This window comes from Anolis carolinensis, chromosome 1, assembly GCF_035594765.1.
Source record: "Anolis carolinensis isolate JA03-04 chromosome 1, rAnoCar3.1.pri, whole genome shotgun sequence".
Lineage (NCBI taxonomy): Eukaryota > Metazoa > Chordata > Lepidosauria > Squamata > Dactyloidae > Anolis > Anolis carolinensis.
This window is the reverse complement of record NC_085841.1, coordinates 300,031,479-300,175,657: the sequence shown is the minus strand read 5'-3', so window position 1 is coordinate 300,175,657 and position 144,179 is coordinate 300,031,479. Positions and strand designations below refer to the sequence as shown.

Below are 144,179 nucleotides of genomic sequence, written 5' to 3'. Positions count from 1 at the left end.
AGTCATTTCAGACTTTGGGCAAGCCTAAGTCTAAAATTTATTTATTTATTATTATGTATTTATTTACTGCATTTATTTACTACATTTGTATCACACCTTTCTCACCCCAAAGGGGACTCAGAGTGGCTTACAAATTATATGTACATACAATATATTATATTATTAGCATAACACAATATTAGCATTATATATTACTATATATTACTATACTGTAATATTAGTAATATTATATGTAATATAGAATATAGAATATATGATTAATATTATTATATGGTATTATTATTAGTGTTATATTGTATCACATTATAATATTAATATCAATATTATATGTATATACAATATATTATATTATAAAACTGAGGGTGGGGGCCAGGTAAATGACTCTGGAGGGCCGCATCCGGCCCCCGGGCCTTAGTTTGGAGACCCCTGGTATAGAGTATGTAGAAACATAGAAGATAGGAAAGTTAAGAAATAGAAAACAGAAAGCCCTATATAACACTTCCTGCCCTAACATGGTTGGCTTCTTCATAATCAAAATCTCTCTTTTTTTTTTCTTGCAACTTCTTATTTCTGGTAGATTAACTTTTCAGGATCTCTTGGATATCATTGGGGATCCTGCTATTCTTATCTCTAACTCCCCCTTTTTATTTTCTTGTTAATCTTATATCCCTGTAATAGTGATTATCTCCCATGTAAAACTCATTTTTTTCTTCTTTTTCTTCAGCTACATGATGCTACTAATTATTTGTAACCAAAACTAGATTATTAGAGAATTAAATTTCTTCTTCAAATTTGGGAGGGTCTGGTGATTGTATAAACCTGGTCAATTTATCAATTTGTGTCAGATCCATTATTTTTGTAATCCATAAAGCTAATTGGGAATTTCTTCTTGTTCCCAGTAATCGCAAATAATCAAAAGCTCTTCTCTTATTTGTCAAATTTAGTCCATTTATACGTTTATTCCTTAATGCATGTTGAGATTGGACCGTAAAGGTCCTGTCAATTTGGATCTTGACCACTTGCTCTCATCTACCAAGGTTATTATTGTCATATCAAGTACCTGTTCAGATTCCGGTATTCCTCTCAACCTCAAAGATTATTCTCTTTGTGAATACTCTAATCTTTAAAGCTGAGTTGAGTCTCTGGAAATCCATTTGTATCTTCTTTTGTGTCTCTTCAATTATTTTTATTTTATTTTATGTTGTTTTTTCTGCTTCAAAATACCACTCATGCTCTCTGCCATCAGTTGCATTTCTTTCTTCATCTCTTGTTGACCTTTATCAAAGTATTTATCAGCTTGTGTGATTCTCTTGTCAGTCCTCACCTCCAAATTTTTAATTCTGTCTGTAATGGTTTTTAATTGAGTCAAGATTTCCCTCATTGGATCTTCTTCTTGAGAAAGGGATCCTCTCCTGGAAACTTCTTTCTGGTCTTTCTGATCTTTGAATCTTGGTCTTGTTGGTATTGCAGTCATTTCTGAAGTCAAGCTGTCTTAAAAAAAAAAGATGTCTAATTTTTGAAGATTTGTTGGCCACTTTCACTTTTGGTGCATTGTTGTTTGCAGCCCTTTAAATTGTTTCCCTTTTTCTGTATTTCAAGTTCTATGGTTTTCTCTATGATTTTATCTCTCTGCTTCATCTCTACAGTTACTTCTTATCTTATATCCTGTTTGGAAACAGTCCAGAGCAGGCATGGGCATATTTTGGCCTTCCGGGTGTTTTGGACTTCAACTTTCACAATTTCTAAGAGCTGGTAAAATGGTTGGGATTTCTAGAAATTGAAGTCCAAAACATCTGGAGGTCCAAAGCTGGTCCATATCTACTCCAGAGGCTCCCTGAAATCCCAGAATGTTATGGGTATCGGGTTCTTGGGTATGTTAAACAATTTTAATTCCCACGGTTCTTATAGTATAATCTTTAACAAATTAATTCACTTTCAACCTTTGAGGTTGGTCTCACCAAATAGTTTCATCAGGCAGAATTAAATTCTTGAAGAATAGTTCCTGCATGACAGCATCACAAGGACTCAAGATGTCTCTCCCTCCTCACTCCCCTTCACCTGTTTCAGTGGGGAAGGTGAGATCCTTCGAGTCTTGAGGGGTTTGCATCTGTCATTTTTTTCTGAAAAAGTATTTCTGAACTCAATATGGTTGATACCCCCCCCCCCCCCCCAGGATGTCCCAGTGCTCAGCCAGATCACTAAGCCACTGCTCACAGCTCAATTTTCCTCACTGGAAGTCTAAAGGCACATTTGTATGCCTCTTTTATAATGTAGAGAAGGAAGAGTATTGTGAATGCAAAAACAAAAAATGAAAACCTGAGTATGTGTTTGACAATTAATGTTAAAATTGCTGGAAATCCAGGACAGGCAATTTTCATTAACAGAAGAACATATGCTTAGATATGTGGCTTCCCCAAAACATCTAAACTTTCTGAAGAAAAGCAATCCATAATCATTCCAATAATTCCCTACATCTTTCTATCATTGCAAAACAAATCCATAAAATTCCTTTCCTCCAAATATCTTTCCACTTCATAAGTTAATCAGTGTCTGTGATCATGGGAATTGTACAAATTGATTCATGTGACATGAACAAGCATCTTAATCAAAGCATTTATTAGAAGATTCCCTTCTGGAGTCATTTCATCTTGAAAAATAGCTGAAGTGACCAAAACTGAGAAGTGGCCTAGTGGGATGATTGGAGTATGTGTCCAAATAAATAAACTGCATGCAATCCGTATGGGCCCGGTATGCAGGCCCTGTCAGACTTTTACCTGAGGCATCCAAACAATGCCTCAGTTAAAAAGAGGATTAATTTGGGACAAAGCCGGAAATACCCCATTAGATCTGGGTTTTCCTGATAGGCCTGGGTCTAATGGGGTATGGGTCCTGCTGGGATTGACCCACAGATAGTGTTGCGACTACCCAGGGATCAGTCCTTACACCCATGTCACATCTTTTAGGCTCCTGGAGCCCAAAGATGTGAGACGGCACCCACTCCCTCTCCAAAACCCCAAATTTAAACACCAAAACTTACCTAAAAGTGGCTGGCAAGCATGGGGCCTGTTTGCAAAGTTCTCCTGCTTTGCCAAAATGATGCCTGAGGAGAAAGGGAGGAGGGAGGAGGCATAAAGGAAACCTCTGTGTGAATTTGCCACTAATAGCATGCCACTAACAATATGCAGTATATATTATTTTCCCCATTGTAAATTGCTATATAAGCCTATTCCTGTGTGATTTTTGAACTTATTTGAACTAAAGTACAACTGGTCAATCTATAATGTACATATTGTATATTCTAGAGCAAGAATAAATATGATTGCAGATATGCATACCCTAAAAGGAGGCTCACTCATTCACACACTTGCTCAATTAAAATAAAAACTTTTATAAAACTATGGCCCAATCTGTACTGCCATATAATGCAGTTTGAAATTGCATTTATATGGTCAGTATTGACTCATATAATGCCATGCAATGCAGTTAAATCACATAGGTCAGATAAGAACTAGTTGTAGAAACTGATTTTTCTGTGCAGCTGATAGATTGTGAGTTTCAAACTACACTATATGGTGGTGTGGTTGGGGCCTATAAGATTAAACCAGAGACAACAGTTTAAAAAAAAACAACTCTACAAATTGTTGGTTGTAGCTTTTGTTGTTTACACATCCTGTTTTTAAAATTTTCCAGTGAGTTATTACTTTATGTACTCCTTGAAATGTGCAGAAATGCACACTTTATGTGTTTGAAAATCACGAGGTTTAGCTCAAAAACATTTTGCGTGAGACACATTTTTTCCTTATGCAAACAATTTGCACAACAAAAATATTGTACAGAATAGAGGAATCTTGCCCAATAAAATCATGTGGATAATTCTGTTGTGAAAGGTTTGTTTATGTAAGATTTTTGTTGTTTAAGAAAGACTGGTTTTTTTGTGTAGGAAAACAGCAATGTACATACACACAAACACTCCATGTGGTTCTCTGGGAACAATGTTTTTTGCATGGAAATCCCTAGTTCTCACACAAAAACACTACAGAATTAATACACTTTGACATCGCTTTAATTGTCATGGCTGAATGTTATGCAATCATGGGAGTCATAGTTTTGTAAAGTTTAGCCTTCTCTGTCTTCCATACTAATGAGCTACTGCAGTTAAAGTAGTGTAAAATTAATTCTACAATGTAGATGCACCCTCAGTTTACAAAAACGTATGCTGCCAGTTTTGTTCTCTCAGGTAATCTCTAAGGTGCTATGCCATCCCTTTAAGGGTGAGAGAAATCTGCCCTGAATGTCAATTTCTCAAGGAAAGTTACGGCCACTTCCCATTCTTCGCAAAATCAGAAGATTGTCCTTTTGACTTTTCACTTCAAGTGCAAAAGGTTCTTTAATGGCTGGCTGACACCCAGCCTTTGAAGCAAGATGTGCTTGGGTGTGTATTTCTCCTTAAAGTAGGCAGGGTGGATTTTCAACTGAAAGGCCTCTGTTATCCTTTGATTTCATTCTCACTCAGACATTTGCTTTAAATGCAGCCGTTCAACCCTTCCCTTGTGGTTTTGCACATTGGCTTTGAGGAAGTCTCATCAACAAGACCATTTTTCCAAACCACAAATCTGTGGCTTTTGTTTGCTGATAGCATGTCTGACAAACAGCACACCCTCCTGAGGCAAAAGAGAGCCTCAAATGGATGCTTGACTAGAAATGTTATCCCCAAGTGTGACTACATTTACGTTACACTTCAGCAAAATGGAAACCTGATGTCAGCACCGGCTAGGCTGGAGGTTTATTTTGTTGAGTTAATTCAATCCTCTGCTAGTTTTGGTGAAAGACAAAACTCAGCATACAAGCAAGAATGTCATCACATCGCCTATGTTCCCATTAACATGCTTGCATACATCCCTATGTATGTACATATGAGTGTGTGTGTGTGTGTGTGTGTGTGTGTGAAAAGGAATTTTGTAGCATATTTGGAACTAACTGAGAAAAAGTAATTGTAACAGAAGCTTTAATAGACTGAGGCTCCATCTACACAGACCATTTAATGCAGGTTGAAGCTGATAAATAATAATAATAATAATAATAATAATAATAATAATAATAATAATAATATTGTTTTTATATTCCACTCTATCTCCCTGAGAAGACTAAAACTATGGTGGCTAGAGAGAGAGAGAGATCCTTGTTCTCTTTGTCTGTAAAACTGGAAAGCCTTGGTTTGCAGACTCTCAAGGTGACTCTATACTTGTGGAATTAATGAGGTTTGACACCACTTTAACTGCTGCGACTCAATGCTATGGAATCCTGAGAGATGTAGTTTTACAAGATCTCTGCCAAAGAGTCCTGTAGTATTACAAGACCTCTGCCAAAGAGTTCTGGGTTCCACAGCATGGAACCATGGCAGTTAGTGGTGTCAAACTGCAGTAATTCTGCAGTGGAGATGTACCCTTAGGCACTTTTAGATATGTAAAACACTAATACAGTGTTCCCTCACTTATTGCTGGGGTTAGGTTCCAGGACCACGCACAATAAGTGAAAGTCCGCAAAGTAGGGATGCTATACTTATTTTATTATTTATACATTATTTTAGTAGTTATACACTATTTTAAGTCTTTATCAACTAATCGTGTGTTGATAAATCTCCTCCTTCTCCTCCCGTTGCTGCTTGGGCTCCTTTTCTCTCCCTTTGGCTTCTCCTTCCTCTCTTCCTTAGGCTGTAAATTGTAATTTTTTATGATTTATAATAGTCTTTTAGAGTTTATTGAAAAACTGCAAAACAGCAAATCCACAAAAAGTGAACCATGAAGTAGTGAGGGAACACTGTATTTCTCTAATATTTCTCTCATGGAGCCCCCGGTGGCACTGCGGGTTAAACCGCTGAGCTGCTGAACTTGCTGAACAAAATGTTGGTAATTCGAATCCAGGTAGCAGGGTGAGCTCCCGCTGTTAGCCTCAGCTTCTGCCAAGCTAATAGTTCAAAAACATGCAAATATGAGTAGATCAATAGGTACTGTACAAAAGGGTTTAGATTTGAAACTTGCTGATGTGCAAGAAGAGGCTTGATTCAGATTTTAGCTCAACTTAGATTAATGTGCTTAACTGGCCTTAACCATTGCTGCAATGTGCTTTGTCTGTGTGCATTTTCTAATCACCACAGTTTACTCAAGTGGTGTGTGCTTCAAACTGCATTATATGGCAAGTGTCAATGAGCCCCAAATCAATCCAGAAAAACAGGCTGCATGCACCTATTGTTGATACAGACACTACTGGGCTCCAATGTTTACTCCATTACCTCCAGCTATCACCACTATCATTCAAGGAAAAGCTAAAAAATCTGCTTTATAGAATATGACTTCTAAAGATGCAACCAGACTGAGAAGTGAAGGTATTAAAGCTGAACTGTATGTACGTTTCAGGGGCCAGGCAATTCTGGACACTAGTGGTGGACCCCTGACTTTGGAGCTCCCTCCCCAGGGAGATAAGACAGGCATCCACTTTCATGGCATTTAGGAGGCACTTGAAGACCTGGTTATTTAAACAAGCTTTTGACGGTGATTAGTCAATCTCTAGGATATGGATTTACCTCGATGGGATAGCAAGCCCCTTTTAGCGCATAGGAACAAGTGTGTTTAATCTAATGTTCATAATTTTATGGTTAATTTTGTTACTTGATTGTGCTGTATTTTGTGTTTTATTATCAATTGGATGTGTTATTGTTTATTCTATTTTATGTATTTTATTGTATTGCACTTATTGTATTATTTATGTTGTAAGCCTCCCTGAGTCCCCTGGGAAGGCAAGGGTAGGATATAAATAAAGTTTATTATTATTATTATTATTATTATTATTATTATTATTATTATTATTATCCAAATTCTCTGCTCATTGCAAATGGAATAATATTGGGAAGTGACAGACATCTTGTCCAGTTCCAACCCTTGAGCACCTATCACTTACCTAACTGCATAGAAACCTCTTCAAATATAAATTGCACATTTCTGACTCAACACCATCATTTTTTTTTTCTTTTTCTGAGTGATTGTTAAATATTTTGGCCTGGAGAAAAAACTGTTAATGTGGCATTACTCTGACAAAAACAGTGGAACTTTCATATGTGTTGGAATTATCTGATGGTAAGAACTATTAAACAGTCAAATGTGTTACCTAGAAGTATGGTGGAATCTACTTCTCTAGAGAAGCTGAGTGGCCATCTGCCCAGAGTGTCTTGATAATGTATTCCTACATGGCAGGAATATACCAACTCTATGATTCCATAATTCCTCCATTCCCTTGCTCAGACCTGACCCCATCCGTATCTCAGTACCTATGTAGCCCTATATCTATTTCTAACTGACCCTATCTGGCTGTGCAACAACTAAGCCTCTATTTTACATCTTTCCTCCTGTAATTCTCCCCCTGCATTCTGAGGGCTGTGATTGGTTGGCTTTTCCCTGGCTTACCCAGCTTGTGTCTTCACATCTCACCTCCATATAGTATGCATCTTTATGCCACAAATGTGATTGAGAGAGCTCCTAGACAATTTGTCATGCTACATGGGGGAAAAATTTCATGACACATCTTTGATCTCTGCACCAGCTGACAGTTACCAATTTCATAGCCACTGAGCAACTTCAGATAACCTCTATTTCTTGCAAAGCAGATCTCAGTAAATTATTGGCTTTACGCTTCAAAAATTAGCAGCATTGTTCCCTCCTGTGCTGGAAAGAAGCTTGTTCTGACCTCTCATGGCCTAGCATGGACGAAGAAGTATCAGAAAGCAAGAGGTCACATTCTTCCCAGTCATGTAAGAGCATCTGTTACTAGCCATTACAGGTCATGATTTAGTGAGGTTTGATGTTGTGTGTGTATCAAAGTTGTCCTCATTGCCCCTGTGCTTTCTTCTTTGCAAGTGTCACGGCACAAGATAAAGCACAAAGTTTCCCTAGAAAAATGTTGTGAAGAAATGTATTACTTTAAAAAACATAATCATCTCCACAAACCAGCAGGGCTATTTACAGGCAACTGAAGTGATAAACACTTTACTCTCACATAATTACAGGTGTTTTAGCTGTTTTACTTGCAGCCAGGATTGCAATCTGTGGTTGTTGGCAGGGTTGATGTTTTTAGAAATCAACAGCTCAAAAATTTGAGAGGTGAAACTGTTCCCCTAAAAATGTATCCTTACTGAAAAATAAGCTCACGCTGGATTGAAGCTGCCAGTCAGAACACTGAACAGTATGATCCAATTGTCTTCTCTTACTATAGGACAATTTTTTATTATTTGGAAATTTCAGGAACTACCTTTGGAAACTGTTCAGAAACCATAGCAGATCCAAAATGCTGGTCAGTGAAGCCGGTTACAGGGATTGTCTAACTCCCCATTTGGAACAGCTTCACTAGTTTCTGGGCAGAATTCAAAGATGTGATAATGACCTAGAATAATAGAATAGTAGAGTTGGAAGAGACCTCATGGGCCATCCAGTCCAACCCCCCGCTAAGAAGCATGAAACCTATATATTTCTCTCCTATCTCTAGAGGAGTGTGTTTAAAATGCTGCCTTTTTGTGACCTGAGACTGTGCCTAGAAAGTTGAGGTGGAGCTTTCATTACAGCTTTACTCAAAATGCTTTTTCAAAACAGAGCCAACATTCCATTTCAACAAAGGAGACTGAAGTTCAAATTCCCAACTCAGGCAAAATAACGGATAGACAGGTTGGCAAGTCATGGTGTTCCAGACAATCCTACCTCATAGGTCTCTTGCAAAGAAAACTCTCTTGTATTCCATTACTGAGATGATGATGATGATGATGTTGAGGATGAGGATAATCTTTATTTTTACCCTACCATATCTCCCCGAGGAGACTCATAGCAGTTTACAACAACAACAACAAAAAGGGCAAATATTCAATGCCAACAAATATAAGAAAAACAGATCACATCATAAACAATAAAATGAACAACATCAAGGTGTACTCATATAACACTGAAAAATATCAAAGTTGAAATTTAGGCATTCAAATAAAACATTTGAGACACATTTAATACATCTAATAATAATAATAAACAATTAAAACATTAAAAGTATGAAGCAGTTTACGGCAAGCCAACAGGGCTAAGGTAGATTTCCATTATCTGAGTCAGAATGTTTAATAAAGTGCTAATCCTCCTCCTTTCCTTACAGTAGAGTACATAGATGAGTTTTTAACAGCTTCTTAAAGGAGAGGGGGGAAGGGACTGTTTTTAATTCTTTTGGGAGGGAGTTCTAGAGGTGGGGAGCAATCACTAAGAAGGCCCCCTCTCTCGTTCCCACCAGCTGTGCTTGAGTTGGGAGTGGGACCAATCATAAGACAAGTCTCATATTTAGTAAGTTTGTTATCTGCACTACTTAATCCTCCATTCCTGAAACTCTATTATTGTGACTCTATTATGGAATCATGGGATTTGTAGTTTGATGAGGCACAGCATTCTTTGGGGGGCGGGGGAGGCTAAAAACTTCATAAAAATGCAAACCATGATTCCATAGCATTGATCCATGATAGGTAAAGCGATGTCAGACTGCATTAATTCTACAGTGATACACCCTATGTCAGGTATTGTCAGAGACAAAAGTACACCCTCATTTAAAAAGTGTCAAGTTTGTTTCACTGTCCATAATAAAAGCTCAATTCAGGATGAAATCTTCTGCTAAAAGTCTTTCTGAGAAACATATTCCTTGTGTGTCCCTATAGATTAGTTCCTTCTGTTCCATTTATTGTACTTGTCTTTCATTCCAGATGTATTACTTTAAAAAAAAATCTTATTATACTCACCTGCATCCCCATCAACATCTTGGTATGCCAGTTTGTTTGCCAAAGGCTTCCTATGGGGCCACTAAGCTGTTGTCACAATTCCCACCACACACCTGGGAAAGCAGAGCTTTCGACTTGTAACAAAGCCAATTTTAACAAGACTTCACTAGAGGAGGCCACATTGGAGGCTAATGTGCCCACAGTTTAGTTTAAATGAGAACTGAAGCCTAATGTGGCACATGAAGAAAGCCGCATGGTGCAGGTGGGTGGGTGGGTGGGTAGGTGGGTGGGGACTGAATGTGGTCTGCAGGGAAGGGGAAAGGTCCAAACCTGATCAGGGAGTGAGCAGCCACAGCCACGTATGAACTGCTTCCATCTGCCAGATTGAATCTGAATAGCACACACCAGCGGCACAGTTCAAGATCAGAGGACAGTTACCTGCCACTTGCCATTAGTGTTACATCTGTGGTAGCTGAATGTCTCCTGTTGCCCTGAACTCAGAGTTGCCAACTTTTTTCCTAGAAGGGTGTCTGTGGCATACATAAATTCTGCAAGTAATATATGAATAGCCATGTTTCCTGTACAGCAAAATAAAACAAAATCCACAAAAATATGATACCTTTATTGGTCAGCCAAAATGCACAAAAAACATAGAATCATAGAGTTGGAAGAGACCACAAGGTCATCCTGTCCAACCTCCTGCCATGCAGGAAAACACAGTCAAAGCACTCCCAACAGATGGCCATCCAGCCTCTGCTTAAAAATCTCCAGAGAAGGAGACTCCATCATATCATTCAAGCTTATTCCAGCATGCCATCCTGTAAATACCTTAACATTTCAAATTTCTGGAAGCATCTGAAGAGGAGTGGAATTGTTTGAGGAACTCAATGAGGGAAGGCTTTCCACACATGAAAATAAAGTCAGAAAACACGAGGACGACAGCATGAGAGTGATGAATAAGGGTATTTAACAGGAACCTTGACTAACCACACAACTAAATTTGGATTTCAGCAGTGCCAACACATCAGTTCAAGAGGAAAGAACTGAATAGGAAGAAACAAATCTGTTGACAGATATCACCGGATTTTGCAAAAAGTAGAGAAGGGGATTCTCAGTAATGACTAAATCTCCCTAGAAAAAGGTCACAGGACATCTTTATAGAGTTACTGACCTTTGTTACTTCCTGTCTTTTGCAGCCATCCCATTTGAGCCAGCACTAGCAAACAGTTACTGAATCCAGCCTGACTTCCACACAGCAGAAATGCATGTTGGAACAAGTCAGCAGTTTCTAAGAGCCTTGATAAGAATTGAATGTCAAGAGGGACAGAAATTTGCATGCTGGAGAGCTATCTGCAGAAAAAGCATGTGCAGTATTATTTCTAATGGTGTGTTTTAGTAATGTTCCTTCCTTGCAGATTTCTCATTATTGAGCTCCCTAGCTTTTCCACTAAGAAGTGCTCCTGTGCTTTTAATACCACACATGGCTCTCTAATGGTAATATAGACAATAGAACATGACTTGTTATTTCTCTACGCTGGATAACCACTTGTTGAAGATCTTTATGATTCTAGGTAGGAGGAATGGGCCTCCTGGCAGGAAAAGCTCACCCATTTGTTCCAAGGCAAATTATAGCAGCTTGCTTCCATTGTATCTGCCATAGGATTCTAGGATTTATAATTTGGGAAGAGGCACTTCGTATTTTCTGTCATAATGCTGATTTAAAATACAGAACTGGAGCTTACAAGACATTATAACCGCGCGCCCCTCCACCCCCACAACCCGCCAGACTACATATCCAGAGAGTCTATGAGATGGAGCCATAGCAGTTAAAGTGATATCAAAATGCTTTTATTGTGTAGTGTGGAAAAAACCACGGTCTCTGCTCTGTCAGAACTCAAAACATAGTTGGAATTATGCTTTGGGAGCATTATTTGTCTCTTCACCTAGTGGTTAGATTATCGGAGTTGTACAACCTTTCCAAAATATATAGAATCACAGAGTTTGGTCATCCAATCCAACCCGGGTTATGCAGGAATACATGATCAAAGCATTCCTGACAGATAGCCATCCAACCTCTGTTTTAATATTTCATAGAAGGAAACTCCAGTGCACTTTGAGGCAACATATTCCACTGCTAAGCCTTCAGAAGATTCCTCTTAATGTTTAAGTGAGATCAGTTTCCCCGTAGTTTGAATCCATTCCTCCATTTCTTAATCTTTGAAGCACCAAAAAAACAAGCTTGCACCATCTCCAGTGTGACATTCTTTCAGATATTTAATCATGGCTATTAGGGCTGTGAAAAATTTTGTTTGTGCCTCATTTGTCCTATCCATTTTGTAAGATTTCTACATACGACTTGATAATAAGAAACACGAGGGGTGCCCAAGCAAAAAACTTAAGATTCAAACCACTGAGATATGATTTTCGGAAGAGTTGTGTAAGTCTCGTAAATGGCTCCAGGTCTCAGTTGTGGGTGTCACTTTTCACCCAAAAGGGCTGGGATTGGTTCCTCCAAGGGCTGGATGGGCATCTGTTGGGAATGCTTTGACTGTACTTTTCTTGCCTGGCAGAAGGGGGTTGGACTGGATTGCCTCTGGGGTCTTCCAGTGAAATAGTATGGTTAAGTTTATGTTGGTTAAAATTCCCTAAAAATCAGTGGATGTGCAAATGTTTCTGAAACTTGAGGGGAAATGATGCCTTGGATATGTTGTTTCATTGAAAATAGAAATTCAAAGAGATAGCTCTTGTAGTTTTTGTCCATATAAACCTTTTTAAATCCCAAAAATCAGTAGATATGCGAAACATACTGAAACTTGGGGTGAGGGGGGTAACAGTGGTAAATATGTTCTACCATTGTAGCTTCCTGTGCACACTTTGCACCTTGTCAATATTCTTCTTGAATTTATAATTCTTAGGATTTCTGGGAATGACCTTCAATTCCCAGAAATCCTAATAGCTGGTAAACTGGTTGGGATTTCTGGGAGTTGTAAGCCAAAACACCTGGGGACCCAGAGGCTGAGAACCACTGCTTTAGGAATAAGGCATCCCAAGAATGGCATAATGTTTGTTGTTGCCTTTTACTCTAGGGGCAGATTTTGTTATGAGCATGTTCAGAAATGCTCTTCTTGTTGTTTTAGTTGGTGAATTTTGGTACAAAATTTCTATGTATGTTGTGGATGGTCTGTTGACTTATGGTAACCCTAGCATGGGATTTTCTTGGCAAGATTTGTTCAGATGGCCCTTTCTTTCTACTAAGGCCAAGAAACTGTGGCCTTCCCAAAGTCGGTTTCAATGGCTAGAAATTAAATCCTGATCTCCAGAGTCATAGTCCAGTGCTCAAACCACTACACCAGGCTGGTTTTCTGTCACACACTCCTATTCCCCAAATATAAAATATTTTGATTCATAAGATTGCAGAGAATAGTGCCAGCCAAGGAGTCTAGCATGCTCAAGTTGGACCAGAGCTATTTCCCACAGACTTGTACCACTATATGTTGTGCCCACATATTTTTCTGTTCATGTTAGTTTTAAATTCAGAATAAGCTGAGAAATTGCCTTCTGCCCTCATCTGATGAGTCATTGATTTCTCATATTTTTAACAGAAGTTTTGGTGTAACATGACACAATGTACTACATACAGCTCTTGAGGACATGGCATTACAAAGAAAAAAGAACAGGTCATTGTTATCAGCGCTGGGCCACAGTTCAAAACATTTTATGCTACTGCTGCACTTATGGGAATATTGCTATAGCTGTGCATCCAATTATTCTTATTTTTATTTTAAAGAAATACCATCATCAAAGCATATAATAGATAGAGTTGCCTCTCCATATTCATAGGGATTAAGGAAAAAGGATCCCCATCTAAGTGGGGAAAATGCAAATATCTGTAGATCTCCCACCCCAAATATTGACTCCTAATACTGTTGATCATTTTAACATGAAAATTACAATACTTGCATATAGCCACCAAAATAATAGCCACCAAAAAGGCAGTTTTCCAGGACAGTTTTCCAGGATATATCCAAAGTGTCCATAGGTTCAAAAGGTAGACTTGTCAGAGCCAAAAGGACAACCTCTAGTTTCCAGGAGGGAGGCACAGGATGTACCTGCGGACAGAAGTTTCTGAAGCCTTGTAAAAACCTCCTCACAAGGGGATTGGAAAAGGGAGAAGGAAGAGAATGTTTTCTCCTAAACAAGGCTATAGCTGTAAGATAAACTTTCAGAGATGATAATTACAGTCCCAAATCAGACAGAGAAAGTAAAAACTGAAGCAACACAGGAGTGGGTGCAGACAAAGGTTCAACTCTCTTCCCTTGCTCAAAAGTGCAAAACCGACACCACTTACTTGTTTTTATTGTTGCTTTTATTGTTGCTTTTATTGTTTTCATTGTTATTTTAAATCCAAATGTATTGTTTTAATCTATTTTTGTAAACCGCTCCGAGCCAAACCGGGAGTAGCGGTATATAAGTTTAATAATAAATAATAAAAAATAAAAATATAGGAATGTTTGGTAGTAGGTCTGAGGGCAAGAGCCAAAATGTCCCTTACTGGCTGGAAGAGGGCTGAGGTTGAATTCGCCGTGCCATCAACTGTAAATGCGTGATTTGGGAATATAGGACTGTGGTGTTGCCTGAGGTCAATAATACTTGTCTGGGTGGCAACTGAATATAGTTGTCGGCTGCCAGTTGGAGAAGAATGCAAACCACGGTTGGCAAGGCCACCAAGGTGTAATTACAATGCAGTTGACCTGTTCTGCCTGAAGACAAGAGAACCCTCTGGATAACAGTTGGAGTGGCGGAAAGATATACAGGAGTGTGGATGTTCAGTCTAGAAGAAAGGCGTCTCCCAGACATGCCGCCTATTGATGGCGACAAAGACATGTCCTGAAAAATTGGCACTTCATGTTGGAGGGAGAGGTGAACAAGTCCACAAGGGGGGTTTGCCATCTTTGAAAAAGGAACCATTCATGGTCAGCAGAAACTGACTGAGAGAGTCGGCAAGAGAATTCTTGGTGCCCGAAACATGGATAGCTATGATGGTAATGTTTCTGGCTATACACCAGTCCCATATCCTGAGAATGAGGGAAAGCAGGGCCTGAGATCGAGTGCCCCCCTGCTTGTTGATATAAAAGACCACAGTGGTATTGTCAGTGCTGAGTTGGACAACTTGACCCTGCATCAGATGGCTAAAAGAGTGAAGAGCCCTCCTTACAGCTAGTAGTTCTTGATCATTGATGTGCCTGGTTCTATCTGCTGCAGATCAAGGGCCATGACTTGTAAAGCCCTCGAGATGAGCTCCCCATCCGGAAAGGGGGACAGAAGGAAACTCTGACACTCAGGTTGGATTGATGAGTCCACCATTTGAGAGAGGGGAATGCCCAAATGTTTGCTGGGACTGTCATGTAAGGGATAGAGACAAGGGCGACTCAAGGCATATGCCAACTATGCGGTCACGGAAGGCGCAAGAGCCGGCGAAGCCTGGAAGGACGCAGCGCCAGCCTCCCTCCCTCTCTCCCTGGCTTCCCCACCCTTTTTGTGCCTTGCCCCTTTAACTGTGTCCCCGGGTACCTATCTCTCTTTTCCACCCTCCAACGCTCAGAAGCACAAGCAGAAGCAGCAGGCTCAGACCTTTGTTTCCTGCTGCCGTCGCCAGGCTTCTGGATCCCCTGGTGCCCTCCCTCTTCTCCCTCCCTCCTTCCTCTTTTCCCTGCTCTCCCTTTCTGAAAGGAGGGAATGCCTTGCAGCCAGGCTTTGAAGCTGCAAGGCTATTTAATGCTAATCAAGGTGGCCAACTGGAACATTCACACCTGCCTCGGACAAGAGGTTTTTTTTCCATGGCCATACAGCCCTGAAAACTCACAGCAACTCAATCATTCTTTTTCTCTCTTCTTTTTCTTCCCCCCCCCTTGCCTGCTTTCATCTCTTTTTTTGCCTTCTCCCTCCTGCCTTTTTTCTTTCTCCTTCCCTGAACTTCCAAGGCAGTCTTCACTTCAGCCTCCTTCAGAAGCAGGGGAAGCAGGGGACGTGCTCTCCTGGAAGGGGCGTGCCCTTAAGCCCCACCCCCTCCGCAGCCTGCGCGTGGCTTGATCAAGATGGCGGTTCTCATGGGCTGTATGGCCAAGTTCCAGATATATATTTCTACTGCACTGACGTTCATTGGCCATTTTCCCAGTCTCTGTGGTGGGTTTATGGCTATGTTCCAGAAGCATTCTCTCCTGACGTTTCGCCTGCATCTATGTCAGGCATCCTCAGAGGTTGTGAGGTCTTTTGGAAACTAGGCAAGTGGGGTTTATATATATATGTGGAATGTTCAGGGTGGGAAAAAGAACTCTTGTCTGAGGCACCTTGATTAGCATTAAATAGCCTTGCAGCTTCAAAGCCTGGCTGCTTTCTGCCTGGGGTAATCCTTTGTTTGGAAGTGTTAGCTGGCCCTGATTGTTTCCTGTCTGGAATTTCTGTTTTCTGAGTGGTGTTCTTTATTTACTCTCCTGATTTTAGAGTTTTTAAAATACTGATGTTTCACCCACATCTATTAACTTTGTCCCCACTTCAAGTAAGTCACCCCAGCCTTGCCATCAGAGTTGTCAAAGGTTGAGAAGAAGGTCTGCTCATCATTCCCATGCTCAGCAGAGGGCAAGGGCCATAGTTATCATGCTGAGCATATTCTCCAAAATGCCAAAGCCTAGTTACTGTAGCCCTGTTCAAGCGTCTATCTGAGTAAGAAGGCTAAAACTACCATATTTCATCAATCTCAGCCACACCTTTTTTTTGTCTAAATGACTATGCCAAAATTGAGGAGCACATTACATTTGTGTAATACGGTAAAGACAAGTGGGTTGCTGTGAGCTTTCTGGGCTGTATGGCCATGTTCCAGAAGCATTCTCTCCTAACGTTTTGCCTGCATCTATGGCAGGCATCCTTAGAGGTTGGAAACCAATCAAGTGGGATCTATATATCTGCGGAAAGTCCAGGGTGGTGTTGTGACTCAGCTGGAGCCTCAGAGTGACTCTGATAGGGATTATGGGATTCAGGTTCAGAGTGTCCCTGTTGTAGAAGATGAGGAACAGAGAAGTTTTCCCACAGCAGGGAATGATGTTGATACTGAAACTAGCCAGGTGCAAATTGATTCAGAAAAGGAGGACAGTTCTCAGTCTGATAGCATGCAGACAGATGCTAATGAGCTGGCTGGCCTTGATGAAATGGAATCTCTAGATCGAGCTGATCGTTTGGAATTCAGGGTTCGAAGGAGTGTGAGAATAGCAAACAAGAAGGAGGCCAGAGGCCAAAGAAATGCTCTCATGCTTGGGTCCCAAACAAGGTTTGGGAGACAAACCTTTGTCAAACAACTTCTCGTTTAACCAAGAAGCAAGTTCTCGTTCTACTGGATTTCTTGCAGCCTTTGTGTGTTCATGTTCATGGGACTTTGTTAGGCTCTAATGGGACTTTGTTTATTCCTGGTGATTTCTTGGATTATTTTCTAAAACTTTGTTTTGTAACGATCTTTTGGAACTTTACTTTCACTTTTAAAGAACCTTTTTATCTTCTATTTTCTAATAAACTACAAAAGACTTCAACTTGTGTGCAGTCTGGTGTGTATAGCAAGGTGAAGCTAACCTGAGGTGCAACAGGTGCGAGAAAGAAAAAACTCTTGTCTGTTAGAGGCAGGTATAAATGTTTCAATTGCCCACCTTGATTAGCATTGAATAGCCTTTCAGTTTCAAAGCTTGGCTGCTTCCTGCCTGGGGAAATCCTTTGTTAGGATATATTATTATTATTATTATTATTATTATTATTATTATTATTATTATTATTAGGCCTTGCTCCAGGGAAGGTTCTTCTGCCGTGGCTCCCTACCTATCTATCCACCTTGCCACATATTCTCCACATTGTGTGTATGTGTATGTATATTATATATATATATATATATACACACACACACACACACACACACACACACACATATACATACACACACACACACATACAAACACATATGCAGGGACCATATGTGTCATATGTGTGTGTGTGTGTGTATTCTATTCACCTCTACTTTCTACCTTTTATTTTTCAGTGACTGGTTTTTTTTGGGGGGGGGGCAGGGCAAAAATACTTCTTGCTTACACTTGAACATTACCTAGGGCCAGCCCTGGATAGAGAGAATACCGATGTTGCTGCTTTCATGGACAAAAGAAACTAAGGGCTCAAACCCCGCTGCCTGGCTTTATTACTGGTGGGGATGGGCAGGACTGGAGTCCCTAATTGAACATACGCTTTTCAACAGAATCTGAAATAGCTGCAGGAGATACCACAGGAGCAAATTCCACAGTGACCACGCAAGAAGAATCACATTTAATTATTGAATGAATGATCAAATTTGCAGAAGTTAAATTGTAACAGTCAAAATTCACCTGTACATAGGAGCTGTTCTTCTACCATTGCTCAGTCCGGCATTATCACACTAGAACTTGGCAAAGAGTATGCATCCCATCTGAAGTTCTGTGGCAGCCTCCTGCAGAATTCTGTGGCTTGTAGTTTAGTGAGACCCAGGACCCCTCTGGCTGAGCATTTTAAAAGCCCCTCACCTAAACTACAAGCCCCAGAATTCTGCAGGAGACAGCCACAGGATTTACATGGGATGCATACTCTTTAAACTCTATTATTATTAAGGTTGCTTACCTCCATGCTGTGCCAGTTGGATCTTCATGGAAGAGACTGGGGACACCTTCTGGCAAAGACTGGGATTGCAATGGACAAACAGGAAGGGGAAATGGGGAGTGATGGGGAATGCCAAGTTAATGAAGCTGATGACTGAAAGCTACCTAGTGTAGTCTTCAGCATTGCTCCCTTTCCTGTTTTATCTGTTCTCTGGACTTTGTTCAGCTGCAATTTCCTTCCCCAGGATGTGTGTGGGTTCCTCACAGGGAATATTTGGGAGTTGCTCCAGGATATAACCTCATTGTCAGGCTATTGTTGTTGCCTGTTGCTTATTAGGTACTTTTATCTGCACAACTTGGGCTCTTCCCCATTTGGTAATGTTGCTAGTCCTGGGATCAAGCGAGATCAAGTGGTACCCCAGTTATGCTGTTGGCAGATCAAACTTTCATCCATTTGTATCACACACACCAATATTTACTCTGGGACATGTGGCAAAACAGTATCAGAGTGTAGTTAAGTTGGCAAAAGCTATTGTTAGCAGCCATGGTAGCCAAATTAACCATCACTCATTTTTGGTGCAAATAGAAACAGCAGTGACCTATGATTAGTTCTAGATGCTTTAATGTAGGTCCCTTGTTCCCAGAAATAACCTATTCACAATTTAAATTTGTGGCAGGATTTTGTCTCTGTTATTTGAAATTCTGACCAAACGTAAACCCGTATTACCACCTGTTTCTAGATTTGTTTGGGGTTATTTTAGCCTCAAAAGATCAGCTTTAAGAAGACCAAATTAAATTGTACCTCCCTTGCAACCCGCATCTATACTTTCCTTAGAACTCGTAATGACTTAGCTGTGTCAGGTTGTAGCCACACTGCACAATATAGTAGTTCAATGTTGTTTCTACTGCCATGGCAAGGCACTTAGAAGGCTGTGCTATAGGGTTCTGGTCTACTCCTTTAAATTACAGCATTAGTATTTCACTTAAATATCCTATGCTTCAAAAGATTTCGCAAATGAAATTGTGGCAGTTTTACAATTGTGCGGTTTTACAATTGTACAATCCCTAAGAGTGCAGACAGAAATCTCTCAGTGCCCGGGGGGGGGGGGGGGATGCTGTTCTTGTTAGCTGAGTTTAGAAGGACAGGAACTAGAGCTAAAGAGGAACTGCAATTGCCAGGGCGAAGGAGTAAGCCCTTTTCATTTTGAATAAACTAGAAGGGAACAAAGGAGTAAATGTGTATTTAGAAGAGAATAAAAGGATACGGCAGATTCTTGGCACTGTACCTTCTGTATTGCATTTGCTTCTATTTTGTGTTTTGTTTTTAATTTAGGGTTCTAGCATTGTCCCACATGTTGCAACACTAAGCACTATGGGCAGAAGAGCTCTGCAGTCAAATACTGCATTGGCACCTGAACGCATGGGACTCTTAGGGAAATACATATGTGCTAAATTTTATATATGGCATTGTTGTTGAAATTATATATTCAGGATTTAACTTGCAAGTGTATTTGCAGCATTCCATTAGAAAGGAGTATATAGGCACCATTACTGAAGTCGAGCTAAAATTTGGAAGGATTCGCCCAGAGAGGGAGAGCCCGTAGCTCCAAGCAGAAGACGAGAGCTCAAAACCCTGGCGAGAAAAGAGCGCCTTTTTGATAAGAATTTCCCTTTAATTCCCAAATATGTATCACCAGAGCTGAAGAAATGCCACCAAGTCGTTTATTGCAATCCAGCTCGAAAGGATGTCAAACCATGATATTTCGTCAAGCAGACATACCTCATAATACATTACACTTTTTATAAAACAAAAACAGGGCGATCAACTTTGAATTTCCCGCGCCCTCCCCCCCCTCCGCCAGCTTCATGCCAATTGGCTGTTGTCATCAGCTGGAGGGAGGCATGGGCGCCTTGACCAATCAGGAAGCCAGCGCCGCTTCGGCCTCTCAGCCAATCAGGAGTGAAGGGGTGGTTCGAGGTGGTCCGAGAGGGAACAAAGGACCGGGGATGGGTTTTGAGTGGATTAAGGTGATTCAATGAGTGTCCAACAGCTGGTGATAACTCCCCCCCCCCAGGGTTCTCAAGCCAGCCAGGTATTGTTCTCCTGAGGTGGAAATATACATATGTGTCTGACAGGTCCATCAGAATCCGGTTTTTCTAAAGTCTGAATATTGGAACAAATAGGCAAAGCTTTGACAGCAGTTTCGGCCGGGTGTGTAGACAAAGGAGAGAAACGGTTGGGGTAATCTCCGCTTTCTGAAGGCGGGTTATCCCCATTGAAATGTGATCAGATCACCAGGAGGGCATCATCTCTCAGGTGGGCATGCTCCGATGCCTGAGGGAGATGCCCTTTGTTCTTTTGTCCATGCAATGAGATTTGATTGAGCCCTTTTTGCAATGGGATTATGTACCCTCAGAAATGAGAGGGGTTTCCAGAGGCTGAGGTCGCACAGAGATGATATTTCATATTTTATAGTTCACATATGGGGCATGGGGGAAGGGGAGACATACAAGGGATACTCATGAAGGAATACAAGAAATCATATTGACCCATCCCACCCACCAAAATAGTCCAGGATAAGTTCATAAACCACATAGGAAAGTATGCGGTCTGAAAGGAAAAGGGGTTCCAATGCATTTTAAAATAGCGTGGCAAAGTTGGCCAGAGTCCCAAAAGGAAAGTAGGAGGGTTGATGAAGGCTCTGATCATGGCCTGGAGGTTAGGGAGAGCATCGGGGTCGACTCGACTGAGTTCATTATGGAGTCTGGATTCCTTTAACAGCAAGAGAGAGCAGCAAGAGTAGCACAGTGGCGGGGAGCCTCGGTTGACAATCGGCTGTTCTTTCTCTTTAAATTTGACTTCTTGCAAGAAAAGGGTTATTTCCTGGAGTGTAGAAGTCCAAAGTGTGGAAAGGGAGATAGCAGTTAGGCTCTGAATTAGTTCAGGAAGACGTGGTGCAAAAAGGGTGTCGATCCGTTGATGCGCGGTTACCGGGATCCTGAGATTCTCCATAACTGCGGTTCAAGGGAACGCACCTTCAGCCGGCTGCCAGCGACTGCCTGCAGCTTGGGAGGGGAATGATAAATATGGAGGGCTGGTTGTTTAGTGGAAAGGAAGGGGGAGGCTCACATGCTAGTATCAATGGAAAAGACACATAGTAACACTATGAGAGGAAAGAGTTAGAATATAATGATACTTTTATTGAGGGATTAGTTACAAAGTTAGGGTTGGGGAGAGTGGCAGAGAAGAAGATGATTCAGGCTTGCTGAGCTGCTGTTGGGCGCACATTTTGTGGTTGGCTGGCTAAGCAGGGCTTTTCCGGATCTGTGAAACTCCCTGCTGCATGTCAGATTAGATTGAATGCAGGGAGTCTTGTGTTAGACCTCATTACCTTGATGCCACAAAAACAGTATAAATAGAATCTAGTCCACAAAAAGTTTTGCTACAGTTAACCTATTAATCTTAAAGATTCTACAAGATCATTATTTTTGCTAGTTTGCTAGCTTGATGGAGGCACAACTGATAAAATATTGGGTTAGAAACCTAAAAACTCAGTTCAGAGTCAGAGTTCTTGGGTTAAATTACTGCCTTTTTGGTCCAACTGTAATAAAGGGAAAAAACAAACACAGTAAAAATGGATAAATTATGTTCTGTGTTTAGCCAAAAAAGTTTTACAGGTTTGTAGTAGGATTTTGTATCATGCTATATTCATCATATTCATTGAGAGATAAATAAGAGGCATGCTCAGAGAACTGGCCGCATACATGATGTTGTTGTTTATTCGTTCAGTTGCTTCCAACTCTTTGTGACCTCATGGACCAACCCACATCAGAGCTCTCTGTCAGCCGTCGCCAGCCCCAGTTCCTTCAAGGTCAAGCCAGTCACTTCAAGGATACCGTCCATCCATCTTGCCCTTGGTCGGCCCCTCTTCCTTTTTCCTTCCATTTTCCCCACCATCATTCTCTTCTCCAAGCTTTCCTGTTTTCTCATTATGTGGTCAAAGTACTTCATTTTTGCCTCTAATATCCTTCCCTCCAGTGAGCAGTCGGACATTATTTCTGGAGTATGAACTGGTTGGATCTTCTTGTGGTCCAAGGCACTCTCAGAATTTTCCTCCAAGGAAAGGAAATATTGCTCTTTAGCCTTTAAGTGGAGCTGAAAAGAAAATACTGGAGAAAGTTCAAGAAAAGAATATACTTGGACATTCACCAGCAGAGAATACTAAAAACAATAAACAAAGGAATTATAAAAACAACAGATCTGGCAACGGCTGAACTGGAAGAAGTTACTAATGCTGAGCTGTGGAAAACATAACCTTTCACACATACCGCTCTAATGCTGCATTAGACTTTGGACAATATTATGAAGAATTTGAATATTCCTTCTTAGTCAGAATTCATTATCCAGTGACTCTGGTTCTCCAAAGTTGCTGAATTCTTAAGAACTCCATTTCACACTGTTAACTGTACTGGAATCTTCCTAGGGGAATGCAAAAAATTGTTGATCCTATTATATTCATAATTCTTCCCCAATTTATAGCTCAACCTTCTTGATGAAATGTGTACAATCATGTCTCCCTGCAGATCTGTGTGGGCTACATCTACCAGGGTACTTCCCTAATGGTTGTTCTGGTAAGGGCTGCTGGGAGTTGGAGTCCAACCACAATAGGATGGCCCCAATATTCCCACCCTTAGGATAAAGGTTTTCCCCTCACGTTAAGTCTAGTTGTGTCCGACTATGGGGATTGGTGCTTATCTCCATTTCTAAGCCCAAAAGCCGGCATTGTCCATAGACACCTCCAAGGTCATGTGGCTGGCATGACTACATGGAGCGCTGTTACCTTCCTGCCGGAGCAGTACCAATTGATCTACTCACATTTGCACGCCTATTGATCTCACTAAGTTGACAGAAGCTGGAGCTAACAGCAGGAGCTCCCTACGCTCCCCCGAACTGCCAACCTTTTGGTCAGCATGATCAGCAGCTCAGTCGTTTAACCTGCTGCACCATCAGGGGTTTATCCCTTATCACAGATACCCCTATCACGGGGTATCAAGAGGTTACTTTGGAAAATCTGAGTATTGTAAGTGGCATCATACACTGAAAGATCAGTGTGATAGCATGGCTTTCGTAGGACTTGGGGCCCTGAGAAAATCTCAGGGTGACTTTGGGCAAGACACATTTTCTCAGCCCAATCCTAAGTCTTACAACAATAAGAAACCAGTATTTTAGATATCTGATCTTCTTGAAAGATAACTTTTAGTCTCCTTGTGGAGAGAAAAAGTGGGTTATAAATAAACATAACAACAATTTTTAAGTATCTAGCTTTATGTTTTCTTATTTTTGTTTTCTTATTCTTATGTCAGGTCTCTGGAAAGGGACGTGGCATAAGCTGCTTGGTAGCTTTTGATTTAGAAGCCACAGCTACAACCTCAGGTACAACTAAAAGATAAGACTATACTCTCCGGCTTCCTGGGTATTTGGACTGGAGGCACAGAACAGCTGGCTCTGTGTTGGAGGAGGGAGCAATGCTTTCAATTCAGGACAAGCCATTAAGGAAGCTCATAAACCCTCAAGTGAGAGCATGTGATGACATGACGGACTTAAGGGCAAGGGAAGCTGGCAAGAGTTTCAGAGGCAGATTAGACTTCCCCATGACAAGCAAAGGGGAAAGACGCAACCAAAATTAGACTTTGAAAGCACTGCGGAAGTGAATAAGGAACAACACAGTGCACTGTGTGGGCTGAACAACCAGTATGAGGAAAGAGAATGTCAAGAGCCAGGCCTTTCTCCTAGCAAAGCAACTTCCTAAAGGAGTTTATGAACATCTTCTTTCCAAGGCTTAACGAAGTTAAGAGACCATTAAGAAAAGCTAGGGGAAGGATTGCCTGCCTAAAATGTGAAGTGTTAGTTTCCCACCTTTTCAATAAAAATAGACCAATACCAGAACACAAATTGGAGAGCAGCAGCTCTAAAAAGAAATCCCAAAGACAAACATGATTCAATGTATGTAGTCTCTCATCTTAACACATGTGGTTTGGGCAGGAAATACTTTGATTAATCTTCATCTCATGTTAGAAAAGAGGCAGCTCTCAATTTTCAGTGATAGATTCAAACACTTTGGCAACACAAGCCCCTTTTCTTCACACATCAAAGAGGGTTTGACACTGATAGCAAAAATGATAGTTTTAGACTAGAGTAAGGGTTCAATTAACTAAGCATACGGTTTCTGCTGGGGTGAATTAAAATGCTTGATGAAGCAGGATATAAATGTGGTAGACCTCCTAAAGCTTTGCTGTTCCAGTGGTCCTCAACATTTTGTCATCTAGACACTTTTGACTTTGGTTCTCAAAAGTGATGGACAGCATGCTCAATCAGAGACCTTTGAACTGTTTCTTTGGTAGAAAGTTATTACTGTGCCTTCTTGCATGTTTCCAATCGATTATCACTAAAACATCCTGAAATTTGAAAATATTCACAAACACAAGTCTTCTATGGGCTCAATGTAGATTGTTCCCAAGTAAGTCTGCATAGGGTAGATTTCAGGAAACCTTTATAATTCTTGGGTGGCCCCAGTGACAAAAGCAGTCATAAGTATTTCTTGGTGCTTGACTTCTAGCACACTTCTCTCTGATAATTCTAGAGAAGGCTCAATTACCTAGAACCCTTGGTGATCTAATTTTGCCATTTTCTAAGAAAACCAACTCCTTCTTACAAGCCCTACCTCACCTTCACTGCTCTAGGTCCCATTTGTCCAATAGGGAGGAAATGTCTTTATCTCAGTCTCAAAGGTGGTACAAGGTCCCATTGCATACTAGTCCATACTAACATGGCTATGTTCCCTGGACAACAACAATAATAATAATAATAATAATAATAATAATAATAATAATAATAATAATAATAATAATAATAAGATGATGATGATGATGCCTCATTATTTGTAACCCTATTTCCCCAAGGGGAGGTTTACAGTGAGATCTTGATATTCACTGGGATTTGGTTTCAGTCTGGACTTCCCTGAAGGCAAGAGTTAGCACTCAGTTGCATGCAGAGATCTCAGGCTCCATGAATTTTCAAAGAAATAGCTGTGTTGGGCTCTTGCAACATAAAAAGGAATAGGGAGAAAATGAAGATGTGACATCCACCTTAAAACTAACCTGGTTTTGTTCTGCATGAGCTTTGGTAGATAATTCTTTAGATGCAGAGTGATAATAAATGTTTAGGTATAAAGCATATTTACATAGTTGTGGGAGTGAGATGGAATGTAACAGGATCCAGAAAGATGCAATTAATGACCCTTGTTCTAAATTCTCAAAGGACCGCTGTGAGGTGATACTGATCTTTCAGATCTTTACAGTGAGTGGTCAGTTTGTGTTGATGTGTGAAAGCAATAAATCTTACCAAAAGTCAGCTTCCCTGGATTCAGAATTCTTCCCGAGAAGATTCTTGATGTTATATGTGCAGCAGAAAGACACTTCTTTTAAGATATGTAGTGTGCCATGAAGCCATTGTTTTTGTTCTTAACTGTATTAATAGATTGGAATTTGTGAATATATTTCAGTTCAACAGTTTCTCTTTCGGGTTTTTCTTAGTAATTTTTTTTCAAGGACAGTGACATGTACAGCCCTTTTACTGTTTGTCTGAAAACACTGAAATGTTCTGCAACTAGTTTAGGGTTTTTGCCATTTTCTAGTGTCAGATTTGTGTCCATTTATTCTCTTGTGTAATATAGAATGGAGAAGGGCATTGCTGACATAGGATGGTAAGGACTCCTGGACTTTATAGTTAGATAAAGCACTAGAGCACTGTGGCAAAGTATTCTAACTCCCTGACCTCAACTGCAAATCCTAGTATTCCATAGCATAGAACCATGGCTTTTAAAGTGGAATCTTAGTGTGACAACTATGTATTGTGAAGGGACAAATGGTTATGGCAATAGAACAAATATAAAATAGAAATTTCAGCTTGGAATTCTTCTAAAAACAGTTAAACTATTGTTGTTTATTTTTGTTGTGGTTGTCTGCTTTCAAGTTGTTTCTGACCAGTGGCAACCCTAAAATGAATCTTTCACAGGGTTTTCCTGGCAAAATTTGTTCAAAAGTGATTTGCCATTGCCTACTTTTGAGGCTGAGAGAATGTGGCTTGCTCAAAGTCACCCAGTGGGTTTCATCACTGAGTGGGGTTTCAAACCCTGGTTTCTCTAGTCTCTCAGAGTTGTAATCCATTGCTCAAACCTCTACACTGCAGTTTCCTCCTCACCTTATAGTTAATTCTGATAATTTTGAGTTAGCTCTCCAATCTGTTAAAGTCATTTTGAATTCTGATCCTGAGGTCTGTGACTCTATAGTACGCTTTCCTGTCTTTTTGTCATTTACAAAAATCAACAGGTAGATTTTGAGATGAAAACCACATAACATTGCCAAGTCCAGAACTTGTGAGTGAAGAGGAGGGAGGACGTGGACAACTTATAGCAGAAGGGGGAATCTGGTTGGACTGCAATTCCCAGCAGCCTTAGCTGGCATAACTAACAATGAGGAATGCTCGTAGTTGCAGTCTGGCAACATCTGGAGGATGTAATGCTTTCCAACTCTCTGTACTATGGTTTTTGAAGGGGAGGTTCAACAGGGCTGCTCTTAATGTAGATTGCTTTGGCCTTTCTGGTGAAATGACTGAAGAGCAAAGCAAAGCAAAGCAACTTTAGCCCAGATCTTACTGGTAATGCATTCCAGATCAAGGGCGGGGGGGGGGGGGGGGGTCAAGAGAAAAATGGAAGAGGGAGAGTAGAACGATCCCACCCAAGTTGAAACTCATCACCCCAACAGCAATTTAGCAACACTGCAGACTTTGCATTACAAACAAGGTCATGGCCAATTTAGTCATGCGGAGACAGCCTATCCAGAACTATAAACAGCTTTTGTTTTTAGAAACATTATGCAAAAAAGAAAAAAGAAATAAAAAAATCAGATGTCAGGTTTTGTTTTGTTTTGTTTTTTTAAAAAATGAAACAAAACCCTAACTACCCTGACTTTTCTGAGTGTGCAGCAAGACCATCTCCCTCCCTCTTCTGACTCATGAGACCTAATGGGATATTATGTCATTTCTAGACACAGTGACCAAAGCTGAACCCACTCAATCATCTGGATGCATGTATTCTCCATAGCTAGCTGCACAGCTAGCTCAGACATAAATCAGGAATTTGAAATCACACCGACTTTCATAATAACCTGGGTCATTAGAGAACGATCTATCATACAGATCTTGAAATGTGAGCAAATGCATCCTAACTGGAGAATGAGACAGCTTCCATCTGCCTAAAGAAACTTGATCTGTGTCCTAAAGCATTAGTCTGCATCTGTATATGTTTAACACCAAAAACAACAGCTTGCCTTCTATTGTCAGGCTTATGGGTCTTTGTGGATAATTAAGTATATATGAAAACAAGCACCTAAGAAAGTGGTCCTACCCTGATGCTATTTCTTATATGGGATTCTCTCCATATTGCTTCCACCACTACCTCACCTCCAGCTGCTTGACAGGAAAAGTTACTGCAGACACAGGCTGTTTTGTACAGACTCAACGGGTTAAACTGGCTGTGAAATATCTGTGATTTTTTAAAACTAGGAAAGGTTGTATTGAGTGGCAGTGAACTGTATATTAATGCCCTGCAGTTATGAAGTTTCCACATCTATTAAAATTTGTATTGATACTTACTTAGGCGATCCCTCGTAGTTCGAGAATGATTGTCTTCCATCTCTATTGTCTTGGGGGTGTGTCTGTAGGTGGCTGAAGAGACCTATTCTTGATCTGCATGTTCTCCCGCAGTGAGGACATCGGTTTCCAGGTAGAAGGCGGTCCCGGTCAGGGTTGGCTTGACGGGCCTTCCTCTTGGCACGTTTCTCCCTTAAGCCCTCCATTCGTGCCTCTTCGAACTCCGCAGCACTGCTGGTCACAGCTGACCTCCAATTAGAGTGCTCAAGGGCCAGGGCTTCCCTGTTTTCAGTGTCTATGCCACAGTTTTTAAGGTTGGTTTTAAGCCCATCTTTAAATCTCTTTTCCTGCCCACCAACATTATGTTTCCCGTTCTTGAGTTCGGAGTAGAACAACTGCTTTGGGGGACGGTGATCGGGCATTCAGACAACGTGGCCAGTCCAGTGGAGTTGATGGCGTAGGAGCATCGCTTCAATGCCATCGGTCATCTTTGTTTCCTCAAGCGCGCTGACATTTGTCCGCCTGTCTTCCCAAGACATTTCCAGGATTTTTCTGAGGCAACGCTGATGGAAACGCTGATGGAAATCTCTACGGATGTCCCGATAATCAAACAATCTCTGCTTCATTCTGAAAAATGCTGCACTCGCAGAACTCAGGCGGTATTGTATTTCAGTGTCGATGTTGACTTTTGTGGAGAGGTGACTGCCAAGGTAGCGGAAATGGTCAACATTTTCTAATGTTACACCATTAAGTTGTATTCCTGGCTTTGCAGAGGGATTAGCTGGTGCCTGTTGGAAGAGCACTTTGGTTTTCTCAATGTTCAATGAGAGGCTGAGCTTCTCGTATGCTTCTGCAAAGGTGTTTAGAGTAGCTTGTAGGTCTTCTTCTGAGTGCGCACAGACTACATTGTCATCGGCATATTGGAGTTCTGTAACAGATGTTGTAGTGACCTTGGTTTTGGCTCTCAGTCTGCTGAGGCTAAATAGCTTGCCATCTGTCCGATAGATGATTTCCACACTGGTGGGAAGCTTCCCATCAACAAGGTGAAGTATCATAGCGATGAAGATGGAAAGTAAGGTAGGGGCAATAACACATCCCTGCTTGACACCTGATTCCACCTTAAATGGGTCACTTTGGGAGCCGTTGCTGTCCAAGACTGTTGCCATCATGTCATCATGGAGGAGCCGCAGGATGTTCCCAAATTTGTCAGGGCACCCAATTTTTTGGAGGATGGTCCAGAGAGCGCTGCGATTCACTGTGTTGAATGCCTTTGCAAGGTCAATGAATGCCATGTACAGAGGTTGGTTTTGTTCCCTGCATTTTTCTTGGAGCTGTCGTGCAGTGAAGATCATATCCACTGTTCCTCTGGAGGGACGGAAGCCGTTCTGGGATTCTGGGAGAGTGGCTTCTGAAACAGGGAGAAGGCGGTTTGCAAGGATTTTTGCGAGGATTTTCCTAGCGGAGGTTAGAAGGGAGATACCACGATAGGTCCCGCAGTCTGTTCTACCCCTTTCCTGAAAAGGATGATGATGCTGAAGGCATTGCTGACTTCTTCCAAACTAGGCAGTGCTGCAAGCTCATCCCTAGTTTGTTGTTGCGGGATTTGTGAGAGGGCCTCTTTGGCCACATTGGAGCTCCTGTATTGATACAGTGTGATGCTGAATATTGTTGCAGTTTTGTGTAAATTCTTGGACTTTCCCTTTTAGTTGCACTCTTTACAAACTATATTCAAAGTTACATAGATGAAATGCAATTTTGAATACTCTTCCACAAAGTCCGTATGTACATTCTTGGAATTGCTCTTTTGTTCTTGGTGTTTACAAGCCACATTAAAAGTTGTATCAATAAAGTCTGTGTATCTGTGTGAAAATTTCTGGAATCACTCTTTTTTTTTCAGTGTCTTTAGAAACCATAATTTTTACACTCTTACACAAAATATGTACATTTTTGAGACTGGGATCTTGGATGGCTCTTAAAAACCATATCGAAGCTCTGCTGATCTTTTAAAACAGAATTGTAGGATTGTTGAAAATGAGTGAGTGACATGGCACCAGAGTTATGAGACAGATGTGCAACACCCATTAATAAATACACACTTGTACTTATGTATCATATATCCTGAGCCCTGTGAAGTTTTTCCAGCTGGACGATATATCTTAAGACTTTATTCATGAAAGTTATTTTGTCTTTCTGCCAAAAAACAACAAAATCTATAGTGAAATATAAATAAAATGAATATAATTATAATTAAACACAACAGAGAAGAATCAGTCTCTTTCAATTATAATCTCCATTAGAAATCAAAGGCCTGTTGCCTTCTGGAAGAACAACAGGAAAGGATAGCCGAAACTCCCTTGGCAGAAGTTTCAAATTCCTGCAGTGATACATGAAGGAAACATAGAAGACACTGGAATGTAATGGACTGGGAATTATGTCCTCTGGATTCATCATAAAAGGTGAGAGAATGGTGAATAGCTATTCCCAACTAAGTAAGTAGCAATATCTAAAACCTCGCTCCCGCAACTCACTGTTGTTGTCATCCCTACATCTCACACCCTGCTTGAATTGCTATTCCATGACTGGTGGTACGCAGGAAAAATTGGAGATACACCTGTCTCAGGACACAGGCCAATGGCTTTATTGACCAAAGCCACATTGGATTTCAACAGCTTGTCATTGGTTTGTGTCTCTGACCCTTCCCCAGCCACTAGTCACAGAAAAGCTCTGTAGAGGGAATATCAGAGCAAAACCATGAGACCTGCGGTGAGCTGCAGTGGAGTTCCACTTGCTGGACAACTTAGGATATTGGCCATTGCATATAACTTCTTTGTAAACCCTGAATATGTGTGTTCAGACTTGTAACAGTTGTACATAAGTGAAACTAAGTGGTCCTGAATTGTTTAAATAAAAACAAAATGGTATCACCCTCTCAAAACTCATGGTGTTGGAAGGAGCTTTGGAGGACAGGTAATGCACACAACAGATTCTGCAATGCAGAATGCAACTCCATCATCATTGAAACACGACTGTCTAGACAGTTCAGTTACAAACACTTTTTGCAACATCTTAAAAGTCTCACAATGCTCTGAGATCGCCTTCTCTCTTTTTACAATTTTTTTCCAAGGTGAATAACTGCTTTCAATGTGCCTCATGGCATCTACTGGAATGGCTGTAATACTAAAAGCACAGCTTTCCTGACCTCTGGAAAACAGCCATATATCTCTGTATGGAATCCAGAAGAGGTGTTGTCACTTCACTATGCAAAAGGAAGAGATAGACAGACGATTTCTAGACATTTAATGTCTGTGAGGGATTATTTAAAATGAGAGCTTGGAAAAACATTTATGGTAGCTAAGATTGAGCAGAGAAACATGTGAGCCCCACCAGCTATTTATATAAAAACATGGGAAGTGTACACAAATTAACAATATAATCTGGGTAGAAATTGTGCACATTGCCCTGTAAACTCTCCAGGTTAACAGACTTCATTCTCAGAGAACTGAGCTTCTCTATAATAGTCTGATTTAGCCAGGATTTAATATGGCGCTACTACCCTCTAGTGGTCTACTATTAGAAAAGCATTCCAACATTAATGTCTCTCTTATAGTTCAATATCTTGGTCAGATTCCTTCTTTTTGCTTTTTTATACAAAACTTTTGAGAAGAGGTGTTTTTCTTTTATCAATTATTATCTTCTGTAAGTTGTCCAAAACATTTTCTGTTCACACAAGTAATAACTCCAACTCTTTGGAACTCCCTGTCCAAGGAGGTTTTAACCCCTTCCCTGACATCTTTTACAAAGCAGCTAAAGACCTTCCTGCTTGTGCAAGCTTTTGATGAAGACACTTAGCAGCAATGACAGAAGGCTAATTTTTATTGAGTCGTGCTAATGTTTACCATCTGTCTTGTTGAGTTGCCTGTATTAGATTGTATTAGACTGCAATAACTGTATTAGACAACTGTTTTTAAATACGCTTATTTATTTCTTATTGTAAATTTGTTTTTTTAGGTTATTGTTTTACACACACATATATATATATATATATATATATATATATATATATATATATATATATAGTTTTATATTGTCTTTTATATAATGTTGTAAGTCGCTTTGAGTCCCGTTAAGAGAGAAAAGCGGGATATAAATAAAGATTTATTATTATTATTATTATGATTCCACACCTACTAAGCAGTTCCCAAACTGTATTTAACAAATGTGGTGTGTGTGTATATAGATACACATGCACACTTTTATGTCTAGTTCAGATATTATTTCTGAATAGAAAATAGCACATGGCTGCAACATCCTTGTATACTATATCCATCACCTCCATGTATCGAGCAAGAAAGTCCAAAGAGATTTCTACATGTGTTTGCCTGTTACATCTCACTGCAAATGTATTTTTGGCTTGCTTAGATTTCCTGGCCATGCAGAGGTTTCTATATACTTTCAGCTGGACAGATTTAGAGGCGCTCTTTAGGCAAAAAATTGGGTGCCTGATACAAAAAAGCTGGGGTGGAAATAGCAAGATTGGTGTCTATGGGGGCACTGAGGTGAGGCACACAGTCCCCTTCATGCCTTACTTCTTTTGGTTCAGGAATACTTTTATGGGTTAAGCGAATCCATAACCACTAATATACAACCTAGCTCTGATTTTGAAAAGAAAGTATAAGCAAAAATGTATTGTGTTAGATTCTATATTGCAGAGTTTCATTAGTTTTTTGACATTTTTCTTCTTTTTCTTTTTTAAAAAAACCCCTAACTCGATGGTTCTCAACCTATGGGTCCCCAGATGTTTTGGCCTTCAACTCCCAGAACTTCTAACAGCTGGTAAACTGGCTGGGATTTTGGGGAGTTGTAGGCCAAAGCACCTGAGGACCCACAGGCTGAAAACCACTACTCTAACTCCATTCAAAAACACATTCAAAAGTAGAAAGACACAGAGGATGTGTAAGCACTTTTTTAAGCAAATATTTTTATTACCGAAACACCCACCCATTATTTGTTTAAATCTGTACATGCATTTCTTCCATCTGGAAGAGGTTTCTAAAAACAAGGAAGAAATCCAGAATGGGCTCAGCTTTGCTTCTGTTCTGAGCTGAATCCAAGAGAACAAGAACCATTGCATAAACAGCTTTTCAGTGAAGCAGCTTATCAAGTGAAGCACAAGAGGTGAATACAAAACCTAACTTTACAATCAGTTCAAAAAATAAAACACCAGGCTTGAGGGAGGAAAATAAAGAGCAAACTTTAAACACTCACTTCCAAGAAAATCCCTTTTTCCAACTTTATTTGCCAGAACCTGAAGGGGAAAGAAAGCTAATGATGGATCAAACATTTTCCATGACTTACCCATCCCTCTTACGTCACTATATTCTAGCATGATAAACTCTTTAAAAAGTGATATTTTTTTTGCATTTATTACAACCACTTTGCAACTCAAGAAAGAGTAGCATTAGTGCTGTGGAGAAACATATAAATCGAAAGAGAGAGAATTTTCTTCACAGTTACCTCTAGAGTTACTACCTTAGGGCTGTTGAATTTTTCACTCAGGGCAAATTGTCTTATTTTCTTCCATGTTGTACCAGGACACCAGCTACAGTGCACAGGCTTACCAACCTGCGTGAGAAGGAGGCTCACATATGAAAGGATGTGATCATTTATCCAATTGGATCCAATAGGATTTCCGTATCTGCCTTCTTAAAGTGGAAGCTCTCTTTACAAGAATCACTGCTATACAGACAGTTGCTGATCCGAATGTGATCCCTATTTTCTCATAGGCATTTCTCTCTTCCTAAGGAATTTCATTTGCAAGACCGTACTGCCCTCTGTACAATCACTCCACAAAAAGAACTTGCTACAGCTGCTAGGTTCAAAAGCTTCTTCATTACAGAGAATCTCATAGTATTTGCCTCTGGATCTGCTGGCAACTGTAGCAATTTCCAAGACAAGGTGCAAGACAACAGGGAAGATCCATTGCTTTCGTCAGCAAAGGTATTCTAATGCTCCAGAACAAGTGCTGCCCACCATCCACAGTACAAGACATCAACTCTAGGGATCCTTTCACCATGACAAAGAGAGACTAGAACTACATAAGAATCATACTGGGACAAAAATATATAATCTCAATCACCGCTTCTATAAAAGTTGGCAACCCAAGAACATATACTGGTGAACCTGTGCAGACTCACTCATGCTATACACATGCAGTCTCTAAAGTGTATCCAAGGTAAATGAAGGGAGGACGTATGTGGCAGAGACGAAAGAAATCCAACATTCCTAATGGGCCACACACTCTTTGACCCTAGGATAGCGGCTGAAATCTTAAGCTTGTGTCTGGATCAATATTTAACCTGACTAATGTCAACGATTGAGCAGTTGGTGATTGAAGATCTTTGCTGTGTGTGTGTAATGGGGAAAATATAGCCAACAATGCAAACGCAATTTCAAAAGACAACTCAATAGATTCGAGGAAGTGACACCAAACCAGACAGAGACATCAGATTAACTAGACTAGTGGTTCTCATCTGTGGGTCTCCAGATATTGTTGGGAGTACAATTCCCACTAACCATAACTATTGGTTGTGGGAGTTGTTATCTAATAACATCGGGGAACACAAGACAGAACCAGAGACAGGATTCTCCTTTCTACCATGTATGTATTCACAAGAAACCCCCAAGCCACCAAAAGTACCCACTGCCCTGGAAAATAATTAGTTATGTACATATATCAATGGAAGCAAAGAGCTTCAAAACAAGAGGAAAAGGGGAGCATTCTGAGGCATCTCACAATGGTCAGAAGTGGATAAAAATAAGAAAGAGGCTATCTCTAAGCATAGTGCTGGCAGTACAATTGCAGGACATCACATGAGTTGAGTAAGATTTAAATGGCCTGCTTCATAGAAGAGTCAAAACTGATGAAGGGACTGGCCCAAGCCCCTGATCCCTTAGAAAATCCATGGCTACAGCACAGCCCAAATGATCTGCAGCAATGCTGGGTGTCAAAGGAGGAATGGTGAATGATGAAGACAGTCTGAGTATGAGAAGGAAGCAAATGTTGCGTTTGCTCTGGGGCCGCTCGTAAGGCCAACAGTCTCTCAGTACTTGGGCACTTTGGTGTACTCTTCAGTGTGTATATTCTTGCAGAGGCAGATCGAGAGCACCATTCCCAGGAGCTGTGGAAAGGGGAAAAAGGGGAAAAGATCAAGTCAACTCTGGACAGAACGCAGTCTTATTGTGAGTCCTGGAATGGAATCCCTTAACTCGCACTCACAACCAGGACCAATCCAAGACATTTCACTGCCTGACATATTCCAAATACCAGGAGAAGAATATACTGATATAGATATATAGTTATTTTTCTAACAAGAATAAAAACACTTGGAAGATGATTTGAATCTGGTGGGTTGGGGGTTAAATCAGTACAGAAAGAAAAAAACCACCCCTTCCCAACATTTGGCAGTCTGGATAAGTCATTCAGTGAGAAAAATGTACTGCTTAAGGAAATTACATGATTGACATGATGGTGGCTACATCACTAAGGATGGGATCTGCTGGCTATATAAGAGAAAGACTACAAAGTGTGAGAGGAATGATGACCCTCAGAATATCAGTTTATATTAATTTACTTTACATAATAATAAATAATAATCAACATTTATTTCTAGCCCGCCATCATCTCCCAAAAGGGACTCGGGGTGGCTTACAAAGCACTTGTAATGGAACAATGCATACGGTGCAAGAAATACAGGATGCATAAATATCAAAGGAAAACATAATTTACATAATTGATACATAAAACAATACCACAATAAAATCAATCCACCCTAAAATAGACAACAATAAAACATTACAATAATTATGGACATAAAATGAATAACAACCAACCAGTCATATAAAGTGCATCCCACTTTTTCCCCAGCTCAGGACTCAAGATGGGAAGGCCTGGGAAAAAGAGCTGAAAAAATTGGGAGAAAAACAGGTTTCTTCCGTTTTTTTCCAAAGTCATTCTTTTTTTTAGAAAAATTGAAAAGATGTGTAGGAACGAAAAGTCTCAGAAATCTTTCATTAAGGTCTTCATGATATATAGTTTGAATACCATGTCACAGATATATTATTTACAATTGGAAAATAACATATTCTACACACGTTTCCATTTTTTCAGGAAAAAAATGGCTTTGGAAAAAAACAATATATATATATACACACACACACACACACACACACACACACACACACAATTTTTCCATTTTGTTTTCCAGGCTTTCCCATCTTAGGTTACCATGCAACATTTGCAGGCCCCTGGAGTCAATAAGCAAATATGTATATTTATTTATCCACTTCCTACAAGAATATGTAAGGAAGAGCATATCAGCATCACCCCCCCCCCCCCCCCCCCCCCCCGTTGTGTTTCTATCACTCTTCTCACTTTGGGAAGAAAAGTGGCTACACATGTAGGAACTTTATGCGATTCAGAACCAGCCCAAGGTGTCTTATGTAAAACAACAGGAAAAACAAAGCTTACCTCAATGACAGCAACACCTGTGCAGACTCCAAGAATGATGCCGAGGTTCTCCTTTAACCAGTTCTGCACACCTTTCATACACCCCTGGGAAAAAAGAAGTATAAAATGCTGACTTGGATATGAATCCCAAAGGGGCAAAATGCTCGAGAAATAAAGCCAAAAATAAAACTTCTCTTCTTAAGACTGATAGTTTTAGATATGATCCACTGTCTTGTGCCACTAGTTAATCTAACATAATATAGTCTACTCTGGATGTCTTTGAAATCACAGAAACCATTCTTCATGTCTACTTGACAGGCAATACTTTTAAAATGGGAAATGCCAAGGCCTACTAAAAGCTAAGGACTTTCTGAAAGCTACGACTATGCAATGGAAGTTGAATGTCTGAAACCATCTCCTATGTTTCATCTTAAAAACAGACCCCACATTTTTAATATCAGCCAGTGTCCCCCTGCTCCATATCAACCTGCCTACCACTACCACATTCAGCTTTGTTTGCATTCCATTCTGCTGAAGAGCTCCTTAAAGTCTATTTGGTGCTGGCTTGGTCAATAATAATTAGCCTAATATACATTTTGATTTCTTTTTTAGGAGAGCTCTTGATTCTAGGCTTCTTGCTCTGATAAATTAGGTACATATAGAAAACAAACAGCTTCTATCACAGTAGGAGAGAAAGAAACATGGACAGTCATTTGTTGACATTTTACAACCAAATTCTTCTCTTTTGAAAGCCTGCAACAGGAGGTTTCAAAATGGGACTCTACAGAGTTAGGACACACTCACCTGCTTTTTAACTGGCCAGCTCTCAAATGTGGTGGTGTTGGGAGTATTTTCCAAAGGGCAGAAGCCCACCTCTGCCGCTGGGTCAACTGAGTCATTGCTACAAGAGCAAGGGTAGGATGTCTCATTTTTTTCCTGCAGAATTGTATTGTTTTTCCAATTTTCTGGTCCAGCCCATCCGCAACAAGACAGCTACATAAAAAATCATAAGAATCAATACATCACACTATAATTTTGCTTGTACAAGTTGAGTTTACTATATTTTTCCAATATTCTGTTTTACTTATTGGAGTGTTTTTTAAATACACACCTCTCTTTAATACAATTCTCAGGAAGTGTATTACTAATATGTTAGCAGATTAGCTGAAAATATGAGGGATATCTGGAAAGTAAGGTTACAAGACTCTTACAATACAAAGAATGAACATATTTCAACAAAACCTACAAGGATCATAGCATAGACATTACACCACTTTTCCATATAATCACGACTCTGCTGAACACACACTGTCTCTCGTGGGACGAGTTCCCTATGCCTGTGTCATAGAAATCCCCCACCGAAGGGAGCAGCAGCAACACAGCTAGAGTTGGGAGGGGGCGGCGGAGGTGAGGCCGAGGCAGCCTCCTGGCTGGAGGGGCTCCCTGAGCTGCCAGCCCCCCCCCCCCCCCCCCCCCCCGACGAGCTGTGCCACGGTGAGGATGAGCCGTGCTGGAGTGAGGAGAAGGAAGAGGATGAATCGCCGCCCTCCCCTCCTCGCCCCCACTGCCCGCTCCCAGCTCCGGTTCTGTTGCTGCTGCTTCCTCTGGGGGGAGACTTCCATGACACAGGCATAGGGAACCCATCCCAGGGATGACAAGAGTGTATTGAGCAGAGTGGTGATTATGTGGGAAAGTGGTGTAGTGCCTATACTATGATGCATGTAAGTTTTGTTGAAATATATTCATTCTTTGTATTTTAAAGGAGTCTTGTAACCTTACTTTCTGGATATCCCTCGTAAGTCAAGATATCCAAGATAATAAAAGAGGAACAGTTAAAAACAATAACAAGACAGTGTTATAATGAGAAAATTTATCCAATTTGGATGGGTTTAGTTCATAAAAGAAGTGATTATAGCATTTCTACAAGCAACATGACAAGCCTGGATCACACAAAGGTGTCTCAGTTTCACTGTTTTTTCATCTTGCCTTTGTTTAAATGTTCTTGATGGAAGGAACATTCAAACAAACTAGCTCCCACCTTCCATCTAAAGTAGTACAGTCCAGACATGGGTGCAGCTCAGGGATGGAAAAAGTATGGACCCTTGTGGGTTAGTGAACTTGAATACTCATCATCCCTCACTATGCTTTTAAGGGCTGACGCAGTTCAATAACATTTGGAGCACCATACTCTCACTATGCCAGTTTGCTGCCACAGAGAGAAAAAGAAGACAGAAATGCTTATTTAGTTGCTGCCTCCAAAATAATAATAATAATAAAATAATGATTTAAATTCTTCTCTCCCACTTCAAGACTATTTTGTTTTCACTTCTACAAGTCATGGAAAAGGCAAGTTGCTCAACACTGTTTATTGGCAAAGCCTCCTCTGTGGAGCTATAAACAAGGATTCTGTTTAACATACACATACATACATTCAATTTATACATTTTATCTTGCTTGTAGAAAGATTACTTTCTCAAAGATTCAGCAATGCCTATATACTACAGTACTGGCTGTTGAGAAAGACACGGGAAAACAAAACAAAACCACTTCCAAGTCTTCACGCTACATGGCAGCTGAGTTCCTCTTAACGTCTGTAACAAATGTATTACTACAGAAACCTGGTATAGCACCTATCAAAAGTACTGGTTCACACTGCAAAAAACAAACAAACCCAGAGTGCTTTTCCTTGTTACACTAATTTAGAACTAGGATCTGTTACTTGGGAGTGGATTACCTCTACTCTGATTAGATCATTTATTTGGCCCCCCAGTTGTTTCAGGCATCAACTCCCAGAATCTCTAGCCACGTTGGTCAACTATTAGGAATTCTGGGAGTTGAAGTTCAAAAAATATGGAAGATTATTTAGGAAATGATGCCCTAGAGGTTCTTTGAAGCAAGCTCATCTCACAGCTCTTAAGGCCAGCGGTACTGCAATGCTAGGAAAGAGGTTGTCTTAATGTCCAACTCCAAGATGTCTTCATGTAGGCAAAGTCTATCAAGAATGCTATATACAAAATCGAGCTGTTTCACTTGGACCAATTATTCATCCATACATTTTACAACAGCCACAAAACTCTGACTTGTGATGATCCTTGAATAAGGTTTTCTTGAAAGAGTTGCTACTGAACTAACATTCAAAGCACTGGAAGTTATAAAAGGTTTGCACAGCAACTGATGGAAACATACCACTGGCAACATTTATTCAGCTCGTTGGTTCTCCAGCATAAGTCCAATGGTGGGCATTGTAAAAGTTATCAGGGAAGTAACAGTAGTTGTTCAGTTCTCCTCTTAAATGCCAAGTCAAACTAGTTCCTTAGGACATGAGTGCCAAGTGTCAATAACAGTAAATCTCCAAAAGATGGAGCTCTTGTATTCGTCTCCTTTTTCAACAGTTAGGTGAACTGTGGAATAAGTAGATATCAGAAAACTTTTAGCTATAACTCTCAGAAAACTATTGGCCTTGTTGACTTGGGGATTGTGGGAGTTCTATTCAAAAAAGTAATACGCCCAAACTCTGGAAATTAAGAAAAGAGAGAACTTTCATTTATGGAGAAAGGTAAACTACCATCCAGATGGGCTGTTGTGATTTACTCCAATAAAATGGCTGTTAAATTAATTTAAAGTACTATAATTGGGAAGTACAGTAGAGTCTCACTTATCCAACACTCACTTATCCAACGTTCTGGATTATCCAAAGCATTTTTGTAGTCAATGTTTTCAATATATCGTGATATTTTGGTGCTAAATTCGTAAATACAGTAATTACTACATAGCATTACTGCATATTGAACTATTTTTTTCTGTCAAATTTGTTGTACAACATGATGTTTGCGTGCTTAATTTGTAAAATCATAACCTATTTTGATGTTTAATAGGCTTTTTCTTAATCTCTCCTTATTATCCAACATATTCACTTATCCAACATTCTGCCGGCCCGTTTATGTTGGATAAGTGAGACTCTACTGTAAATACTATATAAACCAGCTTTAAGGCCATTGAAGTCTAACAATCAAACCACGGTTGGGTTGCTATAAATACACTTCATGTATAGAAGCTTCCTCAATTTCTTTCTTTGCTGGTTTGCATAAACCATAATTTTCATTTCTGGGGTGGAAGCAGCCTTCTGGCTTTTGCATATTAGGATAAAGACAACTATTCTTTTAAGCTTATTAGCTTCTTTTGAAGCTTTTCTCAAATTGGATCTGAATTTTCCCCATTATTTTTAATTGGAAAATGAGAGTCACAAGCACTAACTTTATAACCCTCCCTTGCAAATGATGACGGTCTGGTAACGGTGGAGACAAAAGTTCTAGAATACATTTAAGAAATGCAATTGGAACTTGAGAGTTTAGAGGATTGTACTGTGAGCCTGGAGAAGTCCAGCTTGTATTGGTTGGTGAGGCAACAAGAGTAGAGAAAGTGAATTTCTGGTGTGACTGGCACGTAACCTAAACCAGGAAAAAATAATCCTTGCATATGAAGGTAATGAAAGGTCTTTGGAGTAAAGGATATTGGAGCCACTTTCACTCCAATGTCAGGAAAAAGGTGGAATATACATTTCATAAAATAAATAATACTGTATTCAGAATGGATAAAGAACTGATAACTGACTTCAGAAAGAAAGAATCACTTCAGTATCTTCTCTGTATTGCTCTCCCAACATATTTCTCTCTATCTAGCACACTTTCTGAGAGAGAGGGAGAAAGTGAATGAGTTCAGGCTTGATTTCCTCTTTGGCACAATTATTGGACATTTTGGAAGTTCACTGTATACGGAGAACTTTCTCCAGTACATTTCAAATGAATTGTCTCCTGGACAACTTTCTTCACTGTCCAGGCCTGAAGGATATCAAATAATGGCAGAAGAACAAACTATCCTTACTCAAACATCAATTTGGAGATTATCCCAAAAGCAATACTATGAAAAGTCTAAGACATATGTTTTCAGCAGCAGAGCTATATGTAACAAAAAGTAGGATTTCCAAAACTTTCCTCATATTAATGTTCTGCCCTTAGTTATTCAAAAGCCCCCTTCATAAAGGCTGGCACCTCCATATAGGAGCTGTCCTTTAACTGACAAGAGACTGAGCAAGAGAAAGTGTGGAAATACATTGACTTAGACTTACAAACCGGAAACCTAGTTTTCATAGTACAGGCTGAAAACAGCAGGATTAGAGAAGCTAACCCCCAAATGAACTCAGCTCTTAATTCCAATCCACAGGTTACATAAACCATTGAGAACTTTAGCCTACTGACCTGTCTTGCACAAAGATCTAAGCCAGGCCGACACAGCTTGTGACCTACCAGGTCTGCTTTTGGTGCTCACAAATCATGGATGTCAATCCAAATGCCCTGCTTCTGCAACTTTCCTGCCAGCCAAATCCCATGATCCATAAAAAACTTCAAACACAGAGAGGGGATATCAAACATCTGACAGATCAGATGGTGAGGCATGTTCAGCTTGGTGAATCCCAAGTTCTGTAGGAAGCTTTTGCCAAGCAGCTTGAACAAACCAGATGGCAGTCGGTACTTTCAGCCTTCTGAAATTGACTCTCACAAGTTACAGGATATTTAAATAAATAAGTTCCAAAATTCCCAGAAGTGAAAAAGTAGGACTGTTAACCCTCAAAATGAATATCTACATTTAAACACCTTACTCTAAAAGAATAAACATCTTCCAGCATAATAAATAATATTCAAAAGATGAGTTACATGAAAATTTAGTCTTCAGCAGCAGAAAATACACAAATGACTGTTTCAAATACATTTCACTAGATTTATAATTGCTTCATGATCTGGGGGCAATCCATGCTACTCTTCAACCCCACACATTTCTTATGCAGAAGTCTCATTCATTAGAACTGGCAACTCTTCATCAGAGCTGCCTGCTGTCATTTACAAAACCATGGTGGCTCAATACAGACATTCATGTTCATGCAAACTGTGGTAGCCATATGTACAATCCCCATCAGTTCATAAATATGGTGCCTCCTAGCTTTCAGCTCAGTGGTAGATATGTGGTCCCAAGTAGGAACCACTGGCTTGTGTACCAACCTATATTAAAAATACGACATAGGTTGCTCCTGAAATATTATAAAAGATCTGTCTGTCTGTGGGGCTAGACCAATGACTTCCATTTTGCAACTCTCAGAACAGTTTTCTTGTGTAGGATGTGCACATGCTAGTGTCCTTTCATAATTGCCCTCACATAACAGAAAGCACATATGTCATCTCTAGAGCCAAGGTAATCACAACTGCCACCAGGTGAAAAGGAGAGATGCAAGTAAACAATAAGTTAGGTAAAGTGGTTTGCAAAGTTCACAGTGCTACAAAGAAGAAGCAAAAGATAGTCTTATCACAGCATGTCCATTCATTGGTAAGACCCCACTTTAAACTGCAAAATGTTATGTTTTGTTTCAAGTATAATTGGAAAGTGGTGTGCACCAATCATGTCAGGACACTACCTTACAATTCACTTCCACCAAAACATATCCCTTGTAGCAAATTAATACTGCTATTATTCAAATGGAAGTATTAATTTATAAATTTATGTTAGCTGACATAACAACCATGCTTTCTGAGCAAGTACTAATATTACACTGGTTCCCTTTATCACCAACATTTGCATGGCAACTTACCTGTGTCTGGACATAATCCCATGCAGTCTCAAGGTTCCTATTGCTTTCATCATAAGGGTTGTAATTCTGGATAAGGTCACCAACAATCCCTGCCATTTCTGCTTTGAGCTGATGAAGAAGATACAAACAAGGTTAAGCATTGATCTTTCAACATTTATTTTAAAAAACTACTCACTGCTGAACACTATAAAGAGCAGCATATACTACATAAGAACTTCTAAAGAAGATGATGTTTACAGTTTTTGTTTGACCATGATGATCAAGACAGATTATGGTTGCCAGTTCATCTCCAGGCACATTCTGTTTCACTTTCCAAGTCCTTTCTCAAGGTAAGGACCAATGGACAATGTATAGTTGGGTCACCTATTTTGCAGGTGTCCAAGGCACCAGAGTCCACACACCCTACAGCTTTTCCCAAGGGAAAGGCAAATTAATTAAGTCATTTCAAGGTATTTTGAACACTCTCAAGCAATGACACCTAACCCTCCCCATCCCTTAGCTCTGCATGACCAAGTCTCTCCAAGCACTATAGTCACACAGCTGACAACAAAACCCTGGAGTTCCTCCAAATTTTAACAGTGGTAGAGATTAAATACAAGACTCTCCAGCTCTGTAGCTTCAAATATTGGGTAAATACTAGTCAGTTGTGATGCTCAATTCTCTGGTGACACCTCTCTGGCAATGGTGAGAATAACTATTGAATTTTATTTTAAACAAATTATTAAGATTCATATTAATCCAAAGAACAAACCTAGATTACATTTCAACCAGCACAAAACATGGGTTCTTGTCTTTTGTGTTCTCATCTATATGTGTCAGCTTGGATTCTACCTTAGTTTCACAGGGAATTTTTAAAGGAGGAAATTTCGACCTATAGTAGTCTAAATTTATCTTGCTCCATCATAAAATCAACCCAATGAACAATGGGCCTTGCCCGTTGCTGTAAACAAGTCTGCTGCTTCCACACAAGGAAAAACCCATTGTTTGGCAACAACATTCCTCTATGCCAAGGGAGTCATAAGATACTGTGTACAGTTCTGATTGCTGCAAAGCTGCAAATGTGAAGAAAGGGGTCTGCCAAAATGATGAAAAGTTACAGAAACTTGCACGCACACAAAAGTTACAATGGTTAGGACTGCTGCTTAGCTTTGAAAAACAGCAAGCGAGGAGAGCATGGATTGTGCACAGTGTGGATAAAATGGGTTGTGAAAATTTTCTCCCTGTTTCATAATATTAAATCCAGGGTCACTTGCTGAAACCAAATGGCATTAAAAAGCACTCAATCTCTCAGCACACAGTTGAACTATGGAATTTGCTCCCACAAAATGCAATAATGGCTATCAACTTGGGTTAGACAAATTCATGGAGTACAAGGTAGTCAGTTAGCTGGTTGTGGTGACTATATTTTGCTTCTAGTATCATAGGCTGCATGCTTCTGTAGGCCAGTTGCTGGGGAATATGTGTGTTCATGTCGTGTTATGAACTTCCCATTGTCATCTAGTTGACTACTGTGTAAATAGAATGCTAGAGTAGATATGTTTGTGGTCTGATGAAGCACAGCTCCTCTTATGTTTGTGCACAAAGAGGCTGTCTCTTGTTAGCAATGCGTTCACAGGTTTCTTCAACCTTTTGCCTTCCAGTCTCACACTACATTTATTCCAGTAAACAGATTCCTCTACCCCTGAGCTTATTAAGTCTAACTGCTGTAAAACTATCCAGCCAACATGTCCCTATTTTAAGGGAAGCTCTTCTTCCAATTCTTCAAAACCAACTGAACAATTCAGCAGTCCAATGCAAACAAACAGAAAACCAGGTCGTGGTGAAAGACTTGCTACCCACAACGACTTATCGCAATTAGATAAAAATTTCAAATGCAGTCTTTAGCATTTGGGGGTTTGCTCACAGCTTTGATAAACCTTCCACTTTGCCTAGGCAGACAACTGAGCAATATGAATTTACTGTGCAGACTGTTTCACAGTAAAGCTGCTCTGAAGGAAGCTACAACATCTGCTCATGAATTCCTACTGGCAAAGCAATTGGATGGAAGGAAATTATACAGTAGCTCACACACACACACACACACACACACACACACACACACACACACACATCTTCTTATCATCACAGCTGACATCTAGCCCTCTTGGCACTCCATTTGTGTAGCTAACCTCCCCCCCCCCCCCCCACCCCAATGAGGGTGAAAGGGATGAGAAGCGAAGCAACTTGACCTGATTCCTGCTGCTAACGTGATTGGTCTTGGCTGCCTTTGTCACAAGTCATAGAAGGCAGTGAGCCAAGGGGCTTTTGTTCTCCTTCACTGTGTGGTGGGAAGAAAATATGGTTTCTTTTGCAGGCAAATCTAAAAACGCTGTTTTCAAAAATGTCAGGGGGAAAAAGTGTTCTCCACCCAGTTTAAAGTATAATGCCTAGTATTCTTGTTTAAGCATGAATGACCAGGGATTCATTTGTGGTTGGGTTCACCAGAGTCTAGTCCCACAAATCTGGTTTTCAACTGTCATTTTTGGATCATGTGAATTAGAATAGGGAACTGAACTACAAAGGAGTGCTATTTCCACATAACTAAAGCCAGTTTCCACTCTCTCACACACAGATGCTCCTCATGCTTGGACAGGTGACATGCTTTCCACATGGATGGAGTCCTGTCTCCTCTTATTAGGTACTGCCATGGATGGGACTTGCTTCCTTTAACAAGTATAAAATATTCAATCAACCACATCCCTCATGTACTAGCTCAGAGCTTTCCAAACTCTGTGTTACAACACGTTAAGTGTGTTGGCTGCGGTAAGTTGGTATATTACACAAATGCAATAAGAAATGACAAAAAAACTTGGAAATGTATATATTTAAATATAAATTAAAGGATTTCATGAGATATGTTGTGTCCTCATACTTTTTATCATTACAATTTATGTAAGTTCCATATCTCTTATAAGGGGTTGGTTTAACCTCCTATTTTCTAGTAAAACTGAATTACTGTGTCACAAAATGATACATGTCTAAAAAGTGTGCCACCAATATGAAATGTTTGAAAAGCTCTATACTAGCCACTATGGTGAATTTCTAAAAGTCTCTCTTTTACACAAACACACACACCACACATACCTCTAGTGCAGGGGTCCCCAAACTAAGGCCCGGGGGCCGGATGTGGCCCTCCGAGGTCATTTACCTGGCCCCCGCCCTCAGTTTTATAATATAATATATTGTATATACATATAATGTTGATAATAATATTATAATGTAATACAATATAACACTAATAATAATACCATATAATAATATTAATTATATATTCTATATTACATATAATGTTACTAATAATATTACAGTATAGTGGTATAGTTCAATATAGTAATATATAATGCTAATATTGTGCTATGCTAATAATATAATATATTGTATGTACATATAATTTGTAAGCCACTCTGAATCCCCTTTGGGGTGAGAAGGGTGTGATACAAATGTAGTAAATAAATGCAGTAAATAAATAATAAATAAATTTTAGACTTAGGCTCACCCAAAATCTGAAATGACTTGAAGGCACACAACAACAACAACAACAACAACAACAACAACAACAACAACCCTAATTAACTTGACTATCTCATTGGCCAGAAGCAGGACCACACTTCCCATTGAAATCCTGATAAATATATGTTGGTTAATATTGTTTTTATTTTTAAATATTGTATTGTTCTTTCATTGTTGTTGTTGTTGTTTTTGCACTACAAATAAGACAAATGCAGTATGCATCGGAATTTGTTTGTATTTTTTTCAAATGATAATCCGGCCCCTCAACAGTCTGAAGGATTGTGGACCGGCCCTCGGCTTAAAAAGTTTGAGGACCCCTGCTCTAGTGCAACATCTCTTTAAGTAATTTGGCTTATAGTTCTCTTTAAAAAATAAAAAACCTTCAGTTAAACAAAGACCATACATTGTGTTATGCGCATGAACTTTGTACCTGCACATTTCCTCTCCCACCCAACCCCATGGGCTCATATTTCCTAGCTTCCTATAGGGTTAGAACCACATTTTAGTGTTGCTCCAGTGGAAATGGAACAAGAGATCACAGCAATAGATATACATGGAACTTCAGGTTTTTGCAATTCTATCATCCAGATAATGTGGAGTTCTGAAAAAAGGAAGTACTCCTAATGGTGATCTGAAGGAATTAGATCCTGGGTTTTTAAAAAGTAAAGGAAAGAACAATCCAACTGTGACCTTGTAGCCATAACTTCTATTTCTTTCAATCACACATGAAAATAATGACAAAGCATTTTAATGGTGAACACCTAAGCACTGGGGTACTTATTGTGGTAGTATAGCTTGGGAGCATGTTTTGGACTGCAATTTCTAGAAGCCCTTCAACCAACATGGCCATGCTGGGCTAGGGGATTCTGGGAGCCATAGTCCAAAATAACTTTTATTCTCTAAATGATATTTAACAGACCAGAAATATAAGTGTGCAGAAAGTTCAGCCAACCATGAGCAAGTCCTTCCTGTAATATGGAGCTGTTAAAGTGAGGAAAGATGGCACCCTGACCTAACCCAACTCACAGATGTTCCTCATCTGGGCCAAAAAGAATTCACAGATGCCTCTTTCTAGTGTAAGGAGATTTCTTCCGCACATTCTTCTAACCAGAAACATCAATAAGGGGACCCTGCTGTTCCTGCTCTTCAGCAATATCAGTGATATTCTTACTAGTCTGACTTCACTTTTCCCCTCAACAATTATCAAAGAAGAAAGTGACCCAGGGTGGGTCTGGGAAGCAACTAAGCTGCAGGGCTCAAGCAGAGTTGATCTTTTATAAGAAACTAGGTATTCCATGACAGCCAACATGGTGTAATGGTTAGAGGTGTTGAACTCAGACACAAGGAGACTAAGGTTTGTATCCCTGCTGGCCATGGAAACTCACTGGGTGATGCTGGGCAAATCACATTTTCAAAAGAAGCGAAGGGAAGACTCCTTCTGAGCAATTTCTGCCAAGAAAACCCCATTTGGCTTAAGGTTGCTGTATGTCAGAAATGACTTGCAGATAACAGCAGCAACAACAACATGCTATTTTATGCATTAATTTGACAACCCAACAAGTTACAACAGTCTAATTCCTTCAAACTACACAAGTCATTCACTGGGTTACTTGCTAAAAACAAGTTACCATTACTTTTGCTACTGTGCTATTGAAAATGTAAGAAAGAGTTCTCTGGTTTCCCCAAACACCCAATTCAGTTATTTCAGCAAGTGCAAAGAAATTACAAAGCAATCCTGTCCAATTATTGCATGAGGCACTCATGTGACCCTTTACCTAGACTCAGACACAGAAATCACACTTGGTAATCTATAACAGACATGCCCCTTCTTCTAAAAAATAAATAAACAATAGTCATGGCTATCACATGAGAAAATGACCTTGATTCATTACTGCAGAAAGTAACTACTGTAGTTACATGAGTAACTCATTAGAAAAACACGTCCCTTGATCTATGTGGCTCAGCCAAGCTTAGCCTGTGCCATTCCAATTCAAACTGGAGAAAATACAAAGCAGGTAAAACTGGTTACATTTAGCCAGCCAGGAGCCAATGACTTGGCATCATCTGGGCTGTAGAGAAGCCTTGTTTCTGTACTCAATCATTATTTCCCACTCCTTTCCTATAGGATACTGCCAACAGGTAGAAATTTCAGAAAATGCTAGCCTACTTTCTTTTTCCTAGTTCAGTGAGTATGTGGAAATAGACCCCCTCCCCAGAACTGCTCGTCCAAAAACTGTCATCCTAGCCAAATGCCATCTTATCTCATAAACTGTGTATAATATAAATGTTTGGGTTACTATTTCATGGCCCCAATTATAAAGTCAACTAGTAACAGGGAAAAAGTTTCATAATTTCCTCTTGACAAGAACCTGTGCACTTTGGAAAGTGACACAGAGGTCAAAGTTTCTGTTTAGAACCAGCTTACTGGATTACAAGTCAAAGTTCAAGAGCTTCTGTTTCTATTTTTAGTTCTTTTGTCTTCATCTCTTCAAAGTCATCTGTTGACTCATGTAGTGATCCCCTGAATTTCATAGGGCTTTCTTAGCCAAAGAATACTCAGAAGTGGTTTTGCCATTCCTTCTTCTGAAAGAATCTGACATTTGCTGGCAGTCTCTCAATCAAGTACTAACCAGGGATGACCCTGCTTAGCTTCCAGGATCAGACAGGATTTGGTGCCTTTGGGATATTTAGGTCCTTATACTAAATATGTCAGGTTAGATATCTCTTAAAGCTTCTATATGAACACATAATTGAAATAACACAAATCGGGTAGTACAATAGGTGGGCTTTGAGTGGAGGGACCTGGGTTCAAATGCCAGTTTATACCATGAAGATTATATGACAATAATACCCATACATGGAGATTAAGCTCAAAGCAAATTTAACTCCAAGAGAGCGGAACAATAATAGAAACCCGGTGGAGAACTCTACAATTCATGAGTCTATCTACTTGTGGAACATAGTTGGAAGGCTTGACATTTCCAAGACAAGTATCATAGATGGTAGGTAAAAAAATTAATACTAAATATAGATATCTGTAATAAAGCTTATGTTTGAAAGCTAGAATTTAATTAAAGTACAAACTAAGGGAACATTGCCTTTTCCTCATATTAACACACTCAGCTGTGGAATGCTGTGACTCAGATCTGTGGAAGAAAGAAGGGGCCGAGGATGACTTTCTCTTGTAGCAGACAGATTTTTAGCTGGAAGTGAGCCCAAGTGGGGAGAACAGATTGGTGTGCCAGATTTTTTTTTTCTGTCAAGAAGAGTTCTGTGGTGTTTCCAAAGTTGCTTCCCTACTATATGCAGGAGAAAAAAACCTCTAAGCTTCCCAACTGGCCCCTGTTGCTAGAGCAACCCCGCACCAACATCTGCACATATGGGTCTCTATCTTTACCACATGGAGGAAAATATGACAAATGAAATGAAAATGAAAGGTTCTGCAAAAGAGGAAGGGAAAGGGAGACTAGCTTCACAGAACCTCTTAAGGCCTACTGCACTTCAAAGACACAGAAAGAAAACGCTCAGAAAACAGCAATAATAAAATAGTTTACTCATGATAAAGAAAATCTATTCCTGCTGCCAGAAATAATATGCTTTAAAAATAAAGAAAGTTAACAAATTAACCCAGATCCCTATGGGCAGCTACCTGAAGCAGCTATCTGGATTGGGCAAAGGATTGGTGGAGAGGAGATCTGGAAGGACGCCATTGTGAAAGCTCAATTCATGCCCATGGAAAACCCTTTAACTATATGCCAATGGCAGGCTGCATTGGCTTGAAAGCCAAGATAACATGTTGTAGAAGATACACTTGAAAGGTATAATAACCAAGTTTAAATAATTAAGTCAGAAGAATACCATATATACTCATGTACAAGTCAACCTCATGTAAAAATAGGGGCAGATTTTGGGACCCAAATTACAGATGTTGATATGATCTCTGGGCCCTGGATAAGTTGAGGATCATTCCGCAAAGATGGGAAAGCCCCAATAACACTTCAGGGGGCCAGTTGCCCATGGCCACACTGTCATTTTCCCACTACAAGATTTTAAAAAGGCCAGAAGCGGTGCCACAGCGGAAAAAGGAGAAGGTGGGGAGAATCAGTGTGTGCTTTAGGTTCTCCTAGGACAGACTAAACTCTTGCTTTCGTGTTTCTTCTCAGAGAAGGGCTCCATTTTCAACAAGAGTTAAGTATAGGGCTTGCACTGACCTGTGGATAATTCAACCTTCACTTTGGGATTTTCTAGACTTATACATGAGTATATAGGGGATTGCTTTGTAAATTGCTGGCTGTTGAGCCCAAAATCTCACAAAAGACTCTCTGCATTCTTCCAGGTTTCAGTATACAGTGGTGACTGGTGTATGCGATCTGCCTGTGTTTCCAATTCTATCATTTCTGTTGCTTTATATTTAATTGCTGTCCCTGCTTGTAAGCAGCTTTGAAAATGGGATTTAAAATGTTCCTTATTAAAACAAAAGGAAAATAATACACCTCTTCACCCCAATCATTCCCTCCTCCTATCCCATCTGCTTTGGAAATGATCAAATCTTGAAAATGAACACATCTCAATGCAATCCAGTTTTGGTTAGTTTGTGATCAACAATATATTTCACTTTTGACATTTCTGGTACTTAAAAATCAGTGGAAACTGCCAGATGGTTGGCTTACAGTTTAACTGCATAACATTGGTTCTATAAATCACAGGAGAAATAACGCAATAAAATCAGGATAGTATTTCAATTGTTCTATAAAAGCCATGTAAGACTGTGTATTGCCCACTGTAAACCCATTTTTCTTCTACAACAGGATTTCCTACAATATGTGCTTCAATAATCACCCCTGCAAATTAAGCCCATGTTGATCTTCTAATGGCCATTCACAAAATAAGACACATTATGTGACAGATTTTTTTACCACTTGAAGGAGCATCTCTTCCGAACTCAAACTGTATCTATTACCTACTTTGACACAGCATTGTATTATTTGAAAACTTTATTTTGACTTTATGAAAACTGTGCAGAAATGGTAGAACTACAGCCATATAATTATTTTGAAAGGAACACAGATTCAATAGCAATGTTTGCTTAAGAACTGTATAAGCAATGGATAGCTCCTTGCTATCCATTCACACTTCGCCCCTGGCTTTATGTTATTTTTATTGTTTGGCTCTTATCCTACCTCTTACAGCTATCTTGTTCTATTCGGAAATTAAGCCCATTGGTTGTTGAATCACCCAATTGAGTAATCTGAAACTGTTTTTATACCTAAATAACACATTGTTTCAAATTTTATTATGCTTAAACTGTTGTTTTATCATTGGACTGTTGTATGCTGTATGTTGGGATTGAATGTTTACCATGTGTAAACCGCATGAGTCTCCATGGAAGATAGAGTGGTATATAAATAAAGTTTTGCTGTTGTTGATGTGTTGTTGTTCTTGTTATAAAAACATGATTACTAAAAACTAGCTCAGAATGGAAGAGAAATTTGAGTTCTGTCTCAGAACGAGGAGCACACAGTAGGAATGTTTGATAAGAACACTCTCAAGCACATCAGAAGCAGATTGAGAAGAGAGCATCACTTACTGCACTCCGCTGGAAGTAGATGAGCAGACCGGCTGCTACCTGGGCTATTAGGATCAACAGCAGGCAGGTAAAGTACTAAAAAAAAGGAATGAAAGGTATTACTAACATTAGGTACACTTATCTCTGTAGACATCACATTACAACTCCACATATTCCAGAGTGCGTGTGTTTCGGTGGTATAGAAATTAGAAGTAGGGCTATGCAGTTACTTAGGTTAAAAGCCAGTCTGAACTGGGCTATTTAGATGAGCTCAAAAGTGGATTGTATCAGCCTTATTTAGATGTAAAATGGATCAGGCAAGTTTGAAATCATTTAGTCAGCTCTAGAGAAAAAGTAGTTTAAAATGGCAGTTTCTCCGACAGCATCTTATCGGGAGAATACCACAGAGGGATGATGAAGAGAGTGGAGTTCTGGACTTTGCTCATTCAGAGCTCTGGCTCCTTATGGAATCATAGTTAGGTATAATGGTACAAGGTCACAGAACGATGTATATTAAATGCTTTCATACTAATGTGCTGGTTGTCAGATCTCATTCATAGCAAGAAATATCAGTTCGTCTTTTTGCCTGATCAATCAAGTGCAGCTGATGCCTGGCCACTGACTGCAACCCAGACTGAGCACAAAACTAAGCATACATACTGCATTTCATTTTTTTAAAGGCAAGAAGCACAAATCACTTGGGGTCATCTATCTGAAATGGGTAGGGGCTGTCTGCTCTAAACTGGATGCCATGTGTCCCAATTTCATGCATTTGTTACAAAATACAAAACAAAACATTATACTCATGTACCTTTGAAACAGATTAATTTTGTATTTAGAGCCCCATCTCCATTATGTATATGTAAGTATTCCAAAATATGAAAAGATCCAAAATATAGAACACTGCTGGTACAAAGCATATCCAATAAAGGATACTCAGCCTGCAGAAGAGTTCTCACTACTGCACTTGTAACAAAGGGAATCTTTTCTCTCTCTCTCTCTCTCTCTCTCTCCCCCCCCCCCCCCTTTCTTTTTCCTTTTTTTGGCTGCTAGAGATAACACAGGTACTTCTTTGGAAATTGATGAAGTGTAATCTAACCTATCTATCACCTGCTAATTTACCACTTGGAGTAAAAGGCATTCCTACCAACCTTGTTCTCTAACTAGTCAGGAAGAACCATCAAGCATCAGCAGCAAGAAGAGAAAATCACTTACCAGCCCCAAGAGACATCGAATCTCATTGACTGCTCCAACACAACCAAGGAAACCCATCAACATTGTGACAGACCCAACTCCGATGAGAATATATGCCCCAACCTTTAATGAGTATGAGGAGGTCTCTGGAAATGAAGAGAGAAATGACTGAAATTAAAACAAATTTTTTCAGCTTAATTTGTACATCCCGTCATTCCCAGGAAACCAAGATGATGTTTCAGAGTTACAGGTACTTCACAGTAAGAAGCTAGTTAAGAATTCTATGCCCAGGTTTTAAAATATTGTTTATGACTTTAACTGGTTTTAATTCTTGTTAGTTTAAATCTGTCCTATGTTTTGTATTTTGTGAATGTTAACAGTGTTTCTTTACACGTTGTAAGCTGCTGAATTTTAAATGGAGAAAAAAGCAGGACATAAATAAATGTCATAATCACTGTCACCATCAGAGTTCTGTGTCAAGAGGAGCTGGATTTTGTTGTATGTGCAGAATCATAGGATAATAGACTTGGAATAAACCACATGAGCCATCTAGTCTAACCCCCTGCCATGCATGAAAAGCACAATCAAAGAGCCCCTGACAGATGGACATCCAGCCTCTGTTTAAAAGCCTCTAAGGAAATAGATTCCACCACACTCTGAGGCAGAGAGTTCCACCGCTGAACAGCTCTTACAGTCAGTAAGTTCTTCTTAATGTTCAGGTGGAATCTCCTTTCCTGTCATTTGAATCCATTGTTCCGACTCCTAGTCTCCAGGGCAGCAAAAAAAACAAGCCTTATGACATCCTTTCAGGTATTTCGACATGGCTATCATGTCTGCTTTCAATCTTCTCTTCTGCAGGCTAAATATATCCAGCTCTTTAAGCCACTCCTCATAGGCCATAGTCTCCAGACCTTTAATCATTTCAGTTGCCCTCCTCTGGACACCTTCCAGCTTGTCAATATCTCTCTTAAATGGTGGTGCCAAGAACTGGACACAGGATTCCAGGTGAGGCAGAACCAAGGCAGAACAGAGAGGCACCATTACTTCCCTTGATCTAGACCTGATGGGAGTTAGGGATTTTTGCAGGATCATTCCCCTGTCTAATAAAGCTGGGGTCAACCATACAACTGTTTTAGGCACAATGAGAATATGAAGGGAGGAAAGGACATTACAAGATATTCAAAAATATAAAAGCCCCATACGACAGGGTAGGACTGACCAAGCCTTGTTCATTATTTGGCTTCAGTTAAATGGCTCTATTGGATTAGCTGAATTGGGAGCTGTAGTCCAATATCTGGAGGGCTACACACTATGCACCCCTGCCCTACAACCAGTTCAAAGTTTTCCTAGGTGTCAGTTGTCCAGATCATTGTTTCTTAAGCTCTCTGATGTGGGGAACGAACAGCCCTGACACAAGTGGTGTGAACTGGTACTATATTTGTGCCCACTGACTACAAATGTTTCTTTCCTGGAAACTTTATGTAGATGGGCTATTGATAGCTCAGACACTGGTACTGGTCTGTAGACTACCACTATGAGCCACAATGATCCAAATGACCTGATATGACCACCTTTACATCGCTGACTTTCTAATTGTTTAGGCCAGAGGTGGACAATAAAGATTCTCTTCATATCTTCTGACCTACATTTCTCATGATTCATGCAGGCCTGGGCTGATTCAAGCTGCAGTCCCAAATAGCTGCAGGGACCAGGGGCACTTTCATAATACATAACTGTAGAACTTTGATTCCACTCTAACTGCCACGGCAAAATTATATGAATTCCTGAGAGATGCGGTTCAGGCAGGAGTATTTAGAATTTCACCATACTACAAACCCACAACCATATCCACAAGTTGCCCATCCATATCATAAGTTAAGCCCTTACAAAGATGATAGCAGAAAGATAGGGCATCTTCATGCTATGCACCTTGGCCTTCCAAGAAGTTGCATATGCCCTGTTAGCAAATTGCTGCTACTCCCCTTTGCACCATCTTTTTTCTTTCTAGTTTCTGGGAGGAAAGCCAGATAAGAACAAGAGCAGGAGGGAAGGAGGGAGGCCTCTTTGGTAGCAAACTGAAATGCCCAGCTGTGCAAAAGTTCCTTCCTAGACTTTGCTCTTAAGGTTACCAAGGAAAAAGTGGAGCGGGAGGAGGAGAAATAAAGAGAGCTGAGAAAGTTTCCATCTGGAAAATGCAAGGAAAGAAGCAGAAACCTCTGCCTGACCAGCCAGATTGCAAGTGGGGAGGACAGGAATGAAAAGGAATCCACACACTGAAGGCTCCAAAGCCTTTGGCAGCCCAAACAGGCAGAAATCTCAGTGGCTCTGTGGGCAAGAGGTTCAGCATATGCAGCTGTATGTTCTGGTTCCAGACCACAGGGGGAAATCCAGGTCACAAATCAAGCCCTTAGCTATTTCTGCATTCTAAAATTGGCTGCACACATTTAAAGCGGGGGCAGCTTGGTTTAACACACCTTTTAATTCACACACACACTTTTTTTGGCTATTTCTGCCTTCTGAGGGAACAGTGATTCAAATAAAAATATGTAAACCTGAAAAATAGGAACAACCCAGGGGACATGGAAGTTCTTTTCAAAAATGCTTTAACTTGCCAGATTCTTTCCCCCCACGTTTGTCCTAAGGCCTTTACTGAAGTGAATCAAAGTTACTATAGAGCAGAGAACTTTTTGAGGCTCATGCTCCCACTCTGTCCTGATGTAGCTTCACAAGAAAAAAGCTGATTAGCTATTGAAGGCTCATCTAAGTCTAGCAGGGGGCCACCTATGTTTCCAATCACTATCAGAAAATGATATTGTGCTCAGATCTACTTCCTTTTGCAATTTAGTAAGAATTATATGACATTCCTTTTCTTCCAGAGACTACAACAGATGAAAACAACCAAAAAATCAGAAAAGTTGTCTTACGTAGAACTGAAATGAAGCTACTCTTGTCAACCAAAATCCATATTCCAAAGCCAAGGATCACAGCACCCAAGATCTGAAAAACAAGATTTGGTTACTTTTGCTACATACAGTTTTGAATTTCATATCATATACTTGTTCAGCACTTTGGTAAAAATAAATAAATGCTTTTTCTATCTATAATACCACATTTAAAAAAACAGGTACAGTACAGGAAAGGGATTCAGGAAAAAAAGATAAGGTGATGAACTACAAGAGCTCAGAGTCTTCTCTAAATTCCTACTCTTTTGTTAGAAGTATTTTTATATATCCTTCATCCCTGATGGATCAAAGTATTTCTGTGGCTGTGAAGATATATAGCATGAGCTGTGGGAAACTGAACCTGTCTGACCACCTTATCCTAGGTCAAATATAGAGGACATCATTGTAGCTTAAAAGCACAAATGGACAGAGTTATAATTCCCAAATACATTCCAAAATATTTCAAAAGTGGCCCATTTGTAGATTAGCAAACTCCTCTCTCCCAATTTTCGTTTAGGAACCTCTTTACTAGGTAGACCCACATTCTCTTTCATAAAGAGCCATTTCTAACTGTCTCAATGAGATACCTCTGGAAGGGAGGGAAACAAAATAATATTCTTCTACACCAGTACCACTTTGTTATTTGGGAAGTAAAATGCTTCTCTATACTATGTGGTCATCCTAACCAATGAGAGAACCAGTGTAGTGTGGTGGTTTAAGTGTTGGACTATGACCCTGAAGATTAAAATTTGAATCTCCATTCAGCCATGGAAACCCACTAGGTGACCTTCGGCAAGTCACATTTTCTCAGTCTCAGTAAAAAGCAAATGCCTCTCTGAACAAATCTTGCCAAGGAAATTCAGTGATTGGGTAATCACAAACCAGAAATGACTTAAAGGCATGCAACAACACTTCTCATTCCAGTCAGTTTTATTTTGTGAATAAGTTCCCCTGACAATTTGCAACAATATTAGAGATATATCATGAATATTCAGCAAGGGCTTCATTTTCTGCTGCTGCGAATCAAACTAGTTTTCTTCTACCGTGTTTCCCTAAAAATAAAGTCGTGTCTTATATTGATTTTTGCTACCAAAGATGTGCTAGGTCTTATTTTCAGGGGATGTCTTATTTTTCCATAAAGAAGAACAAAAAAAATGAACATTTATTTTATACTGTACAGTAGTTGTCATAACAACCCAGCATAACCAAACAAACTGTGAATCTTATCAAGAATTTCTTGTTACTACCATTATTTCTATGTACAACAATCTATGGTACGTACATTCACCGATTCTGCATGCTCCGGTGTTCTGTTTGGCGGGCATGTTTCCAAACAAAAACTTTGCTAGGTCTTACTTTTGGGAGAGGCCTTATATTTAACAATTCAGCAAAACCTCTACTAAGTCTTATTTTCAGGGGATGCCTTATTTTCGGGGAAACAGGGTAAGAACCTGAATCCATGCCCATGAATTCTGATGGCTTGGGCTTCTGGGAATTGAATTCCAAAACATCTGGAGGTTGAGAACCATTAGTATAAGGTCTTGCAGGAATTCATTAGCTTAGTTCAGCTGTGGGGACTCTTTGCCTTCCAGATGTTCTGGACAATCACTCCCACAATACTTTATCACTGTTTTATATCAGCTGGGGCAACCAGAATGGAATGCAATCCAGTTCAGGTGTTCCAGTTAAGTTGCAAACATTATATATCTGTGTGTGTGTGTGTGTGTTTGGCTTTGTCACCATAGTCCATTGTGTGTGTGTGCATGAGGGGGATGGGAGGTTATGAGCATGCTGTGAAAAAGACACTGAACTCAGTGGGACTTAAAGTGAATTTGCAAAGATTGGGTTGTTACATGCCAACTTTTGAAAATGCAAAGTTGAGAATTCTAACTAAAAATGATTCAGAAGTCTAAGAATCATTTTAATTAATTGTTGACACCCATGAGTTTTATCAGTTCAAACTAAATGTAAGAGGAAACACAACTGAAATTTCTTCCAATCAAAAATATAAAATACCCTCCCTTAAACACAACAGAAGAAAACTAGACATTAAGGATTAATGTTCTCAATAGCTTTCACTTCGACGCCTATCATTCTGCAGAGGAACATTCAATTTTCCAAGCTTTCATGGACAGTATTACATCCAAGAGAGGGAAGCTTACTGTCTCAGACAGAACTATATCCATGTATCTCAGCCCACTGCTTTTACAGAAAAGGAAAAAAATACCATATTTGCAGCAGAAAGCATAAGACAGGGATATAGAGGAACACATGGCCCGCCACATGCTGTTGAACTGCAATTCCCATCAACAAAGGCTACCATCAGAGTCTTCAAATATGATCAACATTTTAAATAAAGAAACAGGATTCTGTGATCAATATAAAGGCTAAAGTGGGGAGTGGGTGTAAAACCTGCAAATAGAATCAGATGAAGCTACAAGTCATACAACATTCATATGGCAGCAAAACTTAAGGCACAGAGCCAGCACTTGGCAAGCAGACTGCAAACACTCTGCAGTCCAACAGCGTTCTGCAGAAGGATGCCAGCTGGCGGCCTTCAACCATCATCAGGAGACTGCATAGATGAGAATGGGGCAATTATGGGAGCGCCATAATCCAGCTTTGCTCTAGCTAATCACAAAACATTTCTGGGACAAGAGGAATAGGCCTGGACAAACCTCTAGACATCCAGGTCAAAGCTCAATTCAATTGTCCTAAAAGGGAGATTTTTTTACAATTAGAACTTTACTATTATAAACACAAAGTATTACATTTAGGCAGCAACAATCAAATTCTCAAATATAGGAAGGGTGATATCTTGCTTGAAAACAGTATATGTGAAATGGATCTAGAAGTCTTAAAAGATCATAAGCTGAACATGAGTCAACAGTGTGATACAGCAGTTTAAAAAGCCAATGCAATTCTAGGCTGAATCATCAGGAACATAATGTCTAGACCAGTGGTTCTCAACCTGGGCCCTCCAGATGTTTTTTGGCCTACAACTCCCAGAAATCCCAGCCAGTTTACCAGCTGTTAGGATTTCTGGGAGTTGAAGGCCAAAAACATATGGGGACCCCTGGTTGAGAACCACTGGTCTATACTGAAGGAAGTAATGGTATCAGTTTATTCTCTCTGGGCAGATATGCCTTGGAATAGTATGTCTAGTTCTGAGCACCACAATTCAAGAAGAATATTGATAAGGTGGAAGGTGTCCAGAGGAAGGTAACTAAAATGGTAAAGGGTCTGGAAATCAGGCCCTACAAGGAGTGGCTTAGGTAGCTGGGAATGTTTAGCCTGGAGAAGAGAAGGTTAAGAGGCGGAATGACAGACAGGCTTAAATATTTGAAAGGATGACATGCAGAGAAGTGAGCAAGCTTGCTTTCCACTGCTCTAGTGACTAGGACATGCGACAATTGATTCAAATTACAGAAAAAGAGATTTCTTCTAAATATAGGAAGAATTTCCCAATGATAAGAGCTGATTCCACCTAAATATAGAAATAATTTTTCAATGGTAACAGTTGTTCAACACTGGAATACACTGCCTCAAAGTGAGTGGAATCTCCATCTCGAGAGGTTTTAAACATGAATTGGATGTTGGGAGGGCTTTGATGTATTTCTGCATGGCAGGGAGTTAGGTTGGATTGGATGGTCCCTGTGATCTCTTCCAATTCTATTATTCTATTATAAGATTAAAAAGATGGTAAGAATATAACCAATCAGGAGCTCTGTGCTACAGGCTCTTTTCTCCCAATTTCACCTCTCCTCACACCCAGTTTGGAGCAGAATAACAAAAAATGTCAAATGGAATTTGTATTTATAACACATATTGTATGGCTAAACAGAACCAGACGTGTCTTAAGAGTGGTAACTCTACCAGAGAGTCCCTCAAACCAGGATAGTGAGGCCAAAAGAAAACAAGCCTCAAAGTGGATTCCAAATTAATCTATGATGTTTCAGATATCCAACCAAGTTGAAATTTGGAATGAACCTGTAGTGTTCTCCATTCCTCCTATCTGCAAAGAAGAGATGATCCTATTTACAAATCTATTGAATGCCAAGGTACAACTAAGCTAAGTCACTCATCTGGAAATCTGAACTCAAGGAAAGCACGACCTTGCCACTATTGACATTTGAGCAATGACCCCAGGCCATTAGGTAAGCTGGCTGTTGCTGACAAAATCCAGAACTCCAGTTGAGTTGCATTCCTGGCAGGCTGTTTGTTGCCAAGCAAACCTGTTTAAAGCCTTTTTGCCATATCATCCCACCAGAGAAGTCTTCATTTGGTGGTAAAAGGCAAACATTGCATTATTGTGGATCTGGGTTCCTGGCTCTAGAATCTATACTCCATTATCCAGGCTTGTAACAAGTTGTTACAAAACCATTCATCTCTAAGTCAATCAACATTCCAAATCTGGTGGAACCTCTGTGAGTGATAACACAGGTTGATTATCCATAATCCAAAAATGTTCCAAAATCTGAAACTGGCTGTGATAGTGACACCTTTGCTTTCTGAAGGCTCAGAGTACACACATTTATTTTATGTACAAAATAGTACAAATGTTATCTAAAATTATTTTTAGGCTATGTGCATAAAATGTATATGAAACATAAATTAATTTTGTGTTTGGACTTAGGTTCCATTTCCAAAATGTCACATTATGTATATGCAAATATTAGGAAAAACAAAACAAAAAATCCAAAATCCCAAACATTTCTGGTTCCAAGCATTTTCATACACAACTTGTGTTTTCTTCTTGTATCAGTTTTGTATAATCATATTTGTCTGTTCCAGCAAAACAGCATGAATTTTATGTACTAATTCCACCTTCTTAAATGCATATTGTATAATGTAGAAAGGTACACATATACTGCTTTTTTTTTCGTGTCAGGAGCAACTTGAGTTGCTTCTGGAGTGAGAGAATTGGCCGTCTGCAAGGACGTTGCCCAGGGGACGCCCGGATGTTTTTGATGTTTTTACCATCCTTGTGGGAGGCTTCTCTCATGTCCCCGCATGGAGCTGGAGCTGATAGAGGGAGCTCAACCGCACTCTCCCCAGGTGGGATTCGAACCTGGCAGCTTTCAGGTCAGCAACCCAACCTTCAAGTCACTTAGTCCACTACGCCATCTGGGGGCTACATATACTGCTGAAGCAGCCTGTTAACACTGAGGTCAGCAGCGAAGTCAGATATAGAAAATGGCAGTTATTAGCACTGACCATTAACAAAATTAGCAGACACAGTTAACACATTGAATGTGATAACCATCTGTTGTAGATACAAATTTCTGCTCAGCTGTTTGCCCACACTAACTTACCATTTCTTAGATATACAAAACAATCTATAAAGTCTGCTTCCTAAAGAGGTGAATGCATTGTTTCAATGTGCTGATATCACAAAGAGTTCTGTTGCACCTGGCCATACAGAAACCAGTTGTGATAACCCAAATCTCCTGATAATAAATGATGGCAGTAATACAAAGAACACATTAAGGAACAATTATCCAAATTAAGACCTTTGTGTGTATTGTTTTGGCTACATAAGGACTGGCACCTACAGTATGAACATTATAAGCAGATGAAATAGTGACTTGTCCAACAAGCAAAGAAATTGTTGGCAAAGCTCCAGCAAAAGGTAAGATTTTAACTGGAGCTGGGTGAGAGAACTTCCTCCTTGGCAAGAATTCTTTTGAGAGAAATTCACCAAAAAAGGTACACCAGCAGGAGTTAACCCATGCTCCTTTCCCCTACTGTAAGGCAATGGGTGTTCCATGCAGCTGCGTCCATGTACCACTTTATAATTTTAAATAAACGTTCTAAGAGAGTTGCTAGAAGGGAGAATATCAGCCATTATACCATCTGTTAAACCAATAATAAAACATAATATGCTGAATGTGTGTAATGGAACAAATATAATACAAAACAGCATCTAGGAGAGAGGAAAAATAGGAAGGATAAACAAACTGGGAGGAAGAATGGAACAATAGTTTGAATTTTGTCATTGTCCAAAAGAACTACAGGAAGTGTACCTTTAATGACACACAGGATTACAACTAGGAAAAGCTCCAGAATCTGCAACACAGCTTTTTGAGGGAATAAAAGAAAGAAACAAAGAGAAAGGCAGGCATCACACTACAGTGCAGAGTACACCATCTTGTATGATAAAACCTCTGAAACTCTGAATGCCTGTGCTTTGCAGGTAGAATAGCACATTGGCTTGACACAGGTGGAGGACATAGGGAGAAAAGGCATCTCAAAGACCATTAGTTTCTCATTTACTGGGAAAATCAACGCAGGGTACTTCCATATTGCAGTTATAGAAGGCACTTCAAGTGACACTACTTGAAGTGACAAGCTCCTCTATGGACTCTATGGAATCCTGGAATTTGTAATTTTGCAAGGTCTTTAGTCTTACCTCACTAAGAATGCTGGTGATTCACCAAACTACAAGCCCAAGGATTCTGTAAGATGGAGCCATGGCAGCTAAACTGGTGCCAATGAATCCATTGAAGCTGTTTCCAGGGAGCCTTTTTCTCTTTCCAAGTGACAGAGTACAGTTCAGCACAAACCTAAACATGGATATGTTTCAAATCTATAATGAATAAAGTATGACATCTGGGACACTTTTTATATGGTGCACCATGCCAGAACCTGTTTAAAAGAAAGGGCAAGTGCTGCCTAGTGCCCTTCCTGTCAACAGGGTGGTGAAATCTGGTCCAGGTTGCAATCTAAACTTTAAAGATGCCATTCAAAATTCTGACCTTGTTTTTAAATAATTGGAACAGATTAACTGGACTGCTGATATGGGAACCACCAGCCACTATGGGGCAGGGACCAGGAGTATCCATGTTCTGTCCCTGAAAATAGTTTCTCGGTATTAGGACTCCTGCATATTATTTTGCAGCCCTGCAAGAGGGGCAATGACTTCAGCAAAATTTACAGAAGCTGATCTTACTACTAAAGAATAACACTGCAGGGGAGTGCATACTGAGTAATTTTGACAATTCTAGGTAGTAAAAAATACCAAATGGCATTATAGGATACCTTTTTAAAAGAATTATCTGTACATTATGTAAATCATTTTGCAGGAAGAGATCAAGGATTTTTTTAAAAAAATCATCAGATTACGTGATATACAGATCTTTTGTTATGTCACAGAATGTCATTCTGTCAGAGCCTTGGTCAATAGTGTCAGGATTATTTACGATGTCAGTAGAAATACAGTTTCTTTACACTAGCTCAAAGTGGATGCTGCACACTCAGAAGTGCAAAAAACCAGAAAAACCTGAAAAGTGTTATCTTCAGTTCATCTGTGTATAGGAACCTGAAAACAAGGTGTGGTTTTTGCAAAGTCAGTACTGGAATTAACAATGATAAAAACAGCCAATTTTAGTGGCTATTATTTGTTCTTGTTATAGCACAGGTTGAATTTTCCTCATACCAACTCCTTGGGAATAGAAGTCCTTTGGGTTTGGAGTTTTGAATAACTATATGTGCATATCAGATTATAAAATGATATTTTGGAGATGGGACCCAAGTATAAACAAAAAATTAATTTATGTTTCATATAAATCTTATACATATCGTCTGAAGTTAGTGCACATTGGGCTATCAGAAAGCAAAGATGTCACTTTGTTAAGGGAAGAGGACTTGTTTTAAATGGTGGTGGTTAGGTGTATTTAATTTTATTAGTTTATTGTGCAGATAATTTTTGGTATTGTATTTAAAATGTATTGTCGAAGGCTTTCATGGCCAGAATCACTGAGTTGCTGTGAGTCTTTCGGGCTGTATGGCCATATTTAAATACAGCAACCCACTGTATTTAAAATATTAATAAAATTTGAGAATTAAAAGCAGGCCAACTTGAATCCTTTAATCTAGAAGTTAAAGTACCCATGTACCATTATTATTATTATTATTATTATTATTATTATTATTATTATTATTATTATTATTATTATTATTGAAGATTAGAAATGATGGCTCATTTCTAAAAAAGTGACCCATTCCGCAGAAGATATAACTTCAATAAACCTTTGAAGCAGCTATTTCTGATATAGAACCTTCTATAGAAAATTATGACCTGTTTGTAGAAGCTGTGAAAAGATCCTCGAGGCTCTCAATCGCACAAGCTACCTACCAGGCCTAAATGAAGAATCGCTAAATCAGCTACAGGAATATCTCAGACTATTTCAAGAGAATCCATACAGTGATATGACTATAGCAGCAGGCCAAAAACTATCTACAGCCATAGCTAATGCTAAAAAAAGAGAGCTGGATAGAGCTGCTTGAGAACCTTGACATGTCCAAGAGTAGCTGAAAAGCATGGCAATTGCTGAGACGTTGGATAGTGACCCTCTGGTCAACTATGGTCATGCAAACATAACACCAGACCAGATAGCTCACCAGCTAATTCAGAATGGGAAAACCAACTGCAGCAGAGTGAAAATTAAAATCAACAAAGTGCCAGAACTTGAAACCCACCAGTTGTCATCTCCTCTAAACCTAAAAGAACTCAGAGAAGCCATCAAGCGATGTAAAACTGGTAAAGCACCTGGCCTAGATGACTTAATGATGGAACAAATCAAACACTTGGGGCCTAAAGCTGAAAACTGGCTTTTGAAATTCTACAATTAATGCTTGGCACACAAACAGATTCCCAGAGTATGGAGGAAAAATAAGATCATTGCCATTATAAAAACTGGTAAAGATGCCTCCAATGCCAGGAACTACCGACCAATCTCTCTCTTATGTCATCTATATAAAGTATATGAGAGGATGCTATTAAATCGATTAGGACTGTCATCGAACCTAAGCTTATTGCAGAACAAGCAGGTTTCAGACCAGGGAAAAACTGTACAGGTCAAATTCTTCATCTGACTGAGCATATTGAGGAAGGCTATGAGAAAGGCTGCATTACAGGAACAGATTTTGTGGACCTTATGGCAGCCTATGACAAAGTGCAACATAGAAAAATGCTGCATAAAGTCTACCATATTACCCCGGACTTTGACTTTACAAAAACTGTCCAGACCCTCCTGGAAAACTGCAGCTTCTATGTGGAGTTTTAGGGCAGGAAAAGCAGATGAAGGAAGCAAAAGAATGGTTTACCCCAAGGAAGCGTTCTTGCACTGACCTTGTTTAACATCTTCACAAACGATCAGTCACAACCACCACTCACAAAGAGTGAGTGCTGATGACCTTGGCCTTACAACACAAGCAAAAGATTTTGAAACAGTTGAAAACCAGCTCACTAATGCCTTGAAAGATCTCTCCAGCTACTAAAAAGAGAACCACCTGAAGCCTAACCCTGCCAAGACACAAGTGTGTGCTTTCCACCTACGTAACCATGAAGCCAACAGGAAACTGAAAGTTATTTGGGAAGGCCAAGAGCTCGAATACTGTTTCCATCCTAAATATCTTGGTGTCACCTTAGACCGAACACTAACATATAGGAAACACTGCATGAACACCAAGCACAAAGTAGCTGCACGCAATAACATCCTGCGGAAACTGATTGGCAGTGCATGGGGTGCAGACCCACAAGTAATAAGAACATCAGCCCTGGCCTTGTCTTTCTCAACTGCAGAATACGCCTGTCCTGTTTGGCACAAGTCTGCCCATGCGAAGCAGGTGGACATAGCACTAAACGAAACATGTAGAATAATCACAGGATGCCTTAAACCTACACCTGTTGATAAACTCTATATGCTAGCTGGCATTGCCCCTCCTATAGAATCATAGAATCATAGAATAGTAGAGTTGGAAGAGACCTCATGGGCCATCTAGTCCAACCCCCCGCTAAGAAGCAGGAAATCGCATTCAAAGCACCCCCGACAGATGGCCATCCAGCCTCTGCTTAAAAGCTTCCAAAGAAGGAGCCTCCACCACAGTCTAGGGGAGAGAGTTCCACTGCCAAACAGCCCTCACAGTGAGGAAGTTCTTCCTGATGTTCAGGTGGAATCTCCTTTCCTGTAGTTTGAAGACATTTTTCCGTGTCCTAGTCTGCAGGGCAGCAGAAAATAAGCTTGCTCCCTCCTGCCTATGACTTCCCCTCACATATTTGTACATGGCTATCATGTCTCCTCTCCTCTTTTGCAGGCTAAACATGCCCAGCTCTTTAAGCCTCTCCTCATAGGGCTTGTTCTCCAGACCCTTAATCATTTTAGTCGCCCTCCTCTGGACGCTTTCCAGCTTGTCAACATCTCCCTTCAACTGTGGTGCCCAGAATTGGACACAGTATTCCAGGTGTGGTCTGACCAAGGCAGAATAGAGGGGGAGCATGACTTCCCTGGATCTAGACGCTATTCCCCTATTGATGCAGGCCAAAATCCCATTGGCTTTTTTAGCTGCCGCATCACATTGTAGGCTCATGTTTAACTTGTTGTCCACAAGGACTCCAAGGTCTTTTTCGCACACACTGCTGTCAAGCCAGGCGTCCCCCATTCTGTATCTTTGATTTCCATTTTTTTCTGCCAAAGTGAAGTATCTTGCATTTGTCCCTGTTGAACTTCATTTTGTTAGTTTCAGCCCATCTCTCTAGTCTGTCAAGATTATTTTGAATTCTGCTCCTGTCTTCTGGAGTGTTAGCTATCCCTCCCAGTTTGGTGTCATCTGCAAACTTGATGATCGTACCTTCTAACCCTTCGTCTAAGTCGTTAATAAAGATGTTGAACAGAACGAGGCCCAGGACGGAACCCTGCGGCACTCCACTTGTCACTTCTTTCCATGATGAAGACGACGCATTGGTGAGCACCCTTTGGGTTCGTTCGCTTAGCCAATTACAGATCCACCTAACCGTAGTTTTGTCTAGCCCACATTTAACTAGTTTGTTTGCCAGAAGGTCGTGGAGGACTTTGTCGCAGGCCTTACTGAAATCCAGGTACGCTACATCCACAGCATTCCCTGTATCGACCCAACTCGTAACTCTTATCAAAAAAAGAGATCAGATTAGTCTGGCATGACTTATTTTTGGTAAATCCGTGTTGACTATTAGCAATGACCACATTTGTTTCTAAGTGTTTGCAGACCACTTCCTTAATGATCTTTTCCAGAATCTTGCCTGGTATTGATGTGAGGCTGACCGGACGGTAATTGTTTGGGTCATTCTTTTTTCCCTTCTTGAAGATAGGGACCACATTCGCCCTCCTCCAATCTGCTGGGACTTCTCCTGTTCTCCAAGAACTCTCGAAGATGATTGCCAGTGGTTCTGAAATAACTTCCGCTAGTTCCTTCAATACTCTTGGATGTAGCTGATCTTGCCCTGGGGACTTGAATTCGTTTAGAGTGGCCAGGTGTTCCTGGACAACTTGTTTCCCTATTTGGGGTTGGATTTCCCCCAATCCTTCGTCCATTCCATGTTGCTGAGTTTGAAGATGGCTTTCTTTTTGTGAGAAGACCGAGGCAAAGAAGGCATTAAGCAGTTCTGCCTTTTCCCTATCCCCTGTCGCCATCACCCCATCTTCTCCTTGCAGTGGCCCTATCACCTCCTTTTTCTTCCTTTTTCTACCAACATAAGCAAAAAAACTTTTTTTGTTGTTTTTTATGTCCCTGGCAAGCCTGAGCTCATTTTGCGCTTTAGCCTTGCGAACCTTTCCCCTACAGGTTTTCCTGACGTGCGACGGGAAGTTGCTGCTAACTGTGAGAGAAATAAGTTCAAACATTGTAAAAGCCACCCACTGCATGACTATCACCCTCCTCCCACCAGACTCAAATCAAGGAAGGGCTTCATGAGAACCACCACTCCTCTTGATGTTCCTCCAGCAACAGCAAGGGTGTTCCTCTGGGCAGCTAAACCAGGTAATCCCAACTGGATGGCCCCCCCATGAGGGTCTTCCTCCAGGGGCAAACCAAGAATGGGCAACTTGGAAGTTGGTCCAGGGACAACTCTGCGGAGTGGGCACATCAAAAGACAACCTGGTAAGATGGCACTACCTGGAGGAATCTCCCAACTTGTGTGACTGTGGAGCTGAACAAACAACTCCTCATATGTATGCTTGCCCACAATGCCCTGCCTCATGCACGGAGGAGGAGTTGTTTAAAGCTACGGACAATGCGATTGCTGTTGCCCGCTTTTGGTCCAAAACTGTTTAGCTGTTTGTGATTCCTTTATTTTATCACTTTTAAACATATTTATAATGCAATGCTTTTGACATGAAATAAATAAATAAATGATGGCTCATTGATTAATTTTCCTTTCCTGGAATGTCATATTTTGTCTTAACAAATGTAGCATCAGTAACACTGAACAACAGTCCTGTCCCCCCACCCACCTTTTTGGTGGGAGATATCTCAGTATCACAGCAGAAAGCATTTTTGGCAAATTTTAAGAGGAGATTTATGAATTATAGTCACTCAAAAACAATAATAACATTTACTTAGTGAACAGTTTATATGAAGCAGCTTGCCACAACCACTAAGCAGCATTTAGGAAACAAAGACACTGTTTGTATCAATACTGACAAAGGCTTCTTCACATACCTAGATTCTTCCTTGAGCATCTTGTGATAATAATCATCAAGATTTCTGCTCTAAAAATATTTAGATGGGGAGCATACCTGTTGAACTCAGCGAGTTTACATGCCTAATTTTCATACTTAAGAGCTGCACATCAAAGAGAATAGGACAGTTTATATGAACTGTTATTATGGGTGCTATTCCCACAGCCTATCCCTCCCCCAAGCTGCCCCCTTTCCCCACCATTTGCTTCCTTCTTTGGCCAGCCCTCAAGAGATCTTCCAATTCTTTCTGCACAAAATGTGGGAAAATACTTTGCTGCTCAGAACTGGATTCATTCAGCCAAGCAGCTTCGGTCCGCCTCCTGTCAGCTCAAAGCCATTCCATCAGGGCTCCAAGAACATACTTGGAGAAAGTGCAGGGGTGGGGGTGATGTGGAAAACCGGCAATCCATCTAACAGTGAAAACATATATCCACTTGACTGAAGCAGGGTGGCAAGGAGAGGATACGCAGGGGTTACTACAGGGCAAAGATTTTCTGCAAGCCATTGTAGATGCTGAGCTTCTTCCCCCACCTTTCTGGTATTAAATTTCATTAAGTGCCTCTCACCTTTTGTCATCTGTGAAAAAAAGTTGCTATAGAGACTGCTGGACTGCACTCTTGACTGAGCCAGATCAACTCACCTGAAGCCTCAAACCCAGGCCAGTTCGTAATTTGTGCAGCAATGGTTTTGCTGTGTGTATTGATTATAGAATCACAGAATCCTAGAATTGGAAGAGACTCTAAGGGTCATCCAGTCCAACTCCCCACAGGAATACACAATTAAGGCACCCTCAACAAACAGCCTCTGTGTAAAAAGCTCCTGAGAAGGAGACTCCATCACACTCTGAGACAGCATATTCCACTACCAGACATCTCTTACCATAAAGAAGTTTTCTATAGTTAGGTGAAATCTCTTTTCTTGCAGTTTGAATAGATTGTTCCTTGTCTTAGTCACTAGAGCAACAGAAAGCAAGCTTGCTCACTTCTCTGTATGACAGGCCCGTAGCCAGGATTTTGATTCGGGGGGGGGGGGATTTTGATTCGAGGGGGGGCTGGGATTGTGATTCGGGGGGTGGGGGTGGGATTTTGACTCAGAGGGGGAGGGGGCTGAGTCTGAGTGAGAGAGGATCTACCCTAGCAAACTTTTTGTATCATTATCCCAATACCCCATTCATATGGGATATATTGAGCATAGTGATCAGATCATGATATGAATAAACGTAACAGTTTAAATAATAAATGTACGGCCTTCTCGCGGACCACCCTGAGAATTTGGGGGGGGGGGGGGGCTGAAGCCCCTCAAGACCCCCTTCCCCGACTACATGCCTGCTGTATGACATCCTTTCAAATATTTGAGCCTCCACCCAAATTGAGACTTGCTTTCTTCGGGCCTCACTATCCTGGAATCATAGACCGCACGGGCCATCCAGTCCAACCCCCTGCCAAGAACTCCCTGCCTGGTTTGAGGGACTCTCTGGTAGAGTTGACACTCATGAGACACTTCTGGGGTATTTTTAGCCATACAATGTATGTTATATATACAATTTCAATTTGGTATTTTTCAGTCTTCTAACTGGAACAATAGAATAATAAAATAGGAAGGTACCACAGGACTCATCCAATCCAACCCAACCCCCTGCCATGCAGGAATATACAATCAAAGACCTCCCAACATCCAGCCCATGTTTGAAACCTCTAAAGATGGAGATTCCATATACTTTGAAACAGTGTATTCCAGTGTGGAACAGCTCTTACCATCAGGAAATTCTTCCTATATTTAGGTGGAATCTCTTTTCTGTAGTTCGAAACCATTGCTCCATGCCCTAGTCATCAGAACAGCCGAAAGCAAGCTTACTTGCTTCTCCATATGACACCCAATATGTGAGCATGGCTGTCATGTCACCTCTTAATCTTCTGTTCTCCAGGCTAAATATTCCCAGCTCTCTAAGCCACTCCTCATAAGACATGATTTCTAAACCTTTTACCATTTTGGTTACCATCTTCTGGATACTTTCCAGCTTGTCAATATTCTTCTTGAATTGTGGTGTCAAGAATTGGACACAGTATTCTGGATCAGGTCTGACCAAAGCAAAATAGAGTTGGATTGTGACTTCCCGTGAGTAGACATTGTAGATGTCTAAATGCAGCCCAGAATCATATTGGTTTGTTTAGCTGCCACATCACTTTGTTTATTCATGTGCAGCTTATGGTCTATCAAGATGCCTAGATCCTTTTCACATGGACTGTTTTCAAGCCAGGTGTCACCTATCCTATATTTGTGAATTTGATTGTTTCTCCCTAAGTGTATTTGTGTACATATCTACCTGGTGAAGTTTATTTTGTTAGGGTTGTTGTATGTTTTCCAGGCTGTATGGCCATGTTCTAGAAGTATCGCCCACATCTATGGCAGGCATCCTCAGAGGTTGTGAGGTTTTGTTAGTTTTAGTCCAGCTCTCTAATTTGTTAAGGTCATTTTGGATTCTAATCCTATCCTCTGGGGTATTAACTATCTCCCCCAATTTGGTGTCACTTGCAAATTTGATAAGCATGCCTTCTATTCCATAGTCCAAGTCATTGATAATGTCAAGGAGATTGTGGAATGAGGTGTGTATATGTGAAGGAATGTTTGGCACTCCAGATACTGTTGGATTGCAACTTCCATGAACCTTGGCCAGCCTAGCCAGTAAAAGACAATGGGTGTTGCAGCCCAGTATTATCTGTTAGGCCACATGTTCTTCTACTTCCTGCTGGAGAACATGATGCAGAATCATGTAAATACAACAATGCAAGTGAGAACTGAATTGTCCACTCTTGTCCTTTGAAAAATGCTCTGGAAAGAAACAATTTCACTGTCCCATCCTATCTCTACTGTCAATCACAGAGGATTTACATCTTTGCTCATTCCTCCCCACCCCCATGGATCTCTTCCCATACCAGACCACAATGTTGGAGCTAAAATACCAGACAATTTGACAAAGTCAATGCTGACATAAATCTAGCAGCAAAAAACAAGAGTACATGTGTGTAGAATATGCAGGCGAACCCAGGTGATTTGAAGTGTCATTGTTGCTGGGTAATAATGATAAATATGACCAGAGCTCATTAGAAGATTCAAAATACAAATTGGTACAAAGTTTTAGCCTTGTATGTATATTGATACTGTACATGTAAGTTGGGTTCACAAGAAAAACATTAAAGCTATACCTAACTATACGGATACTTTATATTAAAAAAATCTGCTGAAATACTGCACAATTTTAAAAACAAGTTATTCTAGTGTTACTTTCTCTGAGAGTGTCACCCAGTGCAGTTTACACACCTCTAGCGATACAACTGTCTAGATTACTTACTTCACTTTGTGCAAAAGCCAGTGGGAAAATGATGATTAATTGTTGTAGGTTTGATTTATCTGCCCATTCAACAATAGCTCCATTGATGATGCTTTGCCATTATTATATTGCACTTTATTGACTATTTTAGCTGTGAAACTACCTCTCCCCATTTTGAAATATTATGCACTTTGGCCCAGATCTGTGTATTAGTCTCCTGTTTTTAACATTTTATTCTGTATGTTGATTTTTATGACTGTTTTATTGATGCTGATGTTTTATTGTTGGGATATTTGTTTTATTGTCTTGTTGCTGTTGTTATATTGTTGTGTTGGGCAAGGGCCCATGTAAGCCGCCCCAAGTCCCTTCGGGGAGATGGGGCGGGGTATAAAAATAAAGTTGTTATTATTATTATTATTATTATTATTATTATTATTATTATTATTATTAAAGGGGTAAAACCACCTAAGAAGGGGGCATTAATTACAGAGATGTTTATAGACAGCCACACCTCCTCCTCTGACATCAATCATAAAGGGACAAAAGAGAGCTCATGGAAAGCAGCAGTGCTATGTAACAATCGGTAGCATTTAACACTCTATACAACATATGAAAACTGATTATGCTAACCAGGTTTGCCTCCCTAAGTCTGAGCAGGAGATTTTCAATGAGCTCTGCATTTCAGATCTGGAAGTTTAAGCACTCTTGTAACAGGGGCTCTTTAATGGAGAGTCTTCCTTTGTATGCTAAAACCATACACGACCTTTGGTCTCTGGCAGCCTTAACTGGAATGCTGATTGCTCAGGAGATGGAAACAACAAAGCATACAGCAAAGGGGGGGGGGAGCAATGACGAAAGCAACTTGAAAATCAATTCCAGATGTATCCCAGATGCACCATCTGGGCAAGCTTTCCTAGATGCAGAGCTGACATGGCACTCAAAACGAAAGGGGCAGAGGGAGAAGCAAACCATGTATCCACAAGACTCTCATTTTAGTTTATGATTTGCAGGAGTCTGGAAAACAGAACACTCCGTTTTGCAAAAGAAAGTTGTTGCTGTTCATTTCATTGGTACTGGTACCAGAAGCAATAGACCAACCTGGTACTTGTAAGTAGCAACTCTGACTGCAGGGTTGGAAGGACAGTTTAGAATTTAGATGGGAGAGTTTAAATTTTGCCAAATGGGGAGAGTGATAGAAGAGGGAATAGCTTCCAGATATCTAGCTGTCCCTGCCCTCACCATGCTGCACCTTGCTCAGATTGGGACTGATGGAACAGTGCTGTTCTCACATCATCTCCAGTACTATAATTTAAACTACTCAGACATGTAATAAAGCCACTCAGAAATGGAGTGGTAACTCAATAAGCACCATAAAGAGCAAAGGCAATGGATTTTAAAAATACAAATAGAATTAAGAACAGAAAAATGAATGGAGTGCAAGAAAGAAGCCAATACACTTCAGCATCTTTGAATAAACTACCCAACACTGTGAGGTCTGCTATCAAACCAGATCTTTTTGGAGTTCTTTAAATGTCAGATTCTGGAAACACTGTTCTAAATGTTGCATCCACCACATCATGGAAGACACAAAAGTACTGGAGGCCTGAGTACTACAGACTTTCCAGAATACAGAGTATACTGCAGCTGTCAATTCATTCAGTGAACTTGTCTTAATAGGGCTTCCAGGAAGGGATGGACAACCAATCTGCTTCTGGTCTCTGTCACTTTACATGTGTCTGCTCTTAAATCTGCTATGGCTTGTTTCTACAGCAGAGTCTCGGTTAACCGAGCCCCGGTTAACTGAGCCTCCGTATTATTGGAGGCGCTGCCGGGGACGCCCCTCCCTGTCTCCTCTCGAGCGAACGGAGCTCGAGAGAAGAGAGGGAGAGGGAGGAGGAAGCTCCCCGGAAGCACCTTGCAATCGGTGACAGATCGGCCTAGAGAAGCGCCCTGCGATCGCTGCAGCAGGGCTCATGGGGTGCTTCCCTGGGCCTCGCCCTTGCCCCTTGGGAAGCTTCCCAAGGGGCGAGAGTTCGGCGAGGGACGTCTCCCCGGATCTCCCTCGGCCAGGCCCTCCAACGTTTCCTCCAGCAAGGGCCTGTCCTTCTGAGAGATGAGGAGCGTGCTGCGGGTTTTCCTTGGCTAGGCCTTTGATGGAGGAAACTCTTTCCTCCAGCAAGGGCCTGGCAGAGGGAGATCCGGGAAGACGTCTCTCGGCGAGCCCTCGCCCCATGAGAAGCGCCCGTGAGCATTGCTAGGCAGCAGCGCTCATGGGCACTTCCCTTAACCGGATTGCAGAGAGGGATAATAGGGCCTCCCAGCAATCCGAGCATTTCGGTTATCCAAGATTGGGCCCACCCCTTTATCTCAGATAATCGAGACTCTACTGTACATTCACCTGCAATGTCTTTTAGACCACGTTTTCAAAATTGCTATATGAATTGCATTATTTAAATATCTGGTTATGGAATCCGCCCCCCCCCCCCCCGGCCACCTACAGACCAGCTGTTGCTCACACTGGCCTTATATCAGCATCACTTTAAGACAGTGGTTCCCAAACTTATTTGGCCTGCCGCTCCCTTTCCAGAAAAAATATTACTCAGTGCCCCCTGGAAGGGGGGCAGGGTTTAGAGGGGTGGGTGTGGCTCCTGCTCAAGAGGGTGGGGCTGAGACTCTCCCCAGTCCAAGATGCAGGGCTGGGAAGGGGAGGTGGGCGGGGCCAAAAATGGGAGGCCAGGACTGGGATGAGTGGAGTTACGAGCTCCGAGGCAGGACTGAGCTTCTATCCATGTCCTGCGGAACCTGCCAGGACACAGGGGGCGGGGCTAGCAGAGGGGGTGGGGCCTCTTTCCAAGTGCCTGACGGGGCTGAAACTCTATACCCTGCCCCCATGTTCTAACAAATGCCTCAGGGGAAGTATACAGAAGCTGAGCACTGTCTCGCGCTCTTGGGAAGAGGCCCCCGCCCCTGCCCCTATCCCTGCCCTTTAGTCCTAAAAGGGCCCCTTCCCTAGCTCCGCCCTCTGTGTCCCAACAAGCGCCTCAGGAGAGGTATAGATTCTCAGCCCTGTCTTGGGCTCTTGGGAAGAAGCCACACCCACTCCTCTAGCTCCGCCCCGTGTGTCCTAACAGGCGCCTCAGGTGCTCAGCCCTGTCTCCGACATTGGTAAGAGGCCCCGCCCCGTGTCCTAATAGGTGCCATCACAGCCCCCCTGGATTGCTCCAGCACCCACTGGGGGGTGGTAGCACCCACTTTGGATTTTTTTTTCGTGTCAGGAGCAACCGGAGTTGCTTCTGGAGTGAGAGAATTGGCCGTCTGCAAGGACATTGCCCAGGGGACGCCCGGATGTTTTGATGTTTTACTATCCTTGTGGGAGGCTTCTCTCATGTCCCCGCATGGAGCTGGAGCTGATAGAGGGAGCTCATCCGCTCTCCCCGGGTGGGATTCAAACCTGGCAGCCTTCAGGTCAGCAACCCAACCTTCAAGTCACAAGGCTTTTATCCCCTAGGCCACCGGAGGCTCCTTTGGAAATTACTGCTTTAAGACCTAAGTATATCTTTAAGCTGTTGGCTCTTAGTGATCATAATTAGATTCCAATGTAGCATTGCTGATTTTATACTTCATTGTATATTACTGTTATCTTCAGATGGATTTTTTACTGACTGTATCTCATTCTGAGATCTATTTATATAGGTTGGGTTAAAACATTTTAAGAAATTTAAAATAGATATTTGAATATTTTCTCTCTCAAAATAGCATTTTAATGCCTTTTGCTACATGTTCAGTTGACAAGTATGTTGACATTTCAGGCATGCTGAAAGCAAATGAATTATTGGGCTCTGATTAGTCTGGGGGAGGCGGGCCAAGACATTCTGTATGAGAGTTTATTACTACTAGTACCCTACTTCCAGATAGATTTTTCTACAACTGACATTGCAGGAACCCACTGCAAAGAACACATACTCACATCATCTTCTTCCACATTGTTTTTGCTGTTATCTAAGTCTAAAATATTACAAAGACCAGAAAGTTTATATTCGGAACACACAGATTCTACTCTTCCCCTTACAATACAGAATAGATAGCTTGTATAGTAGCAATAATGTAGCTTTGCATTGCTAGAAACTATCTCAATTATTGAAATGAAGTTCTTACTCACAGGGCTCCAGATTTTATACAAAAATCCTATCATGCGAAGAATCCCAGAATTGACAGCTCATGTAATATGCAGACCAGTCAAAATGATTAGTAAAGTCTTCTTAGCCATTTTATTTCCTGGATATAGTCATGAATAATCTGCTAAAAAAACTTAAACAGTTGGTTTGTTTTTTAAAAAAATAAATGGCTGAATTACTGGACCAGAAACATATTGCAATAGTCTATAACCAACAGGTATAATGCAACAGACAAGATCAGCAATCAGTTGCATTAATAGCATTATGCTGATCCAAGCTATCCTCTTGAAAGAACAGGTCTCATAGAGGAAAGATGAAAGGATATTTGTACATTCAAAGAAAAAATAAATTAAGTATTTTCAAAATGTGGAGAAAGTACAAAGACATAGTAGCCCTAGGGATATCTCTCATTTCATCTGTGATGAAATGTATTACAGTCAGGAAATATACTATACTAACTAGAACTATTAATGATGTTTCTGGTTGGATTTAAGTAGATATTGTGGCATGTTTCATGAAAAATACTTATTTTCTAATACGGGAAGAATTGGGTTACAAGAACAAAGCTCTCCCATCCCCCAGGGCAAGCTATACAATCAAGAATATGGTTTATAAGAGTACAAGAAGATGAAAGGATTTTGAAAACACCGACCAAACCATAATTAAATGGACAACTGTCTTGTAAAATATATGCAGTCTTCTGTAGAAAAGCACAAATGAAATTGAAAGAGTAATCTTTCATTCAACATTTTTAGAGAGGAGGAAAACATGCAGTGGCTCTGTATTCACTAGATCTGTATATCACACATGAGTAGAAGTGATAGCAGTCTGCCAGCTGATGTTAAGCTATAAGTTTCAGCAGCCTAGCCATCATATCCAGCGGTGAGGATTTGCAGTCAAACTATTTTGGGAAGACTGCACAATTCCCACCCCTTCATTGGAGGAATTTTGCAATTGGGGACCTATGAAGGAAACACATTTCAATTGGGGTGAAGAGACTTTTTAATTGCTTACACTTTGTTAAATTGCTTGAGTTCTATGGAAATTACAAACTAACATTTTATTATGTTAGCACCTGAAAGAAATCTTATAAGAAAAAAGCTAAGTCTAAAAACAATCTTTGAAAGGTGTGTTGAGAAGATATAATAAATTATGACAAAAAAGCTACTGGAGTTACACATACTTGCTGGGGAGGATCTGGAACTTTTAAATATTTGTGGAGAAGTTAAGTATGTTATATAGAGAATAGGTTTGTGATTTCTGATTAATGGACAGCAAGACAATATAATGGTTTTTTCTTAAATGTCATCATATTCTGTTATACACCGCTTACAATTTTCTTAAAATAATGAGTGTTTTCTTCACCTTTTAATTGAGATTATTGGGCATTTCTATACATAAAGGAAATATATATCAATATTGTTGAACAATACTTGAAAGGACACACCATTCTCCTTCCTATGTGAAAAGTCATGACAGGAAGTCCCATCGTCAAAACCCAAACTTGTTCAACTCTGATTTCTTTTTTTAAAAAATCCATGTATACATATGGTTTTTCATTTTAAACTCATTAAAATCAACAATGTCATGATCAGAGGAATAAAAAGCATTTGCATCTTCTGCTAAGGATGGGATTAGACACAATTTTGTTGTAAAAAGGGATTGTTATCTTCCAGTATGGCAACCCTAAGGCAAACCCAACAGGGGTTGTCATGGCAAGATTTGTTCAAAGGGGATTTGCTTTTGCCTTCTGGGTTTCTATGATTCCACAGTGATTTTTTAAACAGAAGCTGATGGCCATCTGTTGGGAATGCTTTGAGGGTGCATTCCTGTATGGCAGGAGGTTGGACTGGATGGCCCTAGTGGTCTCTTCCAACTCTATGATTGCTCTGAGGATGTCACTTGTCCAAGATCACCCGCTTCTTCCTGCTTCTTCTCTCTCAAAGGAGACTCAAAGCAGCTAGCACTAAAAATCACATAACATTTTATTATGTTAGCACCAACATCTAGCCCTAGTTGAACCACCGATGATTATCTCACTAGTATTAAGATGAGTCTGAGTGTAATGAGCAAAGCCAAACAAAGAAGATGTTTGGTATTAATCAAAGACTACCTGAGGTTTTAATTTCCTAGTAAACTTACAGCTGAATATGAAGTGTTTCTGGCAATTATGCACCCCAAGTGCAAATGACACTTAGAATGGAAAAGAAACATAGAATAACAGAGTTGGAAGAGACCACATGGGCCATCTAGTCCAACCCCCTGCCATGGGAATGGGAATGAGCCCTGTTAACTTGTTAAAAACATGTATTCACCGTGCACAAGAAGTGCACAAGTGTACTAAATCCACCAATATCCCATCCCCACTTTCATCACTGTCTATGTGTGCAAGATGACCATCTGCAGTAGAAATAATCTTCTATCCATGGAGGTTCTACATACTGAAAGCAACAAAATAGGAAGGGGGTGGCATGTCCAATCCCCCTGCTCCTCCCATTTACAGAAAATGTCTGAACTTGTCTTATACTTCAACTTCTTTTCTATGGGCTTCTACCATTATAATAAACTTAGAAATTCTAACATGGCATTGAATATGCAAGAGGAAAGTGACCGAAACAACTTTTATGCAAATGGACTTTGGGATCATTTGGTATTCAAGTCTATTTCCCCCCTAAATGCAGACTTGCTGCTCATATTGGCACCATTTTATAGCAGTCTGAAAATTGCGCTGTTGACTCAGAAAAATCCATTCAGCTGTGCCCTGATTGTAACCATACATGTTGTGGCTGATTGTACCCATAAATTAGCAAATCTCTGCTGAAGCAAAGCACTGGATTAAAATTGGCTGGGCAGTGAATTCATTTATATCTTCCCAAAAAGAGAGCACACAATACTTTAAACATTTAAAAATCCCCCCACCATTCAATATGCTCTGTGCAGCCAGCCTCTTTCTTTCTTTCTTTCTTTCTTTCTTTCTTTCTTTCTTTCTTTCTTTCTTTCTTTCTTTCTTTCTTTCTTTCTTTCTTTCCTGTGATTTGCAAGCATGTAACAGGTTGAGTCAGTTTCTGTCACAGCTATCTAAAAATGCACTGAATAATTAAGTAAGCAGTTTAATTAATGATGCACAAGATTTTTTGAAGAAAGCCAAGAAACTGCACAGAAATGTAATCATCTTGTACTTGGCTAGCTCAGTGGAGAAACTGACAGCTTCTTGATCATACATTATCTTCTGACCAGAAACAAGTCGCGTACATTTTAAAGGTGTCAAAACAAGACTGAGCAGATGTCTCGAGCAAAAAACATATACCTTAAGTAGACGTTTACGTGGGGCTTCGGGAAGACAGGTTTGGGTTAAACAATACCTTTAGAGAAAGAAGGATGTGCCCACACTAATGAGTGTATTTCTAATCCCCAACATCCTTGAACTAGTATCTATTGCTAAGATTCTTTCTTCATTTTTATTCATAAAGCATCACATCTGCAACAGCCTTGTGATATTCGCCTATAGCAGTGGTTCTCAACTTATGGGTCCCCAGATGTTTTGGCCTTCAACTCCCAGAAATCCTAACTGCTGGTAAACTGGCTGGGATTTCTAGGAGTTGCAGGCCAAAACACCTGGGGACCCACAGGTTGAGAATCACTGGCCTACAGTAATGAGGCCTGTGAGAAAGTTAGAACGTTGGAGGGCAAGCTCAGTTTCAGAGTGTTTGTTACAATCTCCTGATGACCACAATCAACCCCTGCTAATAGACTTCAGTCTTTTCTACCAATACTTAACTTAGAAACACACAACCCAAAATTCCTTATCTGAATACTTACAAAAAAAAGGAGGTTGAAGAGGAAAAGGAAGTACTTTGTGACCTTCAGACAGCCGGACCCCATCTTCTCTTTTCACAAAATCTGGAAAGAAAACAAACAACAATTTAAGTAATCATCCGCTGCACAGGAATGACTTGAATGGTGAAAGCAGCTCTTTGCTAAGGGTTGCTCCTCCTTTCTCAGGGGAGGAAGTGGGACAGATTTAGTCTTGTCTCGTTAAGAAAGTTTATTGTTTTGTTCTGATATTTACTATCAATTCAACTAGCATTCCCACTCATCTAGTGCAGCACACAGGCATCAACTCCAGGAGCAAAGTTCAATGCCAGCAGAGCCCAGAGTTTGGAAATTCCCTTGTTTCAATAGCCTCATTGGCTACGACCATTTTTGGATATAATTCAAAATGTTGATCGTGACTTATAAAGCCTCATATGGCTTTGGTCCAGATGACTTCTCCGCATTTGACCCCCCCCCCTAAGGTTTGAGATCACCGAGGGAAGGCTTTCTCTAGGTCCCACCAGCATCACCCCACCTTCTTAATTATCTGCTTCCAGGCTGTAAATTCTCACGCCCCATAACAAACCATGTCAGTGTTCTCTTTGCTCCTCTTCTGTTGTCAGTCAACTTTTACTATTTATTTAGACAGATTTCTGGCCATTAAGTGGTCATTGCAGGAGCATTTGTAATGGAGTTTTTTCTCATCTGTTTTGTTTTAAATACTTTTAAATGGATATTTTCTCAGCACTCTTTTTGTATAAAATATAATTGTTTTCAATGCTATTATTATGATTTATTTGAGCTGTATTCTCTTTCAATTAAGTTTGCAAGCCAACTTGGATCCTTCACTAGGGGAAAAGCAAACAAAAATATAGACATAGATTTAGTAATCTCCTAGCTCTATAATCTGTTCTTCCTCTTCACGAACAAACTCTCCCTTTGAGCCTTCACTTGTAAATGACATTGTCTTTCAAGCACTCTTTCTTGCCTAAACTTCACCCACAGGCAAAGGTCTCAGTGAACAAAGCTGTAACTGCAGCAAAGGCCCCCCACCCTAAGAAAACAATGCGATGGAGAAAGTGGAACACCTTATCCAGGCACGTAGCCAGGATTTTGATTCGGGGGGGGGGGGGGGGGGGCTGAGTCTAAGTGAGAGAGGATCTACCCTAGCAAACCTTTTGTATCGTTATCCCAATACCCCCTTGCATATGGGATATAGTGAGCATGGTGATCAAATCTTGATATGAATAAACATAACAGTTTGAATAATAAATGTAAAGCCTTATTGTGGACCACCCTGAGAATTTCGGGGGGGGGGGGTGAAGCCCCTCAAGCCCACCCCCCACCCCCACTACATGCCTGACCCTATCTGTATCCTCATGTGAAATCGGGGCTTTGGGAAACCAGGGTAAGCATTTCTGTTCAGCCATGGCAACCCACTAGATTGGAAACACTGGGCAAGTTTCACTTTCTCAGCCTAAGAAGAAGGAAATGGCAAACCTCATCTGAGGAAATTCTGCTACCGTGTTTCCCCGAAAATAAGACAGTGCCTTATATTAATTTTTGTTCCCAAAGATGCACTAGGTCTTATTTTCAGGGGATGTCTTATTTTTCTATGAAGATTTCATATTTATTGTTGAACAAAAAAAGGAACATTTATTATATACTGTACAGTAGTTGTCATCACAAACCAGCATAACCAGACAAACTGTGAATTCTATCAAGAATTTCTTGTTATTACCATTATTTCCATGTACAACACTTTATGGTACGTACATTTACCGATCCTGCATGCTTGGTGTTCTGTTCAGCGAGAATGCTTCCAAACAAAAACTTTGCTAGGTCTTACTTTTGGGGGAGGCCTTATATTTAGCAATTCAGCAAAACCTCTACTAGGTCTTATTTTCTGAGGATGTCTTATTTTAGGGGAAACAGAGTAGGAAAACACTACCATAGATAGGGTCACCATAAGGCTGCGTCAACTTGGAAGATACATAACAACAGCAAAGTTCACCAACAGGGTTTCCTCTCTGGTCAAAAACTTTCACTTTCTTCAATAAGTTTCTTTCATTTCCTTCTCGCAACACAGGGCGCAAGGTGGCAATTCTTATAACGGTGTTAAGTGGCTAGCATTCGACCACATCCTTAATTGTTCTGTGTGACAATGCAACAGGAAATAAAGCAGGACACAGATGAAGAGCAGCCAACCTAGCTGCTCAGAGCTTCCTTGCTCTAAACTGCATTAGGCAAAGGGCAGGCAACAAAGCAAGTTATTCTGTTCCAGTTTAAATCCCGCTTCTAATCCTATTAGGTTATTTAGGTCAGTACCGAGATCAGGATGGAATTGGAGCATCATTCTAATTGGATGGCGCTCTAACTGGCCAACAGCAGTTTTCAAAAATATATAAGCTTTGTTGGGTGGGTGGAGCATGGAAGGTACGATACTTCAGATCTTCCAGAAGGAGGAAGAAAATTACTATTCAGTTCTAGAACAGCAAGACACATGTCCACACTTTCACCCAAATATAGGCTTGCTGAGGAAGGAATCTTCCCATCATTCACCTTTGCTTTTAAACTAAAATACTAAGGATTGAACCTGGAACTTACTGTACACAAAGAGTATATGCAACTATCAAGCTATGATCACTCCCTCTTGAAAGCTTTGCTGAGGAGTAGATCTTGGTTCTGAGTTTTTCAAGGAGAGATGCTCTGTTTACTTAAGCAGGCATCCATTTGAAGACACATGATTTTTAAATGTTGTTGCTGAAAATGTTTAACTGTATCTGCTTGCATCCTTTCTTGAATATATATGCCTGTATTAATTTAGATTCATGTTCATTCACAAATACCATGTCTCTACATGAGCACAGGTATTCCATCCCTGTATCAGCTGAATTGGACTGGAAGGCATGTTTTTCAATTTACTGAATGAATTTACAGACCACAAGTTAATTCCATATATACCTTTATTAGAGAACTAATGATTTTCACAAAACTGAAAGCACCTCAAGGGCTTTCCCCAGGCTTTCTGTTCCCAGTTTCTATGTATGTTCACCTGAACAAAATTGTCAATTATACATCCTTGAGAGTGCCAAAAGAAATACAGTCAATACAAAATTGGTTTCATAGTAGAAAATGACAACTATTTACAAATCATGCCTAGCTCTGGAAGAAAAAAAATGTCAAAATGGGAAAGATATAAGGCTTCTTTTTATTAGCATGGCATCCGGTTTCAACCAAAATTGGCTAATCAGATCTTGAATCTTCCTTTGCAAAAATGTTTTAATACAAACAAGGTTCAAAGTTAGATTTCCGAGAATAAGACCTCAGAAATTTCAAAGCAACAGCACCTGATATCTAATATGCTATGTGAAAACATGCATGAGGTGTGAAGAATGCTTTCTTTTTAACAGGAAACTAGCTTTCCTACAGCTCTCCAATGTATACATGATGTTACTATTATGTTACTATTTAGTTATTAAAGTGAGGAGGCTGAAGGAGATCTATCCATATTAAACCCACACAGCTAAGTCATTCTACAGCAATTTCTCTAGTGTGGCTAATATCAGTTTTTAAAAAAGTTTTGAAAATGTATTTTTTGTACTAAAAGTGTTGAAAAAGCATTGATTTTCAGATCCAAAAATCTGTAATTTAATTAGCCAAAGATGTTGTGCAGATAAAAGACATCCCAGCCATTTCCTCATTTCTACTAATTTAAAATACTGAAATCATTTTGATACAAAATGGCGCTCTGAATCCCCTCGGGTGAGAAGGGCGGGATATAAATGTTGTAAATACATAAATACAATGGTTCCATGTAAAAGCATGCCTTTTACTTCAATAGAATTAATTCATCTACAATTTGTACTGCTAGAAGAAACATACAAAACAATTTACCTGAAAAGGCAAAGCAATAGTTAGCCTTGGCTACTGATCGAGAGGGAATTCAAAATTGACAGAGAGACTGAGGCCCCTTCTACACTGCCATTTAAACCAGATTATCAAAGCAAGATAATCTACATTGTCTGGTTTGAACTGGATTATATGAGTCTACACTGCCATATCATCCAGTTCAAAGCAGATAATCTGGATTTTATATGGCAGTGTAGAAGTGCCCTAACAATTACAAAGCAATGGAAAAGAATTCACTATCAGACAAACAAGGCTTTGATCACAGATCAGTTTGCATTTAAGAAATGGTGAGTGCAAGCAGAGCCGGTCTAACAATGAGGCGAATTAAGCGGTCGCTTCGAGTGCAAAACATACGGGGGCGCAGTCGAGGCTGCTTTTTCTGTTGATTTGTTGTAAAACATGATGTTTTGGTGCTTAATTTGTAAAATCTTAATATAATTTGATGTTTAATAGGCTTTTCCTTAATCCCTCCTTATTATCCAACATTTTCGCTTATCCAATGCTTTTATTTTTCAGTGATTGGTTTGGGGGGGGGGAGCAAAATTCTGTTCGCCTACACTTGAAAAATACCTAGGGCCGACTCTGAGTGCAAGAAACATTCTAAAATGTATAGTCAACCCACATTACTACAATAGCTATTTTCTAATACCAATGGTTCAGAAAACTAGTTTTCCCCACCCAAAGTGAATACATAAAGCTGGAGAGAAAAGCCCAGCTTGGGAAATCTGCCCTGTTTTAGAAAGCCTTTTTAAAAATCTGTTTTGCCTATGTATCTAAATAGCTAAGTCTAAACATGGGAGAAATGGAAGGGAGGTATTAAAATGTTACTGACCATGGAAGCCTTAGACCTGAGAATCTCCCATATAAATATAGATAGGAGACAGAAGCAGCAAGTTACATTGCCCAGAACAGTACCGACCACAAGGATGTTATTAAGTGCAGTGAACCCAGTCCTTGGAAATTCACACAGTCAACCAGGTTCTGTTCTACTTCTCTCTTTTTTCTCTTTCAGAACAGAGACCTTCTTGTTATTGGCTGGAGAAGGCAGAGTTGTGACTCAATTCAGCTCAGTCCGTAATGTGAACCCAACGAGCTTCCCTTTTAGCGGGAAGATACCTGAATAGGGCCAGCACACCATGTTTCACCATCCTATCTCTTCACTTGCTTCCAAACAACTTAGCAAAGAACTGTAAAAAGATACTGTGGGAAAAAATGAGACGGATGTGAATTTGCAGCTTCTCTTTCCACTGGAAAAAATTATTGTCTCCACCAAGCCTTTTTTTTTCAGAACCTTTGCTAGAAGCATGAATACACATTCCATTAATATTTTCACCTTCGGCTTTTAAGGTTATTACATTTTTGGGTTCAAACACACACCCTTCTATCAGCAAGTAAAAGAAGTATGAGAAGATTGTAATTATGTCTCTACCATCATTATTTTCTTCGTCAAGCATCATCTTAAGAATTAATATTTCTGGAATTAATAGCAATTTCGCATTTGAAAAACAGTCACAAATACTTTCAATCAATAACATTATTATTGCACACGGGTGGTCTCTTCTTATACTTTTTCAACAAAACTCAAAATATACATTATAATGTTTCCTTTATTAGGCTACTTGGAAAGTTGTAAAATATATTTTCCCATCTTTCAAAGGTCAATAGGTGCTTCAAAACATACAGGAGAGAAAAATGACAGTATTGGGATCCTGGCTGCATCTTGTTTGAGGTATTTGCTTAAGCTGCTGTTTAAGATGATCTGCAGGGAGGGCTGATATGAGTAGAGTCCATGCGAGACAATTGGGGAGAGAGACAGTAAAAGCCAGGTCATAACATTTCACCTTCATTAGCAGCAAAATCAATTTGTTTGAGATCTAGGACATCTGGGAGTGAGCATATTACACATATTTACATATTAAAGTCACTCCACTGGTTGCCAATTAGTACCAAGTGTTGGTTTTGACCTTTAAAGTCCCACATGGTTTAGGTTCAGGTTACCCACAGGATTCTCCTGTACAATCTGCCCCAACACTTTGGTCCTTTGGGGGATATTCTTATTATTCTTATTATTAATTATTATTATGCTTATTTATATATAGCTTTCTCTCTCCATAAGGAAACTCAAAGCAGCTAACACCAAAAGCACTGCAATACAATTTAAAATATACAAATATTAAAACGGTATTAATATAAAAAACAATTCAGATTAAATCCATAAAAACATATAAAACCACAACAGCCCTTGACCTGATCTTAAAAACCTTCAATAAAAAAGGTTTTAGCCTGCCACCATTCCAACCAGCCAGAACCCGATTGGCAACTATCACTCAGAGGACATTTTCATCGGCTGCCCCAAGACTATGGAAGGGCCAGCTAGAAGAGCTTTGAGAGCTACATGAGCTATCATAATTTAAGGGACAACTGAAAACCTCTCCCTTCTGGCAGGCCTACTCAGTCAATTTTTAACTATGAATTTTAATTTTTCTGTGTATTTTATTATGTGTATTTTACAGAAATACATTTTAATATATACATGTTTTATGATGATGTGTTTTAACTATGTTGTGCCCCGAGCCACAGCCAACACAGATATCCTGATTAAGTAGACTCAGATGCCTCTACACGATAGAATTAATGCAGTTTGACATTCCTTTACCATGGTCCAATGCTGTGGAATAATAGGGATTGTAGTTTAGACTTCTTTGACAACAAATGCTGGTGCCTCACTAAACTACAAATCCCAGGATTCCACAGCATGGAACTATGGTACTTAAAGTGGTATCAAACTGCATTATTCTACAGTGCAAATGCACCCTCTGACTATAAAAGGTTATGCTACAAAAACCCTATCTACATTGCTGCAAGATCCCTTTGCATATTGATTCAGATTAACATAATTATGTCTTTGACTATTATGTTCCCTACTGCTGTAATGAGTAATAGAACTTTTGTTACTTTTGGCACAATATAACAAGAACAGAGTGGAGTGCTTTTTGGAAAAGTAATTCTCCAAACAAATATTAATTTAAAGATAACGGAACAGCTATGTTTGTAAAGAAATTCACCAAGAATGGCTTCCTGAATTTTCCTGAAATTCATCCAAATTTGCATAGTATCCCACTCTGTGTTTAAAGATGGAACAGGCAATATGAATGAGAGCGAGCAACATGAGAGAAAAGCTGCCTCCACTTATGCTACAGCACATTAAATGCCTAGACACAGCTATTTTATCTTCATGCCCTACAGCAGGAGGCCATTAAAAAGTTATGGGAAATGTACCAAAGAAACAGGTATGCTGTTCTGTTGTACAAGCAAGTAATACCTTCATATTACCTGGTGCAAGGTAATGAACAGGGGCAGAATTAATGATCCTTTTGTTTACTAACAGTAGTCAGCACATTCCCTAGAACAGGTCATCTGTGAAGATTTCAGCTGCCAATCAGGTTAACTTTGTCATATATACCCAACTAAGTGTGTACCGTCAAAATTAATTATCCGAGGGCAGCAGATTTATACATGGCCCCAACCCATCGCTGTTTTGTAATTAAAAAGACACTGCCAGAGCTATGCCATCATCTGCCAGCACTAACACAGAGCCCACTAAAAGCTGGCTTTGAAGTTCCCTGTAAAAATGCATCACTCCAAATACTTTTGAGATGGTTTCTGGGGAATTATCAAAGTGGACACTGTTCTACCTAGAACACCATGCTTTAATTTATCAGTTTTTATGTAGCTGGAGGAAAGTAGAGGTGTTTGGGGTTTTTTTTTTTAACAAAGAATTGTCCACCACCAACATGACATTTGGCAGAAAATATCAGGAGCTAACTTGGCACTTTAGACTGTGGCTTCTGCTTTGTTTCTTTATATTTGCTGTTCACCCAACAGCCCTACATACATTTTCTTTCATAGTCATTTTCCCATATGTTATAGCATTTTAATGGAACCTGTCCCCGTATTCCTCCTTTTTTCATTCTGATTTTATCTATAGACCCTTGAGCTCTGCACTAGTCACCTTTTGCCGTGTGAAAAATTGATGCTCAGGCTTTTAAAGTAACTGTCTTGTTATGTCGTTTTTGTTTATTGTTGGAATGTTTTAAATTGCTGTTAAATGTTATACATGTAATGCTATGTTATGTTGTTGTTCGGGCTTCTCCCTGTGTAAGCCGCCCCAAGTCCCTTCGGGGTATAAGAATAAAGATGATGATGATTATCTCCCTGTTAGGCGTGATTCATCCAGATAACCATTTCAACATGGCCACCTGTTTTGTGACTGCTCTGTACTTCTTCTCTTTCATTTACATTATTCAAGCACTCCTGGGAGCATGCAGATTTGAGTTGATGTGCAAATTGGCCCTTCTACAGTCAAAAGAGGGTTATTTCCATATAGGCCACAAATGTGTAGCATGGTTTTCAAGGTTTTGTGGACTAACAACACCCACTTCTCCAACTGCATTCTGCATGCACTGAAAAATGTACAACAGATGTTCCTGGGAATGTTTTTGCACACACACCCCTATAAGAATGCCTACATTTGAGGAAGTAACGGTGTGGCATTCACCAGAAAAGAAAGCAGGTGGTATGAGGTTCTATAGAAATTGACCCACATGGTGTCCTCGGGGAGATAGGGTGGGTTATAAATAAATTGTTGTTGTTGTGTCAAGAACATATGAAGTTGCCTCAATGAGTCAGAACATTTTGTCAAAACATAGAGGTTCATTTTCTCTGAGCTCTATAACTCTCCCAAAACAAGTGATGTTACATCAGATATGTCAAAACATGCCAATACGTGAGGCATCACTGGTCACTAAGCCTGTTCTATTCTCATTTGACAGAGCCCTATTTGTATAGGGACTTTCCTAAGGGGTTTCTACACTTCTGCAAAACCAGGTTTCCTACAAATGTAGTAATAATTCAATCTTTTATGTGGGTGGTACCACTTGGCAGAACAACTAGAAATAGAATGAACAAATATTACTCTTTCTCTCAGACTGGTTTCACTACCTAATAAAACTGACTGTGAAACTGTTTAGCTCATTTTCATAATGACCACTCCGCTTAACCTGACCAGCTTATTTAATATTCTATAGGTTCCGGGTTTTGTTTTTTTTTAGATTATCTGCACATAGGAAATGAGAGATAGGCGAGAAAAGGGGCTAGTCACATGTCTCACACCTGCTAAGTTTTTCTTGAAGAAGCTTTGACAGAGGACTCCACTTACACAAGGTTTCTGTAAAAAAAAAAACCCAGCTGTCCTAGAAACTTCCCTGGCTGTCAGAACAGCTTTACTACCTTTCAACAAGGTAGCCAGCAAAAGAGGGGAAAGTTCTCCCCCATCACAGCCATTTCTTGTGAGTCTTTTCATTCTGTGGCCTAGCTGTGTTTCAGGGCACCTACTCTGCCATGAGGCACCGCTGACATGCTCTGAAAGTGTGACTAACTCCCTTTCCCCAAAGTTGGCAGTGAGTAGTTGGCAGTAAAAGGTTTTGGGTTTTGGATTAGTTTTGATTGCAAATTTCCAGATAAGGGAGATTCCACCTGAACTAGTATACTGGAATGTATCTGCAGACTCAATATTCATAGTTTAACTTACCCATGCTTTAAAAAATACCCCTTTTCCCGCAGAAGTGTTTGTCAGCCTCTCAAGGTCGTCCAGAGCAATTCTGTGGTATATTTCTGGCCCACATACAGTCAAAATATGGCATTCACTATTATCCATGATTTCAGGTATCCAGTGGGGATGGGGTGGGGATGGAGGAGGTCTTGTAATGTATCTCCTGGGGATACAGGGGCCATGCAGTACTAGTGAACACATTTATCACATAGTAATTTTGCAAAAATTGTTGTTTTTTTTACTTTGACAATGAATGAAAAGAAAAATGTAAAAACACTTGCCTTTTAATGGCTAAAAGTCAGAATCCATTCCAGCATAGTGTTGGTAGGAGATCAGAAGGAAAATGCACAACAGGAGTGTGAAGAATAGTTGCAAAATTTCCTGTTCTCTACAGGAGAAGTTGTTTTGAGATACCTTGTATAGAAACCGTATGAGTGTACTGGCCCCCAGAATGAGCACAAGAAATGGACTGTGGTATTTTCCCCCTATCATGCTTTCTGTAATTTATACATATTTGGAGGTAACCATGTAGGCCATAAAGCAAAATACAGCAACATTATGTTATGTTGGATAATAAGGAGGGATTAAGGAAAAGCCTATTAAACATCAAATTAGGTTATGATTTTACAAATTAAGCACCAAAACATCATGTTATACAACAGATTTGACAGAAAAAGTAGTTCAATATGCAGTAATGCTAAGTAGTAATTACTGTATTTATGAATTTAGCACCAAAATATCACTATGTATTGAAAACGTTGACTACAAAATGTGTTGGATAATCCAGAACATTGGATAAGCGAGTGTTGGATAAGTGAGACTCTATTGTAGTTTGAAGCAAACATAATCCACTTGTCAGAGTTTTGATATTTAAAGCTATTACAATGAAAATGGGGAAAAAATTGCCCTTCTCCCACAAAATGAAATTATGCAAAACTAATAACAACCTGCCTGCCAATATTGAGCCCTATTAAAAACAGTTCCAGGGTCCCTCAGACTTTTTGGAATAAAGCATCTTATAAATATATTTTTAGAAAAATTGAAAGGATCTCATGTAAAACTTTCTGTGACTAAAGTTTCAAAAGGACTAACTCATTCCACATTTCTTCTTTCTTTTAACCAGCCCTCACTTCTACTTCTCACCTTCAGCATTCCCCATATTCTCACTACTATATCAGAAATAATCCACTTTCTGACATAGGTTCTTAGGCAACACCAACCCATCTATACATCTAACATAGGTTGCTCTCATCACAAAGAGTTATCATGATGTAATTCATGTCCAAATTCAATTGTATACAAAGCTGCAGAAATAAATATAGTGTAGGCCAGCATATTGCACCAGTTTGTGTTTTGTGGTTTCAGTTTACACAAAGATCCTCTGTTGAAGAAGGTGAAGGCATTGTGGAACCAGAATTCCCACACTGAGCTCCTAGAAGCAGCATCCTGCCCTGGGTATCAAATCTAATAGAAATCCTGGGTGCACTTATTTTCCCAGAGAAGGAGTTTGTCTCCTTCCTCTGCCAAGAGAAGCGACAGAAGCCTGGCTGTTTTTCTCTCTGCAGAGAAAGGGGACCAATGCTTTTCTTGGTAGAGGGAAGTGACAGAAGTAGGGCTACACTTCTCTTGGCAGAAGAAGAGGAGTATGGCTCCATGTCACTAAGCTTCCCACCAAATTTAACACCTGGGGAGGGGTATTCTTTTAAGGGCTCAGCATGGGCAGCCTGAAACTCAACATGTGAGTCTCTGTGGGGCAATAAGTGACTGGAGGATGGAAAGTATTTTGGTTATGTGCAGTATTTTCACCTTTCAACAACATGCCAATTGTGGGGAAAATCCATTCAGAAACATATCTCTGAAAAAGGGCTCCAGATTTTAAACAAAAATCCTATCATGAGAAGAATCCCAGAATTGACAGCTCATGTAATATGCAGACCAGTCAAAATGATTAGGAAAGTCTTCTTAGCCATTAGTTTCAAGAGAAAGACTTTATAGGTTCCATATACCTAGGGATTAGGGGCAGAACTGTACGTGTTACCTGGTATGTGGGTGATCCTAATGGAATTAAGTATAGCAACATGAGAACATTACTCAATTCCAGACCTGTCAAATCCCACACTAAGCCTTGCCACCTATAATTTGCATCATCCACCCTTCCCATTCTCCATATTGTGATCAGACAACCATGAGAAAGCCAATTCATCACATTGCCCAGAAGAGTCCGTGCAAAAGGAGTTCTGGCAAGGCTGCTATAAGCTAAACTGGGGAGAACATACATATGGGATAACTTCCACAGGAATTTGGCAGCTGAAGAAGCAAGCAGAAAGAACTGGATTTGTTTCAGGATATGTGTGTTACAAGGAGGGGGAAGGGATCCCAAGATCTCCAGACTTACATATGTGGTGTTCAATTTCAGCTGCTGATTGTCTGGAAATGGATTAACCAGAAACAAAGGCAGACACGGTGGCCTCTCCTAAGTGCTGAGTAGTCTTATGTTCCAAGTTCACATCAAGGAAACTACAGTAGTCTCAAAGGCAGAACAAAATTGGATTCAACCCTCTAGAAACTCACCTCTGAAAAGATGGGATGCTAGATATTATGCAAAGATTGCTATCTCAAAACTATGGCTATGTGTTAGCCCCTCATCTGAATCAATAAGGCAGAAACTGAGCATAGGAGTTTCAGCCCCTTTAGTTGTTGTTCTTAGAATAAGGAACTTAGAACATATAGTGAAATCTCAACACTTCAGTTGAGAAGGATCAACTACTATACCTTCTGTCTCTACCATTTACATACAGGTGGATGTAGTCCAAAGTGAAGCATTCACCATTTTTAACCAATGGAAGTGACCTCACATCACTTCTAGTTACATTTAGGGAATCTTATTGTTTGGGGTTTTGGGCTGTTTGGAGCTGTCTCCCCCTAAAACAGCCTTTTAAAATCAAGGTAAATTTCCATCTTCCCTTAAACAGGCCATAGTGAAGCCAATTCTGAAGAAGGCCTCCCTTGATTCGAACATTTTAAACAATTACAGACCTATCTCAAACCTCCCTTTCCTGGGCAAGGTCCTGGAGCGGGTGGTTGCCTCGCAGCTTCAGGGTTTCCTGGATGACACTGATTTTCTGGACCCATCGCAGTCTGGCTTCAGACCTGGTCATAGTACTGAGACGGCTTTGGTCGCCTTGGTGGATAACCTCCGCAGGGAGCTGGACAGGGGGAGTGTGACCCTGCTGGTTCTCTTGGACATCTCAGCAGCTTTCGATATCATCAACCATGGTATCCTTCTGGGACAGCTTTCCGGGATGGACCTTGGGGGTACTGCTCTGCAGTGGCTCCAGTCCTTCCTGGAGGGCCGTTCCCAGTTGGTGAAGCTGGGGGACACCTGCTCGGACCCCTGGCCATTGACCTGTGGGGTCCCGCAAGGTTCCATTCTGTCTCCCATGCTTTTCAACATCTACATGAAACCACTGGGCGAGGTCATCCGGAGTTTTGGAGTGCGGTGCCATCTCTACGCAAATGACACCCAACTCTATTACTCTTTTCCACCAAACTCCAAGGAAGCCCCCCAGATACTGGACCAGTGCTTGGCAGCTGTGATGGGCTGGATGAGGGTGAATAAGCTGAAGCTTAATCCTGACAAGACAGAGGTCCTCCAGGTCAGTCGTATGTCTAATCGGGGTATTGGGTGGCAACCTGTGCTTGACGGGGTCGCACTCCCCCTGAAGGCGCAGGTCTGTAGCTTGGGGGTCCTCCTGGACTCATCGCTGACACTTGATGCTCAGGTGTCGGCAGTGGCCGGGAGGGCCTTTGCACAACTAATACCTCGTGAAGTCTGACTTGGCCATGGTAGTCCACGCCTTAGTTACCTCTAGATTGGATTATTGCAATGCGCTCTATGTGGGGCTGCCTTTGAAGACAGCCCGGAAACTTCAATTAGTTCAACGCTCGGCAGCCTTGGTTCTGACGGGAGCCCAATACAGAGAGCGGTCAACCCTCCTGTTTAAGGAGCTCCACTGGCTGCCGTTCGTTTTCCGGACACAATTCAAAGTGCTGGTGATTACCTATAAAGCTCTGAACAGTTTGGGACCCATCTACCTTCGAGATCGTCTCTCCCCCTATGAACCTGCACGGTCTCTTCGGTCATCGGGGGAGGCCCTCCTCTCGCTTCCACCAGCGTCAAAAGCGCGGTTGGTGGGGACGAGAGAGAGGGCCTTCTCTGTAGTGGCCCCCCGGCTCTGGAACTCGTTGCCTAGGGAGATCAGGCAAGCCCCCACCTTGATGGAATTTTGGAAGAGCCTGAAAACCTGGCTTTTCACCCAGGCCTTTGGTTAAGATCGTCTATTGCCATCATAATTACAACTATACTCCTCGACCTTTTGTACTGGTCGCTCTTTTCCTGATTACTTGATATTAATTCAGGGCTCCTCCCTACCCAATGTGACCTTGATTGAATCTATTGCACTTATTTAAAAAATCTGTAATTTATAATGTGCACCTTGCTTATCCACTATTGCAACCTCATTGTTTTTAATTCGATGTTTTAATACCGTGTTGTGGTTTGTTTGTTTGTTTTCTGGGTTTTTTTCCGGTTACTGTGTATATATTATTATTGGTTTTGTTCTCTGATGTTTCATATTTTATTTTGTATTGTTTTGTATCCGATTTTGCTGTAAGCCGCCCCGAGTCCCCTTCGGGGGAGATGGAGGCGGGATATAAATAAACTTATTATTATTATTATTATTATTTTAAAAGGGAACCCTTCAAAAGGAGGTAGTTTCTACCACTGCTTTAATAGATCTTTTGGCATTGATTCCCATTTTACATCCTGATTACAGAACAGGAAGAACTCTTGAGCCTGCAACTGAGCTCAAGAAAAACAAGGAAAAGTTAAAGCAGTATCATTTAATACATTGCCATAAGACCAGCCGTTAGTAACTATTTAAAATAGTAATTAGATATATTTATGGATGATGGCTGTTACAAACCCCATTAGTCAAAATCCCATCTCACGCTTCTTGACCATATCGGACCTCAGAAGTCTATACTTCTAGCTAACTTTTTCATTCAATCAATTGGGAATGATGGTTAACATAAATCATGGTTAGTTTAAACAAAGTAGATTAACTGTGAGCAAATGTTTCTAAATGCCTCCTCCAAACATTACAAGACACAGAAATTTGAAAGAGTTACATTTTTGTAACACAACTCCCAGAATCCTCTTGCTAGCATGGATTGCCTGGAGGATTTTGGGTGTTGTAATTCACAAAAGCAACTTTTCTGACCTATAGGAGAGAGAAAAGATCAGGGATCTGGGAGGATTCTCAGTCCAAACCATAGTAGGAATATCTTATGATGGAAGAGTAGTGCAGCTTAAGCATTTGTTTAAGCCAGTGGTTCTCAACCTGGGGTCCCCAGATGTTTTTGGCCTACAACTACTAGAAAACCCAGCCAATTTACCAGCTGTTAAAATTTCTGGGAGTTGAAGGCCAAAAACATCTGGGGACCCCAGGTTGAGAACCAATGGTTTAAGCACTACTGGGAACAGGATACTGGCCAACATCAGGAGTTGGAATGATAGAGCCCTCAACATATTTTGAGCCAACAATTCCAGCTTTCCTTACTACTAAAGCTAATTGCCAATTGTACGCCGCCCTGAGTCCCTCCGGGTGAGAAGGGCAGGATAGAAATATTTGAAATAAAATAAATAAATAAATAAAGCTAGTGAAAGCTGCAGATCATCAACATCTGAAGGTCCACACACTTCTCAGCTCTGATCTAGATTTGACCTAACTTCAGGCTGCCTAGATACACAGTGCAGTAGAAGTTTTATATAGAAGGAAAATTGTATTAGTGTAGGAAACCACTCGTTGTTTTTTTCATTAGAGACTAGAGACCTGTGAACAGTATTTCAGGCAAAGCCAGATTTCTGTACACCACATTTGAAACCTGTGTTGTCTTGACATCCTTTGGGATTCTACTCAGAGCTAAAAATACAGCTCCCATTGCCCCTGGTATAGACAGAGACTGAGCTGTTGTTTCACAGTGCTTGAAGGATGGCTGGTTAGATTAATGTCTCGGAGGAGCTTTCAGCCTCTGCCAATATTTGCTCCTGAACACAAACTTCAATAGGCTACTCATAGCGTAGCTCCCGCCTGGCATTTAATTCACCATAAGGGGACTGCTTTCATGCAAAATACTAAAGACACACATTAAAGAGCCAGTTAACCTATCCTATCAGAACAGAAAGACTATAAACAGACACAGCAGAAATGCAGGGACGTAGAAAGACACATCACTGTTCACGTTTTTTAAATGTTTGGAATCTGACCTGTATACAAAGAAAAAGAAAAACAGTCTAAAAATACAAAGAAGGTAAAACAGAGCTGGTAAAATGAGCCTTCTAATGTAGAACAGATTGCATCTGTATCACTGAGCATTTTGTGTACAACAGAAGCTTGATGTCCTGAATGAATGACAGTTTATGTTCAGTTGCTGGAGTTTATACAGAACAGGCAGTTAACGCTGGACTGCTAAAATCAGCCTTGAGGCCAAAGCCTGTTCTTTTCTATTTCCCCATTTTTACCACAGAGTCAGTTCTAGCTAGACAAGGACAAACCAAATGCCTCAGATTTGAGATCTCAAGCCTCTATATATATCTGCCGAAGGACTGAGGTCTGCAGGAAAGGCCTTCATCCCATGGAAATGTCCCACCAATGGGAGCAATATGGTGTGAGGACATGGGAGAAGGCTTTCTCAGTTGTCGTGTCCTTACTTTGTGATGCCCTCTTCCTGATGGTCTGATCAGTGCCAATACTGGCTTCTACTCAGGGCCACATCAAGCAGTTTTTTTTTATTTAAGGTATTTGCTGTTCACAAGCCCTATATCTGCAGGGGATACATTCCAGAATCCCGTATGGATAATAGCAATCTGGGGATAATAGCAAACCTTATATACTGGCTATACTTGGGCCAGGACCATACCACAGAATTGCATTGAAGGACATAGAGAGGAACACAAAGCTTTATGGGGAAGAGTTTTGTTTTTGTTTTTTTGAAGCATGGGTAAATGAAGCCTCAAATATTGAGACAATTGATAAGGGGATCATACTGTCATTGAAATGTGTATGATTTTAATTCCAATTATATTTTATGTCATTTTAACTTTTCATGTTTAACATGCTTTCTAAAAATATATATTGTTTAAGCTTTTAAATGGCCATTTTTAAATTCCATGTTCTATCTGGATGTTGCCCTGAGAGCTCATGTTGTATGTAAACATTATAATGCCCATTTTTAGGGATTTAATGACTATTTAATTATCTCTCTATAGAACTTTCTCTCATTCTTCATTCACGCTAATTTTCAATACAGAGTAGCTTTCCCCTGAAGGAATCTCTGTTTCGTAGTGAGTGAATGACTTGGGCCATTTTAATTTTTCTGCTTTGTTCATAAGCACGCAGTTATCTCACCTCCAGGCTGCATCCTGCGCAGCAAGCTGTTTTCTTCCAGAGGGTGAAACAGCTGCTTTATCATCCTTAACCACAGATAACTGCTGTGAGAAAGCTGTATCAGTATTACTACTTGTATCAGCCCCATTAACAATTATTTGCTGTTATTTTTTTGTCCTTGTCTACTGTGTGAGAATAATGGTGACACAGGTCCATGGTATTTGATGTGAGTTATCCCCTTCACACACACACACACCTTGGGCATCCATAGGAATTTTTCATACACAATATGGGATTGCAGTTTCAGTTATCCTCATCCAAAAAAAGGTTATCTCTATACATTTTCTAGGCCTTCTGATGCAATTCTATGGTATGCTTTCATTGGGAGTTGGCCATAGATTCATGCTAGAGGACCTAGCAATTCCAAGACAGATATTTCCTTTAGGCATTTTCTAGACCAGTGATTTAAGATGTTAGGCAGCAGATTGATGACAAAAGAAAGAAAGAAAATGCCAGGTTGGGAATTGTGTGGATCTTCAGATGTCATTGGACAGAAAATCCTAGCATTCTTCAGCAAAGGCTAACCAGAGCTCTTGGACACTGCAGTTCAATAAGAGGACCCCACTGTAGCATTTAGTACAGACGAACATAATTCCATCTGCATCTTGATGAAAGCTGTTCTCTTTGTTGTCTAAGGAAGAGTCAGTACTTACAAGGATTAAATACTACTTCCAGACATACAGTAAAAGCCTCTTTGCTAATTTCATTTCCAGCATTGTGACTCAATATCTCTATGCAAATCAGAGAGGCATGGCGTCTGACCCCTACCCCCAACCCAGCAATCTGATTTAGCCAAAGTGAAAAGTGCAGCTAGCAAATTATTTGTAAAGAACATTTCCATTTTAAATTTTCAAACCAGATTTCACAAGCACTACTTTAAAGTGCTTTGACACCTCCCACTAGTGGCGTGCATTTGTGGCAATGACAAAACTACTGTTTTAAATGCATTACAATTAGGTTTATACAATTAGGGTATAAATGTTGTAAATAAATAAATGAATAAATATATGAAAGTCACTCCAGATTTACAATTGCATTTCAGGCGTTTTTCATTTCCATTGTCTGTGACAACACAGGTTCTCTCCAGCTGAAGTGCGTTTTCAGTCCATCAGCAAATACTTTTTTTTACTTTTAAGGAAGTATACCAAAAAGGTGAGGAAATGTCAATTTCATCAACAATTGGGAAACTAGGGGTTCCCCCCCCCCTTCCTCTCCTTTGAAAAAGTACAAATGCATCCATGATGATGTGCTCAGTAACATTTTCAAAATGATTTGATAAGGCAATAAAACTGTCAAGGCTTTGCACAGACTTTTGCACTTTCCACAGATGGATGGAAAGAACATTAAAAAGCATTCATAAATTACCCAAAATGTTTCTAAAGTGCTGGAAAACTCTGGACTGATAAGAACCTTCACAGATTTATTCTAGGCAAAATTCTCTCATATGCAGTCTTTTCTGCATGAGAATCAATATTTCTGTGCAGATATATTCTGTGCAGAAAAAAATTCTGTGCAAAAAATGTTTTCTGTGTAGAAATACGTGTAATAATAAACAAATCCTCAAACATTTCTCTGTATAGAAAATGCTGGCATTTTTCATACCAACATTCCATATGCAAATTGTGGGTCAAAATAAGTTCAATTTACAAACAATCTTTGAAATCTACACAGCTTTTGAAAACTTTCTCGCAGTGGGAAAATTGGTAAAATTATTTTTTGGCTCCTTCAGGAAAGAAATTAGTGAAAATTAGCTTCACCAAAGAGCTGAATATCATCAAATGTGATTTGTGCAAGAACCAGCACCCATATTCTGTCTCACCCATCCCACCTGTCATTAAAGGGCAGGGCTGTAAATTGACTGCATCTAGGAAAGCAGTGGATTTTTTAAAAAATGTCATACAAATATACTAATAATAATGAAAGCAACTATGGCATGATCTACAAGGTCACCTGCGAAACTGCAGCTGAAAAAGCATGTTTCAGCAGAGAATTTGGAAAACTAACATGTCAACTAGAGGATTTTGGAAGCTCTAGTCCAAACCAGAAACCTCTTCCATCTAGAATTACTGGAGAAGGGAGGAATAAAAAAAATCTTCTCCTATACTATCCAGAGGGGATCTGGAGACATTAAAAATATGAAAATATTGAGATTGCTCTTGCATGCTAATTCATGAACGAGCAATCTTAATTACAAATGTGTGTTTTTTCAGTGTTTTCCTTCCTTGCACTTAGAGCTATATCTTATCATATGTGATTTCTCACCTATGCTCAAAACCTATAACAATTCAATTGGTAGAACCTTTCACATCAAACTGTCAGGCTCACTTCAAAGGACCAGTCTGAACGCAGATCAAAGATAGCTGCTCTCAAATCCAATCTTTATTGAAGAATACATGACTTTGGAAAAAGTCGAGAATGACCTAATGTTTACATACAATCATTTTTATCACCTCTGATGCAACGTAACACCACACGCAAATATCATCATCAAACCCCACCCCCTGTATCACATTTCTACTATTCCCACACACTCTACCAATTATAATTGTTTATACTTTCAACCCCGAGTTCCCAGGCTCTTCTATCTTCTTCTGCCAGGTGCTTCCAGGATTATTTATGTTATGACTCCAAGTCCAGGGCTTGGAAATCCAGCCCTGGGACTTGGTTCCATGACATGGCGCCCTCTTTTTCTCCATCCTCCTCTTCGGTGCTTCTTTCATCACAATTCTGAAATAAATCAAACAATAACTCTATGTGTCCATTTTGTCCAAAGTACCCATATACTTTTTCAGTAAGCTGCGATGGAATACTGGGTGTATTTTCCCTAAACTTTTTGGCAATGCCAACTGGAAAGTTACTTCGTTGATAACACCCTGTATTCTGAATGGTCCAATATATTTGGGGCCCAGTTTTCTCGAAGGTAGCCCCAATTTGATGTTTTGGGTACTTAACCACACTAAATCTCCTTTCTCCAATTTATCGCCTTCCATCCTTTTTCTGTCTGCGAATGTTTTATACTTTTTGTGTGCTTCCTTTAAGGACGCAGTCACTTGATTCCAGCATTCTAGCATTTGAGTTTTCCATTTCCCTGCCCCTGTTTCTTCATTCTCTGTCCATCTTGGCAACTGGGGCAGAGGCTGTATTTCATACCCGTAAACTACTTCAAAGGGAGTTTTATTTGTTGCGGAATGTATAGTCGAATTAAAAGCTAGTTCTGCGAAAGCCAGCCACTTAGACCAGTCATTTTGTCTCATGTTAGAGTACATTCGAAGGAACTGCCCAAGCGTCTGTTGAGTACGTTCTACTGCCCCGTTTGTCATAGGGTGAAAAGCAGAACTTAGACTCCTTTCTGCTCCTAGCATTTCCAAGAATTTTTCCCAGAATTTTGCTGTGAACTGAACCCCTCTGTCACTGACCACTCTACTGGGACATCCATGAAGTTTGTAAATATGGTTTATGTACAATTCAGCTAGTTTCTCTGCCGATGGTAGTTTTGTCAGTGCTATAAAGTGGGCCTGTTTGGAAAACAGGTCTAATACTGTCCAAATATAACGATGTCCTTTGCTAACCGGCAGTTCCCCCACAAAGTCCATAGCTACACATTCCCAAGGCCTGGTAGGTTCTGCCACTGTTTGTAATAATCCCATTGGCTTCCCTCCTCTCGATTTATTTCTGGCACAATCATCACATTGAACAACATGATTCTTTATGTCCTTCCTCATCCCTGGCCACCAACAATGTTTTGCTATTGCCTTTGTTGTTTTGGTAATTCCTGTATGACCAGCGCTCTGGTTATTGTGAAAACGATGCAAAATCTTAATCCTTAATATTTCTGGGATATACAGTTTCTTGTTCACGAACCAGAATCCCCCCTTCTGCTCCCCCTTTTCTGCGTTGGATGCGATCCACTGATCTCCTTCGTATGACTGTTTCAGTTCTTTTCCCCAACTATTTTCCTCGTCGAATTTAATAATAGCAGTGTTCTCTCTTTGGGTCTGCGCTCTTGTACTGACAGCTAAGCCCCATTGTTTATCAGAGAATACTGTTCCCTCTTTTGCTGTGGTTATGCCTTCGTGTTGAGGCATGCGTGAAAGAGCATCTGCCAAGACATTCTGTTTCCCTTGGAAAAACTTTAATTGGAAATCGAACCTGCTGAAGTATTGTGCCCATCTAATTTGTTTGGGGGACAATTTTCGAGGAGATTTTAAATACTGGAGGTTCTTATGGTCAGACCAAATTTCAAATGGGATTCCGCTCCCTTCGAGGAAGTGTCGCCAGCATTCTAAGGCTTTTAATATGGCTAATGCTTCTTTTTCCCATATGGGCCAACATTTTTCAGTTTCACTGAACTTCCGGGACAAATATCCACAAGGTTTTAAGTTCCCATTTTGATCTTTTTGCAATAGTACTGCCCCGTATGCACAGTCTGAAGCATCGCAATGGATTATGAAAGGGCTCCGGATATCGGGGTGTTTTAGGACGGGTTCTTCTGTGAAGCATCCTTTTAGGGTTTCAAATGCCATTTGGCATTCTGGCGTCCAACTCAGTTTGGCGCCAGGAGCTTTCACTTTTGCTGTCTCCCCTTTCCCTTTTGTTTTTAAAAGTTCAGTAAGGGGTGCGGTTATTTGCGCAAAGCCTTTTATGAACGATCTATAAAAATTTGCAAACCCCAGAAATGATTGCAATTGCCTCCTTGTTTGAGGTACTCCCCATTCTTTTACGTCTGATACTTTAGACGGGTCCATAGCTAACCCTTCTGGAGATATCCGATACCCCAGAAAGTCAATTTGAGTTTTATTAAATTCACATTTGGACAGTTTTGCATACAGCTTTGCTTCCCTTAGTCTCTGCAAAACTTCCCGGACCAATTCCACGTGCTTTTCTTTATCTTCGCTCACGATCAAGATGTCATCAAGGAATATGAATACTCCTCGGTACAACAATGGGTGCAGTATTTCATTTATAAGCTGCATAAAGCAACTGCCGCCATTTTTTAACCCAAATGGCAAAATTTTATATTCAAAATGGCCGAATGCGCAGGAAAATGCAGTTTTCCAAGTATCCTCGGGTTTGATTCTTAATTTATGATATGCTTCAATTAAATCCAGTTTAGTAAATATGCTCCCTTTCTTCAATACGGTAATTAAATCCTTTACTAAGGGCATAGGGTATTTATTGTCCTTAGTAATTGCATTTAAATTTCGATAGTCAATGCACAATCTTAGAGAGTTGTCTTTCTTTCTCCTAAATAACACTGGGGCTCCGAGAGGAGAATTGGATGGTTTAATGAAGCCTCGTGCCAGGTTCTTATCAATATATTTCCTCAATTCCTCCTTCTCCTGAACAGACATGGGATACACTTTTGGTTTTGGTAAGTTTGCTCCTGGGGTTATTTCAATTTCTACTTCTATATTCCTCTTGGGAGGTAATTTACTTGCCTCTTTCTGATTGAAAACATCCACAAAGTCTCTGTATTCAGGTGGCAATAGCTGTGGGTCTATTTCCCCTGCTTCATTTCCCTCGTCCTCCTCTCCTGCTATTTTGCTTATCTCCCATTGCGTTTGTTGTTCTTTAAATGCTAGGCTCTTTCCTCTCCAATCTACTTCAGGATTTGCCTGTTCGAGCCATGGGATCCCTAGTATTACATTGTATGTGGCAATAGGGGCTATCACAAAGGATATTCTTCCTTCCCATTTGCCTATTTTACATGGGACCCCCCGTATTTCCTTCGTAGATACTTCCCCAGCAGCAACTGATCCATCTAGCTGCGAAAATGCAATTGGGGAGTCAAGCAACGTCTGCTGGCATTTCAGCGCTCCTGCTAATTCCGGAGTTATAATGTTCCTAGAACAACCGCAATCCACGAATGCCCTGCAGGTGGCCCGATTCTCTAGCCCCGATAGGCAGATTGTCACTACTAGCATGCGTTTGTCTCGACTCACCAGCCTTTCCGGAGATTCTGGGGCTCGCACCTCCTCCTCCGCTCGTCTCCCGGCTGCTGGCTTGGGCTTTGAGGGTTTTGGCGGCTCCCCCTTCCGGGCCCAACATTCTGCTGCTCGATGGCCCGTCTTCCCACATACAAAGCATCCCGGCTTGGGTTTGTTGTCATCTCCTTTGAAGGGGATCCCCGGCCTCCCTCCGGGCCTTTCCTGCTTCCTCGTTTCTCCTCGACCCCTCGCCACCAGTCTTTGCTGGCCGCCGCCGCCCCTGAAACGCTTTACTTGGGCCAGGGTGGATTCGACGCGCCCCGCTAGTTGTATCCAGCCCTGGAGTGTTTCTGGGTCGTCTCTGTGCGCTGCCCAACTGAAAACCTCGGGGCGTAGTCCCTCTTTGAATATCTCCACTTTGGTCACTTCAGACCACTCTGGCACCCTTTCCGCGAGATGGAGGAATTCCTCTGCGTACTCGGGCACCGTTTTGTCCCTCTGCTTTATTCCTTTAAGCTGGTCTCGAGCCCTCAATTTCTCTAGCCGGTCTCTGAACCGGTTTTCTAGTGCGGCGAGGAAGCGGGGTACTGACCTCAGGCACGGGTCGCGTCTGGCATGTAGTTGCACATACCAGCTGGCTGCTCCTCTCTTTAGTGTGTTGCCGATGGCCCGAACCATGCTTCCTTCGGAGGGGAATGTGTGTGCATTGTCTTCCATATATCCTCTGATGCTAATGAGGAAAAAGTTCAGTTCAGATGATTCCCCTCCGTATTCCAGTTTGAGCTCTTCCCTCCTTTGCATCCATTCTGCGGCCCGTTGATGCTGTCTGGGAGGCATGGGGAAGGGTTGCATCGGGTTTCCTTGGACGGCCCCTTTGAATACGCCGCGCCCCACTCCGGCGGTCGTTCCGTGCGGCTCCCGAAATTCTGCCGCTGCTGTCGGCCCTTCCACCCATCCGAATGCGGGCCTCGCTGTAGCCCCCGCACCTCGCCTTCCCTCGTCGTACGGCACATCCTCCTCCTCTTCCTGGATCTCCGGCTCCTCTCCACCCTCGTCCGCCAATCCACTGGACCCGATCCCTGGCCCCATTGGTCTTTCCACCCCGACGCCCATTCGGGGGGTTGGAAGTCCTGTTGGAGTTGGCGGCCTCAGAGTTCCCAGAGCTTGCTGGCGCTCCACTTCGCGCGCCATTCTGTCTCGGAACTCCAGTTCCTGCCAGTATTCCTCATCCCCCTCGCCCCTCGCCGCCACGGGGCTCCGCGTTGAGGCGCGCTGGCCCCTCTGGCTCCAAGCTTCTTCTTTACTTGGCTCTCTCTCGGCGCCATATCGGGTGGGCTCCTTCTGGAGATTCTCTTCCAATAGTGGCACCAACCTCCCCACGGTTTCCGACAGCCTGGATAAATTAGTTTCCAGGATTGATAACCGCAGGGCCACGGTCTCCGGCATGCTTCCTCCAGATCCCCAACTGGTTTCTGCAGCCGCAGAGACGCCTCTTCCTCCTCTGGGAATCCTCTGGGTCACGCCGTTCGGCCTGGGGTACCCCGTAGAGGAAGCTATGGCTTGCAGCGTCTCTTCCCCCAACGGCCGGGCCCCTGGCAAAGGCCTCTCTGCTCCATTTAGGCTTTGATCGCCTTCTCCACTCATTATCACTTCACTGCGAATCCGCAGGAGGGTGAGAACGGGATTCTCGACTTAAATGTCGGGCTCACTTCAAAGGACCAGTCTGAACGCAGATCAAAGATAGCTGCTCTCAAATCCAATCTTTATTGAAGAATACATGACTTTGGAAAAAGTCGAGAATGACCTAATGTTTACATACAATCATTTTTATCACCTCTGATGCAACGTAACACCACACGCAAATATCATCATCAAACCCCACCCCCTGTATCACATTTCTACTATTCCCACACACTCTACCAATTATAATTGTTTATACTTTCAACCCCGAGTTCCCAGGCTCTTCTATCTTCTTCTGCCAGGTGCTTCCAGGATTATTTATGTTATGACTCCAAGTCCAGGGCTTGGAAATCCAGCCCTGGGACTTGGTTCCATGACATCAAACTATTTATGTTCAAAACCAACCCAAAGCATTCTTCTGGCTGCTAATCAAGCATGATGCAGCATCTAGAATAGAAGGTGTGGTTACTTGTTTGAGATGAAACCATAACGCTTCTGGCAAGCATAAGAGCCCACCAGCTATGAGGCTAATGCTCACCTCTTCCATCCCAATCAAAATAGACAACCAGCAGTAACAAATGTTCCAGTTAAGCAGTTCAACAGGACTTAGAGGAAAAATATACTGCCTAAAGGGCAGAGAAGAGGCATCATCAACAGACTCTGAAGGAGGTATTCAGTGCACAAATACAATAATAAGTTCAAGGGCTGGGCTCATCATTTCCATCACACCCAGATAGTTTCATACCAGATATAGTTATCATTAACAGTTGAAGGGGTCACATGCTGAAACATGTAGGAAAGCAGTTTCTTAACTCCAAAAGTTGATGCATGTCGATGCTGAGATAAATGATATCTAGAAAATTATATCTAGAAAATGCAGTTGGCTTTTCATATCCACAGATTCAACTATCCATGGCCTGAAAATATTTTTTTAAGTTAAAAAAACCTAAAAAGTTATTTTATATAAGGGACACCAGTTTACTATGCCATTATATATCATGGGATTTGTGCATCCGCGGATTTTTGTATCCACAGGGGTCTTGGAACCAAACTTCAGCATATACCAAGGGCCCGCTGTATGCTCCTTTCATTTGGGGATGGATAATCCTTTTCTATAGATATCTATAACTCTAGATTAAACAACTAGATTCTAGAAGTTTAGTCTATAGTTAGAAAAAGTGTGTGCAGATGCTTAATTTCTGAAATACTATAACAGCTTCCTGTTACTTTCTGGACCTAAAACAGACAGGGGATGGTAAAAAAAATGGCAAAATTGACCCAACATTTCCCAAAGGTAAAAAAGTGGGGAGTCCTGGGAGGCCGTCAAAGTAATCCTGGAAAGCCACTTTCCCCACCTCTGCTCAAGAGCATCCAACAAGAAAGCAAGACTCCTTAGGAGACACTAAAAGAAAAACCATTTAATGAACTCATAATGGTTCAAGGAAAGATGTTCTGAGCAAGCAAAATCAAAGGACTGAATCTGATACAATATGACCCTCTTATCTATGTGTTAGCTACACTCCAAAACATATTCCCACATAGAAGCATTTGTCAGCCTTTTTAGGTTCTTCGGTGTGATTCTATGGTATGCTTCTGCCACAAGTATAGTTAAAATATAGAGATCACTGTTATCCATTGTTTCAGTTATCCATGGGGTGTGGGGGTGGGAGTCCTGAAACATATCTCCTGTAGAAAGGGGGTCATACTGTACATGCACAAGGATGAAACCAGTGTTATTGCAATGGACAGAAATTTGGTGCTAGAAGAATAGCACTAAAAGATGTAGTCCCTCACACCTCTGAACTTCATTAAAGAATCTGATCTTTATAATGCTGTTATTCTCAGCTTAGTTCATGCTCCCAGTGTACTGAGTGGTTAGAGTGCTAAAGTTAAGAGGTAGGGGCCCAGAGAGGTAACAAGATGGCAAAAATAGAGTCATTCCTTATGGTCAGATACTAGAGTGACCAAGATAAGAAGATTAAGGGAACATTTGAACCAAGACTGTACAGTTTAGGGAGAACATTTACTGCCAGATCAATTAAATTATGAACTGCATATTTATACCAAGGCATTCAGTTCAATGTAGTGTACAGTTAAAACCACAATAACATTTTTGTATAATGACAAATGCAATAAGAACAAAGGCATTTACAGAAAGCATACTGATCTCAGGAGCTGGTTACATGAGTGCAGTGGCCTAGGCTCCTCTTCTCTGGTCTTCTCAAGAAACAAGAGGGCAAAGTCGTCTTTAACTGTGGTAATATGTGAAAAACAGAAGGTTCTCCTAGATTAAAGGAGAAGGAAAAAGAGAGAACCACTTCCAATATGAGGCACTTTAAAGGAGACAGTGAAAGCCTTTGTAGCCAGACCTACGTCTCCTCTACTTTTGGTGAACAGCCAATTGGGAACAGAGGAAGGAGAAAAGGCAAAAGAGTAAAAAAAAAAAACCCTGGGTAAAGGAGGAAGGGGCCATGTTTCAAGATGGTAAAAAATAAAGTTCAAGAGCTAAAAGCCTCAAAATGTTTGGGGCAATACTTATTTCAAAGCCTTCTTCGGGTGTATATGCAATCGAAGAAAGAATAACGGCATCTAAACAGCAAAATCCTCTCACCACTTGCTTGTATATTCCATCTAGCCAACACCTAGCAAAAGACTGCAGAAAATTTGGATCAAAAGAGCTCCAGTATTATTTACAGTCAGCCCTCCAAATCCACGGCTTCTGCATCCATGGATTCAACCAACCATGGCACAAAAAAATTCAGGGATGAAAAATCCAAAAAGTGAACCTTGATTTAGCCATGCATTGAGCACTACACTGATGTGTAGACATATTCTGGCATAACCCACCACCATTTCAGACATCCTCTGGCTCTCTCGGGTATTTGTTTGCGTTGCTCTCCGCTTTATATAAGGGACACCATTTTATTGTGTAATTATATATAATGGGTCTTGAGCATCCATAGACTGGGGTATCCACTGGGGTCCTGGAATCAAACCTCAAAGGATACTAAGGGTCTACTGTACTGAGGACTGAAAGCTCACGAACAGAAGGCTGAAGTTATGTGTATTTTGAGTAGCATTTGAACAGCTGATAGCATCCAAGGGCACTGTTGACATGACTGAGAAACATAAAACGATTAAACTATGTGATATGGAAGTTAACATTATACACACACATGCACACATTGATGTGTCATTCTTTACATCCTTTTTACCAACTCAGTAAAGATGGTACTATGGTTATTTTAGCCTGTTATAGATATATTGGGTTTAAGCTTTTGAAAATCAACGTGTTCAGTGGTTCAGAAGGGAAACCAGATAAGAACATGTGATTTAAGTAAGCTTGTATCAGTGATATCAAGTGGAAGCGAGGCACAGTGAAACCAGTGTGCTGCTAGCTAAATAACCAGTTCCCATCTGGTACTAAACTACATACCTCCATTTAGAACTTTTGCTACATTAGCCATTCCCTCTCAGCCTGCTACTTCTCATTGTTATCCCATCTCCTGCACCCCTCTTGGGCAGGATATACAGAATTTGGATTTAATATCTTGGCAACCATATTATGCCACCCTTTAAGTGTTTAAGTTGTCTTATGGCAATGCTGCTAGACTCTCCACGTCAAACCATTCTTACCCATTGCTATAGTTACTCATGGCTGCCTCCTCAAAATTCATTTGGAAAATATTTACAAGCTAGCCAAAGTTCTGGAAGTTATGAAATCATTAGCAGAGACGAGAAGCGGTTGCACACTGTTCTCCTGCAGGGAAAGAGGGAAGTTTTGTGTCGCCAACTGTCTTTCACACATGCATCTTTTAATTATTGCCATATGCTTTTCCTGCATGTTATGAGTGCTGAAGCTTTTTTAATAGAATTTCAACATGTTGGGTTTTTTTATGCTGGGAACCCAAACTGTATTAGTGGCAGTTATGGGCAAAGTTGCCATCCGAGATAGCACATTATTTGTTCCTCATCTCTATTTGAATCCTCCAAAGGTCTAAATGTCAAAGAAATCGTGCGTCAGATGAGTGGCTATGACAAGGGCTCTAAACAATAGTATTTTAATATAGGTTCCAAAGTCAGAAATTAGTATTTTGCAAAGGGGTATAGATACTGTGGGTCCCTCCAGACGCTCTATATCCCAGGATAGGATCCCAGGTTTTCTGTTTATCTCAGATGATATGGCAGTGAAGACTCATATAATCCACTTTAAAGCAGAAAATGACCCATGGGAAGGGCAAGTTTGTGTATACTGACCTTTTATGTGCTCTTATGACAATTTAGAGAAGAATGACTAAGCCACAGAAATAGAAAGATGAGGAAGGTAACAATGAGGAAGGTACCAGAGAAGCACTATGATTTAAGTATAAAGAATATCATACTTCTGTCAAATCTTGGGGAAAATATCAGATAAGATCTGATAAGATCTGCCTAGGTGGTTGTGAATTGGTAGCATGTCACCATAACCTCATCCACCAGCGTGTTCATTAGAGATAAAGCCAAATTCTTCCTAGAAACCAAAAATAATGAAACTTAAGATTAGACATATCATGAGACAACATGACTTATTAAAAATCATGATGTTGGGTAAAGTGTGGGGGACAGTGGGAAAAGAAGAGATCTGGTGGGTAGATGAAATCAAAGGAGTCACAACCTTTCATCTCAGGGGTTTCTCATTCATTGGATTTTTGTAAGGCCACTTCTACACTACCATGAATCCAGATTATCTGCTTTGAACTGGATTATATTTGTCTACACTGCCACAGAATCCAGTTGAAGCAGGTAATCTGGATTATGTATGGCAATGTAGAAGTGGTCTATGTCAGAGTTGAAAATTACAACTAATAACAATAGCAAGAACATGTATTGTCTTCCTTATCTTTCCATACATGGGAGTGTGATCCTTTAAGCATAAGCAATATATACCCTCCAGATGTCATTATAGTTTAGTTCCAGACCTCTCCATAGCATCTTACTTCTATGAGACAGAGGTTTATAGATACAGCTCTATGAAAGACTAACCTGAGATGGAGGCTTAGGTAAAAAGTATTTTGTTATTTGTTATATACCTTCAAGTCACTATCTGATCTGGTGTTTTCTTGTTCAGAAGCGGTTTGCCTGTTCCCTTTTTTGAGGTTGAGAGAGTGTGACTTTCCCAAGGTCACCCAGTTTCCATAATGGACCAGAGATTTGAACCTTAGTCCCCCAACACTATAGTCCAAAGCCTAAACCATCACACAATGCTAGTGAAAGGGATGGAATTATTTATTTTATATCATCTAAGCTTGCTAAGTTTTAGTTCATATGATTCAATGGGCATATTATATGAACAACACCATCAATCTCTATAATCTCTACCCCAAAGAGTTCACAACTGAAATTTAAATACCCAAGGATTACGTCAAAGCATCTCCAGGATCTACACAGTCACTACAGTCAACACCTCTGAATTGTTGTTTTAGTTAAGAGAACTGCATGAACAGGAAATGTTTATGGATTTTATTAGATATGCCCTTGGCTGGTCTTCAGAGGGCGCAGCACACAATAGTCAGTAGAACAGCCAAAGTCAGCTTGAGTGCTGACCCTCAAAGGGTTGAGATGATCTCCTGTTTCATACCCTGGATTACTCTTCTGTAAAGTGGAAGTCAGATGTGCAACCCTCAAAAATGCAGGAAGACGAGAGGCATGGGCACGAGGTGGGGGCAGTTGTCTAACAGGTTGTTATAACTTAATACTATGCTGTAAGTTCATGTGTTAGATAAACCCTGCAGACTCTTGCACTACTTTAAAGACTAGCAAGTTTTACATGGCATAAGTTTCACAGACTGCATCCCACTTTGCAAAGCCACAAGACATTTTTGTAACAGGGTTACTTCAGAACTCACCCTCCACACACAAGCAAAGGAAAAATATAGTTCCCATCTCCAGTAAGTCGGAAATGAACACAAACACAATCTTCCCATAACTATTCTTCACTTCCTTTTTAAGGATGCTTCCTAATATTCTTTGCATGGGTCCAACAAGAAACAGTTGGTTTTGTTGTTGCAAGAACTGTTTGTACAGGAAAGGTCAGTTTGACATCAGAATATAAGATCAAATTCTAGATAAGATTCTTCTGCACAATATTAGTTTTACCACATGCTGTGGCACTGTTAACTAATCCAACCATCAAATCCAAGTCTTTCTAAATTATAAATCGAAAACATGCACTGATGTCAGGCGAGACAAAGAGACAGATGGGGAAAAGTGGGCAGTGTGGAATGAGAGAGATCCTCACTGAATGAATAACCATTTCCCTTCCCCACTCCAGACTTCATTTGTTGGAAGCTCTATCCAGACATCCTACATTAGCAGAAATAAAGCAACAATAGCCTATTTAGTCCTAAATTGGATGGGCAGCTATACACTTAAATCTCACAAAAATGCTAGTGGATGAGGACAATGTTGCTCACATATTTGGGCATGTCATAGTTTAGGTGTTCAGCCATTGTCCATTATCCACCCCAAAACCTTAGCCTAAGGATATCTACAGAATATAAAAATACATAATTTAGCACACCACTTACACTTTGAATTAAACAGTTTCTTCTTATGAGACCATTGTTCCACCTTGTCCACTATCTTATCAGAAATTCTGTACTCCAGAATGGTCTGCTGAGATATTGGCACCTTCGCCTCTTACGGTTCAATGTACACCAACTTTGTTTCATGTACAACACTATTAAAATATTGTTCATAAAATTACCTTCAGGCTATGCGTATAAGGTGTACATGAAACATAAATGAATTTTGTGTTTAGACTTGGGTCTCATCTCCAAAGTAGATTATGGACACACAAGTATTTCAAAATCCAAAATATTGAAGATTTCTGGTCCCTGAAAAGAATATTCAACCTGTAGGTTAGGTAAAGGTTTTCCCTTGACATTAAGTCTAGTCATGTCCGACTCTGGAGGTTGGTGCTCATCTTCAATTCTAAGCCAAAGAGCTGGCGTTGTCCATAGACACCTCCAAGGTCACTTCCCAAGCATGTTTGGTGGGGAGAAGGAAGAGGGCCTTTTGGGTGTCTGCTTTCATACTCTGAAACTCTCTCCCGAGGGACCTAATATGGCTCCCTCACGTCTTCCACTAGCAAGTGAAATCTTTCTTATTCTGTCAGGCTTTTAAACTAACGAGCTTTTAACCATGCACTGTCCTACATGCGTTATCTCATGACTGACCAAAATATCATACTGGTCATGTTCAAGCCCAGTTAGAAACAGTTTAACTTCATAGGGCCCTGACCTAAGAACAATAAATAGGGGCTCTTTGCAGACGTGAACCAGACCACTGACTGCTGTGCTCAATCTTCCAAGAGAGACAAACAAAGTCTAGCAATAGCTACAAGCCAATTGCTTTATAAGGAGGATATTGTGTGCTTAATGGGAATTAAGTCACACAAGGTCCAAATATACTCTGTGATTAGAACAGGTGCCAAGTTCACTCAGAGCGTATTTACACCCCTTTTCTCGCTGATAATTTCATCTACTTTAACTCACAACTGCATGCATCCTTTCTGAGATAAACATATCCCCACCAAAAGGTTTGGCTCCCCTTGATATTTTAAACATCAAAGCACAGGTTATATTAATAAAATTTTAAAATCTGAAATCTCTTAGATATGTCCACATTTGCAGCTGGGCATTTTATTCCTTCTCATCTTTAGGCAAATGAGCAGTATGGACAAATCTGTGCATACTCATTTGATGCAGAAACAGAACTGGAAGGGGTAACTCATGTTCCATTCAGTGCCACATAATACTGCAGAAGTATTGGGCGTTTCATTACTCAGACTCAGATAGTAGCTTGAGCAAACTGCAAATAAAGTATCTCTCGAGAGTTCTCTAGCTTTTGGATATTAGATTAGTTTGAGCCTGCATTTAATATTAGCTCAAGCGCTGCAGTGTTATTTTTCACTTTCACAGTACTGGATTAAAAAAAACACTGCAGCTATGGAGTTTTCAGAATACTGCAGTATGGGTCCAACTTCTCAATTGGGATTAATACATTCTGCTGAAACTGAATGAACCAACTCATGTAACATGTCTATTCATGTGGATTAAATGGGCCACTCCTTATGATTTTTAATAGTTTGCTATATATCAGGACTATAGGCTATGTGACCCTCCAGATGTTGGACTGGAACACCCATCATCCTGTACTAGCTAAGACTTTGCTAGCTAAGGCTCATGTAATTTTTAGTCCAGCTTCAACTAGAGGGCCACATATGTACAGAATGTAGGTGTCTTGAGTGATCTAACAAGATTTTGGATCCTATACATTTCGATTTAACATCATCTCTATTTCCAGTTATTTCTGTGCCAAATACAAAAGCTCAAAGTGGTAAAGGGAACAATCAATGCTCATACAATGAGGCATCCCATAGCATCTATGAAATGTATGAATATTGTGCATGCTTATGAAATATGTAGACAGGATCCTTGGAGAGGTGAGACTTCCCACTGAGTACTACTGATCAGCCTTCCTGGTTCATTAAGCAGGCCAGAGGGGGGCTGCCTACGTCAGAGGTGTCAAACTTAAGTTCCTCCAAATATTTGGGCCTCCAACTCCCAGAAGCCCTAGCCAGCTTGTCCAATGGCCAGAAATTCTGAAAGCTGTGGTCCAAAACACCTGGAGGGCCACAAATTTGACACCACTGGCTAAGTGGATGAAAGGAATAGTCAATGTCTGCTTACAACGTGACAGAGTTCCAGTCTGCCTATCAGTGGCAGTCTTCAGGTCTAGTTGAAAAAGCTAAATTCTTCTATAATGATCATTATCAGCCAGTATCCACTATTGAGCATGATACTGGAGTATGCAGTGGTCTACCAACTCCAGGGTTTGGATGAAACAGTTTATCTAAATCCATTTCAATCTGGTTTTAGGCTTAGTTATGAGAGATAGCTTTGCTCACCCTGGTGGATGGCCTATACTCTGAAGGAGTCCCTGCTTCTTCTCAGGGCCCTTTCACACTGCCGTATAAAAATGCAGATTATCTGCTTTGAGCTAGATTATCTAGAAGTGTAGACTCACATAATCCAGTTCAAAGTAGATAATGTAGTACTTGGAGAAAGGTGATATAGGAATGCCCAAACAAATAAATAAATATGCTTTGATAATCTGGATTACCCTGTTTCCCCTAAAATAAGACATCCCCAAAAAATAAGACCTAGTAGAGGTTTTGCTGAATTGCTAAATATAAGGCCTCCCCCGAAAGTAAGACCTAGCAAAGGTTTTGTTTGGAAGCATGCCCGCCAAACAGAACACTAGAGCATGCAGGATCGGTAAATGTACATACCAGTTGTACATGGAAATAATGGTAGTAACAAGAAATTCTTGATAGGATTCACAGTTTGTCTGGTTATGTTGGTTTGTGATGACAACTACTGTATAGTATATAATAAATGTTCACATTTTTTTGTTCAACAATAAATGTGAATTCTTATTCATGGAAAAATAAGACATCCCCTGAAAATTAGACCTAGCACATCTTTAGGAGCAAAAATTAATATAAGACACTGTCATATTTTCGGGGAAACACGGTATATGTCAGTATAGAAGGGGCCTCAATGACTTTCATTACCTTGACTATGGTATTCTTCTGGCCTCCCTTACTCAGATGGGGACTCGAGGCACTGTTTTACAATGGTGCCATTCCTTCCTGGAGAAATGAATCCAAAAGACGATGATGGAAGACTACTGTTTGACCCTTTGGCTCTTGGACTGTGGAGTTCCCCAGGATTTAGTTTTGCCCTACATGCTATCTGGGCACCTGGTGGTGGCACAGTGTGTTAAAGCACTGAGCTGCTGAACTTGCAGACCGAAAGGTCCCAGGTTAGCCCCAGCTCCTGCCAACCTAGCCGTTCGAAAACATGCAAATGTGAGTAGATCAATAGGTACCGCTCCGGCGGGGAGGTAACGGCGCTCCATGCAGTCATGCCGGCCACATGACCTTGGAAGTGTCTACGGACAACGCCGGCTCTTCGGCTTAGAAATGGAGATGAGCACCAACCCCCAGAGTCGGTCACAACTGGACTTAACATCAGGGGAAAACCTTTACCTTTACCTACATGCTATCTAAAATCTAATGAAAGCACAGGGAGAGTTTTGGGGTGCAATGTCATCAAAATGTAGAAGACACCCAAATCTACTGCTGCTTTTCACCCGAAGCTGAGAAGGCTGTCTTAGTCCCCTTTTTAGTTTAGTAAAAAGTAAAAACAACCCTTCTTAAACTTTGAATCCTGAAACTTCTCAGTTTGTTATCATGTAAGTTAAAATGGAATCATGGTGCTATAATTGTGTAGTATGAAAGGGCACCTGGTTTGAAATCCTTGTGGTTTTTATAATATGTTTATGTTCTGTGTGCTTTACATGCCAAAGGCACAATCTCAGGAAGTTCCTTGCCTTTCAGTTACTTTCCTCTGAAGCATTCAGCTCTGGCCAGTGCCCAAGTCCATCCTTAAAACAGTACAACCAGCCAGGCACTCGTTCTTAAAGTTTCCACTTCAAACTCATGCTTTTGGGACATACTGGAAATTTCAGCGAATAATTAGCCAAGACTACAATAGCAAGAAATGAGAAGCTGGGAGGGAACTTCAAGAGACAATTTAGTCTTGAGCACCAAGGAACAAGTTGTCAGATTGGAGGTGCATGATATGGAGATGTAAACATACCCGCTAGTGAAAGGTATGGTGAAAGATTAACTGGAAGAGATAAACAAAGTCTGGTACATACAAAGGTCAGACAAATGAACAAGGTAAATACATGAATTCATGTATTAGGAGAGTGTAATCCAACTAGGAAGTAAAATACAGAGAACTGTCCATTTCAAGAGAGTAGAAGAGATATTTATCCACTTTCAAGTCTTATACAGGCATGCCTTGGTTAATAAACTTCAGACATCAATACTTCCTTTTACAAATTTTATACATCCACCCAGAAACCCTTTGCCTCCTCATCCTCTGTCCAGTTGCTTTTTGTAGCAGCCTCGGCATTGGGAAGGTGGTGAAGGAGAGCTGGAAAACACACACACTTTTAATGTTGGATTATAGTAGCATGCCTGCAGCAAACAATGCAGTAAAGATGCAGATTCTACTCCAACTGATCTTGCAGTATGTGCATGTCTGCTACAGGCAAGCTGCTTCCAAAATCCCTCACTGAACATGTGTGAAAAGCAAACAAGAGGAAAAAATGGGAGCGCTGACAAGTCTGCCTCCCCAGCTATACCCAGTAAGTTTAAAAGGGAAGGGAAGACTTTTAAAGCTCCCCTACCCATATACGTGGCAAGTTTGCAATGCACTGGACCCTGTTTGCTCATTTGGGAAGAAAAATGCACACCACACATTCTATATAGCAAGTCATTTAACCTCAAATTTACAAACTTAAAACAGGGCTCCATGCTAAAGACTTGGCAGCACACTGCAGCGGTCACATTCCAGTCAATACAAGAAGGTTTCTTAACCAGTTACTGAGCGCATCTCTGTTTATGATCCTAAGTTTTCTGTTACAGTTCTAGCACACACAGATTCCTTTTGTGAACACGCATACTTTAAAACAAAAATGGCACCTAATCTCAGGCCAAATGTTACAGTCATGGAGATACTAGGGGGGAAATGGATCTTCTGCTAAAGCTGTCTAGGAGGAAGATTCAACAAATACAGGCAGTCTCCAAATTACAAACAAGATAGGTTCTGTAGGTTTGTTCTTAAGTTGTGTGTGTTTGAAAGTTGTAACATGTACATTTTTAAGTATAACTCCAGCAAAATATACAGTATATATTTTAGCCTTAGATAGTATAGAGAAGGGTTAACATCCCTGAAGTGTTTGTTTTGTGGTCTGTGCCCCTATTCAGAAGATTTCACCTCACTTTCTTTCCCTGTGATAACTGGATTTTGAAAAATGTGGCTTGTTGGGGAAACAAGGATTGGTGGTAACACTTCAGTGGAAACACCTTTTCCCCATGAAAACTCTTTCTGGAGTAAATTTCCCTTCCTGGGGTAGATTTATCTCACTTCCTGTTGTCTCACCTGTTCTTAACTATGAGTGATTTATAAGTCAGATGTTTATAACTCAGAGACTGCATGTACAGGTTTTTTTAAAAGTCTCTCCTCCTTTTTCTCCAGCTAAGCATCCCCCTGGAACCTCCATCCGCCACACTCTTTTGAATTCTCTAATTCGGTAGGCTATTACCAGAGAGAAAGTCAAGCAAGAGAGGACAGCACTTGCTTCTGTCTTTGTGCCCTTCTTTGCCATCTCTGGGCATCACTGCAAGGTGGATTACCCATTAAGATTGTTCTTACCAGGAGAGAGTTGGTCAACGAATAAGCAGTCACTTCGTCTTCTTTCAAACATTGTGAAAACCATCCACTACATGACTATCAGCCACCTCCCAGTAGACTCAAGTCAAGGAAAAGCTTCATGAGAACCATCACAGAGTATCCCTCTGGGCAGCTAAACCAGGCAATTCCAACTGGATGGCCCCCCATGAGGGTCCGCCTCCAGGGGCAAACCAAGAATGGGCAACTTGGAAGTCCCTAAACAGTCTCAGAAGCAGAGTGGGCAGACCAAAAGACAACTTGGCAAGATGGCACTACCTGGAGGAATCCTCCACCTTGTGTGACTGTGGAGCAGAACAAACAACTCCTCATATGTATGCTTGCCCACAATGTCTTGCCTCATGTACAGAGGAGGAGTTGTTTAAAGCTACAGACAATGCGGTCACTGTTGCCAGCTTTTGGTCTAAAACTATTTAGCTGCATGTGATTCCTTTATCACTTTTAAACTTATTTATTATGCAATGTTTTTGACAAGAAATAATAATAATCTTCTTCTTTCTCATGTCCCAATTCTCTAGTTCTTCCAGTGGGTTGCCCCTTTAAGTTTACAGCTTCTCCTCCACATTTGTATATTTCTTCTGGATGGTGAAGTCCTATTATTGTTGTAATAGAAAGTCTGTTCCTATGGGGAGATCAGCAATTATCCTCCTGCCCCTTGCATTACCAGGGGCTGGCACACTTATTTGTGCCTGCTTGGCAGCAATGGCTCAGCAACCATTGCTGCCAAGGGACCACCACTTTGATTTACACTGTTCTGGAGAACAGATGAGTAATCATTGGAAGAAGCAATTATCACTTGCCCAAATCTTCCAAGGCAAAGAAAGGAAAGAATGAGCAATTGCACAGAAGCAATGGCTATTTCTACTCATTTGGTCATGCTCTTTAGTGAGGAGGCGGGATTTGTGAAGCCATCAAACATGAAAAAGGAGAGAAGCAGTTGTTACTCCTCCCCCACCACTCTTTATATTCTCCAGCTCAAGAATGCATTGGGTCAGTGACACCATTCAGTGACACCATTCAGTGGTTCCTTAAAGTTCAAACTGAAACCCAGATCAGATCCACCACTCCACTGGCATGAATGCTGCCCGCTGCCCGCTTGTGCTGTTCAGAAATAGAGCTGCTCTGCTTGCTCACTCACCCTCTGGGCTTGAGATGACCAGGACTGCTCATGGCAAAAGCAGTCACCTCACCCTCTCAGTTGCTGAAAGGTCACTCAGAAAGAGCAGAGAGGTGAATGTGTAGGCAGATGACGTGGCTGTTCTTTTAAGGAACTTAAGATTCTATGCTGCACTACCCAGAAAAAGAGAAAACAGATAAGGCAAATGCACTCTCTAGCCAGGAGCGTGGGCACAGTTCTCACTGCCATGGTGCCCACAAGGGGGGTCAGAGAGAAAGCTCAACGAGGAGCAGTGACCACAGAACTAAGAGGAGCCATGGGTTTGGGGAAAATCCTCATGAATACTGAGAATTCTCTTCCATTATTTTGCAAGAGCCAGTGTGACGTAGTGGTCTGAGAGTTGGACGACTCTGGAGACCAGGGTTAGATTCCCTGCTTAGACATGGAAACCCACTACATTAGTCATACACTGTCAGCCTCAAAAAACCCTATGATCCATTTATCAAGTTGTGAAGGCAGACAACAACCACCACAATCTTCCAGGTTCTACTTGAAGGGTCAGTGGGAAAAATATGAGATATTATTATTTTACAGACTGAAAAAGCTATTCTTTTTTCTTCCTTGGACTATAACTTTCCGAATCCCCACTGGCTATAACAGAAGCAACAATCTTAAAAAGTGAAGTTTTTCAAGCTTTGTGCTCACTCCAATCAGCTGCTTCTGAAAAAAGTACAGCAACATGAAACACCTTTTGTTCAAATACGTATGCAATAGCCATATGCAGAACTAGGCTCTCATACACACACACACCTCTTCAGACCCAGCCCAATGACCTCCCATTAAAATGAACAGAAAAGAGGACAGCAAATCTACACGTTGGCATCAAAACACAAAGGTTAGCCACAGGCTTCTGGATAACACAACAATGGTTTTGATATGTGTGTGTGTGTGTGTGTTAGCACTCTCACACAAGTAAGATTAACATGAAGGCAGTAGCTTTAGAATGCCACTCAGAACCAAGGAGGAACTGAACAAATCCCTGTGAAACTGCTATAAAGAGGAAAACTCACCAATTAATTTCAAAGACTACTACCTAACACTGTGGTAAAAGGAACTTGCTCCATGTGTTGTCCAAGGCCTTCATGGCTGGAATCACTGGGTTGCTGTGAGTTTTCTGTGAGTATGGCCATGGTCCAGAAGCATCCTCTCCTGACATTTCACCCACATCTATGGCCGGCATCCTCAGAGGTTGTGAGGTATATTGGACACTAGGCAAGGGAGGTTTATAGATCTGTGGAAGGTCCAGGGTGGGAGAAAGAACTCTTGTCTATTGGAGGCAGGTGTGAATGTTGCAACTGGCCACCTTGATTAGCATTGAATGCCCTTGCAGCTACAAAGCCTGGCTGCCTCCTGATTTGAGGAATCCTTTTTTGGGAGGCAGGAGCCCCGGTGGCGAAGAGTGTTAAAGCGCTGAGCTGCTGAACTTTCAGATCAAAAGGTCGCAGGTTCAAATCCCGGCAGCAGAATGAGCACCCGCTGTTAGCTCCAGCTTCTGCCAACCTAGCAGTTCGAAAACATGCCAATGTGAGTAGATCAATAGGTACCGCTCCGGCGAGAAGGTAACGGCGCTCCATGTAATCATGCCGGCCACATGACCTTGGAGGTGTCTACGGACAATGCCGGCTCTTCGGCTTAGAAATGGAGATGAGCACCAACCCCCAGCGTCAGACATGACTGGACTTAACGTCAGGAGAAACCTTTACACCTTGTTGGGAGGTGTTAGCTGGCCCTGACTGTTTCATGTCTGGAATTCCCGTTTTCAAAATGTTGATCTATATTTACTGTCCAGATTTTAGAGTTTTTTCTTTCTTTCTCCCACCCTGGATCTTCCACATAGGGCTGTAGCCAAGGGGGGGGGGGGGTTAGAGGTCCAAACCCCCCTCCCCCAAAATTTTTCAGGTTTTTAAAAAAGCCCTGGTTTACTCATGAATTTTAACTGGTTAACCAAATCATCATGAGTGTCCACTGAAGTTTATCGATGGAGCCTCATTTCTAAATTATTTTGCATTATGGAACTATTCTTCATGATTTTTCTGGCTATGGACCTGCTTCCACAGATATATAAAACTCCCTAGTTTCCAATTTACCTCAGGTCAGGGGAGAATGCTTCTGGAACATGGCCACACAGCCCGGAAAACTCACAGCAACCCAGGAACTTGCTCCCTTTGCGAGTGGGCGGGGGAACTCGGAACTTCATTCTTAGCCAAGGGCTTAGTCAACTCCCCCCCCCCCCCCCCCGCCGCCCCTTGGCGCCCACAGTCACCACCAGGAAAGTCCCCCTTGAAAGTGAATAGGAAGTCTTTCCCAGCACTGGCTCCTTGGGCTGTGAATAGGAAGGATCTTCACCTGCTGAACTTCTGCCTGCCGTGCGGCCACGAAAGGAAAGAAAGAGGAACCGGAACGGTGCCAGAGAGAAAAGGCAAGCCTCCCCACAAAGGGTTTTTCCATTCCTTTCTTCCTTGAAAAGCCAGCCCGCTTCCCCGCTGCCAAGGCGGAACAGCCTGAATAAATAAATCACTAGGACGGCTCCTGGGTGCGGGAGGGAGGATCGGGAGGGGGAATTGGGGTGTGTGTGTGTGAATGGCCAGGACCCCGTGTTAGCTGCGAAGCTGGAAGGATGCCTGACTCGTAGGCGTGCCCACCCACCCAGCCACTCGATTGCCTTCATACCCCCCATCAACCACAACTCGCCCCCTTCTCTCTTCTCCAGGTATGCCTTTGCACTGACTCGCAAGGAAACGCCGTCGCGTGTGAATCCCCGAAAGGGTAGCCAGGAGAAGCCCTCCCCGTCCTGCCAGAGCTCTCCCTGCACGCATATCGTCGAAAGAAACATTTCAACGTGGGGTTTCAACAGGGGAGGGGTGCTTTTTTTTTTAGGCAGAGGTAATTTCCACTCTCACGCCGATCTCGAGTGGAAAAGAGAAAGACCCCAACCACTCACCCACATACACACGCCCAGGAAGCAGCCGGAAGGCGTCCCTTGAAACCTACGAAGTCCCAGTCCCGCAATCCCAGGGGTGCTTATTGGGGAGCGGGACGAAAAACACCCTCCTCCCCTACCCCTTTGGGTCCCGAGACGGGTCGGGCTTACCTTGACTGGGGGAGCCTTTGGAGCGAAGCTGAGCCTGGCGGAGTCTTGCCTGCGATGTGGATCGGCAGCGGCGGCGGCTTTCGGTCCTGCCTTCGGTAGAGGGAGGAGGAGGAGGAGGAGGCCGGCCCCCTGGGGCAGCCCCGAGACGCCGCGCAAGGTTAACCCTTGCCCGCCCGGAAGGAGGAGGCAAAGAGGAGGAGGAAGAGGTAGAGAGTGGGCGCCTTTCCTGCGCCAACCCCCCCCCCTCGTCGAAGCCCACCCAGGGAGAAAGACATGCATACATACAGTAGCATCACTAGGGGTGCATCTGCACTACACTATGGAATGAATGCAGCCCTGCACCACTTTAACCGACTTGGATCAATGCGATGGATCCCTGGGAGTTGTAGTTTTACAAGGGCTTTGGGCCTTCTCGGACAAAGCGCGCTGGGGCCTCGCCGAACTACAACTCCCATGGGTTGTTGTGAGTCTTCCGGGCTGTTCTAGAAGCATTCTCTCCTGACGTTTCGCCCACACCTATGGTAGGCATCCTCATAAGTTGAGGGGTCTGTTGGAAACTAAGAAAGGTTTCTATATCTGCGGATATATAACCCCCATCATATGTACAACTCCCATCATTCCATAGCATTCAGCCATGGGAGTTACAAGTGGTGCCATACTGCATAGCACAGGTCTCTTCCATACTGTACTATAAATGTACAAAATGTTACAGTAGAGTCTCACTTATCCAAGACTCGCTTATCCAATGTTCTGGATTATCCAATGCATTTTTGTAGTCAATGTTTTCAATATATCGTGATATTTTGGTGCTATATTCATATATACAGTAATTACTACATAGCATTACTGCGTATTGAACTACTTTTTCTGTCAAATTTGTTGTATAACATGATGTTTTGGTGCTTAATTTGTAAAATCATAACCTAATTTGATGTTTAATAGGCTTCTCCTTAATCTCTCCTTATTATCCAACATATTCGCTTATCCAACGTTCTGCTGGCCTGTTTATGTTGGATAAGTGAGACTCTACTGTATAAATAAACCACACTGCTTTTGGAAGAGTCCCTGTGGTGGGACAGTAGAGTCTCGTTTATCCAACCTTCGCCTATCCAGCATTCTGTATTATCCAACGCAATCTGCCTTTTAGTAGTCAATGTTTTTGTAGTCAATGTTTTCAATACATTGCGAGGTTTTGGTGCTAAATTTGTAAATACAGTAATTACTACACAACGTTACCGTGTATTAAACTGCTTTTTTCTGTTGATTTGTTGTAAAACATGATGTTTGGGTGCTTAATTTGTAAAATCATAACAATTTGACTTTTAAGAGGCTTTTCCTTCATCCCTCCTTATTCAACATTTTCACTTATCCAACGTTCTGATGGCTCGTTTATGTTGGATAACCAAGACTCTACTGTATATATAAATCACCTATGGAGCCCCTGGTGGCGCAGTGAGTTAAATCGCTGCGCTACTGTACTTGCTAACCAAATGGTTGGCGGTTCGAATCTGGAGAGAGGGGTGAGCTCCCGCTGTTAACGGCAGCTTCTGCCAACCTAGCAGTTCAAAAACATGCAAATATGAATAGATCAATTGGTACCACTCGGGCAGGAAGGTAATGGCATTCCACGCAGTCATGCCAGCCACATGCCCGAGGAGGCGTCTACGGACAACGCCAGCTCTTTGGCTTAGAAATGGAGATGAGCATCAACCCGCAGAGTCGGACACAACTAGACTTAATATCTGAGGAAAATCTTTATCTTCAGGGTGAAAGGGAGAAACGTACCAAGAGGAAGGTGCATCAAGCCAACCCTGACCGGGACTGACTTCCATCTGGAAACTAATGACCTCACTGAAGAACATACAGGTCAAGAATAGGGCTCTACAGCCACCTACGTATCCACCTCCACAGACACAACACAACTCCTGGAGGGCTATCATACTTGGACAACAAGGGATCGCCTGACTAAACTAACCCCTCTCTCTCTATCTCTCTCTCTATATATGTGCATGTATATAGATATTGTATTGTAACCTACTCCTGCTGCCACTTCTTGAAAAATGTGCAGTATGGACACTCCATACCCTATCTTAAATAATTTTATTTATATTTAGCCCTGTCTTCCCGAGGGGATTCGGGCGGATTCCAACAACAGAAGGCAAATATTCAATGCCCCAGTGACGAAGTGCGTTAAAGCACTGAGCTGGAGACCGAAAGATCCCAGGTTCAAACCTCGGGAGCAGTGTGAGCGGCCGCTGTTAGCTCCAGCTCCTGCCAACTTAGCAGTTCGAAAACATGCCAATGTGAGTAGATCAATAGGTACCGCTCCGGCGGGAAGGTATCGGCACTCCATGCAGTCATGTCAGCCACATGACCTTGGAGGTGTCTACTGACAATGCCGGCTCTTTGGCTTAGAAATGGAGATGAACACCAGCCCCCAGAGTCAGACATGACTGGACTTAACGTCAGCGGAAACCTTTACCTGTACCTTGTTGGGAGGTGTTAGCTGGCCCCGAGTGTTTCATGTCTGGAATTCCCGTATAGTAAGAACTACAAATACATTAACAGACCATCCAGAACCCTGACATATGCCACATTAGACTCACATATATCAAAACAAGCCCATGTGTAAAAGCAAATCAAACAATAACTTGGAATTAAATTAAATTAAATCTAATATAAAAGCACCTTGTTTCCCATGGGTTAATGATGCCAAGTGAATATTCCCATTGTCATTTTCCCCACTCCACTCCTGGCTTTCTGATGCACCAGCACCAGCAAACACCTACAGACTGAAGTATATAGTCTTAGCATGTTGCTGTTGGTCTTGTGTGCATTTTGTTATATGAATTTTAATAATGTGTTTTATCTGTCTGTTTTAACCTTATAGTAGCCCACTCAGATCCATAAAGAGTGGCAGATAACAAATACATTATTATTATTATTTATTAGCATTAACTGGAAATTAATGGAAATAGGGCCCAAGCTTAAAAATCATCTCAAGTAAAAAAAAAGTTATCTTCTTCCTGTATTCTAAGATTTGCCTACTCACTTGGAGAACAAAGAAAAAGTCATGGGATAGGCATAGCAGTTCCCTCAAACTTCAGTGTTGCCTTAAGATGTAGCAAGACCTCCTTTGCTGTGTCACCTCAGCCATGGAATATCCAACAACATTGCTTTCTTTCTATCACCATGAAAATGTGGTTGTTCACTAAAACCTTTGGGACCTAACTGGTTTTACGTAGATGCTCACATGTGCATGGTTTTAAATTGATTAAAACTATTTAACCAGCTTGATTTGGTCTCTTGCAACTTGTTAAATTGCTTAACACATATTAGCCTATTAAACGCATTTTTATTGTTCACACTGTTTTAAATAAATCAGGTTGGTTTATCATCTGCTGCCCTGAGATCTTTAGATGGCAGGCAGGATATAAATATTTTAATGAATAAAATCAATTAATAATAGGCAGTGCTCTATAGCAGGGGAGAACACAATGCAGTCCAGGAAGAGCAGCCAGATTACTGTTGCTTCCCTGCAGCATTTGCCACCTGAGGAATTGCCTCGTTTTGTCTAATTAGAGGGCTGCCTCTACAAAAGACAAAATGCCACCTCTGCTTAGATGCAAAACTGAAAAAAAAGGACTGACACAAAGCATGGAAAACATCCTTTGAAGCAATTAAAGATAACTCATTTCAAGAAGTAATGGTTAAAGAACCGGTATAGTATAATAGAAGATGGGTGACCTTGCAAAAGTCACACTTTCGCAGCCTTAGAGGAAAGCAAAACCAAATTTCCTCTGAACAAATCTTGCCAAGAAAACTCATGATAAGGTTGCTTTGGGATTGCTATAGGTCTGAAATGAGTTGAAGGCACAAAACAACACGACAAAAAGTAATGGTTATAGTGTCTGATCTGCCTGTTGCAAATGTTCCAAAACAACTTCCTGTTCCTTATCTTAATTTTTGAAATGTATCTTCGTTGGGTAAAGCCATCAAGAAAAAAACTTACCTTGATACAATTACTTAGATTACTCATAACTCCCAGTTCTGCTAATTCCAGATGGCTAGGTTCCAGCCCTACCATTCATTTTCTGAAATGAACTATACTGCTGCAAGGCATTTGGGAAAAAATAAAATAGCAGATAGAACTACTTATGCCAGTGTTTGAAATACCAAATCTGTTTTTTCAAAAAATGTTGGGGAGAGGACAGCTGTGGGCCCTGCCAGAGTGCTAGCACCCAAGCATCTGCCAGAGAATGCCAGGTGCAGAAAGCTTGCCTACAAGTATAAGCCTGTGGTGACTAGCAGAAGCTGCTACTTCTGAGGCAAAGACAGACACTATACCTATGGGGAAGAGGGATCTTTGTTATTGCCTCATATATCTCACACAGTTTCCAGGGGTGAAGCTTCAACCATTTCACAATTGAGCCTTTGCCAGCATAATAGTCTCTCTTATCAAAGGAGCAAGCAATCCTGATAAAACACCAGTGCCAACCATACCTTTGGAAAAAAGTCCACCTCAAGTTTCATGAGAAAACAACCAACTTTAGAGTCAATTTTAAAAAGCAGCAAATTGTGAGATTTCATTGGTTTTAAATGTTGTATTTTCAATGTTAGGTATGGAAAGAAGCAGTTTAAGGATCTGATCTTCTGCCTCATCTATCAAAATAACTTGGCTGGCTGTAGGCATGTTGATTTTGGGGGAAGGGGGGCATTTATATGAAAAATACCATAACATCCAACTGTCCTAATTTAGCAGGGATAGTATCAGTTAATCCTTTGCCATTCCACTTTTTCAGCTGCCCAGTGATGTCAGCACAGAGCACCCTTGACGGCTACAGGGACAGTAGGGTGATGCCCAGTGAGGCCTGCCTGGACTCCCCTGATTGTACCAGTTTGGCCCACCTCTTAATATTTTGTTCTTCAGGCTAAACATACCAGCTCCCTAAGCTGCTCCTTATAGCACATGGGTTCCAGAATGTTGATCATTTGATGGCCCTCCTCTAGACACATCCCAACTTGTCAATATCCTTCCTGCATTGTGTTGCCCAGAACTGGACACAGTATTTCAGGTGAAATCTGACCAAAGCGGAATAAAATAGTATGATTGCTCCCTTCAATCTAGATGCTATGCCCCTATTGCTGCTTACTGATAACAATCGTAGCATTCCAAGAGCTTGACCCTCACATAGAGAAAATGCAAAAGAAAAGAATCCTAGCAGTCTAAGGGCACTTTAGTTTTTTCAGAAATGCAAAAAAATATTAGTAAGCCCCCAGATGTTCCTGAACCCTTACATACCTTGTCCTCTTACAAAAAACCCCTATCAGAATAGATAACTATGTGGGAGGAGAAATGGAACAAAACAGTATACCTCATGCATGATGCACCCTCATGGATGTAAAAGACTAGCAAGTTTTCCCTTTGTGTCAGGGACAACCATATTTGTATTCATTAGCTACAATAATTTCTTTTTCTTTTCTGGATACAGATAATGTGTGGATTGTCATTAGGCCAGGGACCACTTCTTTGACTAGCACTAAAATGGGAGCTCTTTATGCTTCAACATTTTGTAACAAGACCACCGTGTTGGTATTGTAATATCCAGTACAGTACTTGCAAAACAAATGAAATTCTCATCAGAATTCATTTTGATTTTTGAAGAACTGTGTTTCCAAAACAACTACAGTAGAGTTTTGCTTATCCAACCTTCACTTATCCAACATTCTGTATTATCCAATGCTTATCCAACGTTCTGCCGGCCTGTTTATGTTGGATAAGCGAGACTCTACTGTAGCAAAAGTAAACCCAAAATGACACAGTGAAGCCTAGTGATTTTTCTGACTGTTTCATGTACACCACAAGAATCCACAACTTTTAAAATGTGTTATCAATGGGGCCTATTCTTCAGTCATCAGGAGTGCACAGCAGCTGCCGTTTTCTTCCATCAGCCAGGCCCAGTTCCAACGGCATCAGTCCTGGATGCATATGGCAAAATCAGTTGCTAAATTCATTCGACTCCACTTTTTATGTGACACACAATCCAAACACAGAACATGTGGCAAAAGGCTAAACTGAGCATTTGTCATCCTCATGAACACAACAGCTGGGTGAAATCTGTGGCTGGCCAGAGTGAAAATAAGCTTTTGTCTCTGGTCTCTCCAACAAGAAACAACAGGAGTTTCACCCAAGGAGAACACAGGTTTCCCTCCTGCCTTTGAAAGTAGTGGCTGTAGAATTTGTGAGGATTCAGAAATACAAATATTCAGATATTCTGTGTGGCTGGCTGAGAAAATGAAACCTTTGCATTCTGATGGCTCAATGTACACAAACTTTGTTTCATGCACAACATTATTAAAATATTATGTGCAAAATTGCCTTCAGGCTGTGTTTCAAAGGTGTATTTGAATTATATATAAATTCCATGTTTAGACTTGGGTAACATTTCCATTATGGAGGTGCAAGTATTCTAAAATCTAATATATATATATATATATATATATATATATACACACACATACACATACATACATACATACATACATATACATACACAGTAGAGTCTCATTTATCCAACACTTACTTATCCAATGTACTGGATTATCCAACGCATTTTTGTAGTCAATGTTTTCAATACATCGTGATAGTTTGGTGCTAAATTCGTAAATACAGTAATTACTACATTGCATTACTGCGTATTGAACTACTTTTTCTGTCAAATTTGTTGTTAAACATGATGTTTTGGTGCTTAATTTGTGAAATCATAACCTAATTTGATGTTTAATAGGCTTTTCCTTAGTCCCTCCTTATTATCCAACATATTCGCTTATCCAACATTCTGACGGCCCGTTTATGTTGGATAAGTGAGACTCTACTGTATATGTATGTGTGTATATACACACACACACACACACACACACACACACACACAGTTTTAGTCCCAAGCATTTTGGATAAGGAATACTCAACCTGTACTAATTCTCCATAATAACCTATTTGTTTATTGAGATTTTTAAATATTCATGTGTAGGCCCTAATGCCAGTACTGGCCCAAAATATATTGCCTCTTGAGAGAACGGACAAAATGGCATCTCCTCTCCCATTATATCTTCAAGTATAACAGCTGACCAGGCCCAGGTCTAATGGAATATCTAATTAATGTAGGACAAAACAGGGTTTTCCTGCTTTGTCCCAAATCAATCCTCTTTTACCTGAGGCATCATTTGGATGCCTCAGGTAAAAGTCCAACAGGGCCCGAATATTGGGCCATGTCTGGAAGGACACTCAGAGAGGGAGGGAGGGAGGGAGATGGAGAGAGAGAGAGAGAGAGAGAGAGAGAGAGAGAGAGAGAGAGAGAGAGAGAGAGAGAGATTCAAACTTGTTCACACCTAGAACTCTCATCATTCCTGTGTTTGCTTTGGTAACTTTGCCTGTCCCTCTTCTTTGGATGCCTAAGCAGTATCTCTCAATATCCAACTGAAGTTTTAAGTTACTGCAATGCTAGACATTTAAGGAATGAAGGACAATTTCATTTGGGGAACAATGTCCTCATTCCACCCCTGTCAACTACTCCTTTGAGTATACAATTATGTGAACTTGCATAGTGTGGGTCAATGTAACAGTTTCTCAAATAAGCAATTTCTTCCCTTTCAAGAAAGATTCAAAAATCAGTCCCAAGACATATACATAAGGAAGTCTGTGTCCTAAAGTTCTCGCTTAGAAGTTTTATACTCCAAAATAATTATTTTGGGATATGCTAGTTTTCTCTAGAATATTGCTCGGCTCTAGAACTTGACGTGGATCTAATTTGGCCAGGAATGACAACATCTACTGGTTCAAATGTTTATTAGGTCAGGAACTAAACATGCTCTTGAATGTTTCTGCAGTCTAGGCAGTGAGAAAAGCTACTCTTGGCCATAATGTGTATTGTTGGATATGTAATAGAAGCCTGGTGCTTTGAATAGACAGTGAAGACTGTTTAAAGTAAAAAGGAAAATAATATTTATGATAGGAACTCCAGCTGAGATAGGAATATAAAAATAGGTTACTATACTAGCAACATGCTTGGGAAAGAGAAAAGAAGTTATTGAGAGAGGGAGGAGATGAGGCCACCCGTATGATATTAGTTTACAAGAGAGAGGAGACAGATGGGACTAGATAAAGAAATCTGTTCCCACTATTAGTGCCTCTTGTAGATACAGTTAGGGTTGCCAGATCTCAGGTCCTGGTCCCTCTCTCCAGTCCTCAGGGCAAGAAATCTGAGAGGGAAAGTCCTGGCTTGATGTATATGTTTTGATAGGGAATGCATGCATGCAGTGGCTAGCTTATAGGATTAGGGATCCTTGACACCATTGGCTGTAGAAATCAAACTAAACTTTTATTATAGGAATTCCATTAGAGATAGGGAACTCCAAGGCTGCTAAATTGAGACAGATTAAACTAGAACAGGAAGACAGCTAAGATAGTTTTACTTTTGGAGCAGTTAAATTGCAAAAAAGGAGGGGAAGAGAAAAGATAGAAGTGATCCCTATGGTTCCTAGGAGTGTTATCACACAGCATCATTGCTCTCCAGCTATTGTCGTGTTGTGGGCAATGTTAAAAAGGCGTTTTCCCATTGTGGAAATAATTTGTTGATGACCTTTTCCCACCACAAATCTATACCATTTTGAGTGCAGATTTCTCATAGGCTTTCTTCCATTAACAATCCATTAGTGTGCATCGTGTGTGTGTGTGGCCAGGTTATCACTCCCACAAGGATTCCCTAGGAAATCTCTGGCAAAAATGCCACAGACCACTTTTGGTGCTCTGACAAGGAAGATTTTTTTTTTTGGGTTTAAACTTCCCTTAACCCCCTCTTTTGGTTTCTAATTTTGTTTGTTTGCTGTTGTATTGTAATAACATTATAGCATACTGTACAATTGTGCCATCAGAGTGCTATTAGATGAACCAATCAAGAAGTGGGAGTGGGTACAGGAATCAGTAATAATGCCATTAATGTTGATAAAAACTGTACATACGACACTCTTAAACTGTAAATGGAACAGGGGTGTGGAGTGTGATAGAGATCATCAACAATCTGCTCACCCTCACAAGACTGGCTGGAGTGGATTTCAATTAATACAGTATAAAGGAGTTGTGTGATAATGTCCTAAGAGAGGTTAGGATAGGTGGTTAAGACATGAAAAGGTTTTAGGTCATTGAAACACTCATTAAGTGTCTCACCTCTACTCTCTTTAAGATACAGTTAACTATTTGAAACACATTAGCCACATTTGTTGGATGTGGTGTTTTTTATTTGAATGGTATAACCTGTGCAATAGTTGATGCTTAAGATATCATTTTTAATGACTTCATTAGGACCTGCCCCTTGCAAAATCGCCATAAGCCCATTCGCACTAGAGAATTATTCTGCTGTAATTCTACTATAATGGCTCCATCCTTTGAAATCCTGGGATTTGTAATTTAGTGAGGCACTGGAATGCTCTGACTGAGAATTCTAATTGCCTTTCTCTAAACTGCCAATTCCACAGAAGGGAACCATGGCAGTTAAAGTGGGATCCTAACATTATAACTATGTGATGTGAACTGGCTTCTGGTCCTGCCTCGGGGGGCCATCACAAATCATCTTTTATAGGTCTCAGGTTTTGGCCTTGAAATCTCATGGCCTAACCTAACAGCATTACCCAAAGTCCTTACTGCTGACATTGCTGTACTCCACTTCACACATATTAAACAGTAAGTCTTACAACTCTGTAATTATAACAATGAAATACTAATAAAGTAATATTAATTATGATATTTTACACATATTAAATAATAATTCTCACAACTCTGTAATTATCACAATGAAATACTGGTAATATAACATTAATTATGATCATTTTGTCTTGTCTGCTGTATTTCCCCATTTTAATGTCTCCTCCAAGGGAGTTTATTTCTTATATTTAGGGATTCCCTGCCACCTCCCTGCCCCCAGGCAAGAACGAGGGATTATATTTGATTAACAGCTCATTTTAAAAACAGCTCATTTTAAAAACACTAATGACTTTATGACTCCATTCCCATGTATATTTACCACTAACTTGGGAGTAGTTTCCACTGATTTCAGGATTTGAGTAAAAATGCATAGGGTTGGACAACAAGAATCAATTGAGAAAGTAAGTCTTTCTTGTTATGACACTTCCTCATGCACCAGCTTCATGTGACCAGTCCTCCTCTGAACAAAATACAATGTGGATAATATAGTCAAATAGATACTGCATAATCCAGTTACCAATAAATGCCTTTCCATTATATTTTGTGGAAGAAAACACGTCTGCTGCTTAATTTTTCTGTTTTGATACAAAAGGGGCCTACTATTAGGATGTCTGTTCACCATAAAAATTATAAGGGAAATATTAAGAATATGCCTTTGGGCTCTGCCATGAAAAAGAGAGAGGAAATAGTTGAGCTAAACCAGTTGTTTAGAGAGCATACAAAGCCAGGCTTAACGTTGTTGCCAAATTCAAAGACCAGCCATCATTTTCCATCATTCTTCCCTATTTGGCTGTAATATGCATATTCCATTTCCTGATTTAAAGCTATTGTTAAGTGTTGCATCTTGATATTCTCTGATCCCTGAACTGCTTAATATTAATGATATCAAAGGCACCAGCCCTCAATTCCAACATAATATTTATTTGAACAGACATTTCTGACTAGCATCCTCCAGAGATTTATGATGATCATTTATGATGATGCAACCTGTGTACACTTCTATGGGAATAAAACCCATTAAACCAGACTTATTTTTGGCTCAGTAAACAAAGCCCGGATATTACTGCATGTGATGTAAATTTAAAACATTGCAGATCTGCTTTCCAAAAGCTTGAAAGTAACAAGCCTCAAGTAATGCAGTTCCTTGTAGAAATTACTTTTCTTGATAATGAGGATATATTAAAGGCACATTTCAAACTTAATGTAATGTTTGGAAAGACAGGAATTTTGTGGTATCATTGGTAAGGTTACTTAGCTATTTCAAATGGTATTTTGGGGGGCGGCGTAATTCACAGGACTTTTTGTGACATTCTCTTATGAATCTGATGGAGTTTTTCAAAGAAAAGTAGTGAGTCCCACAACAAACAAAGCAACAAGTCGCCTGTTAAGTGTTGCAGTAAATGGCAGCAATTAATTAATTTTCAAACACTAGAGAGTAGGACTAAGCATTTTTGGCCTCCAGATAGTGTTAGACGATAGCTCCCATCAACTCTAGCTAGCCTAGGAACTGTAGTAGAACACTATCTAGATCTGTGGTTCTCAACCTGTGGGTCCCCAGGTATTTTGGCCTACAACTCCCAGAAATCCTACCCAGTTTACCAGCTGTTAGGATTTCTGGGAGTTGAAGGCCAAAACTTCTGATGACCCACAGGTTGAGAACCACAAATCTATAGGGAAAAATGTTGCCCCCTATAAGGAATAATGGTACAAAATACTTTTTAGAAAGGTAACCGTCTTCACTTTTCACTTTCACCAGCATTGGCTATGGCATGAAAGGACTGCTATAGATTCCCCATCAGATATAAACATCTTAGAAGGGGAGGATTTGCCATGCTTGTGGCATATTTTATTATCCAAATGAGAATTGCATTACACTGCAGAATCTAAACATGTGCCATACTGTCACGACCCAGGCTGCAGAGCACCAATAACCATACACAGAGGCCAGAATCTATCTAATACCTTTATTAAGGAAATATATACAGTTAATAAAAGCAAGTGTATGAAATAGTCCAGAAGTAGACCTTTCAGGAAAGGTCAAAATTAGTCCAAAGAAACAATGTCCAATATGAAATATTAAGGTCCAAAGTTGTAATCCAATAACCGAAACACTCACTTTGCCAGGCAAAGTGAGGGGAGATGACAATGTCCTTTAGTCCATGAAACTTGAGCGAGGCTAGGGAGTAACTTGAAACAAGGCTTGATACAAGGCAACAAGGAACGAGGAGCAAGAACAAGATCCGTGGAATTACTTGGCAAAATCCGGAAAACAAGGCAAGGCTGAGTCCTGGAAAACAAGGCAAGGTCCGTGGAGGTAAACAAGGCTGGAAACGGGAACGAAGGCTTGGAAACGGGAGCGAAGGCTTGGAATCAGGAACAAGGCTTGAAACAGGAACGAGGCTTGGAAACGGAGCGCGCTGTCCACACACAACTTACTCCAGTAGCTGACGAATTGACTCCGCAAGGTCCCTTTGTGGGCAAAACACCTAAATAGGGTCTAGTTTTCCCACCAAAGAGCAGTTCTCTGGGGAACCAGAAACGAAAGCTAATCTCTGAGTCCAGATGCATGACTCCTTAAAGTTTCCCATGGAAAGCAGGCTTAATCAGCTGAATTCTTAGCAGCTATCCTAGCACTCCTGCGAGACGCTGCTTGAACTCCCCTCTGTTGTTTACAAAACTCGTGGCGAGAAAACACAGGAGATTTAGGCTCAGGGCTTGTTTGACAGACTTCTGGAAGACAAATCTCTTGCAGGTGCAAGGTTCCCAAATCTGGCTGGGAAGGTTCCAATTCTGACTGAGACGGTGAAAAACCCAAGTTCTCCTCTTCATCTGGTACTACAGTACCAGAAACGGGACTACATGGCCCATGACTCATCACACATACCCAAATGAGTTTGTGTGAGAGAAGTCAGGTATATTCCAGCTAAATTCCCAGAGCCAGAAAACACAAAGTGGAATAAAAGAACAATCAGACTGGGCGTATACTAGTTGTATTGTGGGATATTTGCAGAACCAACTGAATTTCATTGCTTCTTCCTGAAAGAAGTTTCCATTTCCCCTTGATGACGCTATTGCCCCAAGCAACCAGAACATATTATTTTAGAATCCCTGTATTACTGCTTAAGAACAAAACTGTATCTTCCATAAAGGTTGGCTATCTCTTCATTCAATTTTGGGCCTGTGTCCTTTAAATATCTTACTATTAGCCATTCTTAAAGGACATATGTCAGGAAACAAACTAAATACCTTTGGAATGATATCTTAGGGAGCTGGATTAGTGAGTTTCATGGCCACATGTACAGCAGGGGGTGGTCAACTGTGCTTCTTTGGGTGTTTTTATCCCATAACTCCCACTACCCCTAACCAACATATGTAGTGATGCGGGATTGTGGAAGTTGTGGTCCACGTATGTCTTAAAGACCCTGGACAAGAATGTTGCTTTTAGTGGTTGCATTGCATAGTACAAGCATATTACAGTTAACAAGTCCATGACAATGAAGGTCCATTTTGTAAAGTCTTTTTATATCTTTCCATACTTTTATTTATTTAAAACTTTTATATTCCGCCCTTCTCACCCCGAAGGGGACTCAGAGTGGAGCACAACATATATACAAGCATTCCATGCTGGGACATAAAATAATTATAAATATACAAAAACATTAAAACATTAACATTAAAATCAATTATATCCTTTTCCTTCTCAACTTCTATCTAGCTGGAATTTTTTTTTTGGTGAATCTGCATTATGTTGTTTGCAAAGAAGAACCAGAGAAACAAAGACTACCTCCCATGAGCTCTAGCCAACCAGACTTGTGATGATTATGAGTACTTTAATTCAAAAGCAGAGGCCTATAAATTTGGCCACCAAAATAGAAATATTAAGAAAAGTGGAAGCTGATTAAAGAAAAAGTCATTCTTGGATGCATTTTGTCTTCAAGTGGTCTCTTGAAGGTTCAGGATGTTTTTATTTACTTATGCAAGACTTACCAGACCTAGTTGTTTCATTTGACACATACATATTGTTCATTTTGAACCAAAAGTCTGCTGTCCCTTTTATTTTTTGAGATTTTGAAATGTATGCCTATGCGTCCCATGTTAGGTTTACTTCTGGTTCTAAATTTTCTGTTAAAGAAATAATGCCCTCAAACACATCTACATTGTTAACTGTAGTACATCTGCATTTTGCATCACCAAGCTTCTGATGTACATTACAGGAAGCATGAAGTATATCCAGATAAAGACCTCCTTTTGAGCAAGAGAATTTCCACAGGAAACCACTTTAGTTATAAAATGGCTAATGATATACAAATGCATTCTGCAGAATAAAGAACTAGAGATGTTTATAAACCAGCACTCTCAGAACCTTCTGTTCACACTCAGAGCAATCACACTGTAGGTGGTATTCTCAATTTATTCTGAGTTTAGTGACATTACCTAAATAGTCAAATCTGGGGCCCCATCAACACTTATAATCCAGTTTCTGAATGCAGGTTATCTGCTTTAAACTGGATTATATGAATCTACACTCAGATAATCTGCATTCAGAAACTGGATTATATGGCAGTGTAGATGGGACTTATACTTGTATAAACACATATGGGCAAGTACTGCTTTTATTATATGCTTTTCAATTAACATTTTAAATGGGCTTAGTTTTAACAGGCAATTTTATGCTATTTTATTATATGTGTATGATTCTAGTTGCATGTGGTCCTACCTGCATTCGTTTTCTCTTATGTGCTGCCTTGCGCACCAGTTTTGGGGAGAATGTGCAGCATAAGGAGAGCAATTGATTACTTGTGATATTCCAGTATGTCAATGAATATTCACATCAGATCTTGGACAATAGGTGCCTTGGAAGAGTTACCACTATTCTCCACTGGAGCTTTTCAATTAAGTTGGGAGACATCCTTCATTTAAAATAATGTGTTTATCACCTATCAGCCCCTCGAGGCACTCATGATTGAACCAAGATTTAGCCAATTTCCATCTCACTTATTTCACACAGTGCATTTAATTTCTGGCTACCATGGGTAGATTGCATACAAGATTATTAAAGAACACCTTAGAAGACCAAAATCCTGTTGGAATATTGTACCTCTTACTACGACTATAGTCAAAATGTAGAGAAAAAGTAGGATATTGTGAAGAAAGCTTACAAGCCCTGCTTCTTGACGTCTCCTATTTCGGTTAAATTGTGCCCCCATCACCTTCTACAAGCAGGAGATAAGGTGACTCTTTCCCCCTCTACTAATCTTGTAATTCAAGCAGTACCATCCTTATCTACAAGACATTGTTCGACATGTCACTGGACTACAGTCTGTGAAAACCTGTACCCATGAAACAAAAATACAGCACATCCTCCATATGTTCAGGACTGGTATCTGCATTTTCATTTATCCATGTCTGACAAAATATATCTTCTCTGTGGACGTTTTCCCAACATGACTGTATGGTATTCATGGGCTGGAAGTCCTTCATTTTAACAAGGTTCACTTTTTTCCATGGTTTTGCATATCCACATGAAGTTTAGAAACATATCCTCATCAGATACGAGAGTTGTATTGTAAGTTATATTTTAGCAATCTGGGGGTGGGGGGGGGGGGAGAGAGAGAGAGAGAAAGAGGAAAAAATCAGCTGGTATCTTCTTAAATGTTGGTGAATGGAAATGAAATGTTCCATTGTTGTGGGAATGTGGGGTCACCCACTATTTGTGGTTCTGCTTGTTAATGTGAATACATAATATGTTTGTGTAATAAACTTTTAAAAACCACAGTACATATGAAACAACTCACTTTGCTTTCGATTGCACAAGCAGTCTAACATATTTGGATCCTTGCTTGATCTTTTTAATGTCTTTAAAAATTAATTTTCTCACTATTTTTTTTTTTACAAAAAATAACATAACAATATATGTGATATCCCTATTACTCCTTTTTCCAACTGTGAAAGCTCAGAGATGACAAGAGTTGCAGTAGAGCCTCTGGAAAACCACAGTGCCCCGAGTTCCGCTTTCAAAAGTCCTCTGTAAACTCCTCCCTGCAGTCTGGAATGATTCTGTCTAGAAACAGGTGTATACCTTTACATGCCACTGGCAAAAATGTCTTTAAGCCACTTCAGGTTGTGCTAAGAGATTATTAATAATTGGATATCTAACATGAAACAGTAAAGCCCCAGGGGATGAAAATCTTCCACTTGTAAACACACATCCTTGGAATTAGTATGGTAGCAATAAATCTGGGAGATATGGATAGAGCTGTGCAACCTGTTTCTTGCTGCAGCTTGCAGCTAAATGTTTGCAGAAGGGCATTCCGATCTTAGAAATATATATCATATTTGATTTCTACCTCATAATTTGAATTACATTTACATTGCCAACTGGATGTACAATAATGGTTTGTGTATAAAGTATTGCCCACTTCTTATCACAGTGAATTGAAGAGGTTCAGAACTTGGAGTTGTTTTTGCTCTTCAGATAACATAATAAAATATATGGATGTTGTAATTTTGTTTGCTAGGAGTTCTGGTGAGTATCAATATTTTTTACCATCTAGATATAGATATGATTCTAGATATGACACATTTCCTCCTCGTGTTGGCTTAGGCTGGAAGACTATACATCACCAAATGCCTTTGTCTGCTCTTGTGCCTCTACAGATATCAGCAAATAAAGTGTTTTGCTGCATGAATATAGCTGCATTGACTGCTAATGTCTGACATTCAGGCTGCTTCAGATAAAGCTATGGAGGCTGAACAGAAATGTTGGCCACTCTTACCAGGAATCTTGCAGAAATTGGAAGGTATACTCTCTAGAACAGGCATGGGCAAACTTGGTGCCTCCAAGTGTTTTGGACTTCAACTCCCACCATTCCTAACAGCCTCAGGCCCCTTTCTTTTCCCCCTCAGCCACTTAAGCAAGGAGAAGAAGGAGAAGGAGACCCTTAAGCAGCTGAGGGGGGAAAGGAAAGGGCCTGAGGCTGTTAGGAATGGTGGGAGTTGAAGTCCAAACCACCTGGAGGCCCCAAGTTTGCCCTTGCCTGCTCTAGAAGATAGACCGGTATGGGAGCTCCATGTAGAAATCTGTGGAGTGACAAGCCCTTAGCAGAACAACCTGAAACAAGGATCTGTCAGTAGGGTTGGAATGGAGAACTAAAGCATTAATTTCTGTGTATGGCTGCTAGGACCAGCCCTATTACTGGGCAAAGTGAGGTAGCAGATACAAGCAGCTAATTGAAAGCACACCAAATATTGCTGTTGCCATTGCTTGCAGTTACTTACTCATGAGACCTCCAATGACCAATGACTATGGTCAAGTCTTTCAAACTCAGGGCCATAGTTTCTTTTATAGAGTCAACTGCTATAAAGAGAATGAGATTAGATGATCTTTTTATCAAAATAACTTGACAGATTTGGCGTAATCTGTATCTGAAAAATCATACCTTCACATGGCCTTATTGGACAGGAATAGTCACAATGAATCCTCTATCATCCTATTTTTTCAGCTGCTATGAAAATGTGGCCATTCTCTTTTCCTTTTGCCCTCCAGTTTACCAAGCATCATTACATTTTCTTGTGAGTCATTATATGGCCAAAGTATACTAGCCTAATTTTAGTCATATTGGCTTCTAGCGAGAGTTACCTTTCAAAGCAGCTAATAATAAATTATTATTAATAAAACATTTTATTTCTATCCTGCCATCATCTCCCCAAAGGGACTTGGGGCGGCCAACAAAATACAGCGAAGTGCCATATATAGATTATACATAAATCTGATTTTCTCCCTTTCTGTTTTCTTTACTGTCCAGCTTTCACAACCATATACAGAAATGGGAAGTATGATAACATGGGCACCCTAACTTTAGTATTCAATAATATACCTTGACACTTTAGGATCTTATTTAGTTCTTTCATAGCTGCCATTCCGAATCCTAGTCTTCTTCAGATTTCTTGATTGCATTTTAATTCAATGCTGAGCCAAAGTATAAAAATCTTGGAAGTATTTCAGTGTCATTATTCTCTGTTTTAAAGTTTTGTAAATAATATGTGATAAGTATTTTTGATTTTTTTTAATGTTCTACTGTAAACAATTGCACTTTGAAATCTTTTTGTTTCTTTATTATGTATTATAACTTCAAAGCATAACAATGTAATTTATAGTGCAGATAATTCTAGATAGCTACAGTGTGGACTTCTGCCACTGATTTTAGGGAACTCCATCGTCATGATCATCATGATCATCACCATCATCATCATGTAACCCAATCTCTGGTGATAAAACAAATAAGGGCAGAAAACAATATTGTTCTGCGGGTTCACAATAAATATAATTCCCTAACTGTATATATCACCAGCTACGCTATATGAGTAAGAAATAGTATCACATGCACTGAACATGATTCAATGTGACACACAGTGAACTGAGATTAAGTGGATATAATCTGAACAGAATGTGGTCTGCTGTAAGGTTTCAAAGACGTATGAATGGAAAGAGTGAGGCAGACACACAAGTTTCCTAACACCTCTGTTTCTGTTACTGTCACTCTCTGGCCAATATTCAGTGATTTCATTGTGTTAGCACAAAGCACATTGAAAAGCAGTTGCATGTGTTCAGAATTTCCAAAAGGATTGTTTCTTATACTATTTTGGTTGTAGTCAAGCATAAAAGTAACACTGAGAATTATTACAGTGGGCCCTTGCTATCTGCTGCAGTTTGATTCTAGGATCCCCATTGATACCAAAATTCATGAATGCTGTATTTTCAGTATAAACAATGGCATAGTTAAAATCACATCCCTTAAATAATACAGGAAAATTAAGGTTTGCTTTTTAGATTTAAAAAATATTTTAAAGTGGATGGTTGAATTTATGGCTAGAGAGGTCTGCCTGTCCCTGACTAGTATTACATTGGCTTGGAAGCCATTCTTTGCTTTCCAGAAAACTGCTGTGCTGGAATTCCTAAGCAGACATTTGCAGAACTGAACTGTGTTTTGCTTGCCTATGTGTTGAAATGTAGTGCTGAGCTGACATGCATGTTAGGCCCCTTCTACACTGCCATATAAAATCCAGATTCACATATGCAACACAATAAATGAAAACTAAACCCCTCTATCTGCATCCCTCAGTGGAACTTACTCATAAGTAGACATGCCTATGATTCTGTTGTATGTTATTCTTTGGCTCCGTCTACACGGCTCTATATCCCAGGATCTGACTCTAGATTTTCTGCTTTGAACTGGATTATATGAGTCTACACTGCCAGATAATCTGGGACCAGAAGATAATCCAGGATCAGATCTTGGGATACAGAGCAGTGTAGATCCAACTCTACACTCTGGACCTGATTTTTTTATAGAGATGCATATTGCAAAGAAAATACCTGTATTTGAAAACAAAAGATAAACAAAAAACTATTTGGCTTCATTTTCAGATTTCAATATAGCTACTATTAACTCAGACTGATATTCATCATTTAACTTTTACAGATTTTTCAGGCAATGCAGATTGTCTACATGGCAACAGGTTTGTCAAGAAATACTGAGCTAAGCCATCTCTGGTAAACATGGGCATTAAATTCACATAGTTCTGAAATGAAAAGTGTAAACATAACTCTGAATAGTACAGCTAGGTAATCGATAATGTAAAAGTAGAATGATTATTCTCTGATGTAGACTTGTAGAGTTCATTAATTAAACATGGCAGTATTGTGTTTGAAAGATAAACCTAAATGTAAGAACAACAGCATAGATATTTGAAGCTGAGATTTTGGGGGAAGTGACTGGAAGTATTAACACACTGGAACTGAAAAATAATCCAACCATTATCAGTTATTTTGAGTTGCATCTTTGCTAATTAGCTTATGTTTGTGCATGCTTATAGCAAACTCATGCATTTTTCACAGGGTTTCTTATGCAAGAATATTCATAGGTTATTTTGCCAATTCCTTCTTTAGAGGTATATCCTAGCACCTGGTATTTTTTGGCAATTTCCCATGCAAGTACTAATCAGGCTTTTTAGATTTTTTTGAACAGATGTGATGTGTTTAGGATCTAAGTTTACTATATGAGAAAACTCAACATTCTACTTTTATCTCCAAGAAAAAATATAGAAAGATACACAATTCATGTTATCTAATAAATACTAGAATCACCACCTGTTGAGTTGCTCTCAGAACCACCAGTATCGCTATGTGAATATCTGTCTCAACATTGCACAGATTTATGTGAGGGTGCTAGAGACTAGAATGACTGAAAGCTAAAATGCATGCTATCTTGCATATGTAGCGTGAATATTTACTTCTTTTTCTTCCAAATAAGCAGACAAATTGATCTGTACCAGAGGTTTGAACCTCACCTGAAAATATTTCTTCTTATATCTCCCTTCCTATGGGTGAAACAGAGGAGGAAGAGGAGAACAAGAACGAAAACAGCTGCTTCCCCTTCACTGATATCAATGGAGAGTTATTTTTCCTCAAGTTAGGTTATTGCCCAATCCATTCTTTGTAAACATTATAGATTTGTTAACATTCTCTGTTGAAATCATACAAACACAGTTTCCTCATGGAGCAAGCTATACTAAGATGGGGGAGGGGTAGTACTCTCTCTTTGGCTGGGTGTGATGTTTTGCTTGTCAGGACAAAGTTACTGTAGTGGTGAAAGAAACTGCACAGAACTGAAGTTTTCCTACTGCCCGTTTTTAAAGTACAAAGGCCCTTATAAATTCTCTTTACTCTACTGTCACCTACTGTTTAGTTAGTTATAATAACTTAATTCAAAATGAGAACAATCACAGCCTCCTCGGAATCGTATTTAGTTGGATTCACCCAAATTTTGGGTCAATTGAGATTACTGAGAAAAGATTTAATAGTAGGAATCAAGGAATTGTATATCTTTTTGGCAAAGCTGACTGGGAAGCCAATTCAGGCAACCCAAAACTTGATTCCCTCCGCTTTCCCCCACTTCCCCCTCACTCCATCGGATGAAGTCCTTAGTCTTGTTTTATTATAAATGTTAAATGTGCATGTCAGTGTGTTGGTGTGGGGTTTTTTTTGTGTTTATATGTTTTTTGGTTGCCAAGTATACATCTTTTTGTACTAGTTAAAAAGTAAACTAGTAGATTTTTTAAAGAAAAGGTGTAGAGCTTTATGTGTTTGCTCACTTTGTTACATTTGTATTATGTTTTCCTTTTCTATCAATAAAATTTAGTAGTAAAACTAGAAAGAGAATCTGTTTCAGTTCCCCTGCTCCATTCATCATATAGTTTTACTTAATCCTTGATTGCTATCATCTTACTGTTCAACCGGCAACATTTTCACAGCCTTCAGTTCAATAGGTTGATTTGATAGCACATAATGACAAAAAAAAACAAGTAACAAGGACTGGTCACATTATACAATCATAACAGAATATCCCATTTTAATAACTGTCATGGCAGCAACTCTGTGGTATCCTGGACATGACAATTTAGGGAGGTGCATGTAGGATTTTAAGAGAGCGTGTTCATTTACCCAAATGTCAGGTCCCAGGATTACATAGGATATTGTTGTGGCAGTTAACAGGGAATAAAATTATTTGGTTCAATCTGCATTGATCATTTAATGCGGTTTCAAAACAGTATTGAAGAAAGTAGTTTTGCTGTGCATGTGATCACATTGGAAATCCTGGAACTAGTTTGAGGCCCGGATGGTAATTACACAAACCACAGAGCATTGATGCACATTAGGGCTTTCTGTCGCACACTTTTGTGAGAACTTGTTGTCTGGCTGTTACAGTTTGAAGTTAGCATTAAACGGCATGAAATGATTAGTGCAGATGGGGTCTAAGTCTGTGTAGTATGAATGGCCATGATAACTCCCTCATTCGTAGTTCACACTAGTAAACTAACCATGTGCCGCTATCTCGCTATGCCACAAAATGTATATTGGTCTGAGTGGGATTGAACCCAGTATGTACTCTGAATTAGTGGTTTCTTACTTTTTTACACAACAGCCTACTTATTGAAGACATGAAGCAGAATGTGGCAAGCAGTGCAACTGCATATTTGTATTTTTCCAAGTTGGTAAATATATGCCATCTGCTGGTCAAATTTAAACCTTCACACAGGTTGGAATATCTCTAGTAAATGGTGACAGATTTTAGATTAGGTGGAAGTATTAATTACAGTGTTTATACGAGGAACGATATCCTAACAAAATGCACATACAAACAAATACAATTGAATTCCTAACAATTTTATTTCCTTTCACTGTCTCTCTTTCTCACACAAACACAGTTTTTCCTGTTAACCAGGATTAAAAGGAATCTTGATAGCTATAATTCTGCCAACCTAGCAGTTCGAAAACATGCCAATGTGAGTAGATCAATAGGTACCGCTCCGGCGGGAAGGTAACAGCGCTCCATGCAGTCATGCTGGCCACATGACCTTAGAGATGTCTACGGACAACGCTGGCTCTTCGGCTTAGAAATGGAGATGAGCACCAACCCCCAGAGTCAGACATGACTGGACTTAATGTCACGGGAAACCTTTACCTTTACCTTTTGATAGCTATAAAGCCTGAAACTTCTCGATCACTTCTTATTCCTGGTTATCTTGTTTTAATGGTGTAAGAGCACCTTTAAGGGCTTACCTTTAAGGGCTTGTCTGCAAAGACACAAAATAAAAATCATACTTGCCTCATAGGTATTCCGATCCTGACAGACTAACTGTAGAGTTGGTGGAACTGGTTAATGGGAAGAACTTGTTGATGGGAGATGAGTTCTATCCATGTTGAATTTTAGTTTTTAACAAGAAAG

At 40.5% G+C, this 144,179-nt stretch overlaps 2 protein-coding genes and 1 long non-coding RNA gene across 3 annotated transcripts; 1 reads left to right on the top strand and 2 right to left on the bottom strand.

Annotated features, from left to right (window-relative positions):
* Positions 1-33,108: 33,108 nt before the first annotated feature.
* On the bottom strand, positions 33,109-121,788 carry cd82 (CD82 molecule). The gene is made up of 9 exons (XM_003214626.4): positions 121,635-121,788; positions 80,364-80,444; positions 56,527-56,599; positions 53,624-53,748; positions 52,430-52,504; positions 43,294-43,401; positions 37,461-37,649; positions 36,678-36,761; positions 33,109-35,328 (listed from the first exon to the last, which is right to left on the bottom strand). Exons 2-9 carry the CDS (start codon positions 80,424-80,426, stop codon positions 35,251-35,253), a joined length of 795 nt encoding a protein of 264 aa, XP_003214674.2. The 5' UTR covers positions 80,427-80,444; positions 121,635-121,788; the 3' UTR covers positions 33,109-35,250.
* Positions 53,717-56,706, top strand: LOC134295444 (uncharacterized). The gene is made up of 2 exons (XR_010002011.1): positions 53,717-53,852; positions 56,479-56,706. It is a non-coding gene; the product is annotated as an uncharacterized LOC134295444 (long non-coding RNA).
* On the bottom strand, positions 99,741-112,661 carry LOC134295443 (uncharacterized). Its single transcript, XM_062967921.1, has 2 exons — positions 103,331-112,661; positions 99,741-100,115 (listed from the first exon to the last, which is right to left on the bottom strand). Exons 1-2 carry the CDS (start codon positions 104,957-104,959, stop codon positions 100,008-100,010), a joined length of 1,737 nt encoding a protein of 578 aa, XP_062823991.1. The 5' UTR covers positions 104,960-112,661; the 3' UTR covers positions 99,741-100,007.
* Positions 121,789-144,179: the final 22,391 nt, after the last annotated feature.

Excerpts from the sequence above, each read along its gene's own strand:
- cd82 (XM_003214626.4), bottom strand. The coding sequence starts at position 80,426 with ATGGGGTCCGGCTGTCTGAAGGTCACAAAGTACTTCCTTTTCCTCTTC. Across the intron at positions 43,402-52,429 it reads TCTACTTCCAGCGGAGTGCA|CTCAAAGCAGAAATGGCAGG; the intron begins GTAAGTGATGCT and ends CTTCTTCATCAG. Across the intron at positions 36,762-37,460 it reads GCTGGCCAGTTAAAAAGCAG|GGGTGTATGAAAGGTGTGCA; the intron begins GTGAGTGTGTCC and ends CTTTTTTCCCAG.
- LOC134295443 (XM_062967921.1), bottom strand. The coding sequence starts at position 104,959 with ATGAGTGGAGAAGGCGATCAAAGCCTAAATGGAGCAGAGAGGCCTTTG. Across the intron at positions 100,116-103,330 it reads CAGAATCTCCGGAAAGGCTG|AATTGTGATGAAAGAAGCAC; the intron begins GTGAGTCGAGAC and ends GATTTATTTCAG.